The 143,793-nt window shown below is 42.3% G+C and overlaps 10 protein-coding genes across 10 annotated transcripts; 6 read left to right on the top strand and 4 right to left on the bottom strand.

Moving 5' to 3' along the window:
- Positions 1-3,018: 3,018 nt before the first annotated feature.
- On the bottom strand, positions 3,019-16,185 carry dgkzb (diacylglycerol kinase, zeta b; the record flags this gene model as incomplete). Its single annotated transcript, XM_083894163.1, has 33 exons — positions 3,019-3,132; positions 4,024-4,123; positions 4,207-4,243; positions 4,352-4,472; positions 4,557-4,600; positions 4,853-4,887; positions 4,971-5,030; positions 6,673-6,762; positions 6,869-7,041; positions 7,327-7,367; positions 7,445-7,514; positions 7,632-7,723; positions 7,817-7,917; positions 8,438-8,637; positions 8,724-8,835; positions 8,913-8,986; positions 9,466-9,528; positions 9,624-9,679; positions 9,835-9,913; positions 9,997-10,140; positions 10,263-10,376; positions 10,461-10,521; positions 11,232-11,314; positions 11,427-11,528; positions 11,984-12,058; positions 12,142-12,258; positions 12,606-12,677; positions 12,764-12,832; positions 12,951-13,007; positions 13,099-13,176; positions 13,258-13,353; positions 14,097-14,205; positions 15,182-16,185. 33 exons carry the CDS (start codon positions 16,183-16,185, stop codon positions 3,019-3,021), a joined length of 3,843 nt encoding a protein of 1,280 aa, XP_083750289.1.
- Positions 16,186-43,208: 27,023 nt separating this feature from the next.
- On the top strand, positions 43,209-58,368 carry phf21ab (PHD finger protein 21Ab; the record flags this gene model as incomplete). The annotated part of the gene is made up of 16 exons (XM_083894229.1): positions 43,209-43,277; positions 43,594-43,626; positions 43,973-44,038; positions 46,923-47,078; positions 47,185-47,421; positions 48,819-48,920; positions 50,910-51,233; positions 51,978-52,109; positions 52,204-52,255; positions 52,334-52,413; positions 53,347-53,407; positions 55,305-55,411; positions 55,870-56,025; positions 56,383-56,458; positions 56,535-56,638; positions 57,508-58,368. The coding sequence occupies exons 1-16, from the start codon at positions 43,221-43,223 to the stop codon at positions 58,366-58,368; spliced, it is 2,604 nt and encodes an 867-aa protein (XP_083750355.1). The 5' UTR covers positions 43,209-43,220.
- A 7,776-nt stretch (positions 58,369-66,144) lies between these two features.
- On the top strand, positions 66,145-72,892 carry LOC310930822 (uncharacterized protein). The gene is made up of 5 exons (XM_083893874.1): positions 66,145-66,644; positions 67,567-67,767; positions 68,287-68,423; positions 70,856-71,111; positions 72,149-72,892. The coding sequence occupies exons 1-5, from the start codon at positions 66,401-66,403 to the stop codon at positions 72,502-72,504; spliced, it is 1,194 nt and encodes a 397-aa protein (XP_083750000.1). The 5' UTR covers positions 66,145-66,400; the 3' UTR covers positions 72,505-72,892.
- A 2,251-nt stretch (positions 72,893-75,143) lies between these two features.
- Positions 75,144-77,830, top strand: LOC310931309 (uncharacterized protein). Its single transcript, XM_083894435.1, has 2 exons — positions 75,144-75,201; positions 75,874-77,830. Exons 1-2 carry the CDS (start codon positions 75,186-75,188, stop codon positions 77,403-77,405), a joined length of 1,548 nt encoding a protein of 515 aa, XP_083750561.1. The 5' UTR covers positions 75,144-75,185; the 3' UTR covers positions 77,406-77,830.
- A 10,113-nt stretch (positions 77,831-87,943) lies between these two features.
- On the bottom strand, positions 87,944-108,776 carry LOC310931118 (GTPase IMAP family member 4-like; the record flags this gene model as incomplete). The annotated part of the gene is made up of 2 exons (XM_083894228.1): positions 108,750-108,776; positions 87,944-88,752 (listed from the first exon to the last, which is right to left on the bottom strand). The coding sequence occupies exons 1-2, from the start codon at positions 108,763-108,765 to the stop codon at positions 87,944-87,946; spliced, it is 825 nt and encodes a 274-aa protein (XP_083750354.1). The 5' UTR covers positions 108,766-108,776.
- LOC310930608 (uncharacterized protein) lies at positions 99,847-102,149 on the bottom strand (the record flags this gene model as incomplete). Its single annotated transcript, XM_083893643.1, has 8 exons — positions 102,080-102,149; positions 101,927-101,971; positions 101,660-101,733; positions 101,440-101,541; positions 100,667-100,872; positions 100,425-100,521; positions 100,053-100,215; positions 99,847-99,954 (listed from the first exon to the last, which is right to left on the bottom strand). The coding sequence occupies exons 1-8, from the start codon at positions 102,089-102,091 to the stop codon at positions 99,847-99,849; spliced, it is 807 nt and encodes a 268-aa protein (XP_083749769.1). The 5' UTR covers positions 102,092-102,149.
- Positions 108,777-110,446: 1,670 nt separating the features above from the next.
- LOC310931117 (GTPase IMAP family member 8-like) lies at positions 110,447-118,271 on the top strand (the record flags this gene model as incomplete). The annotated part of the gene is made up of 4 exons (XM_083894227.1): positions 110,447-110,546; positions 115,005-115,645; positions 116,128-116,242; positions 117,596-118,271. The coding sequence occupies 4 exons, from the start codon at positions 110,447-110,449 to the stop codon at positions 118,231-118,233; spliced, it is 1,494 nt and encodes a 497-aa protein (XP_083750353.1). The 3' UTR covers positions 118,234-118,271.
- A 1,037-nt stretch (positions 118,272-119,308) lies between these two features.
- On the top strand, positions 119,309-126,903 carry prdm11 (PR domain containing 11; the record flags this gene model as incomplete). Its single annotated transcript, XM_083893636.1, has 7 exons — positions 119,309-119,433; positions 121,204-121,279; positions 122,158-122,417; positions 122,517-122,584; positions 122,932-123,119; positions 124,078-124,560; positions 124,742-126,903. The coding sequence occupies exons 2-7, from the start codon at positions 121,252-121,254 to the stop codon at positions 126,901-126,903; spliced, it is 3,189 nt and encodes a 1,062-aa protein (XP_083749762.1). The 5' UTR covers positions 119,309-119,433; positions 121,204-121,251.
- Positions 126,904-131,831: 4,928 nt separating this feature from the next.
- Positions 131,832-134,196, top strand: cd59b (CD59 molecule (CD59 blood group) b; the record flags this gene model as incomplete). The annotated part of the gene is made up of 3 exons (XM_083893120.1): positions 131,832-131,958; positions 133,127-133,228; positions 133,997-134,196. Exons 1-3 carry the CDS (start codon positions 131,904-131,906, stop codon positions 134,194-134,196), a joined length of 357 nt encoding a protein of 118 aa, XP_083749246.1. The 5' UTR covers positions 131,832-131,903.
- A 1,476-nt stretch (positions 134,197-135,672) lies between these two features.
- Positions 135,673-137,653, bottom strand: kcnj11l (potassium inwardly rectifying channel subfamily J member 11, like; the record flags this gene model as incomplete). The annotated part of the gene is made up of 5 exons (XM_083894057.1): positions 135,673-136,103; positions 136,181-136,388; positions 136,797-137,066; positions 137,143-137,382; positions 137,495-137,653. The coding sequence occupies 5 exons, from the start codon at positions 137,651-137,653 to the stop codon at positions 135,673-135,675; spliced, it is 1,308 nt and encodes a 435-aa protein (XP_083750183.1).
- Between the last annotated feature and the right edge of the window lie 6,140 nt (positions 137,654-143,793).

Below are 143,793 nucleotides of genomic sequence, written 5' to 3'. Positions count from 1 at the left end.
AAACATCTGTCAGATAAAGCAATAAATATTATTGTTAAGATACTTGTAGGAACACTGTTTTGTCTCTGTAAAAGTCACTTAAAGTTACCTTTTAGGTTCAGTTAAAAATACATCGACATGGGTTAAAGGTAAAGGTAGATTATGTGCAAGTGTAGTGGTTACAGATTAAGTCTCCAGGATATGTTTCCAAGTGTGTGTGTGTGGTATGTGATCATACAGGTCTGGTTTGTGTGTTAACAAATATTTGCTCATAAAGCGGCTGCTGCCATCTGTGTGTGTGTGTAGCTGGTTTACAGGTGACAGGTGTGTGTGTGTGTGTGTGTGTGTGTGTGTGTGTGTGTGCGTGCATGGTTACACAGTGTCAAAGTCAAATGGTTCAAAGGTCAAATCTGTCGACTAACGCTGCAGGCGCCAGTGATCTGTTTATCTGCATAATCTTAATAACCTCATATCAGAAGGTTCTCGTTGTTTCCACAACCCTCAGACTTTTAACACCTTGGCTAAGAGCAGGTGTATTTTAACTGAGTTTTAATACAGGTTACTCAGGTGTGATGTAGTTTTACTCTGTTCTACTGCATTCTACTGTTTGAACTTGGTTTTAATCAGTTTTTAAAACTCACTTCTACTGAGGTCTAATTCAGTTCTACTGAGGTTTAATTCAGTTCTACTAAGATTTAACCTGGTTTTACTGTGTTCATCTGAGTTTTAACCAAGTTCTACTACTCTACTGTGTTATCTTAGTTTCACTGAGGTTTAACTTGGTTTTAAATCATATCTACTGTAAGTTCTACTTTATCTACTTTTTTAGTTTTTTTTACTCTGTTCTTGTGAGATTAACTTAGTTTTAATCAGTTAAGACTCAGTTCTATTGAGATTTAACCTGGTTTTACTGTTATACTGCATTTTAACCAACTGAGTGTTATCCTCGGTTTACCTTGTTCTTCTAAATTTTAACTTAGTTCTACGGGGGTTTAACTTATTTTTCTGTTTGAACTCTACTTTTTAATTCTCTCTAACAGAATAGTAGTGAGATCAAAGTGACTTCTGAGTTTTACTGAGTTCTACTTGTTTCTGTTTTCTGCTCTTTCAGCTCAGTCGGTGGATCAGGAGCAGAGTCTCTGATGGCTCAGTCATGCATAGCTGCCGGGTGCAGGAGGTCACACTGCCATCGTGTCCTCCTTCATTTCCTCCGTCCTCTCAGGATCTGTGTCCCCTGCTGCTGCTGTTGCCCCTCCTCCCTGGGCTAAGTGTGAGTGTGTGTTTATATTTACTCAGTAGAACACATTCAGCTCTTCCTCTTCATCCTCAGTGATGTTCCAGCTTCACTGAGCAGGACAGAGACTACATGTGTCACTACGGCAACTCACTGTGGTTTATAAACCTGTGTCACTGAGACAAAGGTTCATAAATGTTAGGACATGACAGTGCAGAAGAATTACACCATCGCCCCCTGGTGGCTGGCTGCAGTATACACTACCGTTCAAAAGTTTGTGGTCACTTAGAAAATGTCCTTATTTTTGAAGGAAAAGCACTTTTTTTTCAATGAATATAACATTAAATCAATATACATTGTTAATGTAGTAAACGACTAGTTTTAATGGAATATGTACATAGGTGTATAGAGGCCCATTTCCAGTGTTCTAATGGTACATTGTGTTTGCTAATGGTGTTTGGATGATTAGTAAACCCTTGAAAACCCTTGTGCAATGATGTTAGCACAGCTGAAAACAGCTGGTTCTTTGACGAAAGGGCAAAATTATTATTTTGGATAAAAATAATTTTGTCAATGTTTTGACTATATTTTCTATTCATTTTGCAACTCTTTTGATGAATAAAAGTGTAACTTTTAATGGAAAACACAACAGAAATTGTATAAGTGAGCCCAAACTTTTGAACGGTAGTGTATGTTATAAATAAATCCCACTCACTTACGTTCTTACTGCACTGATGTGTTCAAGTTTTTTCTGGTCAGACTCTGACTGCAAATCATGTCACGTCCACAAGGTGGCAGCATCGTGGTCTGCTCTGCAAGAGGTAGTGGAGGCGTGGTCTTTAAAAACAGTCCATTTTAACATGAAACACAAAGAAAATCATCATACTGATTAAATATAGTACAGATTCACATTTTTTTTGTTTACCCGGCGCAGGCTCCCTCTGCTGGCCTCCTGAGTAACACAAGAACAAATCTTTAAGTCTCTCCTGACTGGAAACTAAATTTTCTGAACCGCTTCCTCCCAGAACCAAATTCCATAGAGAAAATCAGTGATTTTTGCCCGCAGGGACACAGGAGCTGCTGGTCTACTGCTGCCCCTTGTGGTCACTTTGTGTCACTGAGGTGAATCTGAACAACAGTTTACGAATGTTAAAGTCAGAAATTCACATTTTAACTCAGTGATGGAGACAGCAGTGGATCAACAACTCCTGTGTTGCTGTGATTTAAAATTGCTGATTTTCTCGATGGACTTTAGTGTGCGAGAGTGAGAGGTTTTTGATACAAACGCCCGTTTACTGTCAGTAAAGGATGTCTGATGGTGAAATAAAACGCACACTGAACTATCTCTTTAACTGTCGATTAGTTCTTGGTGATAATTTATGACTAAATATGATTAATAATAAGAATCATTGTCCTCACAGAGGCGGTCGGTTTGTTGCTGACATGCTTTATTCGCAGGTCGCTCAGAAATGTCCAAACCAAACAGTTAACAGTTATTGATCCGTTATCATACAGCGTTATATGAGTGTGACTGTCGTTATCGCTCAGTCGTTGATAGAAGACAAAAATGTCTCGTCTACACACGTCACCATGCTTTACATTCATGTAACAGACAAAATATCTACAAATAAACCATAAATATGTATAATTCGTCTTTGCTTTAAGTTAAATATCAAACACTTATTGTTGTCAGGGTAACGGACACTGCGTGATCTCCACCATTTTCGGCTGCAGACGGACGAATGAAGACATTGTTTCGCCGTGGAGGACAGACAGAGTGGAGGAGGTGGAGGACAGACAGCAGGTCAGACGGTTGTCTCCTTGTCTTTCTGGATCATCTGGTAATGATTGTGTTTCTCCAGGTATTCAGCCAGTTCCAGGTCGTCCGCCTCCACAGCGCGTTGTTTGGGCGTCTCGCCCTGAGACAGAGATGGAAACATTTTAGTCTGAGGAGAATGAAACGTCTCCACTTTCATGAATGATCTTTGATCCAGTTGGAACACAAGAGCACCGCTGATGGACAGATGGACAGACAGAGACAGAAACACAGACACTGGGCCTCTAACGAACTCATGAAGTGAGAGAAGTAGAAGGGAAAAAAAGTGGGAAAACAGTAATTATGAGCTGCTTCCTGTTAGCACCGACTTCACCATGGCGACAGAGAGCCGCGGCCTTTGTGTGGACGTGGCGGCCTGCAGCGATTCGTCTCTCACTGACACACAACATTAATCACTTCACACAAGTGGGTTAGAGAGAGAGAGAGACGAGCTCCGGCTGGTGGTCGCCGTCACCACGTCTCACAACAAAGACGCAACATGAGGCAGGAAATGACCGCCAACGTCAACAAAAACAACAACGGCAGCATCACTCAATAAATGTTTCACCCGTCACACACAAGTACAGACGTCCACTTGTGTCCAAGGGGTGACGCACAACAGCAACTGTAAACATGATATGATTGTGATTCTCTTTAAATTTATAATAATAATCAGATTAAACCTCACACATTCAGATAATCTGATTATCTGGAGGGATTAGGTGAATTGGTCACTCTAAATTGACCGTATGTGTGAGTGTGTGAGTGATTGGTTGTTTGTCTCTATATGTGTCCCTGCGATGGACTGGAGAACTGTCCAGGGTGTACCCCGCCTATCGCCCATTGTCTGCTGAGATAGGCACAGCACCCCCCGCTACCCTCTGGTGGAAGATAAAGCGGTAGATAATTAATGGATGTATGGATGATTATCTGGATTTTCTTTACGTGACAAAGTCCCGTCTGGACCTGAACGCTTCGCCATGCGGCTGTTTACCTGCAGGTCTGTCTTGGTGAGCGACGCCCCGGCCTCCACCAGCAGGTGACAGATGCTCCTCTGGCAGTAGGTAGCGGCCTTGTGCAGCGCCGTGTCACCGCTGAAACACACAAACACAGGCGGTGTGACGTTCAGGTGTGGCGGAGGAGAGACGGGAAAGAAACGATTGGGAAGTGGACTCACGTCTCCTTCTCCGTCACGTCCAGGTGAGACGTCGGGACTGAACGGAACAAGACAACAACAACGAAAAAGTTACAAAAGTCTGTAACATGATTACAAATACAAGTTTTTCTGCCTCTCCTCCTGTGATGTCATATGTGTCTCTCACCGTTGTCGACGAGGTAACTGACGATGTTTTCGCTGCCGACCTGCACGGCGTGATGGAGCAGCGTGCAGCCGCTGCTGTCCTGCAGGAGAAGGTCTGCCCCCTGCTGGTGGAGCGTCATCAGCTGCATAGAGACACACAAGAGAAGGTCAGTAGGTCAGTGAGCTCTGTCTCAGTGAGAGCAGGGGTTCAAACGGAAGACACTCACTGTGTCCAGGTCGTCACTGTGGACGCAGCCGATCAACTGCTCCTCTGAAAGACGAGCACAAATGTCAATGTTAAAACCACTCACTCTCCCACACCAAACCCCACAGAGAAAATCAGCAATTTTAACCTGACCGCAAACAGGAGTTGTTGATCCACTGCTGACTCCATCACTAAGTTCAAATGGCTCCCTGTGAGCTAAAATCACTGATTTTCTCGATGGACTTTGGTGCGGGAGAGTGAGCAGTTACTAACATCAGCTTTCTTTCCTAGTTTCTATCAGTGTGGAAAGTCCTTTACCTTTGTCGGGGTCGTGTGACGCAGCAGAGGAAGGACTGTTGGAGACGAGCAGAAGAGAAGGTCAGAGGTGAACATGCATGAACACACACGTGTACACACACACGGGGCGGAGTCCTACCTACTGATGTGTGTGAAATGAGCGATGCTGGTGTTGGAGCGTTGGATCTTTGCTCCTCTTCTTCAGATCAGACAGACGCACAGAGAAGTTGAGCATGTGATGAGACGTCAAACATGTATGATATGAAAACACACAGACACAGGAAGCTACTCTGACTCGCTTGACTATGCTTGTTTACAACTATTTCTAGTTATTTTAAACCTATTTGTAATGGTTAAAAATTGTTTATACATATTTTTAGCATTTTAAACCTATTTCCACTACTTTATGGTTATTTGCACAGTTCTTTCCTGTTATTTACAGACATTAACACAGTTATTATATCCGCGAGAAATGCGCGCGGATATTATGGAATCGGTCTCGCGCGTCCGCGCCGTCGTCCGTTAACGCGATAACTGGAAAGGCGTTTGAGATTAAATTTTCTTATTTTTTTTATGGGTCACATACCCCCTGTAGATGATCCCTATTGATTTTGAGCTGTCTACCATTATTATTCATTAGTTAATTAATTAATTAATGATATAAAAACCATATTTTTGCTTGTATCTTCCAAAGTATTGCAGGTATTGGCTTCAAATTTTGCATGGGCATCACATACCACCTGTAGATGATCCCTATCTTTGTAGCTTTATTATTAATTAGCAAATTAATTAATTTATTATGCTAAAAACACATTTTCGGCTTTATCTTCCAGACTGATGGAGATATTGCCTTCAGTACAATTATTATTACTTTGGCTATGATTGGTAATAGTTACATAATAAGTTAACTGGTGGCACAGAAAAAATAGTTAAGGCACTTTTTCTTTATTATTGAGCTCATTTGGACACATTGAGGATATCATGGGTTTATTTAGCACTTATTCATAATATTTATTACATTATAATATAAATGTATTAATTATAATATAAAAAAAAGTTAAGCCTCCATTTCTTTATTAATGCATTGAATGGAAAGTTTGAACATATTGTAGCTTTTTCATGAAATTTAATAAACATAGTGTATGCTTTTTCATGACATTTGGACACTTTGAAGATATGGCAGGTGTGGTTAGCATTTTAATATTCATAATATTTATCAAGGTATAATAGGTTGTTAACCTCTAGTTTTATTAAAAACTAGAGAGAAATTTATGAGTTCAGGTATTCTGTGTTCAATATCTAGTTTTTATGGATACTTTGAACATGTATAAAGTGTAGTCAGTATTATATCATAATATTTAAGTTATTTTGTTGAATTTATTAATAATTAATTAAAACAGTTAGTGGCAGGTGCGAGGAAAGTTGAGGATAGGACAAGTTCGCAGATATACCCCTTGCTGTCGGCCCCCGACAGCGTAGGCTAGTTTGTACCCGTTTATGCCTATGTACAGCTGTTTAGAAGTATTGACATTTGTTTACACTTGATTATGGTTGGTTACACATTTATTTTTGTCTCTTTCCACACGTTTGAACCTATTTATGGTGGTTTCTGATTGATTCCACAGCTGTTTCCAGCTGTTTTAGCAGCTTTTATTCTGCTGATGTGATGCTGAGAGGACGAGCCACTGATCAGATAAACACTTTGAAACAACACTGAACACACCGATCGATCGTTTAAGGGTTGAAAACAATTACGTGCGATTATCTTTACACCTTCTGTACTTGGTGGTTTAGGTTTCTATCATGAGCAGGTGTGTGTTGGGGTGAGTTTGTGTATCTACCTGCAGAGGGCAGTCTTACACGAGCTCTGCGACAAAGCATCGGCCACAGAACTGTCACTGGAAATTCTCCTCCTCTGAAACTCTCTGACCCTGAAACACAAACACACAAGCGATTGAAACCATGTTCACTGACCCCCTGTGACCACCAGGGGGCACACAGATCACCTGGAAGTGAGGTTATGACCCCCGCTCTCACCTGGGTGTGACTGAGGTGGTGGGTGAGGACGGGGAGTGGGAAAGGGCAAACTCCTCTGAATCCACCAAGTCTGGCATCCCAGAGGAGGAGCCCACCGTCTCATTGACGACCAGCTCAGGGTCCAGAATGTACAGCTCCTCCTGGGAGATCTCTGACACGTAGTTCAGGTGCTCCTGAGGAAAGAACATGAGCTTTTAATTTCAGGATTAAACTTGAAAACATGGACTTTTAAAACTTTATCCTGAAGCCCATGTTTTTAAGGATTAAACTTGAAAAATACAGGCCTTAAACTTAAGGTTTAAACTTGAAAACATGGGCTTTTAACTTCAGGATTAAGCTTGAAAATATGGGCGTTGAACTTCAGGATTAAACTGGAGAACATGGGTTTTTATTTCGGGATTAATTGTTTTGTTTTGGGGAGAAAACGGAAGTTCCAGGTGTAAGAAACCGTGTCGTACCTGAGCTCGGTCGATCCTGTAGAATCGGTCCGCAGTCGTACCTGGGAAACGAATAAAAACAAATCAAAAACTGAGGTTTTGTGCGTGTGACTCGGACCCTGGACTGATGTGGACTTACAGTCGAGGAAACACCACTTCATGGAAAGTTTGTGAGAGGACAAACTCTCTGTTGTCATCGAATCGCAGTCCTGAAAGAGAGAAGACGTGAAGACTGTGACACGTCTGACAGGATATATATGTATAATATAGATGTGTTTTGTCCCACACACTGTCCCTGTCCTCCTCCTGTCGTCCCTCAGCTGTACCTGGTCCACGTTGTTCTGCAGACGGTCAATGAGCAGGCGGCAGGTCTCCAGGTCACTGTCTCCAGGGACGGTGATCACGCCGAGCGGCGTTGCTGCAGAAACGCGGGTGAGTCGTCTTTCATCAAACTGCCATGACTCATTATTTAAATTATTATTTTCTTCACGTTGTCACTGAATGGACTCACCGGCCTCCTTCAGCTGATCCTTGTCGTAGTGAAGAGCCTCGTACGCCGCCATGCTGATCCTGTTTACTGTGATCTGCAGCTTCTCAGGGAGGGGATGCTGACTGTACACACACACACACACACACACACTTAACCAAAGACTCACCCAATAAAATCTACACCAGATTAAGACTACAGTATCTTTTAAGAATATATTCTCATCTTTAAATCAAACTTTCAGCCTGAAAACCTGACTTTGGGCCGCTTTGTGAACCCCGTACTACACCACACCAAACTCCATAGAAGAAATGAGCGATTTTAACATCACAGCACACAGGAGTTGTTGATCCACTCCAGCCTCCATCGGTAAGTTCAAATGTGATATTCTGCAACTTCAGTGTTTGAAAACTTTCATTCTGATCTACCTCAGTGGCACGAACTGACCACACGAGGCAGCAGTCGACCGGCAGCTCCTGTGTTACGACGTGCTAAAAACACTGATTTTGTCTATGGACTTTGGTGCAGGGAGGAGAGTGGTTTAGAAACTGCTCACAGGTCATACAGAAACCTGAACTATCACTCTAAAAACCGTCATGTGTTTGTTCGTTTGCAGGCTAAGGAGCAGCTGTGACTGGATCTCACTCGTTGAGGTGGGGCATGGAGATCCTCCTCTTGGCCTTCTGCACCATGTTGGCCTGGTTCCTCAGGCTGATTTGGATGACTGACGGAGCCAGTTTACAGGGTTCGCCGTCCACCTGCATGGGGATGGACTTGAACGTGGTTAGAGTCACTTCCTTGCACTGGAGGAGGCGCTCGCCGTGACCTCCGACCTGCAGCGTGGCCTGGACACAGAGAGGCGTGGAGGACAGCGGGTGAGTGGGTTCATCTAATCGTAGACATGGGTTTCCAGGCGAAAATAAAAGCTCACCAGCGACGTCATGGTGAAGCCGATGACCTCGATACAACCGTCATCGTGACGCTGGGGCTCAAAGACGTGATGCTCACTGGGGTGTCCCCACGGCATGGTTCCTGCACAGTACCTGACACACACACACACAGATAAGTGATGAGGGCAGAAGGGAACTGCGACAGGTTTGTCCCTCCCTGCTCTCCATACCTGGGGATGTTGAGGAAGAGCAGACACTGTAGCTTCAGCTCCTGGACTTTGGACGTTAGATCTGTGCCGTCGCACTGAGGGAGCGAGAAATAACAGCTGTGTTTTAGTGACTGACACTTTTAGAATCAAAACTGCAGCCAGGGGGCGACAAACACAACAGAGCGTTCAAAAAACTGTCCTGGTGGAGGTTTTAATCTGTGATTTGCCGAGTAAAGGAAATTGTTTTTAAAATGTGTTTTTCATTACAGAATCTTAACTTAAAAACTAAAAATAATCAGTCTTCGTCATAAAAAGTAATATTTCATTTAATTTCGGCATCCATTGGCTATTTATAATGCAACACTGCCACCTGCTGGATTATACCATGGAAATTACATATAAGCCTAACAACAAAATTAGTTAAAAAAATATAATAAAAAAATTATGTTAAATAGTTTAAAAAAAAGCAAACCTAGGCTTGAGCTTGTGTTGAAAAAAAAAAAGAAAACTTAAAAAGCTTAAAAAGGACCCTTCATTAGGTTCAATAGGTTTCAGATGTTCTGCTTCCACTCACCACCACTCTTATGTGTTTGGTGAGATCCTTCGAGCTCCTACTCAGGAAATCTGAGAAGGCCGTCTGAAACACGCACAGACACACGGACATGAGACAACACAAACACCTGTGAGTGTGTGTGTGTGTGTGCATCAAACACAGGACGAGGACACACTCACCCCGGCGTAAAACATCTTGTTCTTGAAGCGGCTGTTGAACTTTTCGGGGTTTGCCTCTGAAAGATCAGAAACACTGGGTTAAATAACTGATATGGTTATCGGTAGCCATCCCTTCTATCAGGTGTAGTGTTTTCAGGTTTGTTAGTTGTCTGTTGCTTGACTCTGCTGCAGACAGAGCGCCCTCTAGTGGAACGCGTGTGAGTGACCTCACCTCTGGATTCGTGGAAGCCCAGTGTGACGCGAGCGTCGAAGCCCAGGCTGAAGTAGTTGTTGAAGACGTCGATGGGAAGCTGCGAAAAAAGCGGGAGGGTAAATTTTATTACATGTGTTTTTTGTGGTGAAAAAATCTGAGCAGAAAACTGTTCACGCTGACTCTGTCGGTCTGATGCTCCTCCCCCCTCTCCTCCGGCCGTGCTTCCAGGTTCGCCTCCACGTTCAGGTTCCACCGGTCAAGCTGGACAATGTTTCCATCCTCGACGTGCGAGAGGATCTTTGTTATCGGTTCGTCGGTGTAACCCTGAGAGACGAGGACAAAAGAGCCATTAGCCTGTTAGCTGTATCTGAAGATGTTTACTGCGTGTTTGTACCTCATATAACCCCAAAAACCTGAACTATCCCTATAAACAGTCAAAAACTCACCCCTCCCCAGTTTAGAGTCCTAGCCAAATCGTTGCCAGTTCCCAGAGGAAGGATAGCGACAGGAGGCTGAGGACGAATATTCAGCTGATCCAGAACTGACAAGATCCACCCGACCTGAACACACACACGCTGCTGATTTCTTACGTTCAAGACACTGAAGACCGTGTTTGTTTTTGTGTTGGACTTGTCTGGACTCACTGTTCCGTCTCCTCCACAGGCCAAGATCCTCAGGTTTGGCACTTTAGCAAACATCTCCAGTCTGTGAGAAACACAACAACAACAGGTTAGTTCGTGTTTTACGGCTTGATTTTCAAAAAAACGGGAGACCACCGACTACCGCTGGAGAAACGCGACAAAAGAAATGTCGTCCAAAATTTTACAAAAGTAAAAAAATAAAAATTGTCCAAAATTTGACAAAATAGTCGCCTAAAAAAATGTCGTCCAAAATTTGACAAAACAATTTAAAAAAGAATTTTGTCCAACAATTGACAAAAAGTCCCAAAATAATTTTCATCCAAAATTTGACAAAAAAGTCCCAAAAAAAATTTGTCCAAAATTTGACAAAAAAGTCAAAAAAAAAATTGTCCAAAATTTGACAAAAAAGTCAAAAAGAAATAAAGTTAAAAAATTTGGCAAAATAGTCATAATATGTTGTCCAAAATTTAACAAAAAGGTCATCCAAAAATTTAAAAAAAAAGTCCAAAAAATGTTTTTATCCAAAATTTGACAAAACAAGTCATACTTTAGTATAACGTGACTCCAGAATGTGAATAGCTGTTGTGTGTGCAATGTTTTGTGCAGAGGAACACGACGAGAAGAAGGCGGGAATCTTTGCGTCTCTCAATCCCTTGCGCTACAGGATAATCTGTCCAAATCAGCCCATAAAATTGTAAAACGGAAAACATCCAGATTGGAAAGGAAATCTGGCCGAGTATAGGGCAGTACATCCAGGGCATCAGTGAGTCTTACCCCTCTCTGGGTCCATCCTTCGTCAGGTCAAACACTTGACGAGGGTTCAGGTACCACATGAAGGACTGGATGATCTTCGCTCCCTGAAAAAGAAAAAAGAAACACTGAGATTATTTTCTACAGAGACAATCTTCCTGAAACAGAACACGAGTCTGAGCTCACTGGATTCCCATGCTAACTTATGCGTAAGACCACCTGGTTCCCGCCGCTCTTCGGGTTTACGAACACCAGCAGAGGCTTCATGAGCGGAGAGGGCACGGGCTTCAGCAGGAAGGGCTTCCAGCGGCCATCTTGGAGCTGAGAAGGTAAAATAGATTACGAGTTTATATTAATGTCATGCAGCCTTTTCTAACAAGAAACTGAAAGTTTAACCCTCTAACTCTTCCTCCACCAAAGTCCATCGACACCTCACAGCACACAGGAGTTGTCGAGCCACTGCTGCCTCCATGAGTAAGTTCAAATGTGTTATTTTGTCATTTGGTGTTTGAAATCCTTTATTCAGATTTACCTCAGAAACTGACCACATGAGGCAGCAGTAGAGCAGCAGCTACTGTGTCCATGTCAGCTAAAAATGCTGATTTTCTCTATGGACTTTGGTGCGGGAGAATTAAACCTTCAGTTTCCTGACGTTGTTGTTGTTGTTGTCTGTCTCACTACAAGATAAAGCGGCAAACGCATTGTAGATTTTATTAGACAAGTCTTTCACCTGTCACCTGATTAAACCACCTGATGTGGGCTGAGCCTTGTCTCACCTCAGCTCCCTTCTTGCTGGATTTATTGCATTTCAGCGACGTCCTTTTCTTCTTTTTACTGGACTTTAGAGACGTCTGCAAAAGGAAAACACACACGGTGACATCAGAGTGTGTGTGTGTGTGTGTGTGTGTGTGTGTGTGTGTGTGTGTGTGTGTACCTGGGGCCGGCGGACCCTGACGATCCAGGTTGGAGGGACGATGACAGCAGCATGAGCTCCCAGGGAGCAACACTCTTCAATCTGCTGCAGCATGAAGCAGGTGACCTTGTTGTGATACTGAGACGGGGAGAAATGGACAGTAGATGTAAAGTCAAAAAATTTCAGGCACAATTTAAGTCACTAAACCACAAGTGACGCCTCAACCTAATACCTTACCTTCACCTCCTCACTGACTTCCATCTTCTTCCTGAACTTCATCACCTCCACACACATTCTTACCTCAGTCTCCTTCCTGATTTCCACCTACTCCTGAACGTCCATGTTGTTCACGACCTCCACCTCCATCCTGACCTTCACCTAACCCCTAACCCTGACCTTCTTCCCGACCTCCAGGTCCTTTCTAACCTCCACCACCTCCACAACCTTCACCTCCTTCCTGATCCTGACCTGAGACTGGAACTCACCGCCTGTTTGCACCACGAGCAGCTGATGGCGACGATCTCTTTGCTGTGAAAAGAAAACTTCTGCTGGAATCCCTGTTGGTGAGAAAAACAAGAGACAGATTTCACCTCGGGCTCCTGTGAGTGAAAACACTTCATGGTCCAAAGTTTTGGAGTCTCACCTTCCCACACTGTCGACACTTCCCCGTCTGACGCCTCCTGTGGACCCAGTGATGTCGCACAACGTTGGACTGAAACACACCCGTGTATCAACATTACCACATTGAATTTCTATCGTTTTTGTCTGTTTTTACGTCCAACACGATCACAAAAACCTCATTACACCGTACTCACTCTGCTGATACTGACCTCTCGAACAGCTCGACATCCTGGTTCTCTGAACGAAGGCTTGCACCTGAAATTAATCTGACCGTGAAGACAGGAGAGTGTGAGGTGGAGAGAGAGCGAGAATAATCTCAGATTATCTGCGATCGTTCAGAGATGGTCCAGCGTTTACCTTTTCCAGCTGCTCCATGCACATGGCGTGGACTGAAATCATACACCCGGCACATTTCTTCCTCGACACCGACTTTTGCTGCACAGAAAAATTACAGATTGATTGTAGTAGACTGTGAAGCCAGTTCGGTGTCACACTGTGGACCTTTTGTTTCCTCACCAGAGACTTGGCGATGCAGTACTGCTCACCAACGTAGCAGAAGTCTCCGGAGCCGCTGGTCTCAAACCAGATGTGCTCACCGAACTGGGCATTTTCCTGCAACAGACGAGAGCAGCAACACATCATCATTCATCAGCCAGTTCAGCATGAGGTAAGTGAAAACACTGGCTGTCTGGAACAATGTACACTCTCTTAAGAATATGGTCACCACAACCTTTTCTGACTGGAAACTGAAGCGTCACTCTCCTGCATCAAAGTCCAATCAGAAAATCGGCACAGCACACAGCAGGTGTTTATCCACTGCTGCCTCCATCACTGAGTTCAAATGTCTTATTTTGTGACTCTGGTGTTTAAAATCCTTCTTTCAGATTCACCTCGGTGACACAAACGGACCACACGAGGCTTCAGTAGACCAGGAGGTCTTATGTTTCTACAAGCTAAAAATACAGATTTTTGGTGTGGAAGGGAATCCAGTTGGAAAAATCTGCCTTACAATGAGATAAAGCAGTGAATATTAACAGATGAACAGAGCAATCAGAGCTCAGTCTTTCTAGTTTAAGTTCAGTGTTTGACTCATTTATCTTTTTATGACCTCACCTGACTTCCTGGTGTTTACATTCGCCATATGGCGCTTATTAAACACTGCGCTGTATCAGTTTGCTATGTGCTCTGATAAAACAAGCGTGGAAAAGGTTAAAGTCATTAGGTGTTTGCCGTCACGTGACTCATGTCACCTTTAGTGAGTAAATGAGGACATGTTACGACCACAGCAACAACCAAACTAAGATGTGTCTGACTGACGGTGAATACAAGAGTCAAGACTCAAAAAAGAGGCTCACGCTCCAGTCGACGGAGCTGCTGGGCTCTCGTGGCAGGTCGGTCTGAGCGGACGTTGACACGCTGGGCTGAGTCGCCACGTGCTGCAGTCCTGACTTTGCAACGGCTTTTCTGAAATCACAAGAGCACATTTTGAGGACAATGATGACTTTCCTTACATTTGTCTTTGACATAAATTAATCTGAGTTGTTTTGTGGCCCTGGTCTCAAAGACGACAACTCTCTGGAAACAAATGATTACTTTTTATTGTGCGGGCAAATTTGATAATGATGAAATAACACTTCAGTTATGTTCTTTAAGTGTTGTTTTTAGAGATATAACAGCCTCCTGTGATTTAATCAATCCATTTACAGAAGAAGCCGAATCACCTGCAACATCATCAAAGGCAACAGACATACATTGTACATGTACATTAACTAAAAACATCACTTAGATAAACCTTGGTCCTCGTCACTAGTTCTGATTTAGCAACATTGCCTTGTCACCAGCTCTGACTCACCTACCTACGCTAACTTCGCTTATAAAGCTAATAATAATAATTATGCATTATATTTGAAGGCGTCTTTCAAGACGGGGTCGTACCGATGTTCCCCGTTTTCCCAAAAAAGGTCCTATGTTCCCCACTTTGTATGTGACAGGGGAACATAGGGCCCTTTTCTTGAAAAAGGTTAGGGTTTGGGTTAGAGAAAGGGTCCTATGTTCCCCGGTCACATACAAAGCGGGGAGCATTGGACCCGGGGAACATAGATATGATCCCTTTCAAGACACTCAAGGTCGCCGTGTTGTGTTGGTGACATGCAACAAACTGGTCTTTGTCACCAGCTGAAACTTAGCTACCTGAAACAACTTAGCTTTTAAAGCAAAAAGTGCATCGCGAACAGCTAGCATAGCTTGTTTGTTAGCTTCACCTGGTTTCTCCACTGATACTCCTTGGAATACTTGACTAGAACATTAGGTCAAAAACTAGATTTAGATTTAGTGTTTTCTCATTTAATGTCAGTTTATCATAAATTATATCATGGTTTATAGATTTTATAGATTTGAGAAGTGCATTTCTCTCAGTGAACTGCAGATGTGGAGTACATACAGCAGTAGGGCACTCCAAGTCTCCAGACGGGAGTCGTAACTGTGGGCCCCTAGCGGGCTAAGGGCTCCAGGGCCCCTCTGGAAGGCCGGGTGGTTGAGGTAGTAGACTGAAGTTCTACGACTTGGCAGCGGGAGGCCCCTTCCAGGCCAGGGGCTCCCAGCTTTGGAGATTGTGGAGATCCTCCTTCTCTTCCTCTGAGCGGAGGCAGTGTTACGGCTGGGAGGAGCAGAGTCTCCTAAAAACACCTGAGAGGAGTTCCTGCGGAGGCAGCGAGGAGGCCAGATCTGGGGCCGTGATGTTGACACCAGCTGGGGCGTCTTTCTCATCACCTCCATCTCAGGCAAGGAGGGATTGGAGGATGGAGAGGGGTTCTGATTAGGGGCCCAGGAAGATTCCTCGTCCTCCTCCTCTTCCTCATCCAGCTGTTCCGCCACCGGCAGCTCACTGGATTCGGATTGGCTGTCACTGCTGTTGGAGTCATTGCTGTCGTCGTCATCGCCATCTGATTGGAGGCTACTGGAGCGTGAAAACATTCCCCTGTTGGCCCCGTCCCTCATTTCCACCTGCTGCTCCCTAGTAGGTAGCCCCTCCTCCAGCCCCTCCTCTTCCTCCTCAGTCATTTGGATCAGACTGGCCAGCAGTATGGATGGCCCCAGCAGGTGAGTGTCGATGGTCCGCAGCTTTCCCGTCTTCTTCCGACGCACAGCAAACCTTGGGTTGACTCTGGGAGTGGTGGTACTGGAGCGCCTGCGAACCTGCCCCTTGCGTCTAGACGTCTTTGTCAAAATCCCCCCACCTGCACATGGCAGCCCGGCTTGCAGCTGGACACTGGATCGCCGTCGCTGGGACAGGATGGAGGATGGAAGGCCAGCACTGGACCTGCGACGGGCCTTACTGGTCGGGACAGCCACACTGGGCCTACGCTGGTGATGGGATCTGGCCTCAACATCGGCCTGCAGAGCAGCTTCCTTCCTCTTAAAGTGACGGCGGAAAAATGTGTCCATGTTGGACGCAGAGAAGGGACACACCCCTGTAATGACTGTTGAACGCAAAAACCCAGTTAGCTTTACAAACACAAGCTACACCCAGACCTTCAGAACTACTGGACCACCACACAGTCGACACACAACTTTGTATAGAGACTGGACAAAGAGGGAACTAACTTTAACTTGAACTTTAATTAAATCAGTAAAGCAACATGACGGGATTAAGCCCCGGTACAAAAATCCATTGATTATCCTTTTAAGACATTTGACTGTCTAGAATGAAAATGAATATTTTCTCACAGGAGCAATGGATACCCCACAAAAAGGCCCTTCATCTAGAGCAGGGGTCACCAACGTGGTGCCCGCGGGCACCTGGTAGCCCGCGGGCAGCCAATACGGTGCCCGCGGGCTCACTTCACTTCACCTCACTTGCATGTATCCGTATGATCTGTCAGTAAAATATCTTTGATATTGTTTATAAAAACTGGTAATCGTTAGGAGTAAGCACTGGAAGGAACGTGTATGCAGTTGAATGCATAATATTAATCATTTAAATGGTAAACAAACAAAAAAATATTATATGGTAGCCCTCCATATTATTTTTTACCCTTAAGGTAGCTCTCTGACTCAAAAAGGTTGGTGACCCCTGATCTAGAGTAAGAAGTTAATCGGGAAGTTTTGTAATATATCAGTCGGTCTCTATGGACTTAAAGTGCATCGGGAACTCTTGACAGGTCGATTACAGCACGAGTCCCGTTCATTGTTGCCGCATCTCAGGCTGCCAACATGACCGAGTCCTGTGATGCCCCGAGCTCTATAAACAAACCCTAAATTTGAACGTTTAGAAAATACTGGCCCTTGCTCCAGGAGGATAATTAGTCCCCCGACGCTATAGTCAATGGCTTCTGGATCAGGTCCAACACTAACATGGTTTTCATTCAAGTTTTTAAAGCATATGTGTTGTTAGTCTTCATTATCCACACCCTGACGACAGCCATAGCCGAGCCACGGAGCTAAAACAGTTGCTATGGTGACGTTGATGCTGACTACGATAGGTAATTAAAGCAGTGCTGGTATGCTCAACCGTTGTTTTATGTAAATCCCAGGGAGTCCACCTCTACCAAAAGGGTGATTGTTTTTTAAAATGTGAAAAGTGACATTTACGAGATGATGCTAGTTCAGAGTTGCTCCTGTAGCGCTAGCAAAGTGTTAGGTTGTGTTTCTCTGAACCTGCTGAGAACATGAATTATAAAGCACTCGGAAGAAAATATTGGGTCGTCTCCACGGGGGGGAGCAGTATGACAACAGGAAGCTGTCTGCATTGCTGTTACACAGGCAACAACAATAATTAAGGACCAGGCTGCCTGCTGGGTCCTCGCCCTCCGAACAAGAACACTGCATCAGTAATTTTGTTTGTGACTACGACTTCTCAACAAAGCTCATGTTTGTCCTCAACAGTCTGATGAGTTGGACATCAGAGGTCCAAGGTCATGCTGTGTCAAAGCAACAGACAGATAATCGTCATCATAGAAACATTGATCTGATTATGATGTCACAGCTGCTGGAATAAATCGGAGTCATTCACGTGACATTCCACAGAAACCTTCAGAACATCTTCAGGACAGAGATTCTTGCAAATATGTTCTTTCAGTTATTGATCTAAATGTCTTAAACCCTGATAATTCACTAGAAAAACCTGCTGAAGGAGCCATGGGAGCTTTTCTAGGACCACAACATCCTTACGGAACCCCGGGAACCATCGCAATTATGCCCAACACTGCCTGAAAGGACCAGCACGACCCCTAAAGTGACCGTAGAACCATTTCAAGACGCTTTCCAAAGGAAATTATTGTCATTAATCATTATTGACTCATAGAAACTATTAACAATGCTTTAACTAGCATGACTCGGCTCTGAGTTCAAATTGTGTCATTTCTGTTGTGAATTGAGTGGCGATGGTTTGTTCGTCTTGTGTTGGACCATTAAACCGCTTCATTGACCAGAGTGAAATGTCAGCGAGCTCCGTAATAAACTCTGTAATACACATTCAGCCGAGTAAACATTTGGTGATGGTTCTTCACCTGCAATAAAGTGAGCCGTGCTTCCTCTGACCTACATTAACCGGTGAAGACAGTGGATTCAAAGTAAATTTATTGATCAGTTGTTTGGGCCTTAAAACCTTCAAGTTGAAGATGTCCTCAGACGTCTTGTTTTGTCCACAAAGCACGATTATTCAGTTTGAATGTTTTCTTTTATTTACGATTAAATTGGTAATTATTTAACCGCCGATTCAACGATTAAACTCCAGACTGACAGTATGAGCTCAGCTGCTCTGGAGCTGGAGCTGTGCTGACTAATTAACAAAGAGCAGCAGATTAGTGCCTCACACACACACACACTACAAACCTATTTATAGAGCTTCCTCCTCACTTTTCACTCCACTGCCTCACTTGTCACCTTTGTGTCAGGTCACGTGACCCTCGGATCAGAGATGGAGTGACGTCTCGCAGCTTACCGTGCCGTTCATAACCAGGCAACCTGACGCACAGACCTGAGAGGTGAACAGTAACCAGGTGTGTTTACCCATTACTTATAACTTGGTGTTGATTTCTGGTGTGGGTGTGCCCTACTGTTTGCAACTTCCTGTCTACAGTTTGACGAATCAATGCGAATTTTACATCATGGGTTGGTGATCACCAAAGTATGTTCCCATTCAATTTAGGTAAGAATCGACACACTGATTAAGCAAATGATGGGCAAAACTGTGAAAAAGAATTACACGTAACTCATCGGATTTGAACCATATTTGTTTTGTGTTTGCAGGAGCAGACGCTCTACCATCACACTACGTATGTTTAATCCAGATCTGATCCAGATTATGGATTTGGCTGCAATTTGAACATGGTTCAGTCCCATTGAACATGTTCAGATGTGTATATCTGTGAATTTTACTTGATGGGTAGGTGATCACCCGAGTATGTTACCATTCAATTTTGGTAAGAATCGACCCACTGATGACATCACAAAATTATGACAACCTCAAGAAATACCCATTTATTACAATGGGCAAAACTATGAATAAAATTAATCATATCTCTGTCAAAACAAATTGTGGTATATGTATATGTATACAGGGGCAGACACCTTATCCAGATCTAATCTGGTTTTCAGCCTAACTGCGACCTATTTGCTTTACTTAAACTTTTGTGGATCAGTGGTGCGGTTGCCTTTTCTCTGTCTTGACATACAACAAATCACTTCCTGTGTGCAGCACGGGAATATCGCTGGGTTTATAATATAAAAACACTGCTTTATCCCACCTTTTCCAACAAGAAACTGAAGCTTTTGTCACCTTTTTAAATCACTCACTCTCCCACATCAAAGCCCATAAAGAAAAAATGTGTGTTTTAAGCTTGTGGAGACACAGGAGCTGCTAGTCTATGGATGCCTCGTGTGGTCACTTTGTGCCACTGAGGTAAATCTGAACGAGGATCAACGACTCCTGTGCTGTGGTGTTAAAATCACAGATTTTCTCTATGGGGTTTGGTGCAGGGAGAGCGAGGACTTGACAAACTAAAGTTTCTGGCTGGAAAAATCTCGTTCAGTAGGGAAAAAAAGTGTCCAACATATTCTGGAAATACAGCAGACTTAAAAGCAGTCGTAGATTTGATGGAGTTAATGATTTTAAAAATGTCTTATCCTTGTGTCCCCGCCCCAGTGCCTTGTTCCCAGGCTGTGTTCTCGGAGACGGCGATGGACGTGACGTGCAACAAACAAACAAAACCCAAAAACCTGGACTCTCTGGATATTTGTGAGTAAAAAACATTGAAGCTCTAAACAAATTTACAACAGAAAGGTTTTGATGTTTTCTCTCGTAATCACGCAGCTGTGAGTGAAGTTAAACACAGCAGATCAAATAACTCAACAGGTGATCACACACACACACACACACTATACACACAATAGCTTTTATATATTAATGAGGACACCTAACATAAACCCAGGTCTTAACCCTGAAAAAAGCCCTTTAAAGTTGTGGGTTTTTTTGTTTTGTACCCCACCAATATATAAATACACACACACACACACAAATGGTCCAGTAGATAAAAAAAAAAACTCCACAAGCACAAAAACAAAACAAAAGTCTGATACAACCTGAGAGACGTTAAGGTTCCGGAGTGAAGAGCAGGGAAAACACTGAGAGAGGCAGGGCGAGAGACAGAGAGAGAGACACACACAGAGAGAGAGAGAGAAAGCGACTAAGCTGCTGCTTTAAAATAACTCGTTAACTCAGGAGCTTCACAGCAGGTATATCTGATCTGGGAGCAGCTTTCTGTCTCTCTTCTGACCAAGATCAGGACCAGGTTCAGAGTTTCATCCCCGGTTATTCCCGCTGATTTCTGAGCTCTATTGTTGTTTCTCTCACTCTCTCTCTCTCGAACACAGATGAATGGAGCCGCCGACCCACTCCACCATCCCAGAATACTCTTCATTAACACTTCAAGGCTCTGGGTCTACTGCATTATGGATCCAATTAAAAAAAATAAAAATAAATACATAAATAAAACGGGAGAGAAAACAGGATCTGAGGGTGTGTGTGTGTGTGTGTGTGTGTGTCATTAGAGGAGGATAATCACATTGTGTTGCTCGCTCTGTCCGTTACCACGGAGAGTCACTCAGGCCTCGACCACGACCTTACGACCTTTTCCTCTCTAAACCTCACAGATTATGTTAAAAAAAAATCACAAAAAATCTGTGATGTGAAGTAATAATCTTACTTCTATACAAGCTGAATACGGAATTTAATTCACTTTAAAAAAGAAAAAAGATTTATTTTGACGTTAATCTGTGTTTTCATAAATACATCAATTATTCAGATTATTTTCACACAGGAGCAAAGAAACCAGAATATATTCAGATTACAAAAACTAAAATTACAGTCAAATTTTAGTTAACAAGATAATTTTTTCCTTTAATATAATTTATTATTAGTATTATAATAAATAAAACAATAGACATATTTAGCGATTTTGATCATAATCTGATGACACTCACTTTTCTGGACTATCTGCTCTGCTGTGATGTCACTGTGCTGCCATCTAGTGGTCAAATCAGATACTGTTGTCACCGCTCAGGAGGAGGAACAAGTAGTTGATATAAGTTGATTGACAGCTGGACACAGTGTTGCCGCCATTTTGGCTCTGATCCTGACATCTAAATGACATTGTCTTTCTATAAAGTGACTCAGAAGTCTGTCGTTTAAACTTATAACTTATCAATTGTTGCATTTCTCTCCTTTGTCTCTACCTCACCTCGTGTCCTTTCTGTCCCCCAGTTTTTCATTTCACCCCAACCTGTCTCGGCAGATGCTACACATCTCTGAGTCTGGTTCTGTGTGTGAGTTGTTGTTGTTTTTCTGCTTACTTGTGTACAGCAGGTGACATGGAGTAAGGGCAGAGGACATTGAAGTCTTCTCTAACATCACTGCTGTTTTAATCCCCTCGTTCCACCAAATCCTTATCAGTCAACTTCTTCCTCTCTTCTTATTAATTTTAACATCTCTTTTACTCATTTCCTCGTCCTCCTCCTCTTCCACGTGTTCTTCCTCCTACAGTTCATCACCTCTCCTTTGTTCTGCCTTTCCTCCTCCACCTCTTCTTCCTGCCTCTCCGTCCTCCTCCTCTTCCTCCTCCTCCTCCTCCTGGACCAGACTATGAATAGTAACAGGGCCATCAAGTGATAAAGATAGCAGTGGAAGTGGGTCTGAGAAATCCCTGGGTCCTGAATGCATTACAGTGTTGCCCAGAGGTTTGTCCTTGTGCATCTGTCTGCAGCTCAGAGACACAGGGTCAGGCGTCAGGGGTCAGTGAACCTGCTCTTATTTCCTGTTTCAAACCCACAGATGAGACTTTTGTCAACCACTGTTCAGGTTCATCATAGAGCGGAACTGAGTGGACAGACAGACAGAGGACGAGTACAACGTCTGAACCTGAAGAGTTTGTATAACGGCATCATGAAGGACTGATGGACTGAAGGACTGATTAACTGATTGGCAGTGATGGACAAACATCAGGACTGGTGGACAAACAGACTGACGGACGGGTGGACAGATGACTGGTGGTCAAACAGTGATGGACTGGTGGACAGACGACTGGTGGACGAACAGTGATGGACAGATGACTGGTGGACAAACAGTGATGGACAGATGACTGGTGGACAAACAGAGATGGACAGATGACTGGTGGACAAACAGTGATGGACAGATGACTGGTGGACAAACAGCGATGGACAGCCGACTGGTGGACAAACAGTGATGGACTGGTGGACAAACAGCGATGGACAGATGACTGGTGGAGAAACAGTGATGGACTGGTGGACAGACAACTGGTGGACAAACAGCGATGGACAGATGACTGGTGGACAAACAGTGATGGACTGGTGGACAAACAGCGATGGACAGATGACTGGTGGACAAACAGTGATGGACTGGTGGACAAACAGTTATGACTGGTGGACAGACAACTGGTGGACAAACAGTGATGGACAGACAACTGGTGGACAAACAGCGATGGACAGATGACTGGTAGACAAACAGTGATGGACTGGTGGACAAACAGCGATGGACAGATGACTGGTGGACAAACAGTGATGGACTGGTGGACAGACAGTGATGACTGGTGGACAGACGACTGGTGGACAAACAGTGATGACTGGTGGACAGACGACTGGTGGACAAACAGTGATGGACAGATGACTGGTAGACAAACAGTGATGGACTGGTGGACAAACAGCGATGGACAGATGACTGGTGGACAAACAGTGATGGACTGGTGGACAGACAGTGATGACTGGTGGACAGACGACTGGTGGACAAACAGTGATGACTGGTGGACAGATGACTGGTGGACAAACAGTGATGGACAGACAACTGGTGGACAAACAGTGATGGACTGGTGGACAGATGACTGGTGGACAAACAGTGATGGACTGGTGGACAGACAACTGGTGGACAAACAGTGATGGACAGACGGTCTGGTGGACATACTGATGGACTAGTGGACAGATTGATAGACTGGTGGACAAACTGATTAACTGACGGATAGAGTGATAGACTGACAGACATGTGGAAATGGAGTGAAGTACTGGTGGACAGAGTGATGGAGTAGTGGACAGACAGACAGACAGACTGGGTGGTGACGATGACGGACAGAGGAGCAGCGTCCTGCCTGTGGACTGTAATCAGGTTAGAGGGGGAAGCAGAATGTGCTCATCATCCTGATTGTGACTCTGACAGATGAAGAATGAGAAATCTGCACAATTCATCATATCATCTTACAACAGAGGCACAACACACGCACACACACAGTCTTCAAACATCCCTAACAATATCAGATTCTTCTTTAAACTAAATCCTCGTCTCCTCTGAAGAGAAAACCCATCTTAAAGGGACAGTTCAGGTATTTTGACATGTGCTTGTGTGAGGAGACACCGAGGCTCGTCCGCCCTGAAAACTTTTCTGCTTTTTGAGAGGAAAAAATGATTTGAGCAACCTAACAAGAGCCTAATCCAATAAAATCCACACAAGGTTGATTTAAAGTAGAGTTTCAACAGTTTCCATAGAAACTGATGAGTTACAGACGTCAACAAATGTAACTTTGATAACGAAGAAGAAAAAGGGGAACAGATCTGTAACCGCTGTGGATTGAAGTAGACTGAAACTTTGTTTTTTGAAGTCCCAGACACAGCTGTTGACATGAAGAGTCTGAGCAGGTGTTGTAACCTGGAAACGCAATCGTTTCCTCCGCACGGCTCAAACGTGTCCGATAAAAGCAGAACTGGACAGAAAACGTGACGATTCAGACCTTCGCAAGTGTTCGAACAAACCGCCGCAAACGTGCGTAAATATTCTGTCGTCTCCAAGGATCGAGGTATCCGTTAGCTATGGGATGATACCGATATCAAGACAAATGATAGGGCTATCAATGATTAACGTTATGCTGATTCAACCTCTTGTACCGTTCGCTAACGTCTCACCTTTCCCAGTTGTCCCCCAATAATAATCATAATAATCATTTTGGGCTAAAATTAGCGCATAACGTATCACGTGTAAAAAGTAGTCGGAAGTAAACTGGAAACGCGACCGAGTGCAACACACTTTAGCAGTGTTTGTGACAGATTTAACAAAGCTAACGTTTAGCAAGGCTAACATTTCTGCTGCAGCTAACAAGTGTGGCAACAACTGGTGGACGGCTGAACGCAAACGTGTAGTTGCTAACTTCAGACGCCATTGGCAAGACTTCAAATTTGTGCGCTAAATGATCATAATGCTAATATTTCTGCTGTTGCTAACAAGGTGTTGCTGCCTGTGCAGCTTTTCTGGCTCCGACACTGATGGACGGCTGAACGTAAATGTGATATTGTGAGAGATTCATCGCCCTTGTTGGTTTAAAGTGAGGAGCCTGCCCTCTAGTGGTGAGTCCAGAAGTACTCTCAACTTTCCACAAGCTCTGTGTACAGATAGTATTCCGAGTATCGATAATAGATATGCAGTCCCAGTCCTTTTATACGGACATTTTCAAAATGCAGAATTTTGCATACTAGACCTTTAAAGGTCTCTTCTGTTTCTGGAGAGGAGGATGAGAAGGAGGCTCCTCTGCAGATTGACTCCTCTCCTCCTGAGTGGAACGTTCCCACCGGGCCCTAAAAGTGTCCGTCTTTAATGAATTGCTCCGTCAGTCCGTTAATAGCTGCTATAATTAGAGATCCAGGGGAGATCACAGTGAGATTAAAAACCAGCACCGGACTCAAGTGGAATCTGCACTTGTTACCTTTTTATCCACAGAGGAGGTGGAGCGCTGCACACGTCCAATCAAAGTCAATTTGTCCCTCAGCAGCACACGAGACTGTGTGGTTGGTATAAGGTAGCTGACGGTGTTGTGAGCGCCCCCTGGGCCCTGATTTAAGAATAAAATCTACACCAGATTAAGTCTACGGTGTCTTGTGAACATGTTTGCCACTTTATTCCACTATTAGACAATCATTCCACCATAGAGAAAATCAGCGATTTCTAGTGCTGTGCAATAGGTTAACGCACGGCACGTTTCCATGACGACCGACCGGAAAAAGGCGCGCGTGAAGTCATGTTTACGTGCCGCGACACTGGGGTCCAGGCACCGTTTGCACCGTTTACCAGTTAGCTCCATTAGCTGCATTCGCTCCTTTTAGCGCCGTTAGCGTGCCTACAGTGGAATTGGAGCGGTTTGTTTATTAAACAAAAAGAGCAGCGCTACAAATAACCAGCGTACCTGTGTACTGTGTATGTGTGTTTTTAAAGTTTAGTGTTACTTTACAGACTCATTTTAACAATTGGGAGTCACGTAAACATGATGCCACGAGCGTCTTTTCAGTCGTCATGGTAACGTTAACGTTAACGTTTGACAGTGCTAGCAATGTCACATCACGGAAAGCCAGGAGATTTTTAATCCACTTCTGCCTCCATTAGTAAATTCTAAAGTGTTATTTTGTGATGTGATTAGTTCAGTGACACAAACTCACCACACGAGGCAGCAGTGGGGCAGCAGTTCCTGTGTCCCCGTGAGCTGAAATCAATGATTTTCTCTATGGACTTTGGTGTTAAATTTAAAGTTTCAAACTCTGGCTGCCATGTTTTCAGTGATTCTAAGTTGGAGCTCTAGTTGGATGTCGGAATTCTTCACCGGCACGCCGCACTCGAGCCGGATTTCTCAAATGGAAACGCAGTCTTTCTCGGAGTCAACGTCGCCCACAGTTATGACTTCTGGTTTCAATTTTAAAGTCTTACGTCTGATTCTCGTCGCAACAAAAAATAAAGATGCTTCAATGTGTAAAATATGAGTGCTAAAATGCGGAGTGGAAGTAGAGGAACCACTGAACCGGAGCCACTTCAGAGTGGTGTAGTAAATGAAGCGTGATGACACACACACACACACAGTTACTCACACAGGAAACCTTTACACACCATCTATATTTACTCTGCAGCTCAAACTTACTAACCTGAGAGCTAATCTGCAAACTCTGGTCACGTCAGAACTACAAATCAATTACTCGTGTGACTTTTTAAGAATATGTTATTGTGTTGTGTTGTGAGTGTGTGTCATCACTCTGCCGCACCAAAGTCCATTGGATTGACTAATTGATAAAATAAATATATTATATGTGTACAGAATAACACACTGTATAATAGAATACAATATTAGGAATTAAAGTATAAAATAGTGGTGAGGGTTCAGGTCACTGACCTCCTCCTGCAGAAGATCCTCAGGCCAGTGAAGCTGCTGGTGCTGCTGCTGCTGCTGCTGTGACACCGAGGGGCAGAGAGGGGCGCCACCACCAACACCGAGGGCAACTGCTGCTGCTGCTGCGGGGTGTCAGAGGAGGGAGAAGTGGTGGAGGTCTGGTCCTCCTCCTCTCCTCCGTCCTGCAGAGAGGAGTCGTGAAGCTGCTGCTGCTGCTGCTGCTGCTGCTGCATGTCTGCAGCTCCTGCTCCTCCTCCTCTCACTGCTGCTCTGAGGTCAGCGCACGGTCCGAGCAGCGGCTGACCATCCTCTCAGCTCCGCCCCTGCTGCTGCTGCTGCTGCTGCTGCCTCCACTCACAACTTGAAGAGTCAAAGACAGGAAGTTGCAGCCGTGAGCCTCAGCTCCACTTCTATACCAGGAAACAACAACAGAGTGTGAGACTGTTCAGCCAAACAGAGGAAGAGGAGGAGGAAGAGGAGGCTGTTCCCTCTCTTCCTTCCTCTCCTCCCCAGTCTTAGGTAGCCTCTCTCTCTCTCTCTCTCTCTCTCTCTCTCTCTCTCTGTCTCTCTCTCTCTCTGAAGGAAGTTTGAAACTCAGTGACACCCACGCGCGCACACACACAGACTCCTCCTACCTGTTGCGTCTCCTCTACACCTCCTCTCTTTCTTTACTTTTATGTCTGCTCTCTCTCTCTCTCTCTCTCTCTCTCTCTCTCTCTCTCTCTCTCTCTCTCTCTCTCTCTCTCTCTCTCTCTCTCTCTTTCTCACTCTACCCCCACCCGCCCCCTGTGTCCCCGCCCACTGCCCCTCGAGACCCGCCGCCTGCTGGGGATAGTGGGTAACTGCTAATTGTCAGACCAGGAAGTGACGTCACGTTGCTACACCTCAAGGTACAAGGTGACAAAAAAAATGTGTCGTGTTAAAACTGATGGATGGTGTCAAACCCGTGGTCCATGCCGCCCACCACACTTAACAGTGTTGCATTGTAACAAGGTACACATACTTTGCAGTCGCGTACCTTAGTACCTTAAAGTGATACTTGAGTTAAAGTACAACTATGTTACCAGAAAATGACTTTGGTAGATGTTTTTTTTTAAAATAATATTTAGTGCTGCCAAATGATAACGCACCAACATCGTTTAAGGGCGCCAACGTTATCGCACAATGCGTATCCATGACGACTGACGTCATGTTTACGTGACTCCCGATTGTTAAAATTAGTCTGTAAAGTGACTCTAAACTTTAAAAATGGAGGCACACAGTACACAGGTACGCTAGTTATTTGTAGTGCTGCTCTTTGCCTTTAATAAACAGACCGCTCCAGTTCGACTGTAGGCGCGCTAACGGCGATAAAAGGAGCTAATGCAGCTAACGGAGCTAACCGGTAAACGGTGCCTGGACTCTGATGTCATGGTACATAAACATGACGTCATGTGCGTCTTTTTCCAGTCAGTTGTCATTGGAAACGTGTCATGCTATTGCACAGCACTAATAATATTACTTCAGTAAAAGTCTTAAAGTTTATGACATTTACTTTACTATCAAAGGTATAAAATGTCTATAAAATTGTCTCTCAACTAGAAGGTTGTGGGTTCAATTCCCGACTCTGTTAGTCTATATGTGATGTGTACTTGAGCAAAGACACTTAACCCCATGTTGAAGCGTGTGAATGTGTGAAAACTGTAGAGTAAAGCAGCTCATCAAGACTAGAAAAGCTCTATATAAATAAATACCAACTCTTCTGATTTTATTTGGTAGTAACAAAGATAAAGGAAATGTAGTGGAGTTAAAGTAAAAGTTGCTAGAAATATAAATAAAGTAAAGAACAGATACATGAATTTTGTACTAAGTTGCACCGGATTTCATGAAACTTGGTGGAAACATGTCACAGCCCAAGACGCTTCATAAACTATTAAAAATATCTGTCAATTTGTAGTGAAGTGTCAAGTATCCAAAACGTCGTGGCCTAGGCAACCACGCAAGAATTTTGGCAATTTTGGCCATTCGCTACGTAAAACAGGACGTGCCTGATAACTTCGTCATACGTTGACCGTTGATCGCATTAGAACTTCATATGTGACACAAGAGGCCGACCCCGAACCCTAAACAAGGGACTGACCCTGAACAAGAGACCGACCCTGAACCCCAAACAAGAGACTGACCCCGAACCCCAAACAAGGGACTAACCCCGAACAAGAGACCGACCCTGAACTCCGAACAAGAGACTGACCCCGAACCCCAAACAAGTGACTAACCCCGAACAAGAGACTGACCCTGAACTCCAAACAAGGGACTGACCCCGAACCCCAAACAAGGGACTAACCCTGAACAAGAGACGGACCCTGAACAAGAGACCGACCCTGAACCCCAAACAAGGGACTAACCCCAAACAAGAGACCGACCCTGAACTCCAAACAAGGGACTAACCCCAAACAAGAGACCGACCCTGAACAAGAGACCGACCCTGAACTCCAAACAAGGGACTAACCCTGAACAAGAGACCCACCCCGAAGAGACCAACCCTGAACCCCAAACAAGAGACTGACCCTGAAGAAGAGATTGATCCTGAACAAGAAACCGACCCTGAACCCCAAACAAGGGACCGATCCCGAACAAGACACCGACCCTGAACAAGAGACCCAACCCGAACCCCAAACAAGAGACTGACCCCGAACAAGAGACTGACCCTGAATAAAAGACCCACCCTGAACAAGAGACCTACGCCGAACCCCAAACAAGAGACCGACCCTGAACCCCAAACAAGAGACCGGTGCCGGCATAATCGCAAACAGCTTCCAAACAGGAGTTAAGGTTTCTTGCGGTTGATGTTATACGTCGTCTCAGAACAAGGCCACAACTGCAGCTCCGACAGAAGAAGAGGAGGATCATGAGCTTCCTCACTGTGCCTCTCACTTCTCTGCTTCCTCCTACAGAGCTTTTACATAAAGATGGAGAGTCAGCCCACACTGAGAGAGCGAGAGAGAGAAAAGCACAGTCCACGGCCGCAGTGAGACCCACACAGAGTTCTTCACCACCTTCACGTGTCGGCTTCTTCTCCCCGAGTTCCTGCTCTGAGGAGGAACTGAAGGCAAGCCAGGTTATTTCTGACAGCCAATTAAAACACGGGAGCAGATCGACCAATCAGAGAACACCTCTTCATAAGAGCTTTGTTACATTTAGAGAAGAATATTTCAAACAGCTTCTTCTGTTCAGACGCTAATGACAGAGGAAGTACGAACAATGTGTGCAGGAATTGTTTTTGCTACTGTAAAATATGAGGTTGCTTTTAGGATTATAATCTATCACTGAACAACCCAACGACCCATAGGAGTCTTTTACGCACTGCTGGCACAGAGTCTTGCCCAAGGACACGTCGACTTGACGTAGAGTTAGCAGAGCTGGGAGTTGAACCCACAACCTCCTCGCTGAAAGACGACTCACTCTTCCACTGTCGCTCTGAATGATGAATGTGACAGAAAACACGAAACAGATAATCACATGAGTCTGGTTGTTTTCAGGCGACTGGCCTCTGTAATCACTGACAACACACACACACACACGCACACACACACAGACATTGTAATCTCATTACTCTCCCCAGTGTCACAGGAGCAGCAGACCCTGCTCTCAGAGCTGAAACTGAAACACTGACTCAGACTCATGTGAGTCACTCACAGCTGATCACAGATCAATATCATGTCCGACACGTCTATGTGGACTAAGGCTTCAGTCCTGTGGAACCACCAAGCACATTCACCGTCACCCTGCTAACTGAAAAACTGACCAAAAATCCCAACATGCTCTGTGGTTGATTTGTGTCTTTTTTGGTTGTTTTTTGTCTCTGTGGTTGTTTTTGTGTCTCTGTTGTTGTTTTCGTGTCTGTGGTTGTTTTGCATCTCTTTGTGGTTGTTTTTGTGGTTGTTTTGCGTCACTTTGTGGTGGTTTTGTGTCTCTTTGTGGTTGTTTTTTGTGTCTGTGGTTGTTTTGTGACTCTTTGTGGTTGTTTTGCGTCTCTTTGTGGTTGTTTTTGTGGTTGTTTTGTGTCTCTGTGGTTGTTTTGCGTCTCTTTGTGGTGGTTTTGTGTCTCTTTGTGGTTGTTTTTTGTGTCTGTGGTTGTTTTGTGACTCTTTGTGTGTGTTTTGCGTCTCTGTTGTAGTTGTGTCTGTGGTTGTTTGGTGCCTTTTTGTGGTTTTTGTGTGTCTGTGGTTGTTTTGCGTCTCTGTGGTTGTTTTGCGTCACTTTGTGGTTGTTTTTGTGTCTCTCTGTGGTTGTTTTGTGTCTCTGTGGTTGTTGTGCGTCTCTTTGTGGTTGTTTTGTGTCTCTTTGCAGTTGTTTTGTGTCTCTTTGTGGTTGTTTTTTGTGTCTCTTTGTGGTTGTTTTGCATCTCTTTGTGGTTGTTCTTTTGTGTCTCTTTACTGTATTTTTGTGTCTCTTAACTGTATTTTTTGCGTCTCTTTGTGGTTGTTTTGCATCTCTTTCTGGTTGTTTATTGTGTATCTTTACTGTTGTATCATTGTTTTTTGTGGGCCTTTGTGTCTTTTTGTCTTTTGTTGTACCTGTGTTTTTGCATCTCTTTCTAACTGTTTTGCGTCTGTTTTGTGTCTCTGAGGTTATTTTGCATCTTGTGTGTGTGGTCTGTTTGCATCTGTCTGTGTTTTGCACACATGACCTGGACCTGGACCTGGACCTGGACCTGGAGCTGGACCTGGACCTGGACCTGGAGCTGGAGCTGGAGCTGGAGCTGGAGCTGGAGCTGGACCTGGACCTGGATCTGGAGCCTGTAAGTGAACGTTTAGGTGTAGAAGTGGAGCTGCAGTGGGGGTGTACAGGTGCAGAGGCTTTGCTGTAGCTCCTTTACATAAAGAGCGTTATGAAACACAGTTTGCATTGTGGTCATGAGTCACTTCCAGCTGGAAAAAGAAACTGCAGATCTGGATTCATGGTGGACTGCAGCAGTGAGAGGACTCGACCGCGGTGTGGGCGGAGCTTGAGGGTTCTCTGGCGTCGCTGCTTCACTTTGTACATTAAAGGAATCTTTTTTTCTGCCGCAGCACAATCCAACGTATGGATGTGTGATCGGGGTCTTTACCTTGTTGTTAGACTATAAACTCAAGTTTGTGACACTTTGTGAAACCACTCACTCTCCCACACCAAAGTCCAGATAGAAAATCACTCTAAAATAAATACTATTATCAATGAAAAAGGTGTTATTTATGTGTTGATCCATAGGATTGAGCGGGTGGGTCAGATCAGATGCTGGTGGACGTGTTTATCGCTGACTGCAGCTCTGTTTGTTTGTTTGTTTGTTTGTTTCATCCACTCATCAAACACACTACAACTACAGCTACAGCTGGAGTCCTGCTGCTGTGGACAGAGATATTAACTTCACATGTTGTTCTGTGTCTCTTTGTTTTGTCTTTTGTCTTCTTGTGGCTATTTTGTGTCTTTTTACTGTTATTTTGGGTTTTTGTGCTTGTTTTGTGTCTCTTTACTGTTGTTTTTTGTATATTTGTATTTGTTTTGTGTCTCTTTACTTTTATTTTTGTTTCTGTGGTTGTTTTGTGTCTCTTTACTGTTCTTTTGTGTTTTTGTGCTTGTTTTGTGTCTCTTTACTGTTGTTTTTATGTGTATTTGTAGTTGTTTTGTGTCTCTTTACTGTTATTTTTTGTATTTTTGTGGTTGTTTTGTGTCTGTTTGTGGTGAATTTTGTATGTTTGTGTTTGTTTTGTGTCTTTTTGTGTTATTTTGGGGAATCGTATGTGGCTGATTTTGTCTTTTCTGTGTTAAAAATGTACCTTCTCTCTGGACTTTTGTTTATTTAGTTTAACCCTTAAAAAAGAAAAAGAACATTGTAAAAACAGTCAGAGTCAGTCTTCAGCAGAGTCAGCCTTAAATATACATCTCAAATATTAATGAAAACATTTTTAATTTGAACCATTTTAGGCCAGTATGTTTACACAACTCCACTTTGTCCCTATGAACGAATTAGTTTTAAGTGTTTTTTTTTTTAATCTGTTTTTTTGTTTTATTTAGATAGAAAAACAGTGGAGTTGTGACAACAAACAGGCTTTTAAAGGTTTAAACTTTCCAAAATATTATTAATATGTGTATTTCAGGCTGAAGTCGCTTTAAAAGATTGACTCGTTTAAAGTGGGGAAAAATCTGAATATATAATGTTTTTATAGCTGTTTTTGAAAAGGTGACATTTTCTACCACGAGGAACAAATTAGTAAGTTCTAGCCTAGCGTAGCCATTTTAGGCTAATTTAACAAACTGCGATGACAGTTCTAAAGTTATAAAATGTAACATCCTCTGCAGTTGTGGTTTTAATTTTATGATTTTCCACTAAAACATCAAAGAGGCTTCTATGTTAAACCCATTTTTAATAAGATAACAGCAGATCTCATGTTGGGTCCTTGAACACAGACGTGGACAGCAGGTCCAGTTCTGGTCTGGACATGAAGGCCTCCTGATTGGTCTAATGTGTTTGAAGTCAGAGATGTGATCTCACAACAACAACAACAACAGAGTCTCCTTTTCAAAGGCGAGTAAATGCAGAGCTGAGGAGAGCTGGACGGGAGGTTAACAGGAAGTGGTTTTCCTGCACATGATGGATCTATGGACTGATCTGTGATCAGGTTAAAGCATCATCTTCAGCAGCAGCAGCAGCAGCAGCAGCAGCAGCACGTGTCAGTCACGACACGAGATGAAATCCTCAATAACAAATATTTGACTTTCACGCCCAAGAAGGACACACACACACACACAGAATGAAGCAGTAGACGATAAATGAATGAATGAATGATTGTATGATTGTGGTGTGTCGCCCCCGAGTGTTTCCTCCTCGTCACTGCACCTGAAGCCAACGTAAAGTCATCGAAGAAACTAAAAATCAAAACTTATCAAACATCAATTTAAAAAAATATTTTTTAAAATATTTTATAGTTTTTATTTGTGAAAGACTTCAAAGACATAAACAAACTTTTATTATATAATAATGATACTTGTAATAGGAGTAATAATAGTTATGATGATAATAATTCTAATTATAAATGAAAACTTCTTTGACTTAGATATAATCAAGTGAGTAAAACTATTTTTCTCTTTCATTTTTCTCTTCTCTTTCTCTTTTCCTTCATGTCCTGTAGGGATGTCGCCCTCTGCTGGTCAGAGCACGTTTACACATTCTGGAGGCTACACACAGGTCACACAGGGGGTTTGTGTCGTCTCACATACACGCACACGCACACACACACATACACTGTGAGTGTGTAAATACCTTTACTTTAGTACTTTTATCAAATTAAATACTTTCCTGTGGTACTTTATTAACATACAGTCGTGTGACAACAGGAAGTACCTTTATCGTGGTAATTTCACATCATGAATTACCTTAATTAAAGTAGTTTAACAACATTTAATACCTTATGTGGTACTTACATACCTTTACCATGGTACTTTAACTGCATGTAGTACCACACCTGGTGTGATACTTGCACTGTACTGTGGTACTTTAACAACTTTAAAAATGTATTAATAATACAATAATAAGTACCTTCATAGCGATGCTGCAACCACATGAGTAATTGACTGTGGTACTTTAATCACATGATAATACTATAACAACACAAAGTACCTTTACTGTGGTACTTAAACAACAATAATTACCTTTATTGTTGTACTTCAAACTACATTAAATCCTTGAATGTGGTACTTTAACAACATGATATTACTATAATAACATGAAGTAACTTTACTGTGATGTATCCAGTGTGATGTAACCTGGTCTAACAAATACTATAGACATGGTAAACTAAAACTAAAGTAAGAAAATATTACTACTATTACTTCCAAGTCCACAATGGTTAACAGTCTAACTAGTTCTAGTTAAACTAGTTAGATTAAGGCTTAGTTTTAGGTTAGTTGTGGCGGTTAAGGTAAGGGTAATTAGTTAAGATAATGCTGTACAAGAATGTGTGTGTGTGATTGAAATGACTGACTTTGTGAGGACCAGTAGTCCTCATGGAGACCAAAACCTGGTCCTAATGAGGCAGAACCTCATTTCTGAAGAACTGGTTGAAGTCGGGGTGAATAGTACTAGGTAAAGGGTTTAACCAGTTATGGTTAATGTTTTGATTTGAGAGTCCTAAGAAGAATAGCAGTGCAAATGTGTGTGTGTGTTGACATATCTTTATGGGGACAATTAGTCTGGTCCTTACAACTTTAAAGGGTTTTCAGGATTTATACTTGGTTTTAGTGATACGGTTAGATTAAGTTTAGATTACGGGTTAGTTTTATGTATTAAGTTGTGCTGGTTAAGGTAAGGGTAGGTAGTTAAGTGTGTCCTCACTAAGAATGCTGTACAAGAATGTGTGTGTGTGTGTGTGTGTGTGTGTGTGTGTGTGTGTGTGTGTGTGATTGAAATCACTGTCTTTATGAGGACCAGTAGAGACCAAAACCCGGTCCTAATAAGGTAGAACCTCATTTCGGAGGAAGTGGTTAAAATCAGGATTAGCAGTACCAGGTTAAGGGTTTAACTAGTTGTGGTTAATATTTTGATTTGAGAGTCCTCAGAAGAATAGCAACGCAGACGTGTGTGTGTGTGAGCGCTGACTTTCTCTCCATAGAGTTTCACTGAGTTTACATCCGGGTTTTTTCCCTAGGCAATGGGAGTCGTAGCACCGCCGTTCCTTAGGCAAAGTGAAATAAATTCGCCGCACCGACACAAAAAGTAGTCCGCTTCTCTAACACCTTTTCCCGTCACCCTGCGTCGCCGATCGGCTCCATTTGACCAACTTTCACAAACCCGGGCGCCGACATCGAGCGTTTCGTGGCGGACAAAGGAGCCTGAGCGGGACGGTGGAGTAGTTTTTGTGTCCCTTCCTCCTGCTCCGGAGCGCAGGGATCTGTGCTGTGCTGCGGCCGAGCTGAATGAGATTGAAGAAGAGTTCTTCTTGTTTTGTAGCTTCTGTTTCTCTGTTTTTACACATTTTTTACTCCAACCAAACATCAAATCCGGCGGCCGGACAGCGCGGTGCGGGCAAGAGGCGGCCGGGCTCTTCGTACGCTGCTCTTTCACCGTGGATCGGCTTCTTACACAGATATATATTTAATTAATCCAGAGGAGGACTGCTGCTGAGTAAGTGCACACTGGGGCTTTTTTCTTTTTTTTTCTAAATTTCATAACTTTGATTTTCTTTGTAGTCAAAGTTGAGCTGTGGCCCGCGGTGTCTGTGTACCGGGCTGTCAGGGTGTGTGTGTGCAGGTGTGTGTGAAGCAGGCGGCCGGTGTTTGTCTGCGTCCAGCGCCGCTCTCTCCCTCTCCCCCTCTCCCTCTCACTGCTTCTTATTCTAGGAGTTGATGTTCTGGAGGACAAGGGGCCGATGGAACTTAGAGCCAGCGACGCCCGCTCCGTGTCATAATTGTCGAAAGATGGCGTCTTTTCAGACTCTTCCCGTGTGTGTGTTTCTGTATCCCTGCCTCCCCCCTCCTCACACACCGCGGCCCGCGATTATTATTCATCTTTGGCGTTAAGTTATAAGCGTGGCTGCGTTAGCCAGCGCGGCTAACAGGAGGGTTAGCATTAGCGGCTACTGCTAACGTTCTCCACTTGTTCTCGGTGGCGTCCCCCCCCCAGTCCCCCTCATCAATGTCGGCACAGACACACGGTCTGTACACGTTTATTCTGTTTTTATTCGTGTATAAACAACTCATGACTTGATTGTGTGATGTTAAAGCTGACCGAGCAGCAGGTTAATACGGCGGTTATAAAACATTCCCATCGACCGTTGGAACACATACACACACACACATACACACAAAAACAAAACCACACACACTTTCCACTGTTTTTTTTTCTTGTTCTTCGTCTTCTGTGGAGACAGAAACACTTGGCGGCTTTCATCTTGAAAACCTCCATTTTAGCTTCATTTGTCGTCTTTTCGGGCCTCTTTGCTGCAGCATGTGAGGCTTCTTGCCGATGGAAGTTTAGCCAGAAAACTTCACGTCCCACCCGGGGAGCAATTACTGCAATTAACCGGTGCTCGGTGAGCTGTGGTCCTGCTGCTGGGAGAGGGAGTACTAGTGTTTACTGGTTAACGGTGGTAGTAGTTGTAGTATTACTGAACAAAGTGTACTTGTCAGCAGTAGTGGAGGTAACCGTGCTTGGTTAGTAGTAGTGGCGTTAACTAGTAGTAGTTGTCACGGTAACTGTAATAGTGTTAATTGTGTTATTGTGGGTGGTAGTACTGGAGTTGATTGTAGTATTAGTGGTAGTGGAGAGGTTAATTGTAGTATTAATGGTAGTGGAGAATTTAATTGTAGTATTAGTAGTAGTGGAGAAGTTAATTGTACTATTAGTGGTATTAACTAAGAGTAGTTGCCAAGCTAACTGTAGTAGCAGTAATAGTGTTAATTGTTGTTATTATTGCGGGTGGTAGTACTGGAGTTAATTGTACTATTAATGGAAGTGGAGAAGTTAATTGTAGTATTAGTGGTAGTAGAGAAGTTAATTGTAGTATTAGTGGTATTAACTAAGAGTAGTTGTCAAGATAACTATAGTAGCAGTAATAGTGTTAATTGTGTTGTTATTTTGGGTGGTAGTACTGGAGTTAATTGTAGTATTAATGGAAGTGGAGAAGTTAATTGTAGTATTAGTGGTAGTAGAGACGTTAATTGTAGTATTAGTGGTAGTAGAGAAGTTAATTTTAGTATTAGTGGTATTAACTAAGAGTACTTGTCAAGATAACTGTTGTAGCAGTAATGGTGTTAATTGTGTTGTTATTGTAGGTGGTAGTACTGAAGTTAATTGTAGTATTCGTGGTAGTGGAGAAGTTAATTGTAGTATTAGTGGTAGTAGAGAAGTTAATTGTAGTATAAGTGGTAGTAGAGAAGTTAATTGTAGTATTAGTTGTAGTATTAGTGGCAGTAGAGAAGTTAATTGTAGTATTAGTGGTATTAACTAAGAGTAGTTGTCAAGCTAACTGTAGTAGCAGTAATGGTGTTGTCTTATAATTGCGGGTTGTAGTACTGGAGTTAATTGTATTATTTGTGGTAGTACTGGAGTTAATTGTTGTATTAGTTGTAGTAGAGAAGTTAATTGTAGTATTAGTGGTATTAACTAAGAGTAGGTGTCAAGATAGCTGTAGTAGCAGTAATAGTGTTAATTGTGTTGTTATTGTGGGTGGTAGTACTGGAGTTGATTGTAGTATTAGTGGTATTGGAGAAGTTAATTGTAGTATTAGTGGTAGTAGAAAAGTTAATTGTAGTATTAGTGGTAGTAGAGAAGTTAAATGTAGTATTTGTGGTATTAAATAAGAGTAGTTGTTAAGCTAACTGTAGTAGCAGTAATAGTGTTAATTGTGTTGTTATTGTGGGTGGTAGTACTGGAGTTGATTGTAGTATTAGTGGTAGTGGAGAAGTTAATTGTAGTATTAGTGGTAGTAGAGAAGTTAATTGTAGTATTAGTGGTAGTAGAGAAGTTAAATGTAGTATTTGTGGTATTAAATAAGAGTAGTTGTTAAGCTAACTGTAGTAGCAGTAATAGTGTTAATTGTGTTGTTATTGTAGATGGTAGTACTGGAGTTACTTTTAGTAATAGTGGTAGTAGAGAAGTTAATTGTAGTATTAGTGGCAGTAGAGAAGTTGAGTATAGTATTAGTGGTAGTAGAGAAGTTAATTGTAGTATTAGTGATAACAGAGAAGTTAAGTATAGTATTAGTGGTAGTAGAGAAGTTAATTGTAGTATTAGTGGAAGTATTAACTGTGATTAGTTGTCAGTTGACTAAAACTAGCAGTAGTTGTCAAGGTAACTGTAGAAGCACTAATAGTATTAATCGTAGTATTATTGTTAGTAGAGTTAATTTTAGTAGTTGTGGAGTTGTTGCATTTTTGATAGATAATTGTTGTATTTGTGGTAGTAGTGGAGGTATTTGCAGTATTAGTAATAGTAGTGGAGTTAAGTGTTGTATTAGTGGTAGTAGAGAAGTTCATTGTAGTATTAGTGGTGGTGTTGGCATTAACTAATAGTAGTTGTCAAGGTAATTGTAGATGCAGTATTAGTGTTATTATTGTAGGTGGTAGTAGTGGAGTTAATTGTAGTATTAGTGGTAGTAGAGAAGGTAAATGTAGTAGTCGTGGTAATAGTGGCGATAACTAATACTAGTTGTTGAGGTAAGTGTAGAAACAGTAATAGTATCATTGTGGTAATATTGTTAGTGGTAGTAGTGGGGCTAGTAGTGGAGGTAATTGCAGTAATAGTGTAGTTAATTGCAGTATGTGTGGTAGCAGAGAACTTGATTGTAGTGTAAGTTGAAGTTAAGAAGTTATTAATTGTGTTTGTGGTAGTTAATTAGGTTATTTATATCAGTGCAGTTAGTACTTAGTGGAGTTACTTGTAAGTGAAGTTGGGTTACTGGTATTATGGTAGTATTGTAGTTAGTTGCAATTTTAATAGTAGTTGAGTTAACTGACTAGTATTTTTGGCAGTAATAGTGTCGTAGTAGTAGTAGTAGTAGTAGTCAGTTAAAGTAGTATGACTGGGATGCAGTATTTTGTTATTGTTAGTGGAGTTAATCGTAGTAGTAATAGTTGTAGTAGAAGGTAATTGTAGTGCAGATGTGCAGTCGGTTGTAGTAGTACTTGAGTTAGTTTTACTACTAGTACTAGAGTTAACTTTAATTGAGGTTGGGTAAATAGTTGTAGTCGTGGAGTTAAGTTAGTTGTAATTTTAATAATACAAGTTGTGAAGTTAATTGAACTATTAGTTGAGTTAACTGTAGTAATTTTTGTAGTACTTTGGTAGTAATTGTAGAATGTAGTATTTCGTCATTGTTAGTGGAGTTAGTTTTTGTAGAGGAGTAAATTGCAGTTTTTTAGTGGTAGTATCTGAGTAAGCTGTAGTAGTATTGGCAACATGACTGTTCATGTTTATTTTTAAAACTCAGGAGTTGGATAAACTGCTTTTAAAGCCGACGGTCACAAGGATGAACAAGGTGGTTTTAGAACACTCGCATCAACCGTTGAAACAACAACAAAAAAAACTCCCTCACACTTTTCCTCTTCTGTGAAAAAAGAAAACTTTGATTTTTTTTTCTTTCATCTTGAAAAAACCTCCATTTTAGCTTCTTTTTTTGTCGGGCGTTTTAACTGCAGCATGTGAAGCTGCTGCTGATGGAAGTTCAGCCAGAAAACTTCACACACACCAGTGCTGCTGCTGCTCATCGTAGTACTAGTAGTATTTGTTGTTGTTGTAGTGTTAATTGTAATATAAATGAAAGTAGAGGAGGTCATTGTAGTAGTAATAATTGAGCTAATTTTAGAAGTAGAGGCATTGATTGTACTTGTAGTAAATGCTGTATTGTAATATTAATTGTAATTAATGCAATTATTAGTGGCAGTAATTGAGTTAATTGCAGTAATAGTGGCGCAGTAGTGGAGTGTTAGTGGTAGTATTGTAGTGAATTGCAATCTTTATATAGTAGCTGAGTTAACTGGTGGTAGTAGAAGTTGTAGTAGTGGTAAAATAGTTAATTGTAATATTGGAAGTAGAGGAGTTGTTTGTTGTAGTAGTTTTAGTTGTATTGTAAAATTGGCAGTAGAAGTGGAGTCTATTTTATCAATTGTAATAAAATGAATAGTAGTGGATAAAGTTGTTGTTTTGGTGGCAGTACTTTACAGTATTTAAGCTAGTGATTTATTTAGGCTAGTAATTAATTACAGTATTGTAGTTATTTGCGTTTTAATAGTTGTTGAGTTCCCTTTGCTATTTTTTTGTAGTAGTATATTTAATTGTAGTAAAGTCAGTAGAAGTAGTAATAGTGGAAGGAAGTATTGTGTGATTGTTTGTGGAGTTATTTGTGGTATTAGTGTCTGTAGTGGAGTTGTTCTGGAGAGCAATTACTGCAAACAGACGGCTTCACACACTTGTGCTGCTGCTGGTGTTGGTAGTAGAAGTAGTAGTAATAATATTTGTTCTAGTAGAGGAGTTGATTGTTGTAGTAGTAATAGTTGCAGTGGAGATGATAGACTCTGGAAGTGCATTTTTCAGGGTTCTCGTACCTGTTGTGATACTTGTACGCTGAAGCGCATTACCATGGTAGTGCAGCCGTTTTGAGGTACTCTATATTCAAATGTTCAGATCTGATGTGATCCCCCACTCTGGTAGTGGTTACTTCAAAGCGTGCTGGTCAAAGGTCAAAGGTCAAGTGTATTTGTTCAAGATGTAGTTTGTTATCACCAAACTGCAGTCACTATAAATTACCATGTTTACAGTAACTACAGAAAAGTGTTAGTGGAGTGGAGTACAATTACTGCAGTGTAGCTGTAGATAACGGATACTTCACAGTATTATCACACACACAGTAAAATGTACAGTTTAAGTACCCAGTTGCACAGTGACAGTACTTCATGAAGTTGCAGTAGCACAGTAACAGTACTTCATGAAGTTGCAGTAACACAGTAACAGTACTTCATGAAGTTGTAGTAACACAGTAACAGTACTTCATGAAGTTGCAGTAACACAGTAACAGTACTTCATGAAGTTGCAGTAACAGTACTTCATGTAGTTGTAGTAGCACAGTCACAGTACTTCATGAAGTTGCAGTAGCACAGTAACAGTACTTCATGAAGTTGTAGTAACACAGTAACAGTACTTCATGAAGTTGCTGTAACACAGTAACAGTACTTCATGAAGTTGCTGTAACACAGTTACAGTACTTCATGAAGTTGCAGTAACAGTACTTCATGTAGTTGTAGTAGCACAGTAACAGTACTTCATGAAGTTGCAGTAGCACAGTACTTCATGAAGTTGCAGTAGCACATTAACTGTACTTCATGAATTTGCCGTAACACAGTAACAGTACTTCATGAAGTTGCTGTAGCACAGTACTTCATGAAGTTGCAGTAACAGTACTTCATGTAGTTGTAGTAGCACAGTAACAGTACTTTATGAAGTTGAAATAACACAGTAACAGTACTTCATGAAGTTGCTGTAGCACATTATTTCATGAAGTTGCAGTAACAGTACTTCATGTAGTTGCAGTAGCACAGTAACATTACCTCATGTAGTTGTAGTAGCAAAAAACAGTACTTTATGTAGTTGCATTAGCACAGTACTTCATGTAGTTGTAGTAGCAAAAACAGTTCTTTATGTAGTTGTAGTAGCAAAAAACAGTACTTCATGTATTTGCAGTAGCACAGTATTTCACGTAGTTGCAGTAGCACAGTAACAAATGAGTGTGTGTGTTTGTTATGTCTTTCAGGGCAGCACAGAGGGGTGGAGTCCAGTCCCACAGCCAGGTGGTGAGTCCTTAAAAACTATATATTCTAATTTGATGTCTGCTGTGACTGACTCTTTTAATGAAAATTTGACATTGAGTTAAAAGTAACAGTTATTAAAAAACAAACATTTATTTAAAAATTTATTTTTTCAAAAGAACAATGATGAATACATTTGAATTTAACTAACATCGTAGTTCTACATTACTGTAAACGTTTAAAGTTATTTTGACTGTAAAGCAAATGAATAATAATAAAAATATAAATGACATGATCACGTGGTTGTGATGAAGTTAATGTGGTAAAAGTTTGTATTTGTCCTTTTGTTGTGTGAGTTCTAAAGTATATAAATAACCCTGGACTAAACCAAAGTGTTTTTGTTTTCTTTCCAGCGGCACTTTAATGCTTCAGTTGGATGGTTTTCCTACTGGACACGCTGTTAAGGTAAAAAAATAAACCAAACAAACTTTATTTATAACAAAGCAAAAAAACACAAGCAGGAGAGAAAACATAAGCATATTTAAAAACGGAGGTGGGTCTGTGGGAGCGCTCGTTGTCGTTCAGCTCTACGAGCAGTCGTTACGATACTCAGGGAATATTTAATTCTTACTTTATTTAGAGGTTATCTGACACTTGTTTGTCTGTAGTCAAACTATCTGACACTGAATTTTAAGGCCTGGATTACAAGGGGATTTATGATAAAAAGCCTGCAGTCAAGATGATTTTTAAGCACATCGACATAAACCGGTTTTCAAAATAAAACACCCAGATCACCATATCTGTGTACACGTGTTTGAAAGCACACCTCAGAGACATAAGTATCTGTACAAATACTGTATGCATTGATATCTGAGAGTGTACTGTAAACCAGTTGTACTGTACAATGTCTGTTAATTCAAAAGAATAAAAAAATGAAAAGTCCAGATTCACCCAGAGCAAACTACTGCCGTAGTTTTGTATATAAGTTATGTGGGGAAACAAATTTGCCGTCCTAAACAACGTAAAGGATTTACAGAACTCGCTATAAATAAAAGTACAGAGATGCTTCAGTTAAAATCTCATGAATTAGTAGATTATAACATATATGTGCGTGTAAAAGAACAAATAAAATGGAAAAAGTTATTTTGATTTAAAAGGACGCGAGACGTTCGTGAGTTTATGGAATAATCTCCACAGAACAGCTGAAGAAACTATATCTAATGTTACATTAAACAAAGAGAGACAATAATTAAATTATTTTGTGTAGAATAATTTATTGTATGTTTGTTTTGTTGTGTGGTGTTAACGTCTTAACTGCTAGGCTAGGCTAACCACAGTGAGATTGTCACGAACAGAGGATGGCTCCTCTTGTTTGGGGGGGAAAAAAATCAACAAATAAAAATCATGAGCAAAGGTTACATACTGTAGCTTTAATGACTGTTAATGAGCATTAAGACCTTGACTGTGTGTGTGTGTGTGTGTGTGGTCCAGGCTGATCGATCGGCTGACAGACTGACTGGATCCATGATGGAATTACAGACGTTACAGGAGGCTCTGAAGGTGGAGATCCAGATCCATCAGGTGAGCTTCATCAAAGAAACACAGACCATTCAGTCTGATTTATACGAGTGAGCCATGGTTCTCTCTCTCTCAGTAAAAACGTTAAAATACAGTGGTAGGAAGCTTGCGTACCACTGGAGGTACACGTACCACAGTTTGAGAACCATGGACCGAGAAAACACTGTGAATCCTCCTGATTTCCAAATAAATCGTTGTTGTTCCTGTTCCTCCTGACTGAACAGGTGCAGTCATCTCAGTTGTAGTTCTCAGTGGTGACCAGCAGGTGTCAGTGGTGTCTGTATTCATCTTTTTTCTTTTCTTTCTTCCTCCTCCACAGAAACTGGTTGCTCAGATGAAGCAGGATCCTCAGGTAAAGCAGCGTCTGTCTCTCATGTAAAGCCTCTCCCCACACTTAGAGGATTGACTTGATTTTAAAAACACACACACAAGAAACTTTCTGCTTCCTAATCCTGAGAGAGCACAGATTAGACGATCCAGTCAAGACTCTGTACCAGATGATTGCAGAGAGGAGATTTTGGGGATTGGGTATCTTTCAGAAACTTCAGAATATAAATTACATTAATACACTAAATGAGTCCTTTTATCAGTCCCACAAGAGTTGAGCAGGCGATCGATCGTCTGATGTTTGTTTTTCGTGGAACTCTTGACTCTCGACTGCATGGAAACGTGCTGACAACAGTGACTCTGTGTTTCAGAACGCAGATCTGAAGAAGCAGCTGCACGAACTTCAAGCAAAGATCACAGCGCTGAGCGAGAAACAGGTACGACGACACGAACCACACACACAGACACACACACACAAGTAAATATTTGGACCATCGGTCCATCACGTCAGGGATTATTTTTGCCGTTTAAAATGGATCAAAATACTTGATTTGTCTCCGTGACGTTCAGGGTCAGTCGGGACAATCGGAGCAGTTGTGTGATGTCTGGTGTATATGATGATGATGATGAATGAAAATGTGAAAGTCTGAAGACTCTTTGATTCCTCTGTTATTTTTAACTGCTCTTTGTCTATTTATATCTGCTGTGTCTGTGTGTGGTTGTTCCTGTATATGTTGCCTCTTCAGGACCTTAAACACTGACCTTGTCAGGACCAGTAGTCCTCAAAGAGAACAAAAACCTGGTCCTAATGAGGCAAAACCTCATTTCTGAGTTTAGAGCTTTAAGGTTATGGTGAGAGGTAACACTTTGGTCCTAGAAACGACAGCTGTGTGGACGTGTGTGTGTTTGCTCAGATTATTTTTCATTGATCTTTCCCGTCACTGCAGCCCAAATAGAATTTAAAGGGATAGTTTGGAATTTCTGAAGTGGTGCAGTTCAGTAGATTTGCGTTAAATTCCCCCCTTGAACTACTCAGTTCCAAAATCTATTTATAATCCCAAAATATACTTATAGTTCCAAAATATACTTATAGTTCCAAAATATACTTCTAATTCCAAAAATATACTTATAATCCCAAAATCTACTTAAAATTCCAAAATATACTTATAATTTCAAAATCTATTTATAATCCCAAAATCTATTTATAATCCCAAAATATACTTATAGTTCCAAAATATACTTCTAATTCCAAAAATATACTTATAATCCCAAAATCTACTTAAAATTCCAAAATATACTTATAATTTCAAAATCTATTTATAATACCAAAATCAATTTATTATCCAAAAGATATGTATAGTTCCAAAATCTATTTATAGCTCCAAAATATACTGATAATTCCAAAATCTACTTAAAATTCCAAAACAAACTTTTCATTTCCAAATCTACTTACAGTTCCAAAATATACTTAGAATCCCAAAATATACTTAAAATTCCCAAATCTACTTATATTTCTACTACAAAGGAAATGTCTAAAACAACATTTATTTAGCGACAGCGATGCTGAAAGCCTTTGATCGTGAGCCCAACACGCCCACGTTCAGTGGTCACTGAACTGGTATTCAGTTCAGTGACTATGGCTCCGCCCATGCAGGAAGTACTGAACCATTTTGTCAACAGATCTTTTGAATGATTCACTTACATCCAAAACGACTGCTTTAAAAGACACAACAGTTTCTCGCAGCCGTGCTGTGATGACTCCGCCCACATTGATGAGGTACTATAGTAAATGAGTCGAGCTGTGTTGTTAAATGCAGTTGATGAGGATCTGAGAAGATATTTCACACTAAACCCAGATCCAGGTTTGGTCGTGTTTGTACAGATTGATTTTTTACAGACTTAGATTCACAGGTTGAAACTGGTGAAGGTCACTGTGACCTCACTAATCACTCTTCTGGCCACTTTTTAAGAAAATCAACAACTGTGCTGAGCACGTTTTTCTTGACGAGTCAAACGTTAGACGAGTCAAACAGCAGCTCTGCTCTGACTGTGGTTTGTGTGAACTGATCCTTTAAAGGTCCCTGAAGTTCTCTGACTGCAGCTCTGCTTTGACTGTGCCGCTGCAGCTCCACACTCAAGGGTTGCTAAGCAACAGATGGGATTTATCTTTTGATTCATACGTCAGTGTCGGCTGTGTGTGTGTGTGTGCGCGTGTGTGTGTGTTATTATCTCCAGTCCTGTTTTGAGTCTATTGTGATGTTGATCAGCTGATTGTGTCGATTATTGATTATTGACATTTTCAGAAGGTGCACTGATGAGTATGTGTGGTTGTAAATGTAAAGACCACTCACTCACAGACTCACTCACTCATTCACTGACTCACTCACTCAATCATTCACTCACAGACTCACTCACAGACGGACTCACTCATTCACTCATTTAGTCATTCACTCCCTCACTCATTCACTGACTCACTCTTCACTGACTCACTCATTCACTGACTCACTCACTCACTCATTCACTGACTGACTGACTCATTCACTGACTCACTCAGACTCACTCATTCACTCACGCATTCATTCACCCACTCACCTACTCACTCACTTACTCATTTAGTCATTCACTCACTCACTCATTCACTGACTCACTCTTCACTGACTCACTCATTCACTGACTCACTCACTCAATCTTTCACTCACTCACAGACTCACTCATTCACTCACTCACAGACGGACTCACTCATTCACTCATTTAGTCATTCACTCACTCACTCATTCACTGACTCACTCTTCACTGACTCACTCATTCACTGACTGACTCACTCATTCACTGACTCACTCAGACTCACTCATTCACTCACTCACTCATTCATTCATCCATTCACTCACTCAGACTGACACTCAGACTCACTCATTCATTCATTCATTCTTTCACTGACTCACTCATTCACTCACCCATTCACTCACTCATTCATTCACTCACTCATTCACTGACTCACTCACTTACTCATTCACTCACCCACTCATTCACTCACTCACTCATTCATTCACTCACTCATTCACTGACTCACTCACACACTTATGAGGCACTGACTGTGTCGTGAGCGCCCCCTGGACAAAGTAGTAACATGACATATGGAGACTTTTAAAGTTCAGTAATATCTGAAGACGGTTTGTGTCGTTACTTCACTGTTGGACTCATTGTACAACCTCACTCTCATGTAAAAAATGTATTATACTGTCCATACTTTTCTAAAGAAAAGGAAGAAAAACTAAAATCACACAGGTTGATCCTCCTTTTGTTTTCTCTCGTCGTCGCCAGAAAAAGGTGGTGGAGCAGCTGAGGAAGGAGCTGCTGGTGAAGCAGGAGCCAGAGGCCAAGCTGCAGCTGCAGCTCCAAACTCCACCAGCAGGGGGCGACATCAAGCCAGCCAACCTGCTGCAGAGCCACCAGATGATAACTGGAGGACTGCAGCAGGTCAGACGCACACATTTTCTAGTTTATATAGAATTTTTGTTTTATTTATATATATAAATATATATATAGATTTTGTTTTTTTTAATTAAAAATATCCTTGGCACAGACGCTGACGGTGACGCCGGTCCTCACCACAAAGACTCTACCTCTGGTGCTGAAAGCTGCCGCCACGCCCGCCCTGCCCGGCGCCGTCCTGCCGCAGCGCCCGCCCATGGTCACTATGGTAACCACAGCTATCACCAAACCCGACTTGCAGAACACCCCCATCAACCTGCAGGTGGCCGGCAAGCTGACCAACCAGAGCTCGGAGCCCGTGCGGCTGGTGACCAAGAATGCCATGGTGGTAAGTCCGCGCATCTCCCGCCGCCAAACGGCCGACCGACCGACACTGGTCAGGTCAGGTCACATGTCATCATCGCCTTCCTCTGGTGTAACTGTGTGATCAGTGTTGTGATGTGCAGACGAGCGCGTTGACCGCGGTGGTGTGGTGTGAGTGGTGGCACCAGCACCAGGAGCCACAGTCCTGTGGGTCTGTTCCCTCTGCTCCGGTTCATCTTCAGAAAACCAGTGACGAATCCAGGGATGAATGGATTCATTTATTTATGGGTGGAGCTGCTGCACCTGGAGGGTATTAACCGTTCAGCCAATAGAATCACATGCTAATGCGTTCACAGAGTATGGAATCAAGTGTTCAATGCAGAATATCCCAGAACTGGTCAAAATGTTTGTTTTTTCCCCAAGAGGTCAAAACATTCTGTCCCCAGAATATTCCAGGGGGGGACGCTTTATGTGTGGCACCAGCGCGACTTCCCTTCATAACAATGTCTAAGTGGCGTTCTGAGACAAATACGCCGTCTAAAAAGTTGCAGAACCCAGTTTTTCATGTTGCAAGCTGTTGTTGGTGTAGTACTTTCTACGACCACACGTCCAGTCCAGGCTCTTGTAAACTTTCTTTGTGTGCGTTTATCATGCACAGAATGTTAAAAGTCTTAGTGGGACTAAGGTACCTGGATAATGCGATTCATAGTCCGATTACTCCTGCATGTATATGCTTAGTCGGACTGGAGTCGGACTAGTGGTTCTGCTCATGCGCCAAAATGTCCTCCCCGGTCTTTGACGAGGAAGTAGGAGACAAACTCATACGGCTTCTTTCTTCAGACTCCGTAAAGGTCAACAGGAAACTAAATACTCACTAGCTTATAGAGCGAATACAGCGCCACCTATGGAGGCGCAGTCAGACATCTCCTCCTCCATGTATACTACTATACTATACTATTCTATTCGAAATCTGCAAGTTGTCCGATTGCCTGTCAAAGTCGGACTAAGGCCTTAGCTTGATTAAAGGGCGAATGTAAACGCAAAATGATACCAGGTCTGGATCCAGCTGTTCGTAAACAAACTCGTAAAAAGCACACCTGTCCAGTTTTGTGACGGTGAACTTTGACGGCTTGAATCCAGCACTGCTTCTGTTCATTTTTGTCGCATCTTTTGACTGCCAACATGGCCGCTTATTGCGTCGCGTCACAGACAAAATACCAAAAAATGCAGATTTGAGCACCTTTGCGCGTGACGAGTCTTCACATTTAGAGGAAGTTGAGCAGGGGGCACCGTCTGTGCTAAAGCTGCGTCACTTTCTCCGCTCATGTCTTGCTATTGGCTGATGAGAGTGGAAATGGGACCTGTCAGTCAAACATGAGCAGCACAGATCCACAACCTGCTGTGGTTTTGTCTCCGGTGCAGGCCACCACCACCAACACCACCGCCTCCACCGCCCAGCCAATCAAAGTTCCTCAGTTTGTCCCTCCTCCTAGACTGACGCCTCGGCCCACCTTTCAGCCACAGGTGCGTCTCCTGTAAGACCCGCCTACAAACCCCTACCCCCCCCCTCCCAGATCTGTGTGTGTGGCCCACCTGAGGTGACTCACTCACCCTCCAGCAGAGGGCAGGAGTGCACCAAAGCAAACGCTCATGCCTTGCTCCGTGGCACTAAAACATTGTTTGCTCTGTCGTTTGCTCTCTTCACATCTCTCTCCTCTTGTTGTGCTGTTGTTTTTTGGTTTTTATTTTCCAACAGGTTTTTTTATTGACGGTGTTTCCTGCCTGTGTGTGTGTGTGTGTGCGTGTGTGTGTGTGCGTGTGTGTGTGCGTGTGTGTGTGCGTGTGTGTGTGTGTGTGTGTGTGGAGCTTGTTTTCCTGCAGCTTCTTGGTATTTTGTGTTCCTGGCTGTTGGTGTGTTTTAACCCCTTCAGTGGACAAATGTTGGTGTCGTCTGCCTGATCTGAGCGATGCCACTGAAAGCTCTGGACACTCACATGTTTGTCATAGTGAGCAGCTGCTAATAATAATATGAAGCAAACCGCGTTAGCTCGGGTGAGCAGCAGGACTCTCACTTTTTATTTTGGAATTCGATACTAATGCGTACGTGGGATGTAAAGTTCACATTCAAACTGTAAAGAATATGAAGTAGTATCTCGTAGGATTCAGCAGAGGGCGCTCACACGGTGTCCTCCCTCATAGCCGTGTCCCAGTTGAGCGTCTGCATCCTGTGAAGTGTGGATTTGGAGCTTTTTTGTAAAACTTTATTAAAACAACACAAGAAAGAAGAAAAAAGAAGAAATAAATAAAATAAACTCACAAAAATAAGATATATTCATGATTTAATTAGATATTTTTCAGCTGATTCCTCATATTATTTTTTCTGTGTGGATTAAAGAGAAGCGTACATATTGTTGTTAAACTACTGTACAAATTAAAATCACAATTCCATGTTAGTGACGTTTAACGAAGGTCCTCTCAGGATGACACACATTTACTCACAAAAAAATCACATAACAAATAACCTGGTACCAAAAAGAATCACAAAATTCAACTACTATTACTTCTACAACTGTGTTCAAACATAAAATATATTTTAGATATCTTTATTTTACATCAGATATGTGTAAAATAAATTGCCAGATTAGATCTTAATTCAACAGTCAGACTTTGAGGGGCAGGAGAACTGTGACTCAGGACTTTGACCTGTAGGGGGCAGTGTTTGACCTCAGTGTACAGTAGTCTATCAATTGTGTTGTCACAGAATTTGTAAAAGAAAAAAAAAAGTCTTTCCTTTAAACATTAAATATCTGAAATGAACGGTAATTATGAGTGTATTTTAACGTCTTGTGAAACAGGTCATTTTATTTTATTGTCACTCTCACTCTTTGAGAAGCACAAACATCCAGAGAAACAAACTGTGTGCACCTTTATATCCACAAACATATCTCCCAGATCTTACACAAATATTCATTTAATATTTATCATCATATATATCGATATTGTGATAAGTTTTGGCTGTGAAACCATGAAGAGAGAAGTATTAAAGGTGCATTATGTAATAAATCTGAAGCAACTGGCCATAAAATCCTCCTAATATGTCACAGAGACTCCGGAATAATGTTCATATAACAAACTGAACTCACCAACAACAACAGTACAGACAAAATATTTGCATTATTTTGCAGACTGCAAATCATGTTTATGTTTTGAAATCATGTTTTGGCATGTGGTGCCACCTACCGCCGTCTACCAATCTTTGCAGTCAGTAGAGTCTCAGCTGCCGAGCAACCACGGGTTGCCAGTTACGTCAAAAAAAACGAAACCTAAAAGACCTCGGTATTTTGAATTTGAATATAGTAACCGTTTTTGGCCACATTCTTACATATGGCACCTTTAACATCAGTATAACTTCAGTGTTAGACCGGCTGAGGCAGAGCTTCACAGTGGCGTTCTTCAGCCGTGTCGACTCGTGTGCCGTTGCCGCTCCCTCATCGCCTTCGCTCTCGTTGCCAGGTCCGGCCCAAACTGGCCACGCCCACCAACATCCCCATCGCTCCGGCCCCTCCCCCGCCCATGATGGCGGCCCCCCAGCTGTTCCAGAGACCCGTCATGTTGGCCACCAAGCTGTCGTCCTCGCTGCCATCTGCGGCGCCCATCCACCAGGTCCGCATCGTGAACGGCCAGCCCTGCGCCAAAACGGGCGCCACCCCGCTCGCGGGCATCGTCATCACCACACCCGTCTCTGCCACGCCGGCTCGCCTCGCCAGCCCAGCCCAGTTACCCATCCCCATTGCTGTGCAGCCCATCCAGATCAGCAGCCTGACCACTGGGCCCAAGGTAAGGACTTTTATTGATACTGATACTGGTAATAATCTGAATAACGAGAAAATAAGGTGTGGTAGTTTTTTAGTCGTGTTTTTGTGGAATCAACGGTTAAAACTGACTCACAAGAGTTGTTTAGAGATTTTTGTGATTATTTTCATGAACCTCAGCTAAATGTGTCACTCGTAATACGCACTCATTATAAAATCTGAAAACTAGTGCTGTGAAATAGGTTAACGTGTGTTAACGCACAACACGTTTCCATGACGACTGACGGGAATGACGTCATGTTTACGTGCCACGACACCGGAGTCCAGGCACTGTTTACCAGTTAGCTCCGTTAGCTGCATCCTTTTAGCGCCGTTAGCGCGCCTACAGTGGAACTGGAGCGGTCTAGAGCAGCGCTACAAATAACCAGCGTACCTTTGTACTGCATATGTGTGCCTCTGTTTTTAAAGTTTGATCGTTACTTAAGAGACTCATTTTAACAATCCGGAGTCACGTAAACACGACGTCATGCGTTAAACGCCGTTTTTTCGAATGTCTGACATTCATGTGTATGTGGTTTTGAAGTTTTCGCTTCGTTTTTTTTAGATTTTTGCCAAAACTTGGGGAAGAAGAAGAAATGCGGAGGAATAACAATAGATGTGATATTAGAGTGCCTGCTCTAACCCAGGCACTCTAATAAGACATTTTATTTATATCGTTAGCTTTTAATGGTGCTCAAAGTCAATTTCCTTTGCTCCTCTTCCTCAGCAGACTGTTAAATTGGGAGGCGGAGCCGAGCAGAAGGTCGTGGTCAGCCTCCCGTCCTCCTCCACCACCACCATCGCCGCCTCCACTCCTCCGTTATCGCCTGCTCCCAGACCCAAGAAGGAGGAGAACCCAGAGGTAGGAAGTGACACGACGTGGTGTGTTCACTTCATCTGCACACGTCTGATGACTCATCACTTTTCACATTTCTTTTGTTCCCCCCCTCCTGTAGAAACTGGCCTTCATGGTGTCTCTGGGTCTCGTAACACACGACCACCTGGAGGGTGAGTGTTTAAATAACACACACACACACACACACACAAACACTATCACTTCTCTTCTTCAACATTTTATTTTTGCAGAGATTCAGAGCAAAAGACAGGAGCGAAAGAGACGAACGACAGCCAACCCGGTGTACAGCGGAGCAGTGTTCGAACCCGAGGTACAAACACCATATTACAACGAGAACGTCAAACTTGGAGTAAACATGTCTGAGTTCAGATTGAGTGTAAATCTTTATTTTGAAGCTCTTCCAAGAGCATCTTCTGTCCGAGCACTTACCTTTACCTCCTGCCCTGCCCAATCTCCTTCTGCACTTGGATCCACTGCACTCTCACCCTCTGTCAGTCCACTGTTCTTATCTAGTCCTTTCCAAAACTTGTTCTATATAGCTTATTGTTCTTTTGTAAATCGCTTTGGATAAAATGCTTAAATGTAAATGGTCAGTCACTCCAAGCCAGTGTCAGCAGGTAGCTTCCTAAGCCCCGCCCAAGGTCAGAATCACAAACTAAAAGCCAGAGTTAGCGCAGAGAACACAAAGCAAAAGAGTCGGAACAAGTGGAACTCCTTTCATTGTTCAACAAAAAGTGTATTTTCAAACAAATAAAATAAGTGCTCGGCACGTTAATGGCATTTCGATAACGACTGACCGGAAAAATATGCCTGTGACATCATGTTTACGTGACTCCGTATTGTTAAAATTAGTCTCTAAAGTAACGCTAAACTTTAAAAACAGGCACACATACGCAGTACACAGGTACGCTGGTTGTTTGTAGCACTGCTCTTTTCGTTTAATAAACAGACCGCTCCAGTTCCACTGTAGGCGCGCTAACGACGCTAAAAGGAGCTGACGCAGCTAGCAGAGCTAACTGGTAAACGGTGCCTGGAATGCTGCACGTAAACATGACGCCACACGAGCGGAATATGCCATGAGTTAACACGCGTTAGCGTTGACGCCGTTAACCGTTGTTAGCACGGTAACGTGCCTGGCATTAAATAAAATACAATAATTTCTAGTGACGAAATTCATATTGCTGAGTGTTGTTTGACAATGTCGACACAAATCTAACTCCATGTCCTTCTGCTTTTCTTCCAGAGGAAAAAGAGTGCAGTGAGTTACCTGAACAGCCCTCTGCACCAGGGAACCAGGAAGAGAGGTGCGTATGAAACAAGGCTCTGCAGCTCCAGCCACAGCAGAACCTGCCTAAGGTGTCGTAGAACAGAGAGAGAGACGCGTGTCGTAGTTCCACTGAAGCCGGTGGAGACTCACAGACTTACAGAGTAGAATGAAGAATGAAAGTGTTGCTCGGTGTTAATAACATGCTACAAGACTAATCTTCCTCAAACTTCCTTCCTCCTGCTTCTTCCTGTTTCCTGTCTCCTCCGTCGTGTTTGTCAGAACCAGCTCAGGAATATAAACATGAATGTGTTTGTTTCACTAAAGACGGAAACGTCAGTGCAGAAAACGTCACAGCTTCTGGAGTAAATACCACATCATATTCCAGATGACATTTGATGCTGTCACGTCGATCAGTGGCTATAATTTTTGTGGAGTCAACGCTTGTAACCAGTACCTCAAACAACCGCTGATTTAAGTTTCTCTGTAAGCACTAGAGTCCTTTTCTGTTTAAGTCACACATTCCTCTGGTTTCCATTTGCCGTTTTAATTGGACCGTTTCAAATTGAACAGGAACAAGATAAACACGACATGCAACATGATGAACACGAACTGGACCTCACTTAAAAAAACCCATCTAAAACTGTATGACAGGAGCTTTCACTTTCTCTTTTTCCCCCTGTTGTAATCCACTAATCCTTAAGGATTAACATGAATCATTTCTGCACAACCTCCACTTTCCTTAAACTGGCAAAAAAACAAATAACTGGAATTGTGTTTAACTCACAGTGTCGAGTGTCAGATTTTAGCAGAGTCGTAGTGATTTCGTCCACGGGCTGCAGCTACGACCGAGCACTGAGGTCATGTCCTCTGTCTGTTTCAAAAATGTATTGCTTTATGATGGATCACTACATGTAATATACAGTGTGTACAGAAAGTAGCGTAATAAACCAATGTGTAAGAAATTAGTAGAGGGGTGTGTCGGGGAGCTACAGTGGCCTTCTATAGCATACTCAACATGTCTCCATCTATGTTTGGATTTACGTGGTTGGAAACACATTTTCGTGTTTGTGTCATTAGCTTTCCACCTCAATCTGTGAAATAATCCAAAAAATACATGTCCCTTTACTTTAGACGGCGATATACAGAGTATACGCTACGTTGTCCTTCGCAGACTCAACTCCAACTAGTGCTTTGTCGGCCTTTAACGGCATCAATCAACATTCAGTTGACTTCTGCTGCCACCCACTGGGTTACTTTATGAAGCAATGCATCTGAAGTGACGTTTATGTCTCAAGACTACCGTCACAGCATTTGCCGCCACGACAACTCATGCAACTCAGGCAATCTCGGCCCAAAATCGCATCTGTGCATTGACTCTGAAACTTACTGCGAGACAAAATAGATAGATAGGTAGTTAGGTAGGTAGGTCCTAGTTTGCTAGCAGAGTTAGCATAGATAGATATACATTAGTAGCTTAGATATATGCTAGTTTGCTAGCATAGATAGATAGATAGATACTCAATAAAGTATCTATCTATCTAAAACTCTGGGAAAGTCGCGAAAGAGCGAGTTTGTCGGGTGATGGCGGGGACACGTTGACCTCCGTGTTTGTGGTTTCAGCCTGTAACGACGTGTTAACATCTGACACCGGTCCGTTTGTCGTGCGCTTCATAGAAGAAGGTTTGTACCTGTGCTCGGCTTCAGCTTGCACGGAGCCGGATCTCCTGCACTAACACTGCTGTCTGTGCTTTTGACTCCTCCTCTTCCTCCTTTTCCTCCTCCCCTCTTGCCGCTCCCCTGTCTCATGCTAGCCAACGAAGACTCCCTTTCCAAGGTATGTCATTCAGACTGTTTTGTTTTTGTTTTTTTCCCCCCCTCCATCTTTCTTTTTTTTCTTTGTTTTCCGTCTTTGTTGTCTGTCTCATTTCATCCAGGTCGCCCACCCAAATACAGCAGCGTCCCGGAGCTGGGCAGCCTCACCCCGGCCTCCCCCTCCAGCCCCGTCCATCCCCTCCCCCTGCCCAGCCCCAGCTCTGGGGATGTAAGTAACGATTGGGGGAGACGGACAAGCTCAGAGGGTTGGACTCCCCGTGTCACACACAATCCTATTGGCCCAGTAGCTCTGTCAATCATTTGCACCCAAAGACCTCCACAAACACATCCATTAGTTTGTTGTGTCCATGTGAAAACCATCAGCCATCACTTGATTTTACTTTGATCTCAGCCTTACAAAGTGAACAGTGTCCTGTAGCCCAGAGCATCTATTAATCTATTAATAACTGCTACTACTCAGTACACATCCTAATCCCCCCCCCCCTCCCTCCGCACCCCCCGTGTCCAGAGATTAACACACCATGTCCATTAGACATCAGAACAAGAGGCCAAGTGTAAACTAAACCAAACCAGATCACGGTGCCTCCCCCTGCCTTGCCTCTCCACAGATGGTGGGTGGGGCTGAGTTGAGCGGGGAAACTGATTGGTCCAATTCCTTCCTCACAGGGAGACATCCATGAGGATTTCTGCACTGTGTGCAGACGCAGTGGCCAGTTGCTCATGTGCGACACGTGTTCTCGTGTTTATCACCTGGACTGCCTGGATCCGCCCCTGAAAACCATTCCTAAAGGCATGTGGATCTGTCCAAAATGCCAAGATCAGGTAACCGCAGCGGCCGAGACTGAACCTGAGACAGGGGGAAGGGGCTTACTGCAGTCCAGAGAAGGGCCAATCAGGGCCAGTAATCTGTACTTGACTGTAAAAATCTGCTTCTGCCACACTGTCCTGACCTTCAGGACTGTTCAATCCTTTGTAAGCATGTACATGATACAGTATTGTTTCTTTGTGCTTCTGTCTCACTCATTGTCAGTAAAGATTGGCATCTCACATCCATCCACTCCATTTGCTTGTCCCTTTTCAGCCTCACCACAGGGTGGCGGCTAAATTTGTCCTCCTAAAGTCTTTTTTTCCCCCTCCAAGTCTCATTCTCTGTGACAACTCAAGAGCTTTTCTCTCCAGATCCTGAAAAAAGAAGAAGCCATTCCCTGGCCTGGTACACTGGCTATCGTCCATTCCTACATCGCTTACAAAGAAGGTGACGACAAAAGAGTCTTTTCCTCTCTCTCTCTCTGACGCTGAGATTAACACCTTTTTATTCTGCGCGGTTTCAGCTAAAGAAGAGGAGAAGCAGAAGCTGATGAAGTGGAGTTCAGAACTGAAACTGGAGCGAGAGCAGCTGGAGCAGAGAGTCAAACAGCTCAGCAACTCCATAACAGTAAGACAGGGGAGGTGGTTCTGTTGAACCCTCTTATGACCCTCATGATAATCAGGCCATCTGGAGTTCTTCTGCCCCTCTTTCAAAGATAACTTTCAATATCTGGCAGTTATTCAATTATTTAAGAATTACTGTACTGAGAAGCTGTGACGCGCTGGTGAATCTCGTCTGTGGTTGACCCAAAGGTTACTGTAATGACAAGTATATGGGCGCACACCCTGGACAGATCGCAAGTCCATAGTTTTTGAGTTTTCTGGACATCACAAAAGGTCTAGGAGTTACGGTAATGAGTATGCGTGCCAGCATTGGTAAAAGAAGGGTTAAGATCTAGTTCCAGACTCTGATCTCACTTCAAATTTGTCTCATGATTTATGAAGTGGTACGATTTGGTACAATACGGTTTGGCGTGGAATGGTAAAGCCCTGGTTCAGACTTGTGTTTCGACGAGAGATGAACGATTTTGAATTGCCATTATTTGGACAGGAATTGTGATTGTGATATGATTTGCTGTCGATGTCGCACACATTTTGGCTTTTAAAAATATTGCGGCACATTGAAAATTGCGGTAGGCTGTGTTTCTCGATTTCACAAAAATTCTGATGAATTGTTTAGCCCTAGTTTGGACTAAGAACAGTTCCTTTACTCTGCTGTTCTCAGCTGTTTTTTCCACTTTAATCAGATGCAAGTGTGGTGACAACAGTCAACAGATGAGCAACTTACTGTCAACTAATCCCAGATTTGTTGTTTACTTGACAAAAAACATATGGAAAAGCACAATATAGAATCAACAATGGACTATCAAAATAAAGTGTAAGCATATCATCTGACATCTTGTATCTAACCAAACGCTATTGTCCTCCTTAAATCAGAAATGCATGGAGACCAAAAACACCACCCTGGCTCGTCAGAAGGAGATGCAGCTTTCCCTGGACAAAGTCAAACACCTCATTCGCCTCATCCAAGCCTTCAATTTCAACCAAGCTCTGGCAGAGACAGAAGGCAAAGACATCATCAGTGCCAGGGTCCCGGACAGAGCCGAGAGTACGCTCAGCTCTGAAGCCGAGCGAGAAACCAACTCTGTGGAGAAAACTAAGACTGAGAGCTCCTCACCAAACAGCAACACTGATGGAAATGACAAACAAGAGCAGCATGGAGTCACAGACACAGACGGCATCCAGACAAAGGCAGCAGCTGCAGGAGGAGGAGGAGGAGGAGGAGGAGGAGGAGGAGGAGGAGGAGACACCAATGACCAGCCCGTCCTGGAGGTCAGCACAGTCCTAGCAGCAGATACCAGCCCCAGTGTAGGGGCAGCGGCTAAGGCTGGGTCTGGGGCAGGGGGAGGATCTAACACAGGGACCGGACCACAGTCGGAGGTCGTGACCAAGTCTGAGACCGCTTCGGTGGTTGATGTTCCCACCACTTCAGCGGTCATGACTGTCGCGACTGTCGCCACCACCAACGGAACGGCCGAGTCGTCCTGCCCCGACCACAACCCCGCAGGAGATCGTTCCATCAACACTAACACCACCACTACCATCACCATCACCACCAACAACAACAACAACTCTGAGAACAAGATGGCTGCCGTCAACCCTGCAGAGACAGTGGTGGAGAAGAAACAGGAGGAGATCACTGACAGTGACGGCAGCAACACCAACAACAGCAAAACCTCAGAACCCTCCCAGCATTCTTTGCCAGCTCTTGTCAGCAGTTTGGACAATAAAAAGTAATGCTATGTCTCATGAGTTGCGGGGAATTGAAACATATATATTAAAAAAAAAGACTTTTGCTTGCACCTTAAGGTGCCCTGAAGTTGCCAATCTGTATAAATGTTGTTTGTTTGCATTGTATTGTCAGACTGTGTCAATGGTAGATATACAGCCCAAGTCACATGACTCTGGGACAATGTAGGTCGTTGGCCCACAGAGCTGGGGAACAGGACGGCCTACGTACCAGTGTCAACATGCCAATTATTGATAGACGTCAGTGGTGGGAATGTTCAAAGGGAGATTTAATTCATCATCACACCAGTGTGTGCCTGTTACAGTGGCCCCTGTGTTCTCCTGAGGGGTGGGGAGATGGGTTCACATGGGTACGAAGATAACCAAGAACATGGAACCAAACATCTTATCAGGGGTTACTGGTTTGAAAAAGCAGTGTTGTGATGGAAAAGAGAGAAGAACCTGTTCATGCCCTCGTCCCAATGAACTTCTGCAGTCCCACACCCTTACTCTTCCTAACCTAACCCAAACTTTAACCTTCTCCTGTCCACCTACCTTCTAAAGACAACCTATGACTTTCCTTAGGAACCAACAATTGAATCCCACTTTGACCTTATTTTGTTCAACGGAATCTGTCCTCGTCCACCGATAGCAATAATCCGGCCATAGTGACTCAAATCTGAAATGACTTTCCCAAATCTGGCAACAATCCCAACACAACCTCTGTCTCAAATCTTTATACCGACTTCCCAAAAGCCAAGTACGCACCGCAAGATTTTCAGCCAAATCATTCGCCTGTCCACCAGATTAGCTGCAGCCAATCTGGAGAAGATCAACAGTCAAAGTATTAGGAGATAGAAGAAGAAAAAATAAGAAATAGAACCTCAAACAAACAAACAAACCTCAGGTTTTGTGTATTGTAAAGCACCTATAGACTGTATTTACAAAGTGAAACCCTGGAAGTAGGGCTGAAGTAGTAGTTAGCCACCAGGGGGTGACTCAGCTAGTTGCAAAAAGTAGCTGAGTTTGAATGAGAATTATGTTCCTATTTTGGTGGAAATTTAAAGATCGCAATTTGCAATTCTCCGGGCTTGTTTTTGCTGACAGAACACAGCGTCCATTTTTAGGTACGGTCTATAGACTCAACACGATCCTTAGACTCTGGAAGTCATGTCGTGTGAACTTGGCTAAAGCGTCTTCTTTCAAAATGATGAGAAGGTTTTGTTGATCGTGACCATAACCTTCCCCTGAGCGACTTAAACCAAAACTTACCGCTCACTTTTAATCCCACAAATACTTCAAACTGCGTTTGGCAGGTGTGGACAAGGTTTCGTATGCCATCGAGGGATTCAAATCCTTTTGCATTGACGCCAATTCCACTAAAAACGTAACCCATGACCCTAGTTTACCTTGCTGTCTCCCTAAAACCCAAATTTGAACTTCTGCAACTTGACCAACCCTAACCCTACTAAAACTGAAGATTCCTCCCAAGTCGCCAGTGACGAAATATTCCCAAGATATCGTGGTTACCCTCGTCCCCCATCCCTCCCCCCTCCCGTTATCCTGAGCTATGGCAGAAAACGTGGCGAGCGTTGTGGCTCAGCAGCTACGCAGGACGAGGCGGAACAGGCGCGGTAGCTTCACAGATGTTTTCCGTGGTGTCGGTCAAAGTGTAGTGATTGAGTTTTTCATTCGTGAGTCAAGTGTGTCAACTGTGAGCACTAAATGTGAAAAATTGCAATATTGCAATGTTAAACACACGCAAACTATATCTGGGCTGTGTTTCTTCTTTTTTTATAGGAAAAGATATTCAGGTCTTCCTTGTCTTCTGAAATAAGTGCTTTTTGTTCCTGAACCTGCTGGACTGGCATTATCAACACACCGAAGTGATGATCTTTGCATTGTGTACATTTCTGTTGAATCCTCAACTGCCAAAATGATGTTGTATCCAAATTCAGCAGGGACAAGTCCAATTAACTGTACTGAATGATCAAAAAAAAACAAAAAAAAAACATCGGCGTTGTAAGATATTAATGCTACCATTTTCAGAAATTGGACGCCCCCCAGATTGAGACAGGAGAGCTTATTAAACAATAACATTAAAGGAACTTCTGTTCCATGAAAATGGAGGGATTTGTTGTATGAACCTGGATCTCGAAAAGGATGATACCACAAATCCTGAGTTTAAAGCACAAGCTTGCTGCATTACAAAGAAGTGCTGAAGAGCTTTTTGTATGTTAATATGGAATTAAACAGAGTATGCATCTCTTTGTTGTGATGTGACTTATCCCCACATTGCCAATATTTTTGTAGGAGGGAAATACAAACCTCTGTGTGACATTAAGGCTGGAGTGGAGTTGGTATTTTACGGATGAGTGTCCAGGATTCTGCGGACTTAGAAACCCCTTCATCCCCTCACAGTCTATTTTCTTTTCTGGAGCATGTCTGGGCTGAAATGTGATGCTGTTATTTGTTGGCTTGGTGGCCGTCAGTCCGGGTCTGTCTGTCTGTCTGTCCGTTATCTTCATGCGTGGCTTCTTGTTGAGTTCGGAGGCATCAACAAACTCTGGTCTGTTCGGTCACGGTGCCTCTGGTTGTGCTGGAATGTTCTGAAAGGATTGAGCTTCTCTTGATTTGTCTTCAGGTCGTCCAAAAACGCATTCACCCTGAGGTGGATTGAGGATGTTCATGGTTCAACGCTTCAGAACCTTTAATGTAGAAGATCATCCCTAAGAACTGCTTTTGTCATGCTAGCAGCACTATCTCTAGAAGTACCGTCATGCTAGCAGCATTATCTCTAGAAGTACCGTCATGCTAGCAGCATTATCTCTAGAAGTACCAACGTCATGCTAGTAGCATTATCTCTAGAAGTACCAACGTCATGCTAGTAACATTATCTATAGAAGTACCAACATCATGCTAGTAGCATTATCTCTAGAATTACCAACGTCATGCTAGTAGCATTATCTCTAGAAGTACCAAAGTCATGCTAGCAGCATTATCTCTAGAAGTATCAACGTCATGCTAACAGCATTATTTCTAGAAGTACCAACGTCATGCTCGCATAATTATCTCTAGGAGTACTAACATCATGCTAATAGTATATCTCTAGGAGTACCAATGTCATGCTAATAGCATTATCTCTCGACGTACTGCTATGATTAACTGCCTTAGCTCTCGAAATACCAACATCATGTTAGCAGCTTAATCTGTAGAAGTACCAATGCATCGCTAGCAGTATTATCTCTAGAAATACCAACATTACGCTCAAAGTACTGATGTCACACTAGCAGCATTAACTCTAAAAGGTCTGTGGCACTAAAATGAAATAGCTCCTCAATCTGTGAGTTGAAATTAAAAAAAAACAAACAAAGAAAACACTATTCTCCCAAGACAACAGGAAGGTTTTTGCTAGTTTCCAAATGTGATATGTTTAGTGTTATTTTTATGCAGTCGCTTGATCATTTGTATTATTTTTTGGGCATGGCCCACCCTCTACTTTCATGACATGTGTCACACACATTTGTCGCTCAAGTTCCAGTAAACTTAGCAACTGACACGAGTGCTTCATGCTGCGCCTCCACGAATGTTTAGGTTTCCCATTTTTTGGATTTCATCTGGGTTTTGGCGCCAATCGAGGAGATAAATGCGGTTCCCATTAGCTCCAACTTGTCCTCGGGTCTGCTAGCATGACTGTAGCAGTTTGTTTTTATTGTTGCAAAGAGCTACTGTGAGGGTGAACACATGCACTTATGATGGAGTGAATGCGTTGTTGGGCGACTGCCACGCCACCGTTAAAGGTGTCTGTCTTTTCATAATCTGGGAATTAGCATATCTGGCGTTCGCTGTACAAACTGCCCTTGGTTCATGCAGAGGATTCTGGGTACGCATACTAGTGTCGTCTGGACAGAGGTGAAACGCGAAACAAAACGATAAAACCACTGGTTGTGTGTTTTTGTCGACGACTTCTTCAGCACATTAGCCTTGTGTTCCCTCGCCGATGGAGCAGAGCAGTCTTCACTCAACAAGTTTTATTTTGAAAGAGCCCAAACGTGTTCCAGACTAACTGGACCTTTTCCTCTGTACAGTAGGTACCTCGAGTGCCTTTCTTCAAACAGCAGATAATATTTGTCTCTTGACTTGCACTGTGACTTGTAGAACCTTACTAACCCTCCCAAGATAATCCGACCCACCTCACCCCCCCCATGGTCTCTCCCGTCCCACCTAAACTCCCCCCCTGAAAACTCCGGAGCACAAACCCGGTCCCTTCACCTCAGGCTGCCAGTAGTCAATGCAAGTTGAAACTACATTTCATATTTTTGCCGTTTAGATTGACCAGATAGTGTTTTGTTGTTGTTTAAATATAGGAGTTGCCTTAAATGTGTTTAATTTTTTCCTTTTTACGTGATTCAACTTTTACATTTGGGGAGGAAAAAAAAATACAAATTAAAAATCCTTGCAGACGCTGGCGAAGGTCCTAGGTCGTTGAGCGGAAAATCTGGTCGTCGTCGGTCAATGACGCGCTCCAACGGAGACCGTTGGTGACCGAGATCTCGATCGGCTTTTGGGAGCCAGTTGTTCTGTGATGCACTTTTTTTTAGTTTGACCAGTATTATCAGAGAGTTAAAAAAAAAAAAAAAAGAAAGTGGGATCGCGCAGCAGCAACAAAGTGCAGTGGAGAGTCCGGCTCTAGATTTGAGATCCCGTATCTGGACTCAGGAGCTGTCGTGGTTTTTGCGTGGACTCGTTGGTCGTTCCCTCTGTGCTGTGCTTCTTCTGTTATTTCGGAGGAGGGATGAGTTTTTGCTAAATCAGGTCACGTGAGCCGGAGCCTGTGTGCATTTGGAACGAGCTAACCTGCACCCCGATGACGGGCGGACTGAGACCCGATTAGCAACATCTGTCCACTCAGTCTAGTGGAACGCATGCCTTCTTATGCAAATTTTTATACAAGATTTGTCAAAAAAAACAACCTTTTTAATATGCATTTTCTTTTCTTTTCTTTTTTTTAAAAATGTTTTATGTGAAACTCAAGTCACCTTTTTTTTTGTCCTCATGTGAACATTTTTAGCATTGCGATGCTAAAAAAAAAAAAAATAAGTGCAGTCTCGTGTTAAACAGTGCGGTAGCCATCATTCATGTTCGAACGCAAACATTCTCTCCCGACAAGGGTGAGCTTATAAAAGAAAAATACATAAGAAGAAAAAAAGAAGCTCCTTTTAGTTTGGATTTGAATCATTTGAATTTCGGCTAATGCACCATGCTGAATGTTGAGGAAGTGGGCGGGGTGGTGTGGGGTTGGTGGGCAGGGCTAGAGTCAAGATCAAGTCTTAACGCGTCATCGTTCACTTGTTTTATCCAAAGATCACTGCAGAGAGTACATTTGTGTTTGGACGCGTCTTCACACAGTCGATGCATATCATTTGTTTGTGTGTGTGTGTGTGTGTGTGTGTAGCTGAGAGCTGCTCACGCTGGAAAGAAAATCATTTATGCATCGAAAATGTTCCGTATCTCTCTCCACCCCCCCCCCCCCCCCCCCCCCCGCGGTGGTATCATCCTGTACAGTCAGTGGTTAGCTCCGCACCCATTTCAGTTTAAAGGAAAAAAACAAACAAACAAATCGACAAAAACGATCAAGTCATGATTGTGGCCTTCTAGTATTTCTGTGGAAACACGACATCGGTGCGTTGTTGCCGCTCGACGTCTTCATCTCTCTCATCATCCCCGACTGACTTCACCTGAAGCTTCTTACCTCATCCACGGCTGATTCCATTTGGGGGGTGGGGGGGTGGGAGGGGTGTCGAGTGCAAAAAAAAAAAGGACAAAAAAAGAAAAGAATACAAATTAAAAGAAGTCTTTTTTTTTTTTTTAATCTTCCATTTGGTGAGATGCATTGTAGCGATATGAATAAAGAAAACAAGTTCACCTGGCGTGCTGAATAATGTGTAAATTGGTAATTACACAATCTGAATATTTGTATAATTGTTTGTATTTTTTCATAATGATTTTGGAAAGGAATGTGTTTATTTTTTTGACTTCTGTTCCAGATGTGTCTTCTGTTCTGGCCTGACATTGTGACTGGTCTGGTGGGATTCTTACCTCTGTATTGAGCCTCTTCTGTGATGAATTCTTTGTATGCAGTGTTTAGGAAAATACTGTAGGGAACATGGGGAGGAGTTGATATTAGGAGCATTTGATCAATTTGTATTTATTTATTTTATCATTTTGTTAATAAATTGTGAAAAGCAGCGATGGTTTCCTCTTCTGTTTGAGGTCAGGTTTCATGTCTCATACGTTCTGAAGCCCTGAGATTCGTGATTTGACCGAGAAACAGAAGCTCGTGAACGTCTGTCAGTCACGCTGGCGTCCACTCAAATGTCCTGCATTATTTTCATCTATTTTCTCTATAAACAAGGACATAATTTGCAAAGTTAACACCATGTTCTGTTGAAGAAGAGCTGAAACCATTTCTCTCAGAATTCTAAACCTATTCTGTATCTTAACGTCCGACCACATGGTGGAATTCTGGCTTAAATTCTGACTTTAATCTTCAGAATTCTGACTTAAAAATCTCAGAATTTCAGAATCCTGATTTTTAATGTCAGGATTCTCTTTTTACTCCCTGAATTCTGACTTTAATCTTCAGAATTCAGACTTTACAGGTGCACTATGTTATAAATCTAAAGCAACTGGCCATAAAATCCTCCTAATGTCACAGACTCAGGAATAATGTTCATATAACAAACTGAACGCACCAACAACAACTGTACAGACAAAATATTTGCATTAAAAAAAAACTTTTTCAGACTGCAAATCAGGTTTTGGCATGTGGCGCCACCTACCAATCATTGCAGTCAGTAGAGTCTCAGCTGCCGAGCAACCATGGGTTGCCAGTTACGTCAGAAAACAAAACCTATTATACAGAAGTATTACCTCTGTATTTTGAATTTGAATGTAGTAACCGTTTTTGGCCACATTCTTACATATGTCACCTTTAAATGTATATATAGTATACATATATATATATTGACTTTTTCTCCAAATTATGACTTTAATTCCGAAATCTCACCAATGCTGACTAAAATCCCAGTTTAGTATTTGACTTTAAACATCAGAATTAAAATTAAGGGTGAATGAATACATGCAATATTGCAACAGAGGTGAAAATCAACATGAAAGTTGATCGGGGTGAAACAGGGTAAAAAACATTTTTTTTTTTTTTTTTTAATAATAAAACGTCCTTTTGGTTGTCAGAAACCTGTCCTTATTGAAATAAAAATACATAATTAATGTGACACCGTAGTCCACCCTATGTGTTGCCCAGCAGAGTGGCGCAGCGGAAGCGTGCTGGGCCCATAACCCAGAGGTCGATGGATCGAAACCATCCTCTGCTAACATTTTTTTCCCCAAATTATTTTAATTAGCATCATAATCGCATATTACATTGTCAGATGTCAGATTTTCAAATCAAATTAAATTAAACCAGTTAATTGAACTCTGAGGACTTTTGTATAAACAATAAAATAACAAACATTACTGCAGTCAAGGATATTTAATAATAATAAGTTATGTAGGAATTTGTTGCGGGGTAAAGGACAAAATAACACAGGTAAATAAATAACTACTCAAAATTGTCAAGATAGTGACGAGTATTTGAACATGATGTTTCACTCTTGTACACAAGGTGGCGGTATTTACTTTAGAGGAATTGTTTTAACCAGAGGTGCAACTTCCGCCCGCATTCGGCGGAAACAGGAAGTGGCATTACACTCCGCAGTAACTCGTTTAAAACTCGCTCCTAAAGCGTCTCCAGTGATATTTCTTACATGTTGTTTTAATCGATTTTCAGCCACCGTCGTGGTTTTGTTGCCATGGTGATGTGAGCATGTGTCGCAAGGTGACATTGTCGTGATCGTGTGGACGTTTGTTTGGACACGTGACGTCCTCCGGGAGCTGCTCGGCAGCCATTGCTGTTCGTCGCGGTTTGTTTTGTTTTTCGTCCTCCAGCTGTTGCTGTTTTTGCGTTGGTTTAACTTTCGCCATGGGCGGGAGATTCTGCTGCATACGAAGCTGCCGCAACGGGTCACATGATCACCGCGGGAGGAAACTCCCCAACCAGCTCACCTTCCACTGTTTCCCCGCCTGGAGGATGAACGAGGGCGCGGAGGTCTCGGAGCTGACGCGGCGGAGGAGGGCGGCCTGGGTGGCCGCCGTCCGCCACAGCAACATCTCCTTCGACCACATCCCGTCCTCCATGAGAGTGTGTTCCAGACACTTCCTGTCCGGTCAGTGAACGCACCACAGGCTTCAGCAGGTACATGTGGCACAAAAGTACTTGAAGTACTTGTAGTGCACAAGTACTTCTGTAAAAAGCACCAAACACTGTGGCCCTACTTTAAAGTTCCATTGCTTTAACAGGTAACTTCTGTAAAAGTTAAAAGTCAAAGTACCAAGAGTACTTGAACCACTACATTCAAAGTAAAAAAAGTACACCGTTAATAGTAAAGCCACTCTCTGCAATACCAGAAGTAGCCTTAAGTACTACTACTACAGTGAAAGTAAAAAGCACTGTTTTGCAAGTAAAGGTCCCTCACTTAAAATACCAGAAGTACTTGAAGTACTACAATAAAGTTGTGTTTTTTATTTAAAGCTCATCACTTAAAAACTCTAGAAGTACTGAGAGTACTACTGTAAAATACTCTATTACAAGTGAAAGAGTACCTCTGGAAATTTCAGTTAAGGACTGAGTATTACAGTACAAATAAATGGTACTCTTTTGCAAGTAAAAATACGTCACTTAAAGTACCAGAAGTACTGAGACTAGGCTGTAAAATATAGTGGTGAAACAGTAAAGGTAAAAAGTACTCCTCCTCCATGTCCTTCACTTAAAGTGCCAAAAGTAAAACACCAAGAATACTCTGAGTACTTCAGTAAAAGTAAATATAACATTTTTACAAGTACTTTTTTTTTATTTTTTGTGAATAAAGCTCTTCACTTACCAGAAGTGTTAGCACTACTACTGTAAAAGATACACTTAGACTGGAAAGTACCACAAGTACTCAAAAACACTACAGTGAAAGTGAAAAGTTCTCTTTTTTTTAAAAGGTCATTTAAAACAAGTGTTGAGGCAGTAAGTACACACTCAGAGTACCACAAAGTACTTTTCTGTCTTGTGATTCTCTTCTCTTGTGTGTCGCGTGTTCTCAGGTAAACCAGCGTATGAGATGCTGGAGTCTGATCTGGACTGGGCTCCGTCGCTGCACCTGGGTCACGGCGACAGACGCAGCAGCGCAGCAGAGGTCAAGGGTTTCCCACCGTCACCGGTGGCGACAGACCAGAAGCAACGATGGCCGACGGACGCCAGACCCTCACATGAGCCGAGTCACAAGGAAGCGGACGCTGTAAAAGGTGTGATTTACATCAACATCACCAGAAAAATGTATACACCACCGTTCAAAAGTTTGGGGTCATTTAGAAATGTCCTTATTTTTGAAGGAAAGTCAAATTTTTTCATTAAATATAACATTAATTGAATCAGAAATAAACTCTATACATTTTTAATGTGGTAAACGACTATTCTAGCTGCAAACGTCTGGTTTTTAATGTAATATGAACATAGGTGTATAGAGGCCCATTTCCAGTGTTCTAATGGTACATTGTGTTTGCTAATGGCGTTAGAAGGCTATTGGATGATTAGAAAACCCTTGTGCAATGATGTTAGCACAGCTGAAAACAGTTTTGCTAATAAAAGCAAAGTTTGAAGGGCAAAATTATAATTTTTTGTGCTTTTGATGCTCACATACACACATGATAATCATTTATGGTGCATTATTGATATTAATATTGATATTTTAGCAACAGTGGCAAATGTATGTTGGTCATTCCACTTTCCCAGTTTTATGACAAATGTATTTCCCTGTGTTTCAGGTGCTGGACATCAGGCCGGTCCGGTCCTCCGTCCCTGGAGAGAAGCCAGAGCTCTGCTGTCAGCTCTGCAGCGTAAACCCACCAACGGTGACCAGGATCGACGTCCGACTGAGACGAGGACGCGCATCGACTTCATGGTAGGACAGCGGCCTCAACAGCTGAACTGTTACTGTATGGAAGCAAATTTGTGCCATTATTTAAATTAAAAAACGAAAAAACATTTCTCCGTTTGCTTTGTCTTTTAATTAAGGCACAGAATAAGCAGTTTTGAAGTTGAAAATTAAAATGCAGTTTGGAATATTGATTATTAATTTTATTTATGAGTCAAAAAATGCAGCTACATTTTGAAAATGAAAAAGCATTTCACCTAATGCATTTTAATTTTCAAATTTGACATTTCAAATTGAATTTTGTTACCTTTTTGCTGGAGGATATTTTGAAAATTAAATCTTAAATGTTATTTTCTTTATAGTTTTAATTAAGTCACAGAATGAGCACTCTTGAATTTGAAAATGAAAATGCATTTTGAAATATTGATTATTCATTTTGTTTATGGGTCAAAAAATTCAGCTCCATTTTGAAAATGAAAAAGCATTTCTGCTTTGCCATCTGCTTTGCCATTATTCATTTTAATTTGAATAATGGCACAAATTTGCTTCCATATTACTGTGACTGTGTGGGGCGACTATTATGATGGTATATTTCAAGTCATTCCGAGATTTGTTTTTGAGAAGAAAGTCGGCTCACTGTCAAAGTGCATCAGGGCAAATTAATCATTTCCTCAATTTCAAAAAATCATGAAAATTATTCCTTAAGCGGTTAGCAAGTATTTTCAACAGATTCTTGTTCAGGGCGATGCCGACTGGAATGATGTTAAATTTCAAGTCATTCCGAGATACTTTTTGTTTTTGGGAAGAAAGTCAGCTCACTGGCAAAGTGCATCAGGGCAAATGGATCATTTCCTGATTTCATGAATTTCAAAAATTCATGAAAATTATTCCTTAAAGAGCCCATATATACCCTATTACCCCAAGTTAAACTAGTTCCTGATGCCCTAATGAATGAACATGTCTGTGTCATGCTTTCGTCAAAATATCATAAGGATGAAGCACAATAGCAGTTCAATAACTCTGCCAAAACAGCCTTTTTCAGAATGCTCGGTTTTGTGCCTGGTCATTTACATGTGAATGAGACCCAGGTAAACACACACACCCACTGCTTCCAGGGGAGTGTCGATCTAACTTACTATCCACAGCCATACTGTCACCACTTATCACCTATTGTCATGCACCGTCGTCCCAACCCCCGCTCCATATACCCCATAGTAATGTCCATTTACCCGTTGTTACTGCGTTTCACCGTAATGCATAGAGTGACCATGATTTTGGCTTCTCGCGATCATAAAAACATTAGAATCGAAGAAAAACGATTAATGGGCTGCGTGGCGTGTATGTTAATTCCTGTGCTAGAAAAACACCTTGAATGCACCAGTGTTACTGCAGCTGCAAGTGACGTGTGTGGATCAATAATGAGGAGAGAACGTGGAAACACGACAGAAAGGCAGCCTTTGGTTGAGAAGAAATGTAGGACAACATCTACATCTTTCTGCAGTGCTTTCAAATGTGTGCTCTCCATATTATTGATCCACACGTTACTCGTTAACTGCAGGCATGTAACTGGTGCGTTCAAGGTGTTTTTCTAGCATAGGAATTTACATACACGATCAACAACAAAGGGCTTGTGAAGCTTGTGAACATTTTTCTTCCGGCAGCGTAACCAGTCCGCCGCTGCCGGAAGTATGACGCGCTGCTGCTGCTGCTGAGACATAAATCCTTCAAATTGCAATGTTGGTTTTATTTTAAACATTCTATCAACACAGATATGTACATCGATAGTCTGCCGTTACAATTGATTTACCTCGGGTGCACTGTGGAGTCGGTATGAGTGTTTTTAATGCCATGCTAACTTGTATCATTGACTTGCGCTAGCCATAGCATCAGCGAACTCTGCAACTAGAAGAACTGAATGAAATTTCTTGAAAACGTCTCCAGACGTCTCCATCACACCGACTGAGTTGGAAAATAGGTCTTATGTCCAAAATTCCGAACTATCACTTTAACTTCTATACTTTATATTTTGTTTATAATGTGAGTTATTTACAGTGTACATGTATAGTTTTTTTTTTTTTAAAGTTATTTACAGCATTTTATTTTTTCTATTTATTTCTATTGTCTTATAATGTGGGTTTTTTACAATGTAATATTTATTTTTTACTAAGTAAGGTTTTTACAAGTTATTTACAGTATTTTATTGTTCTTTACATTTATATTTTCTCATACTTTATTTATCTCTCCGTTCCTACAACAATATAAAGAGAAAATTAGAATTTTTTTGGCATATTTACGAATGGTAATTAATCCTGATTAACCGTGATTAATTCACAGCTACCCTTTGATTAATCTGATTAAAATTTTTAATCTTTTGACAGCCCTAATAATTATATAATATAATGAATTTTACCTGCATTTTGCACACTGGCCCTCTAACTGAGGCAAACTGGTGTCTCCAGGACTTCTTCAGGGACGCTCTGGAGGCTTCTCTGGAGGCCAGCAGCAGGTCCACAGCCCCGTCACAGAGACGGACACAGAGACGGACGTGTGACTGTCCCTCGTCCTCTTCGCCCCTGTGTGTGAACTGTGTCAAAATGCGGAAGAGGATCGAGGAGCTGGAGGAGCAGCTGTTGTATCTGACAGGACGAGAGCAGGACGCACTGACCTCACCCGTCCCCAACATGGCTGCGGCTGAGGAGGAGGAGGGAACTGAGTGTAAGTCACAAGTTATTAGAAGCAGAAGACGTGAGAGACGCGGGAGGTTTTATTGTTGACCGAGTCTCCGCCCACATTAGTACTTATCTTTGTCAGAATAAAAACAAACTGTCCAGCAACTACCACACTTCACATTCACTGTTCTACTGCAAACAGGAAGAAGTTGGTTGCTAAGCAACAAGAAAAAAACTAAGACCAGTGATTGATTAGCAATGGTTAGTGCAAGGTTTAGTGCTTTCACACTGAAATCCATGATTACACCCCATTAATCAAATTTACCAGGGTCCTTGAATGCTTCGTGTAGCTCCTCCATTAAAATCAACACACTGTGGACCATAGGAAAGTGTTTAAATTGACCAGGGTCTTTGAACCCATCATGTCTCTGCTCTTGCAGAAGTGATTCAATTTACCAGGTTTATTGATTGCATCATGTAGTTGCTCCTACAGAAGTGTTTAAATTTACCCGGGTCATTGAATGCATCATGTAGCTGCTCCTATAGAAGTAATTCAATTTACCAGGGTCTTTGAATGCATCATGTAGCTGCTCCTATAGAAGTGATGAAATTTAGCAGGGTCTTTGAATGCATCATGTAGCTGCTCCTATAGAAGTGATGAAATTTACCAGGGTCATTAAATGCATCATGTAGCTGCTCCTATAAAAGTTATTCAATTTACCGGGCTCATTGAATGCATCATGTAGCTGCTCTTATAGAAGTGATGAAATTTACCAGGGTCTTTGAATGCATCATGTAGCTGCTCCTATAAAAGTTATTCAATTTACCAGGGTTTTTGAATGCATCATGTAGCTGCTCCTATAGAAGTGATGAAATTTACCATGGTCATTAAATACATCATGTCGTTGCTCCTATAGAAGTGATGAAATTTACCAGGGTCTTTGAATGCATCATGTCACTGCTCCTACAGAAGTGATGGAATTTACCAGGGTTTACCTGTGTTTAATGGAAAACGGGGGAATTGACAACCTTGTGAACTCTCTGTGGGGATGTGTGTGTGTGTGTGTGTGTGTCCGTCCACAGGGATGAAGCCTCTGTCTCCTACTCAGGACAATCTCCATGACAACGATGAAGAAGCAGAAATGGCGAAAGACGTCTCCTCGTCTCCGCTGCCGCAGTTTCACGCGCTCCTGTCCGAGCCCAAACGTCCGCATCTTCGATACGTCAAGTCCTGGCTCGCCACTTTCCCGTTCCTCCGCTACTCGCCGACCCGAGATGTGATGTGGTGCCACGCGTGTCGCCTCTACGCCGACAAACAGTTCCACAAACTGGGTCTGATCAGAGGCTCCCGGGTGTTTAAGACGGACAGTCTGAAGAAACACAGCGAGAGCAAGTACCACAACGACTCTGTGCAGATTTACAACATGCTGCACAAGTGACGAGCTGCGTCACGTGTTCGTCTGTCACAGTCGATCCAGGTGGTGACCAAGCATCGTGTCCTCCTGCAGACTGCATAATAAAAAAGGAAAGGGATCTCGTATAACTTCTGAATAATTTCTGGATGATTTTAGTCTTTATCCTGCAATGTGAGCTATATGTAGATATAAAGCTGCACACGCTTTTATTCATGAAAAGATTTCTCCAATTTAATTTAATCTCCATTAACTTCTTGGTTTTAAAAGTGACACAAACTTCAGTTTGCTGTTGTGGAGGACAGTTTATCAGTGACATAAAGTCATTCTTCAGATATGAATTGCACATTGTGCCTCTGCCACTCATTAATCTGGCAGTGGGCAAAGAACTGTGCTGTTTTGTTTTTTTAGAAATGCTCCGTCATAAAGTTCCTGCAGTTTAGAAGAAGTGCTGCAATTTCTTGTAAATGCTGAGGGAGGGAGGGAGGGAGGGAGGGAGGGCTGAGGCAGACTTTACAAGGAGCCCTAGTTAGGTTATGTGATATATCTTAATAGGAGCCCTCATCATATTCACCCCTGGTATCTGAAAGAGGCCCCTCAGCCAAATAAAACTGGTTATTACTGTGTGTGATGTCTTGACACGGTCTCCAATCAAATTACAATGTTTTGTTTACAATTAAAATGACGCCAAATGATCACCAAACAAATCAGAACGTTTTATAAATTGTTATAAAATAAATGAAACAAGATGGTAGCCTAGACGTACCCTAGCGGTAGCAAATTTTATTTGCAGCCAGGGTTCTACAAACTCCAAACTCTGGGTTGACCAATCATATCGTGTATAGAGTCGGTGGGCGGGCTTAACATAATGACGACAGAGTTGCGACTGTTCTGTGTGTGGTCTCTGCTAGATGTAAATTTACAACTAACATTCTTTGGTGAAGCTGAACACTTGCCCATTCTGTCGCTCTGACTACGTCGCCTTCTTTATTGCTCCGATTGCCCCTTGAATTGAGCCCTGCTAACTGTGGGTGCCCACACCAAACATATTGATCTACTGTGGTTCTGGTTTGCCAGGCTAGCAAAATGGCTAAGGGCAGTGGCTGCGAGGTCAGCTTTAGTTAGCATTATTATTGTTAGCCAGGTTGTAGCACATAGCACTTAGCTCATGGGAGGAGGAGAATCTACAGACATGACGACCAAAATCTCTTCTTCGTGCCCCATGGGTGCGGGGAGTCTTGGGGACTCAGCAGAGAGTAAAGGCCCTGGTTATGACGCAAATTGCATCAAGGTGTAGTCCAGAGTTTGAAACCGTGTGCAAAAAGTGTGTTGGTGTGTTGCGTGGACAGCGCATGCACAAACTGAACTTCTGCCCCTACAGTAGGTGGAGTATTAAGTATTAAAAATAAAAAAGTTTTGACAACAGAAGAAGCCAAGGAAAGTCAACCGAGCCTTGACCTGGCAACCCTCGACCCAGCCGACACCCAGACTCCCCTGCTGTATTCCCTGTGTCCAGACTTGTACCACCACCCAAGGGTGAGGTGGGATACTACTGCTGACGTGTGCAGAAGAACACCACAGGCTTAAATGTTGAGTATGACAGAAGCTAGTCCAGTGGTTATAGATTATAATCGTACAAATATTTGACGAAAGAGGAAAAATCCTCCAGCATTCAAATGATGCAGATGTATATTTGCTGCTGAGATTTCTTCTCAAACTTTCAGTACAAGTAAGTTTGTGCTGTGTAAATAATACCTGGTTGTCACTGGGAATTTCCCCAATGGGACAATAAAGGTATATGGTATTGTATAGATTAGAGGTCAGATTAGATTAAGGAGCTTGACGTTTACTTTCAGTTTGACAGTCAGGATGTGGCTGAGAGCTTTAAAAGATGCTGAGGTTGAACACATTCTTCATTCAGTCTTCAGCTCTGTTACAGGACCAGACGTCAACATGAGCAGCAGCAAAGGTGAGTCACTTTCTGTGATTTAACAGGATAAATTAATCTCCGTTTTGTGAATAAATGAAAATAATAATCGATTTATCAATTTCTTATGATGAGAAAACTGTGTTTGTCTGGACAGAATCTGTTCTGGCAGCAGCAGAAAATCCTGCAGCAGGCCAGAGTGATGCAGAGCCAGAAGCTGAAGGAGGTCAGAGAGCTGTACAAGCAGTTTGTCAAGGTGAGGACGTTCAAATGTTCATATGACTGATTTAAATTTTCCGATCCATATCAGATTAGATATATTTTATTGTCCTTTACAGAAGACTATACCTTAACTTTCTGTGCAAGAGGAACACTTAATTTCTCTGATTTAATGAGATAAATGTATCTCAATTTTGTGAATATTAATTAATGAAAATGACTAAAATTAATAATTTAGATTACTTTTTTTCATTTGAAATTGCTTTTCTGTTTTTGAGTGAGTTGTTTAGTTCATGAGCGATGTTTCTCAAATCTGTGAATAAAAAAAATTATTTCCTTCACATATTTTAACGATTATTTTGTTATATGAAGCAAAAACAAATTTAGGATGTTATTCAACCTCCCTCTGTGAACGACCTCACTGTCTCTACTGGGACACGAGATCAAGGATTTTGACTTTTACTTTCAGTTTGACAGTCGGGGTGTGGCTGAGAGCTTTAAAAGACGCTGAGGTCGAACACATTCTTCATTCTTCAGCTCTGTTACAGGACCAGACGTCAACATGAGCCGCAGCAAAGGTGAGTCACTGTTTTCACTCTTTGTTCTCAGACAATCTGTGTTTGTATTATGTGGGTCTGTGTATGTTTTCATCGTTTGTTTTTTCATTTAAACCAATGAACGAGAAACGGAAATGCCACGCTTGTTTCGCCGTTTTCTCGTTTTTGGTTCAAAACAAATTCAAATAAACGGCCCGATTTCGGTTTTTGCAAATTACTTTTTTCGTTTCTTAATTATCAATATCACGGCGGACATACCGGAAGCGAAAGTGACGCGTAAAAACATAAATAACATAAATATTTTCATACATATTATACCGTTCTGGTTATACACCAGAATGTAGTACATTTACTTTTAGTAAGTGAAGCTATAACAGCTGGTTGTTTGGGAGAAGGAGAAGTAGACTATAATTATTTTAACTGAGTGTGTGAATGCATATTGTGGAAAAATTTTACCCTGCATAAATAAAGAGCACCAGCAGAGGTCGCAATCACCCACAGTTAAAAGATAGATAGATATACTGTATGTATATATATATATATATATATATATGTATACATCTCATTGTACTGTGTATAATGACAATAAAGGATTTCTATTCTATTGTATACATATACATATGTGTATGTACGTAATTGATTACGTCAACTCATCGTTGCAGCCCTAATGTTGTTTGTTCTTCTTCTTCACAGAGAACATAAGAAATGATGAGGTGATGAGGATTGTGTTGCTGGGGAAGACTGGTGTTGGGAAGAGTGCCACAGGAAACACCATCCTGGGAAGAGAAGGTTTTTGGTCTAAGTTCAGTGCCATGTCTGTAACCTTAAACTGTGGCAAGGAAAAAGCTTCAGTTGATGGACAGAAGGTTGCTGTCATTGACACCCCGGGTCTGTTTGACACCAGGTTTGATGACGAACGTACAAAGAATTCCTTAAATCTTTGCATCAACTTCTCCTCACCAGGTCCTCACATCTTCCTGGTGGTCATCCGACTGGGCAGGTTCACTGATGAAGAAATGCAGGTGGTGCAGAAGATTCAGGCACTTTTTGGTCAGGCTGCCAACAGATACAGCATGGTTCTCTTCACTCATGGTGACCTTCTTGAAACTCCCATCCAGGAGTACTTGTTGGAAAGTGAAGAACTGAAACAGCTGGTGGCCAGGTGTAACGGCGAGTACCACGTCTTCAACAACAAGCTGAAGGACTGTGAGGGCCGTGCTCAGGTCACTGAGCTGCTGAAGAAGATCAGAAACATCGTGGAAAAGAACGGAGGAAGCCACTACACCAATGAGATGTTCCAGGAGGCTGAGAGGGTGATGGAGGAGGAGAAACGATGCATCCTGGAGAAAGAACAGGAGGAGATACGTAAAGAGAAGGAGGAGATGGAGAGGAGAATTCAAGAAGAATATGAGAAAAAGATGAAAGAATTTTACAAAGAAATGGAGGCAAAGAGAGAGACGGAGAGAAGAGAGCAGGAGGAGGAGGCAAAAAGGATGAGGGAGGAGATGGAAGAGGAGAGAAGGAAGGAGAGAGTAAAGAGAGAGATGGCGAGAAGAAACCAGGAGGAGGAGGCAAAAAGGATGAGGGAGGCGATGGAAGAGGAGAGAGCAAAGAGAGAGATGGAGAGAAGAAAGCAGGAGGAGGAGGCAAAAAGGATGAGGGAGGAGATGGAAGAGGAGAGAAGGAAGGAGAGAGTAAAGATAGAGGAAGAGAGAACGAGGGCGATCGAGGAGGAGAAACGACGCCTCCTAGAGGAAAAACAGGAGATGCGTAAAGACAAGGAGGAGATGTTGAGGAAAATTCAAGAAGACTATGAGAAAAAGATGATAGAATTTAACAGAGAAATGGAGGCAAAGAGAGAGACGGAGAGAAGAAAGGAGGAGGAGAAGGTAAAAAGCGTGAGGGAGATGGAGAGGAAAATTCAAGAAGACAATGAGAGAAAGATGAATGAATTTAACAGAGAAATGGAGGCAAAGAGAGAGACTGAGAGAAGAGAGCAGCAGGAGGAGGCAAGAAGGATGTGGGCGATGAGGGAGGAGATGGAGAGGAAAATTCAAGAATGTGAGAGAAATATGAAAGAACGTATGGACGAGGAGAGAAGGAAGATGAAGGAAGAACAGGAACAGGAAAAGAAAAAGGAAAAAGAAAGGATACAGATGGAGCATGAGAAAAAAGCCCGTGAAGAGGCTGAGAAAAAAGCTCGTTCAGGGTGTGTCATCCTGTAAAAATCACCTGATCATCTGAAGTCACATTTCCACCGTGCTATATATATTAGGGCTGCAACAACTAATTCAATAATCGTTGGGTCTACGTTATAACACGTACAGTAGCTTCCCCCCTAATGTGGGGCAGTAAACCAACCAAAGCCTCGTAAAGCTCATGTGACGTGATTCTGGAAGAAGGCGGCGGACACAGCAGAGAACAACATTTGCAGAGAGAAAAATGTACGACCAAAGTCGTCAAAACGGACATAAATTTACCGAAAAAAGGTACATTTGACGATAATTAACTGAATAAAGGTTTATAATGTGACGTTGTGGAATCAAATTGTGTTTTTTTCCTTTTTATCCGATTAATAGAAAAAATAATCGACAGATTAATCGATTGTCAAAATAATCATTAGTTGCAGCCCTAATATACACTCAAAATGATCAACAATACTTACATGTAGTAAATGTAGTATTTGATGACAAACAAATGACATTTTGATTAAACTGTTGATCAAACTGTTGGTTCTTGTGAAGTCTCTGTGTGTCTTTACTGTCTCAGCAGTCCTGCATGTCTCACCTCTACATGACCATGTACTGCATAAGTACAGTATATATATACAGTATATAAAATTCAAGGCCCTTGAAAGTTTTTGAAAATCACCTGAAATAGACCTCCAATTGACCCTGCCTCTGTGTTCCTGTCCTCTTCAATTCTGTCCTCTCTAACAATTGTCCATTCTTACTGTTTTTCTTTCCTCTTCAATTGTCTCAAATTGTCTTCAAACTGAGTTCACTGGTCCAGACTGTAAATGCACTCAAAAATAAGGTTTGAAAAAAATTGGGGCATTTTGAGGCTTTTTGAAGGACCATTATGGTGACGTAAGGGCAAGTAACTCAAAATGGGGGAAAAAAACCCTGAAAAACCGAAATTAATTTTTGGGCCAATTTTGTAACATTTATTTTATTTTATAACTTTTTCAATATAATTTTGTTGTTATGGCTGGGACTGTGTGTACTCACATCATTAAAGTCAAGGCATTGCAATTATTGAGGGTGCCCCTCATCTGGTGCGGGCCTTTTTTTTCTGCGCACTGCCCCTGCTGACTCTGCTCTTCTCTCTCCTGCATTGTGCGCCACTGTAAGCGGACCCTTCGTATGGATGGAATATATAATTTCTCTGTGCGCAGTTTCATCCCCACATTCATATATGAGACGTACATGATGATTTCTATGACGAGGATCGAGTACAATCGCGATGAAATACAGGTAGTAAACTGTTGACAGATTCTCAAGTGCGCACTTTTCATTGTTTTTACTCCGTGGTCTCATTCTTTCTTTAGAAGACGCTTTAGCGCTGTAATTAAGGGAATAACAGATGCATCAGATGAGCTGATCTTTTTAGTTAACTTCTCAAAGAGAGAGAGAGAGAGAAGAGTCTCGGGGAGTTCAAAAAAAGTCGAAGTGTCACAAACACGTAAAGTTCACGACCACGGAGGTTGAGGAGGCTCCCTGCGCTCTCAGATGATGGTGCGCGCGTCACCGGCTTGTTCTCTCGAGTGGCTGTTCGCGTCCAAGCGTGTGTGTGCAGTGCGAATGAGGTTGAGCTTTAGTTTACGACGGGGGTGGAGGACATAACACAAGCGCTACACAAATGAAGACGGCATTTCATCCAGATCACTGTACTTCACTCTGGTGGACACCTAACGAGCACGTGCTGGCAGCAAAAACTACGGCCAGCACGTGCCTGTCTTTACCCGCGCTTCATCACAACACCGTTTCGGTGGTTACCGGAAAAAAAGGGCATCTTTAGGGCGTCCTGCCTAAAAGAAGGGCGTCTAATTTCTTATTATTTTCAGTACTGGCTGAAAACTGTGCGTAGGACCGACGTCAAAATTGGCGTACGCACGAAGCACAGAAAGTGCTTACGCACAAAAATATCCTGATTTATAAAACAGTGCGCACGCACGTCCTACGCCGATTTCCCTTTATAAATCACAATCCACTCTAAATGTGGCGCACCTGTTTGCGGGTCATACCACGCCCATATTTGCCGATAAATATTCAGAGAAACGCCCCTCATAAATATTGATTCATGACTGAAATCATGCAGAAATCGGAGAGAAATGCCAAATAACGTAATTTCACGAGGTGGAAGTACTTGTCGGGGAGGTGGAGAAGAGGAAGGCTTTATTGTTTGGTGTTCTAGTGTACAGCATGTGGCGGATAATGTCAATGCTGTTTCCTCAGAAGGTCGGAGTGTGGCCGAGGTGAAAAAAAAGTGATCAGACATTAAAGTAGACGCCAAAAAGCGCCTGGAGTCACACAGGCAGAGCGTCTGTGCCACGGGCGAGGAACAGGCCAACCGGAGCTCACCCCGCTGGATGAAAAACTGGCGGGGATCATCGGGGAATCCCTCCTGAGTGAAGTGGTGAAGGAGGTTTCGGGGGACACCAATGCAGGTGTCGCGCCAATGTAGGTATCCCCGACAGAAAGTGTTGCCGCGGAGGCGGAGAAACAGTGGTGCGCTTGCTTTCACTCAAGTAAATTAAAACAATTGCATTGTTTAATGATGTATTTTATGTATACTTCACATACTACTCTATAACCTCTGGCAAAGATATGGGGGAAACACATTATTTCAGACTGTTTACCTGTCTGCCATAATTTGTATCCCCCCATATATTTTGGGCTAGAATAGAAGAAAGCTGTTCATAATACCAGAGGTTATAGACTAGTATGTGTATACATAAAATAAATCATTAAACAATGCAATTTTTAGTTTTAATTTACTTGGGTGAAAGCAAGCACACCACTGTTTCTCCGCCTCCGCCTCCCTGTCCAGGGTAAACACTTTCTGTCGGGGATACCTACATTGGCACAACACCTCTCGCCAGAAACCCGAGTGTTGTGAGCACTTGGAGCGGGACTGGCACGGCGTGGTTTCTGTGGGTGCTCCTCTCTAAGGATGGGCCCAATGCCGCACACAGATCCAAGAGGACAGCTCGTGGGAGTCGGAAACGGCTCATCAGCCACTCATCACTGTTGGCCAGTGGATCTCGTCTCGGAAGTTCCGCTCCCTCCGTATCCTTCCGTTTGCCATATCCTCTAACAGTGCTAAAGCATTGTGCGCCATGACGCATTGTGAGTACCTTCCTTTATATGCCCATCGATTAGGTATCTGCTACACGTGTGAGAATTACCCTGATATCAGTGAATACATAATTTGCCCTTCTGTTGTCTTACTATTGTCCTAAATCATATGGTTCCCGTGTGCACTCCAGGGAGTTAGTTTGTTTGTTCGCTGTAGAAATTTAATTGTTTGTATCCATTTCTTGCAAATAAACTGTTCATATATGAGAGGTAATATAACTTATAATTTATTTTACACGATCAGTTTCACACATTTCTCCCGTTTCTTTCTTCTGCCATCAGTGGCGCAGTTTCGCTTTACCCCAGGTATGTGCGTACGCATGGGTCAGAGTTGGCGTGGAGGACCGCACATTTTCCCGTCAAGTTCTCTTTTTATAAATCCCACGGTTTGCGTAGAGAGTGGCGTACGCCTTCTTTTGTGCGTACGCAACGTTTATAAATGAGGCCCCTGGTTATCCTCCGGGGTCATTGTATTGTTTTGTTGGCTGCGGCCTGGTTTTTTACACTGAGATAATTTTCATCTAATACAATGATAATTGTATAATAATGCAGGTACACCTTTTCAAAGAGAAATAAACTTTTATTTTTAAAGAATATTTAACACTAGAACACAATAAATTAACAAACAAGCAAAAGCAATAAATAAAATTGATTAGCTGCACTCTGCTGTGGTAGGCTACGCCAGGAGTCCCGCCTCCCCACACACCATGCGACTGACAAGTGACTGACATGAGGGTTCACTCATCGTTACTCTGGCTTTACACGGCAACGCTCCAGATGTGCCTTTGGTTTAGACGGCGACTTAAAAACACCAAAAAATGAACCCACCCTCCAGAGTGGAAATCTTAAAAACGCTCCGCTGTCACGTTCCCGTCTAAAGGGTTGAAAACGCAAAAGTGTTTTCTGAGCTGCTCACGCTGGCACGATGCTGGCTATCCTCCTGTACGCTGACGTCAGATCCATGTGCAGTACAGACAAACAACAACAAACATGTGGATTAGAATCCATCAAGTCGCCTTAGCTGCTCTGATACCTATCCAGGAGTCATTTCAGCAATTACGCCGAGTCAATGGCCATTTCTCAATATCCATACTTGTGCGTACTTGTCCATACTTGCGTACTCCCGTACTTGTGAAAACGTCATCAGCCTCAGTCCAAGTTCTGTTCCAATTCTCAAGAACGCGAGCAGCGAGTACGGTTCTCATACCCGGAAGTGTTCTCGCTCCGCCCATTTTACCAAGTATGCATCGGGTGGTGACTTGAGCGTACTTGGAAAAGCCATATATCCCAGAATGCATTTCGGCGGAACATAGCAGGATAAAATACAAATATAAACCTGAAATAAACATATTTCTGTGTCCCGGAACGAAGTTTTGAAATCATTTGAGGCGAGAAATTAGTCATTTAGAATCCAAACATGTGGTTTGTGTAATAAGATATGACGTATTTATAGTATGACAGCGGTGCTGTCGGAGGTGAGCCTGTCCTGATGAAATGATCCGCTGGTTCAGACGGCTCCGTCATTACATAGTTGGTGTGATCGATAGATTTGTTGTTGACATGTTGTTTTGTTTTTAATGCAAACGTTTTGACCTGACAGTGTGAACTTTTGTTTAATATTAATGTTTCATTTATTGTAACTTTGAATTTTAGATTTATATGAAAGTCGCACTGTCATTGTATATGTATTTACATATAATGGACACATTTTATAGTGTATAAAATATTTAAAATGTGAAAATAACAACAATTTATGTATTTATTAAAAGTATTATATATGTTCATTCATCAACACTGTAGGTGGCGGTAATGAGGCTTAAGTGCTTCGCGCCACCCGCCATTCAAACAGTAGAACAAGGAAGTACACTGCTGTTCCAATTGAAGAATCATGCTCGTGTACTCCCGTGCTTGGCAAGTATGTTCTTCAGTCGTACTTCTCAAGTATGTACTTTCCAAGTAAGCAAGTACATACTGGCATACTTGGGTATTGAGAAACGGCAAATGTTTTGGTTTTCGACTGTGGGCGACTCGCCGCTACTAGAGAGAAGTAGAAGGACGTTTCAGCGCATGCGTGCGCTCCTGGTGTTGTTGTATGGCAGTGCTTCACAGCGCCACCTAGCCACCTGGCATGCAAACTACATCAAATTTCACACACTTTAGGACCCGAGAGACAGAGGGGGAGAGAGAGAGATGGGGAAAACAAAAAAGCATGCAAATGGCATTTATCGCGGCCAGAAAAATGATCAAGCTAATTTTAATTATCGTGCGATTAATTGATTTATTGAATATCGCGACAGGCCTACTTCAACTGCACTTTAACTGCACCTTAACTCTAACTTTCAGCTTAAATTTGAGGGTATTTACATCCGATCAAGTGAACGGTGTAGGAATTACAACACTTTCTATATGTGCCTCCCACTTTTTAGGGGACTAAAAGTAATGGGACAAACTAAACGATCATAAATCAAACTTCCATTGTTTAATACAGAGTGGCCATGGGTCCTTAAAAAGTCTTAAAAAGGCAGTGGTGGCTCAGTTGGTAGAGCACCTGCCCCATATGCTGAGGCTGTAGTCCTCGCTGCAGGTGACCCTGGTTAGAATCCCGCACCAAGCGGTCTTTCCTGCGTGTCATTCCCCATCCTTTTGCCTCCTGTTTCCTGTCTCTCTCCGCTATACTATCATTAAAGGCAAAAAGGCCCCCCCAAAAAAATATATATATATATAAAAAAGTATTAAATTGTCTTAAATTCAGATCGCATGGGTCTTAAATACTTGTGTCATGTCAATCTGTTCTGCTAGTTCGAATATTTTATTTTTCCGGTAGCCGTTGCGTTGTCTGTGGGCTGGTTCAGAGGCTGTAACGGTACGTAGTTCGCACCGTTGGGTGACAAGTGAAAGACGAGACCCAATCACTGCCGCTGATAGAGTCTGGGTCTCGTCTTCAACTGGTCACTAGCCTACTGCGCAGCTTTTGATGACTTATGCTAAAGCGTCTACAGGTGTCGGGCAGCATCGATTAACCACTCGACAACATGGGAAAGTGCAAGTTTAATCACAAATGGCTTGGAAATAACAAGTATTCTTGGTTGAGGTCGGTGCCTGCCAGCACGCACGAAGCTAGCTGCATCATATGTCGTAAAAAATGTACGACATATTTTTGATATGTATTTCCATTGTAAGTTTGGTCGTAAATTTCATTTAGACGTGGTATTAAAAGGTCGTAAAAAGTTTTAAATTTAACTTGTTTATACTTGTAGACGCCCTGTAATACTTGGTTGCAAGTCCATTGCAGTCAATTACAGTCTGAAGTGTGGAAGGCATAGACATCATCTCTGGTGATGCTCTGCCAGGCCTCTACTGCAACAGTCTTCAGTTCCTGCTCGTTCTTGGGGCATTTTCCCTTCAGTTTGGTCTTCAGCAAGTGAAATGCATGCTCGATCGTATTCAGGTCAGGTGATTGACTTGGCCATTGCATAACATTCCACTTATCTGCCTTATAAATCTCTTTGGTTGCTTTTGCTTTTAGTATGCTTTGGGTCATCTGCACTGTGAAGCGCCGTACAATGAGTTCTGAAGTTGGCTGAATATGAGCAGATAATATTCCCCTCTTTATCTTTTAATAGATCTTTCTTTCTCAAAACCTATTTTGGGCTTAATTATCGTTGCCACTCTAATTGTGGAAGTATATGTTGCTTTAGTATACATGGCTATTGAATTATTTCTTTAAAGCGACACTCCACCGTTGAGAAGATGAATGTCTATTAAAACTAGGTCATCTATGTAGTAGACATGTGACGTGCATTTATTGCTCTTGTACACGAATGACAACTCCCAGAATGCCCTGCGCTCACTTGCTCTCTCGCCAATGCCACCATTGTTTCTCCGAGAGTAGCAGACACGTCTATGGGCAGACAGCGTGAGTTGTCTAAAGACACAAATCCCCGAGAGGAATTAGTTGGCAGATACATCACGGACCTGCAAGTGTAAGGGTTATAAGAAATTGGGTATGATAAATACTTAACTGGAAATGTGAGCTAAATCAATATTTACACATTTAAGTAAAGGTAGCTTGAAGTCATAATATAATATATGAAGACACAATAGAAGATGAAGAGTCATAATTTACAGATTAAGATTATCAGTGATCCATTGCTTAAGCGTGATCCATTGCTTTAGCCTGCCAGGCAGAAGAGGAAGATATTTATAAAATAGATGGGGTAAAAATGTGTTCTATCGATAAACTGTTGTTAAAATGTGTTCTGTAATGTTTTGGAGAATGCACTGTGTGATTTGTATGTGTTTTCTTTTGATTCTGTAAGCTTTACTTTGGAAAATAGTATGGTTAAAATATAGATCGGTTTTCGATTATGGATGTCTGGTTCAGCCTGTGTGGGGGAGCGTGTGGCTTTTGCTCGTCCATTGTGATAGTGGATCGATCAGAGTCAAATCGTGTGCGTGTAGTTCTTTTCTATCACCCCCTTTACAGGTAAGAACAGAGGTTTAAGCGTGGTTAATCACGTATTTGCATTTTAAATGTTATACAAACCTGCAGAGTAAAATATGTGTTGTTTCAATCAGACATTGGAATTAAGTTGCTGTGGAAGTGAACTTCTATTTAGCATAGCTTGTTGCTAGCAGCACTCGTGCTGGTGCAGATAATTGTCACTCTTTTCATGCACATTGCATGTTATGTTAAAGTTTTTGGTGCAATGTTTAAAATGCTGTCTACATTGATTACTTTGTTTTATATGTCATTTAAAGTCATATTTTTTGCTTAAAGACATCCTGTTATATTTTGATGACATCATTTAATGACTGAGTCTACTTATCTCTCTGTTTAATTATAAGAGTAATTTTGAGTATTTCTTCAGGAGTAAAATGATAGTCAGTTATTGCAAATGTTGTCACTAACCAAAGTGATGCTGTTGTGAAGCATTTTGTGAAACTGACCATGTTGATAAAGAAATGCATTGTGATAGTGGATCGATCAGAGTCACATCGTGTGCGTGTCGTTCTTTTCTATCACCCCCTTTACAGGGGCGCAACACAAGTTACACAGGGTTGTTTTCTATGGTGCTAAACTATACCGGGATGTGCAGTAAAAACAAGGAAAGGACAAGCAGTAAGTTCCCATTATTTGCCGGTCAGAGATTCAGAGCGGTACATGTTTGAAGCCGGAAGGCTAAGCTAAGCTATGCTAAGCTTGTTTTCGAGTTTTGGAGAAGTCACTCAAGACAAAAGCTGGAAACTCAGAGGGTTCACGGTTCATTTCCAGCAGGAAGATGTCCCTGAGAGGTAAGACTGACGCTAACACTCCACTCTGTTTCTGCTCATAGTGTACGATGTGATATATTTGTCGGTAGTAAAGTGACAACATTGTCAAAATAATGTTGGCTAGACAATTATACACACGTTATATGCACCTAAAGTGTTAGCAAACTAAAGACACCCTTTTTTCGCTGGAGAATGTCATTTTCATCTAATGTTATTCATAGCCTATATAGACAGCATTAGAATGTTCACAGCTCATTCAGTTGACATTTTTTTCTCAAAGGTTATTTTTTTGGAAAAAAGTCTTATCTTCGTTCATATTTTATGTGTAATTGTTTTCCTTGTCCTTTACAGTTGAAGCATGGTTTAATCAAGTCTTGGAGAAACTCTTCACAGCATCCAGCTCTGCTCCTCTTCACCACTGTGTCCTCCAGCTGTCCCAGATTCTGTCATCGCTCTACATGTTTCATTATTTATTTAGTTTGCATATTGTGTTAGACATGCTTTTAGATTTGGCTCCTTGTTTGTTTTATCTTGTACCCTTGAATATGATGGTAAAACATTTTCCTTTGTGAATAATAGTTATTTTTTCACCTTATCCTTCATGCATGTGTACAATACAGTTGAACAGTAAAGACTTGTGGAACGAGGCTGAATGGTTACTGATTTTGTTATATTACTATACTAGACGAGTTAGATTTACACAATATAAATGATGCAGTTGTCATCAGCAAACAAAGTAGCTCTAATTCTGAAGTGTTTATCAACCATTTTCTCCAAATTAAATCACTTTTCATCTAATAATACTCTAATGGGGGAACACTAAAGGCTAGAAAATATACCACAATATATATGAATTTACATTTTTAATATTAATGGTCATAAAAAGAGAAATCTGACTTATAGCTCATCATGAGCATCAACAGTCTTCATAGATGCAGTACTAGATACTCAGCTTCAGGAGCTGGGGCAGAGGGGCTCTTGCCCCCCCCTTTTACACTTCCTCCAACAATGACGCAAAATGAAAAATTTTGCGTCATTGTCGGAGGAATTGTAAGACGGAAAATACGGACTTCTCCCGTCTCAGGGGAGAATGAGAGAGTGTTGAACGCCTATTCAAAAGTATGACTGGGTTTCTAACAATGCAAAGCTTAATGCAAATGGGTGGAGTATCCCTTTTAACTTTTCATGCTCCTGTCTCTAAGGAAAAAAAATATTATTCGCCCTTCTCTAAAGTTATCAGCTCCCAGTCCTAAGTACAAGCCTCAACAACTCTGTACAGTGCATGCTGCAATTATCTAATCACAGTACTTGCACCAGTCTGTTGTCTACAGAATTAGTCTCTTCATATTTTTTCGCTGAGCCTGACCTGACTGGGACAGACGACTGACAGCGCTACTGCACAGTCCATCCCAAGGTCAGCTCCATGTATCAGCAGAGAAAGCACCTTTAAATATCCTAACTCTGGGACTCACAGGCAGACTGACAGAGGATGCCCAACTGTTAACATACTTGTTTTATGTTCGGCATTATCTCAGTTCTCCTCAGATCTGAGTTGCTTCAAATAAAGCTTTTCAACTTAACTCATCTCTGACTCCAGAAAACTCCATCTTTGGTCAACTCACTAAATAATCAAATCTCTGTAACACTGTCTCCTCCAGTGTGTTTCTTACAGACATATTACATCTGCTTTATCTCGCTCCATCAAGTGAGTAAGATCTAACTTTTTACTGCATTGTTCAGTCCATTAGGAAACCCTGATAGTGTATATACACATATAGATATATCTATAGATATAGATATGTATATCCTAAATTGTATTTATTTTTTGCTTTCCAAATGGCACTGTGGAAAAGGCCCACACAAGCCCAGAGGGGCGCTAAAACGACATAAATACACTGTACTTATGCAGTACATGGTCATGTAGAGGTGAGACATGCAGGACTGCTGAGACACAAAAGACACACAGAGACTTTACAAGAACCAATAGTTTCATCAATATGTCATTTTTTTCTGCTGCATCACTTCATGCATCAGTCATCAAATACCACATTTACTGACAAGTACTGTTTATTATTTTGAGTGTTTATATATATATGTGTGTTTGTGTATGTATATATATAGCTGGATTTTTACTGGAGCACACACCACTTCTTCTCAGCCTCTTCCCGGGCTTTTTTCTCAGCCTCTTCCCGGACTTTTTTCTCAGCCTCTTCCCGGGCTTTTTTCTCAGCCTCTTCCCGGACTTTTTTCTCAGCCTCTTCCTGGACTTTTTTCTCAGCCTCCTTTTGTTTACGTTTCTCCTCCTCGATCGCCCTCTCAGCCTCCTGGAACATCTCAGTGGTGTAGTGGCTTCCTCCGTTCTTTTCCATGATGTTTCTGATCTTCTTCAGCAGCTCAGTGACCTGAGCACGGCTTTCACAGTCCTTCAGCTTGTTGTTGAAGATGTGGTACTCGCCGTTACACCTGGCCACCACCTGTTTAAGTTCTTCACTTTTCGACAAGTACTCTTCGATGGGAGTGGGAAGAAGGTCACCATAGGTGAAGAGAACCATGCTGTATCTGTTGGCAGCCTCACCAAATATTTCCTGAATCTTCTGCGCCGCCTGTATTTCCTCGTCAATGAACCTGCCCAGTGGGACGAGCACCAGGAAGATGTGAGGACCTGGTGCGGAGAAGTTGATGCAAAGATTTACGGCTTTCTGTGTTTTTTCTTTCATCTCATCACCCCTGCTGTCAGTCAGACCCGGGGTGTCAATGACAGCAACCTGCTGTCCATCGACCGTAGCTCTGTTCTTGTCACAGTAGGTGGTTACAGACTTGGGACTGAAATCGGTTATAAAACACTCTCTTCCCAGGATGGTGTTTCCTGTGGCACTCTTCCCAACACCAGTCTTCCCCACCAACACAATCCTCAGCTCCTGGTCATTTCTTATGTTCTCTGTGAAGAAGAAGAAGAACAAACAACATCATTCTTTGAACTCAGTGGTGGTTGTGTTGGGGACAAGGGCATCAATTTGATGTTTCACTACAATATGCACTGCATTACAGTGTATTGACTGGCTCTGACACTACCATTAGGGAAAAGGAAAACACATGCATATACAAAAAAACTGCCTCCTCTGCTGGTGCTGCGTCGTGACCGCCTCTAGGTCGGCTTGGAAAGGCTTGGGAGAAGGTGGCAGGCGGCTCTGGTTGTGCTTTACAGCAACCCCCCGATTGGACCCCATGTATACTCGCTGCGCCTTCTCCCATCCACCCGTCACCCCCCCTCACCGGGGGCTTCCTAGTGGGACCCAGAGGCCAGGGTCCCTCTGCCCCCCGGCACGACTGTCAATCCTGTTTCATGTGTTTTATGTATACACTGAAACTACCAAAAGAAAGAGTAGACTCTTATCAGACGTCAATGGCAGCCAATGAGTTTTAATGATAAATTGATAAAAAACATTTTTTTAAGGTGAGGACAAAATTGTTGATCATAAATAGTGCTGGGGACACGCCCCCAGTGTGACGTTCTGCAAACTACCAGATGAGGGAAAAACACAGTGATGTGGTTGAAGCCATTGTAGCACGACTACATGTTAGCTCCCACTGCTAACCTGAAGCTGCTGCCAACTGATGGTCGACTAAACATGAAATCACTGGTGTGGAAATATTTTGTGTTTGTGAGTTTTGTAGAAAACCACGCCATGTAAACTATGTTATGAGCGTGTAACAGTCACTGCTACTCATGGATGTATTATATGAACTGGATAGAGCACCGGCCCTTTGGCTCAGTTCATTCCTATGAAGCTGCTCACCCAGCGCATATGCCAAAAAAGTTTTTGACTCCCGGGTTATGGGGCCCATAGAGCATGTGCAGTAGTGTCACTACCATAATGCTTCTCGGCTATGTGAACGAGCCATTCGCGTTATCGACTTGCTCGGCGCGTCCACAGCGAAACAGCGAAAGACATGATAGGAGTATGGTAATGACGTGCGCTAGCGGACTTCCTGCATACTGACGTCACGTTAGCTTCGGGTTTAAACCCTGGATTTGTAAATTAATGCAAAAACAATGATAGTGAAGTGAATACAGCAAGCTGAAAAGTACAGTGACGTAATTAAAGATTAAAACGATCAATAAAAATAGTTTATTTTATTGACCGTGGATATTAGTTTATGTGTTGTTACAGGAATCATGTTGTTTTTGCCTGATTTCCCTTATATAATTATATAATTATTATTCGGAACAATAACAACGTGTTAAAGGTGAAGTAAGTATTTTATAGTGCCATCTAGAGGAAAGGTTGAAATTTACAACAAAGAACTGCTCCTCTGCTCACCCCCTCCCTTCCCTTAGCGCTACGGTATCCTCAGCCGGTCAAATGTCGTCCTGGCCGTCTTTCTCCGTGTCAGCAGATGAGGTTCGTGAGGCGAGGGAGAGGGCGAGCTACCGCGGCCGTAGCAGACGAAGCGGAGAGAGAGGAGGCGGGACTTCCGCTACAAGTAAAGAGACGCTTGATTTGTTCTCTCGCGTTTTGTCCTTACAGGCTCCAGTAGAAACATGGCGTCTCGCTGCTAACCGTGGCAATGCAACCGCGGCCCCGCGACAATGTTATTTTACATGACTTTTTGAAACACTACGAAAATGAAACAAAAAATATTATACAGCGACTAGACAATGCAGGGGCACATTATATGTATAAAAAAGTGGATTTTGGGTTATATAAACCCATAAATACTAAACATTGTCCCTTTAAAGTAGGTTTATAACTCCTGATTCCTTCACTCAACACGCTTATCTTCAACTATAATTCGCGTGTTCATCACATTTAACGGTAACTTCATGAACCGATAGTGACGATAAGACAAACATCCTCCCCGGGAATCAGTGGTGAAGTGACCGCAGATCTCAGTGCATCACACGGTCACAGCTCCACAGTCCACACCGTCATCAGTGTCTCGATGTCCGGGACTGAACACAGTGATAAAGTGCAGCATGTCAGTCTCCTCTCCTCAATGAATCCACAAAGCAGCTCGTTCATACATCGATAATATGTTTGAAAATAAATGTTAATGAGAGCCGAATAAACAATTAAAACCTGCTTTGTCGTAATATTAAAAAAAAAATGTTAACGAAAACCCCTCATTCTGTTCATTTATTTACATTTCTCATAAAGTTTTCATATCGTACGGTTCACTGACAGTAGCGCTGTTCCCGAGACGCCACATGACCGCGCTTGGCTGTGCTCGTACACAGCTGTGACGTCACTCTGAGAAATAAGATTTGTCTGGGCTTTTTATGGCCTTTAGGAATGGTTTTCAAATATGAAACTCAATGAATTAAAAATATAGAATATAAAGATCTATAAAATGACTCGAGGTGTCCTGTGGACACTTTTACAGGCGTCTCTTTTACTATTGCGGTCAATGGGAAAATTGCTATTTGGGCCCCATGGGATTTTTTGTTGCAGTACCCACAGTGGCCACCATGTAAAAATTGTCTTCAAGGCAGAGGGGGCGGAGCTCTATCCAGTTCATATTATACATCCATGACACACACACACACAAACAAGTGGAGGACCATCGCGGACCAGACTTCTCTGTTAAATATTGAGATGTCAGACATTTTCCAGATAATTGTTGAGATTGTAATTGTAATTGAGATTAACCCTAGTTTTTGGGATTGTTCAGTTAGTTTTAACTGATCTACAGTTGTGTAAGACTTTTCTTCCTGTGACTGCACTCTGGTCAATCAGTCGTAGGCAGTCTGGCGATGTCACGCATAGTACCGACTCAACACCATAGATATAAAAAGGGTACATGTGTTGTCCACGATGCTGGCCAATACTGTCCTTGGACACTCCGCCGTAAGACATCTATACTTTACATATCTATGCTCGACACGCTTGGAAGAACAAGGGGAGTGGCCAGTGACGTCACTATCCTGCGCCGCTCCGTATTGCGAACTAGGAGTGGGCGATACTGCAAATTTTGGTATCGATCCAATACCAGTCAGTATCGGCGATAGCGATACGATACCAATATGATACCGATACTTACGCGCTCCTTTCACGCTGCTCCGTCCTTTCATTTGGATGATTAATTTGTTAATTATTAGTTAATAGTAATTCATCCAGTACAGTTTATAAGTAAAGTACTTTAAAACAGTGCACACAATTGTCACTTGAGAACAAATTAAAACAAATTATCTCCCTTCAGTGCACTTCTTTTCTTAAAGAGATATTTCACCGCTGGGAAGTTGAATGTCTATTAAAAAAGGGTCATCTATGGAGTAGAAATGTGAAATAATATTTGAAGAAAGTGCCTTCTTGGCTGAGAAAGGCAGAAAAATGTATTTATCGCTCATGTACACAAAAGACAACAACTCCCAGAATGCTCCGCTCACTTCCGCTTCCAAATCCCGCAGCATGAGCAGCATCCTCGCTTCCTTTACCACAGAGTGTTGTGTAAAGTTTATACGGCTCACGCCTTGATGAATTAGTTGGCGAATACATTACGGATCTGCAAATTACATGTTTTTTTCCTCTATGGTGCTAAATTGTACCGGGACGTGCAGTCAAAACAACGAAAGGACAAGCAGTAAGTTCCCATTATTTGCCGGTCAGCGATTCAGAGCGGTGAAAGTTTCAAGTCGACTATGCTAAGCTTCTTCACCGAAGGCAAACCTGTAAACTCAGAGGATTCACGATCTCCATTTCAAGCAGCAAGACCGCACTGAGAGGTAAGACTGATGCTGATATTCTATTTCTGCTCATAATCGATGTGATATAGTTTTCGGCAGTGAAGCGACAACTTACGTTTACAAGTAACGTTTGATAGACAATTACACACACGTTATAAACACGTAAACTGTTAGCAAAGTAAATCATCTTGCTTTCGCTATAATAGTGTCAGTGTTATTCAAATGTTTTGTTTTTATTCATGTTTGTTCAAGACGCCTATATAGACAACATTATCATGTTCACAGCTCACCCAGTTGTTATATTTTGCTGAAAGGTTTGTTTTCCTGAAAAAAAGTAAAATCTTGGTTCATATTTTATGTGTAATTGTATTCATTGTCCTTTACAGTTGAAGCCTGGTTTATTCAAGTCTTGGAGAAACTCTTCACAGCATCCAGCTCTGCTCCTCTTCACCACTGTGACTCAAGCTGTCCCACATCAGATTCAGAATTATTTATTTTTTGTTTGCATATTGTGTTAGACATGCTTTTAGATATGGCTCCTTGATTATTTTAATTTGTACTCTTGAATATGATGGTAAAAGAAAATTCTTTGTGAATAATAAAGTTATTTTTTCACCTTATCCTTCCTGCATGCATTTGTATACTTGAGTAAAGTAAAGACTTGAGGAAGGAAGCTGAATAGTTACAGATTTTATTAATTCTGAAATGTTTATCAACCCTTTTCTCCAAATTAAATCACTTTTCATCTAATAATACTGTAATGGAGGAACACTAAGGGCTAGAAAATAAACCACAACATATATATGAATTTACATTTTTAATAGTTAATTAATAGTCATAAAAAGAAAAATCAGACTTATTATCAACAGTCTTCATAGACACAGCTTTCCCACCAAACTGGCTCGAATTAGAACAAGAGTCATGCCAGCCTAACTCTTTAGGTGCCATCCTTCTAGCGCCTTACACTATTGAGAAGTCTTTGTACAATAGCAATGTCATGATCCACAGTACTGTGCGTATTTCGAAACGAATCAAATCACACTTTAAGTTGAAACAGCATATTTTATGCATTACCTATAACTGGAAACCCTACGTTTCCTCCATCCACTCTGGATAATACTTTTAATCTCTGGAAGAACAGCGGCATCTACACAATAGGAGAGTTATACATTAAAGGCGTTTTTGCATCATTTGCACAATTACAGAGTAAATGCCCTTGCCAGATGCCCTTGCCACCTCAGCTGGCTCCTCTCGATGTGGAGGAGCAGCGGCTCTACTCCGAGCTCCTCCCGGGTGACAGAGCTCCTCACCCTATCTCCAAGGGAGCGCTCCGCCACCCTGCGGAGAAAACTCATTTCAGCCTCTTGTATCCGGGATCTTGTTCTTTCGGTCATAACCCAAAGTTCATGACCATAGGTGAGGGTAGGAACGTAGATTGACCGGTAAATCGAGAGCTTTGCCTTTCGGCTCAGCTCCTTCTTCACCACAACGGACCGATACAACGACCGCATTACTGCGGCCGCTGCACCGATCCGCCTGTCAATCTCACGCTCCATCCTTCCCTCACTCGTGAACAAGACCCCAAGATACTTAAACTCCTCCACCTGAGGCAGGATCTCTCCACTGACCCGGAGGGAGCAAGCCACCTTTTTCCGGTCGAGAACCATGGCCTCGGACTGCTGATTCTCATCCCCGCCGCTTCACACTCGGCTGCAAACCGCCCCAGCGCATTCTGGAGTTCCTGGTTTGTAGGAGCCATCAAGACCACATCATCTGCAAAGAGCAGAGATGGAATCTAGCCGCTCCCGAACTGGACCCCTTCCGGCCCCCAGCTGTGCCTAGAAATTCTGTCCATAAAAATAATGAACAGAACCGGTGACAAAGGGCAGCCCTGCCGGAGTCCGACATGCACTGGGAACAAGTCTGACTTACTGCCGGCAATGCGAACCAAGCTCCTGCTCCGGTCATACAGGGACCGCACGGCCCTTAACAAAGGGCCCCCGACCCCATACTCCCGGAGCACCCCCCACAGAATGCCACGAGGGACACGGTCGAAAGCCTTCACCAAGTCCACAAAACATATGTGGACTGGTTGAGCAAACTCCCATGAACCCTCGAGCACCCTGCGAAGGGTATAGAGCTGGTCCAGTGTTCCACGGCCAGGACGAAAGCCGCATTGTTCCTCTTGAATCCGAGGTTCGACTATCGGCCGAACTCTCCTCTCCAGTACCCTGGAATAGACTTTCCCCGGGAGGCTGAGGAGTGTAATCCCCCGATAGTTGGAACACACCCTCCGATCCACCTTTTTTAAAAAGAGGGACCACCACCCCGGTCTGCCATTCCAGAGGCACTGTCCCCAACCGCCACGCAATGCTGCAGACGTGTCAACCAGGACAGCCCTACAGCATCCAGAGACTTAAGTATGGCGTCATTATAGTGCCATATTCCGCGCGCATAAAAACATAATCAGCGAGCAGAAAGACCACTATTCGCGCGCTCGCGATCACTCTCCGCGCGCTCGCGATCACTCTCCGCGCGCTCGCGAACACTCTCCGCGCGCTCGCGAACACTCTCCGCGCGCTCGCCGTCATTCTTCGCGCGCTCGCGGTCACTCTCTACGCTCTCGCTGTTTCTCTCTGTACCTTCTGCTCGCTCGACTTTGCTGACTTTTGGCACAGGGGGGCGTGTATTGAATAGACGCCCCGTAACACCCCTCCTTTCTGATTGGTCACTTAAACGCCTGGGTCAGAGCCAATCCGAAGCAGAGTGGGGCGGGTCATCATTGCACTTGGCGTAAACCTTCCGTTATAGTGGCCTGATCACAGTGGAGGAGACCTGGCAGTTTCCTGGGGAAAATATACATTTTCATGGGGCTATCATGGCTGAGCAAGTAAGTCTTACACAGTTACACAGGCAATCTCTCTAATTTAACTTTTATATTATTTGATTTTATGTTGGGGTAGTAGGATCTTTTGATTGGGAGGTATGTTTATGAGTTTAATCTGGGTTGTTCACAGTAACGTAAATCTGCTCTTTTAAGTCATATTAAAATGTTTTTAATTAATTCTGTTGATATTCTGTCATTAATTATATATTTTTTTAAATTGAAAATTATAATTGCAATTATCACATCAACAATTAGGCCCACATGATAGTCCTGCAGTCCTGATATGAAGTAAGCATACAGAAGTGGGTTCAGGTGGGTCTACTCTTGTGTAAAGGAGCACAACAGCAGATGGGGGAAAGAGAATAAATTGTTCCACTGCATACATTTCATATTTACATTTACACATTTTAATTAATGTAATAATGAATTAATATATTTATTTATTTATTTCAAAAAAGAAAGAAAGAAAGATCTCCAAGAAAGAAACATATTTAAAATATTTAATTTGCATGATTGTCTGACATCTGTTGACTGGTTGTATGTGTATCACAAGAGAGACATTGATCTTGACACTCCATTAACTATACTATGTTTTCTCAACAGCTGAGACTTCAACTTCTGGAAAACCTTTTGGATAAAGTACAATCTGCATTCACCACAACCCCACTAAATTTGGATCACATTGAATTTGTTTGTCGCCAGGAGCTGTATCTTCTGCAGGCCCTATCCAATCACATACAAGTTCCAGCTGCTATCAGCCAGGCTTTGCATGAACTTTTCGAACTTGTTAAAGCAGAATTTGAACATCCAGCCCCATGTGTCACATTGGAGATCACAGGCACCCAAGGACGGCCCAGAATTGTGGTTGACGAACAGCGTTTAAAGGAAATGCTTGATGTCCAGCTTCCTGTGCCTTGCATAGCCACACTGATGGGTGTGTCAAGAAGGACAATCTATAGAAGAATGACGGAGAATGAGCTTTCTGTCAGGGAAATGTATAGTCCCATTACTGATGCTGAACTTGACAATTTGGTTTCTTCCATCAAGAGTGATTTACCAAATGCAGGCTACAGGATGGTGAAAGGCAGACTGGAGTCTCTGGGACACAGAGTTCAGTGGAGACGAGTTGCAGTCTGCATGCACAGAGTTGATTCCATGGGCATCATCTCAAGACTGTCAAGTCTTGGCTGTGTGGTGCGCAGAGTCTACTCTGTACCAGGGCCCTTGTCCCTGGTACATGTGGACACAAATCACAAGTTGATCAGGTTTGTATGAAAGTTTTTTTTTTGTTTTTTTTTTATAAATATAACCTGGTAAGTCAAGTGACAACCAGTTCACATTTATACAATGACTATCTGTCACGGAGGTAAAGGTGATATAGTATTTCATTTTACATATGAAATACATAGCATGTTTTATTGTTTTGATTGTTTTTTGTACACTGTAGTCCACAAATCCTAAATGACAGTAAAGTGTTGTCTAAGTCATATGTTTGCTTCCCAGATACAACATTGTCATATTTGGAGGAATCGATGGTTTTTCCAGAAAGGTAACTTGACTGTTATTAGATTTCCTCTGCACTGACACTACCAGCATAGACCTGTGTCTTGATAAACATTGTGTAGTCTGTAAGACTTATAAGCTTTGATTAACCATAACATTAACTTAATTATTTAAGTTTGTTTCAACATTTAATTTTTTGAGGTTATTATAGTGCCTTTATAGTACCTAAGTGCCACCCCCAGGTCACACGTTTAACTTGAACATAACATCTGATGGTCATGAGTCAGGAGCCATTTGCTCCATGTACCCATGCTTCCCAGGAAGGAATCTTGTAATTTTTAATTTCACAATTACTTTACATGTAGGGCCACCCTTTGGCCAATATGTTAGATATGTCTCATGATCTAAACACATTAATGCCCCACTATTTGTATTAAAGCCAAGAAGGCAGCAGTGGTGGAGGGCTGTACAGTATGAGGAGGCAGAGAGTAACTATGCTAAAGACTGAAAAAATTGTTCAAATTTAACACTTGCCTACAAGTTATAATCAACCAGGTATCTTGTTTATTTTACTAGTTTTTGTGCAGTTTGTGAGTGTTCTCTTGGTACAGACACACACGCATGCAACTGGTTTACATTTGATTTCACTTTTGTAGATACTGTACTTGAATGCAGCGACAAACAACTGTGCTTCAACAGCATTTCATTTCTTCCTGGAGGCCACTCAGCAGCATGGTTTACCGTCAAGGTAGTGTTATTCCTTTGCCAGAACTACAGCATTGAGTGTTTTCCTAAAAAGGTTAATGAAAAGTGAAAAGACATGGGAACATATTTTATGACATTTCGCCATACAGACACACTTCAGACATTCTTCAATCATAGTCCTCCTTGTGGTAAGCTGTAACTACAAAAGGGTACTAACTGTGATTTCAGAGTACGAGCTGACCAGGGAGTGGAGAATGTGGACATTGCCCGGTTTATGTTCACTGTCCGTGGCAACGATAGGGGAAGTTTCATCTCAGGAAAAAGTGTCCACAATCAAAGGTACAATTACTCTATTTTTCACACATTAACACAATATCATGTTTTCCTTCATTGTAATGCAATTTTTTGTTGTTGTTGTGATCCTCCATAGGATAGAGCGTTTATGGCGAGATGTGTGGATCTCTGTGTCATCAAAATATTACAACCTTCTACACTCTCTTGAAGAAAATGACTTCCTGGACATCTCCTGTACAGATGACATATTCTGTGTCCATTACGCATTTCTTCAACGGCTCAAAAAAGACTTGGAGATTTTCACGGAAGGCTGGAACCACCATCCACTCCGCACTGCAGGAAACCGGAGTCCGATACAGATGTGGGAAACTGGACGGATGCTAAACAACAGTAATGTCCATTCGGAGAACCTTGCAGTAAGTGTTTTCTCTACAGTACATATCTGGATAAAAAACGCCTAAAACACAAGGATTGAATGCACCTTTAATAGGCAAAGATACCTTGAATGTACATAACATGTAAATATGTTGACCATATAATCTGTAATGATCTTATGTAAACTGAAATACTTTCTTTTGATACATTTATAGGACCTTCAAGAGCCAGACATTGATTGGCAGACTGCAGTTGACTACAATGGCAATGACTCTGAAACTGGCATCGTTGTGCCTGAATACGAGTGCCCTCTGACGGAGGAGGAGATGGATGAACTCCAAACTTTAATTGATCCTACTGACCCAAATATTAGCGATGAACAGCTCTACATTGTCTGCAATGAACATATAAAACGACTGCGGACACAAACTTAAACAACTTAATAGCGGCTAAATTCATAGCCATGGACAATGGCCTGAGAGAGTACAGTTTTGAACTGTGCATATGTACTCAGGTGTGCAACTGGGAATGTCACTGAGTGGGAACATGCATTAATCACAGGATAGCAGATGGTCTGATTAGCACCGTAACGAACCTGGCAGTCATGGTCAAATTCCATGGTTATTTTGAAATCTTCCCGTTCTGCATGACTTAATGGAATATGAGACTGTCCTGTCAGCCACTGGCAGAACTTGCCAACACTAATAGGCATTTCATTTTTGTGTTTTTCTGTCTTGTCAGCATTTTCGCCCGTCTCGTCAGGCATGTCTTCACTGTTTTCATCCTCTGCTGAAAAAGTGATATAATAATGAAAGCATTGTTAGCCAAGGTCATTTTAAGGATCGTTACAAGTATTGTTAATAAGAATAAATTACAGTTCTTGTTTTGATGTAGAAAGTGTTCTCATTGCATTGATGATAAAAAAAACACACATCATAGTTCAAGTGACACCACAGCTAATATGATTATCATCTAAATATTGATGATGATTGATAAGTAAAGGACTTGAACATATGAATAATCCCCCAATTATTTGCTTTATCTCCAATAATGGACAACTTCTAATAAACTACACTTTGTAAGTTTTCAAGGTGAAGCAACAACATTTTTAATTTTAACAAATTATTCACCTTCATCCTCCATGTCCTGCACAAAGTACTGCAGAAAGTTGACCACTGTGGACTCTCTCTGATGCCTCATTGTACCCATCTCGCTGAAGACAGGTGACATTGACTTCACTAGAAAGTCAGCATCCACCTTAAGTTTTCAAAAAAGAAAGTCAGGAAAGTTTAATTTTGAAAAATATTTCTTAAATGATTCAATGCAGATTATATTTTAATGGACATTATTTATTATTTGCCTTGCAAAAAGATCCAGGAACAAAGAGCTGTCTGCAGATGTCCTTTTCTTGTTGGACCAAGCTGAGGAGGTCATACAGTTTCATTCCAGATGAGATTTGTTGCAGCATGGGAAGTAACCTCACTGTTGAGTGTAGGACTACAGAACTGTCACAAAAATAGTAAATTAAATAAAGTTTTAAAAAGTACAGTCCTAGAAGTTGAACCTACACTGAAGGAAATGTCCTACCGCACAATGTCTTCCATTCTGTGGATGGACACAGGCCCTGTGTATCCACATGATAAGATCCTGTCCGTGCACTCCTTCAGGGTTTCATTGTCAGCTGCCTCAATCTTTGAAAAGTACATAAGTAATAATGATATCACAACAATATACAAAACCTAAACATGAAATGATTCCGAATGCATTTTCCCACATTTAAATGAGCTACCTCTTTTATTAGTTCCATCAGCTCAGGGTCCGCAACGTCCTTTTCAGTTATTGATCCCTGGTCAAGTTCTCCAGTGGATATGTAGTCGTAACACCACTGCATTAAAAAGTTTGGTGGTGGTCCACCCTGTGCAAGACTGACAGCAAAAATCTCTCCAACAGTCCTGTGATCCCAAAACAAAAAAAGTACTATTATATAATAATACTACACAATGGATAATCTGAAAGATGTTAAAATGACAACAGTTAATGTAAATCTTTTTGAAATAATACACTTCTTATAACATGACTATTTGTGTGCATATGAAAAGACTGGGTGTGTAGAAAAGCATTGCTGTAGTTTCACTTTATAGGCCTCTTTTTTACAACCTACTTGAAGTTGTATTTTTCAAAGTCTGTCATTGAGTACTTTGGTACTTTGCCACTGATGCCTCCCTCAAAGAACCTCCTCTCTATCCCTGCCAACATTTCTTTTCAGAAAAGGGAGATACAAATTAGTCAGCATAGAATATGGAAGTAACAATCATCTACATGACCAATATAACAAAACATGTGTTAAGACTGATGACATGTCACAACATATTTTTTTTGAAGGTCAAAAAAAGGAAAACATACCAGTTAAAAATTCCTTTCTCAGAGCCCCACTGTCAATACCAGCCTCTCCTATAAATGAAACTCTGAGGGGATTTTTGGGGGAAGATTTCTTTTGTCGCTGCCACTGTTTCATGCCTCTATCCAGCATCTGGTCCCTAGTAATGCAGATGCTGAAAATTGCTGCTTCATCCACCTTTTTAGCAATGCTTTGGATAACGTCAGCAATGCTTATAATATTGGGGAAAAAGAAAAAAATACATTTCAGTCAGACAACTCTGGATTTAGTTCAATGTTTCTATTGATCCTAATCATTTTGTATAGCTGAAGCAGAGCATGAATAATCGTAGCATGGCTTAAGCAGGTTTGGCATCTGGCTCTGTCTAAAGTTATTAATTCCATGAAAAATTATCACAATGATTACAGGGAATGAATAGCTTTGTCATGTAGGGAATTTTAGAAACAGAGGCGAACAGAGAGTGCTGGGGAGGTGTTGAGATTAAAAACAACTCATGTGAAGCTAGAACAGCAGCACAGAACAGTAACAGCAGTGGCAAAAGAGCGGCAGTGATGGCCGCAGCAGAGTGGCAAGTGATAGCAGAGTAGTCGTAGTCATGAACAGGTAAGCAGGGGGTTTAAATATCCCACCCTAATCAGATGAGAAGAGCATGTGACTAATCAGCTGATCAGGATTGTCATAGCTTGTGTTGTCTGCCTGATCTCGTGCTGTAGGATTTGCATCATGCAACAGTTTATTAAAAATTACCTGAACTTATAGAAGGATTTTTTTGAGTTACCTTTTAATCTCTTGGTGTCTGGGTCGTTTTGGGCATATCTCTGTCCCATCGGTGTCCTCATCGTCTGAAACTAAACTGATGGCCTTGGTTTTGTCACAAGCTCTGTAGGAACACATGTGGCAACATTTAGTCATACTAAGATCTGTGATACTGATACAAAAATAACTGTCCAACATTTTAAATTTTGCTTTGGAAAATGCATGGGGAAACAGAGAAATACCTTTCACCACAGAAGCTTGCATGAAGTTCGACATATTCGGTGGGATACAACTGCTGGCAAATAGGACAGGCTGTCTAGAATGTACCACAGCATCAGTAAATATATTAATACTGTATTCACATACAGTTGCCTGGGGCAATGGTTACATACTGTGAACACCAATTAAGTTAATTAAGTAATAACTTATTTAAAACAATATTGATATTGAAGTTTAAGGTTCAATTGGAAGTGAAATTGCATGCATGCCCTGGACAGTTTTGTTCTTACTTTGACAATAGGAACATTGGAATGCGAAGGAAGATCTGAGGAGTCCTTTACATGTAAGATTAATGGCAAAAAATGTGTTAGAGTGTAAAGATGTGTAAATGTGAATAATAGCAAACATAACTGACTTTATATTTTCAACTTTCACAGGCTTACCATTAGAGACATGTCAATATCGTCTGGGGAGGTTTCCTGGATGGTATCACTACAGACAGAAAAGTCTGTAGTCTGTAGAAAAAACAAACAAACAAATTAGCCAGAGGACAAATATAACTCTAATTCACTCATTTATCATCATGAGTAAAATATTCTTGCCTGTGTGTTGGTGACATCTGAGAATTGCTCTCTTTCACAAGATGCCACATGTGCAGCTAGTAACTGAACTGGCATGTTTACTGAACAGGTATGGCATGTTGCTTTCGGCATTTTGTCAAACTCCTTTGCAGAGTAGGGAAGAGGTGTAGTATCAAGACTCCCTTGGACTGGTACAATGTACAGTACTAACTTCCCACGTGCAACTGTATTGAGGTATGGACCTGTGTAGCCTTCTGCTTCAGGTGGCACAATACACAATTTTCTTTGACCAGATCCACCTACAGGAAAATCAGTTTACTGTTCTTTCACAACCTGAAGTCAATCAAAATTGCCATTTGACAACATACATAATACAGTAAATAAAGCCAGAAAGCTTCAATATCTTACCAACAGCCTTGTACAACATCCATGCCCCTTTCAAATTGGCCATTTTGGTGAAGGTCTCCTCAAGTTTTCTGGATAACTGTGCACAATTTATGTAATGTAAATCGTTTGTAAAAGAGAAGCCTGTGTTTAATGTGTATTACTTAATTACATTACTTTTATCATCATTCTATCTCTCAGGGGTTATAAGCTTTAATTGCATCATCATTTTTATCAAGGAAGATTATTCACATTTCAGTGAGTGACCACTGCAATTAAACATGCGTTACAACTTACCCATAAATGATCAGCATCCTCTGTTACATTGATGGTCCTCCGACCCATCCCTGCCTGTAAAAGTCTTAGTTCATCTGCTGCTTTTGGAGTCTTCTCCATGTATTTGTTGACAAGGTAAAATTGTATTGCAAAAGACTTAGTGTTCCCTTTTTTAATGTTTGAGAAAAAACAACTTGGTCTCTTTTTCCCTGTGATTTTTTTGCCAAAGAGTGCTGGGAAGGATCTATAAAAGAGTAAAATAATAAGTAAAGAATGTTAAGCACTTCAAACTACAAACAATATATATATATATATATATATATTTTTTTTTATTATTATTATTTTATTTTTTTTAAAGGATTAATGATGAACGGTCAAAAAAACTGTCAAACTTTATTTCCTGCATATGACAAACCTGGCCATGTTCTGTTCTACTGAGCTACTGGCCTGCTGTGGGACTCCCCGTCCACCAGTGTGATGTTGGTTTTCCAAATCTGCAAAACGTTCATAATTTCAAACACAGCAAAAATACATTCTTACAAGGACTATCATTTGAATAATCAAGTGCTATAACCAAAATGATACTGCTTTAGCTCCCACTGGTAATATTGTGTTAATTCATCATGAAAAACATGCTAATAGACCATATTAGGGCAATAATAACAACAATCCTCACTGTTTCTAGGTGGTGGCTCAGCCAGGGCACTCTGCAGCAAGGACACCAGCCGGTGCGCAGCATCCTGCAACTCTCCCTATCATTACAGTCCACATGGAGTAACATTAAAATATGAATGGGTCTACCATAAGCAGATCGTTTTGCTGAGCACAACATTAAGTAAAAGTTAACAAGACAACAACAACAACACACATTATCTAATGGCTAACAGCAGGGAGGCTGTTTAACTCTGACTTTTTTTTTTCGGACTGATAGCGCTAGTGTGTTCTGATGGCGCCCCTGCCTGGTGTAGCGTGATAAATCAGCGAAAATTAAAATTACTCCAAAAAACGTGAAAATCAAGGATGCACACCATCGGGCCATGCTCAACCCATATCCAAAATCTTATGTCGATCTGACTAACGGTCAGCGAGATATGCCTGTCACAGTCACACTCACAGACACAACTTGCTTTATAGACAGATAGATAGATAGACTCATAAATAAAATTGACTTTTTCAAAACTACTCATTCTTTCACTTAATTAAAATGAAAAAGAAAAGGACATTTTAATAAAATAGGTTGATTGATTTATTTATTATTCTTAACATGAAATGCAAATGCATTTTAGTTTAAATGCCAATTGCGGTGGAGGCAGTGCCTCCATTCTCACTTGAAGCAAGTTCTTAATTTAAATATCTGTATTTTCCTCTACTTACCTCTTTTTTCTCTGACATCTCCATCTCCTAAATCACAATCTTCTGCCGCCAAGTGCAATGATGACCCGCCCCACTCTGCTTCGGATTGGCTCTGACCCAGGCGTTTAAGTGACCAATCAGAAAGGAGGGGTGTTACGGGGCGTCTATTCAATACACGCCCCCCTGTGCCAAAAGTCAGCAAAGTCGAGCGAGCAGAAGGTACAGAGAGAAACAGCGAGAGCGTAGAGAGTGACCGCGAGCGCGCGAAGAATGACGGCGAGCGCGCGGAGAGTGTTCGCGAGCGCGCGGAGAGTGATCGCGAGCGCGCGAATAGTGGTCTTTCTGCTCGCTGATTATGTTTTTATGCGCGCGGAATATGGCACTATAATGACGCCATACTTAAGGTACTCAGCTCGGATCTCATCCACTCCCGGTGCCTTGCCACTGGGCAGCTTCCTAACTACCTCAGTGACTTCAGCTTGGGTAAGGAATGAGTCGACCCCTGAGTCCCCAGCCTCTGCTTCCTCTAGGGAAGGCGTGTCAGTGGGATTGAGGAGATCCTCGAAGTATTCCTTCCACCGCCCAACGATGTCCCCAGTCGAGGTCAACAGCTCCCCACCCCCTCTGTAAACAGTGTTGGCAGAGTACTGCTTCCCCCTCCTGAGGCGGCGGACAGTTTGCCAGAATCTCTTCGAGGCCGACCGGTAGTCCTCCTCCATGGCCTCCCCGAACTTTTCCCAGACCCGAGTTTTTGCTTATGCGACTGCTCGGGCCGCTGTCCGCTTGGTCTGTTGGTACCTGTCAGCTGCCTCAGGAGTCCCTCGAACCAACCAGGCTCGATAGGACTCCTTCTTCAGCTTGACAGCATCCCTTACTTCCGGCGTCCACCACCGGGTTCGGGGATTGCCGCCGCGACAGGCACAGGAGACCTTAAGGCCGCAGCTTCGAACAGCCGCGTCCACAATGGAAGGGGAGAACATGGTCCACTCTGACTCAATATCTCCAGCTTCCCTCGGGATCTGGTCAAAGCTCTCCCGGAGGTGGGAGTTGAAGACCTCCCTGACAGGTGATTCCGCCAGGCGTTCCCAGTAGACCCTCACAACACGCTTGGGCCTGCCAAGTCTGTCCAGCTTCCTCCCCCGCCAGCGGATCCAACTCACCACCAGGTGGTGATCGGTTGACAGCTCAGCCCGTCTCTTCACCCGAGTGTCCAAGACATGCGGTCGGAGGCCAGATGACACGACCACAAAGTCGATCATTGACCTCCGGCCTAGGGTGTCCTGGTGCCACGTGCACTGATGGACACCCTTATGCTTGAACATGGTGTTCGTTATGGACAAACCATGACTAGCACAGAAGTCCAATAACAAAACACCACTCGGGTTCAGATCGGGGAGGCCATTCCTCCCAATCACGCCCCTCCAGGTCATTACCCACGTGAGCATTGAAGTCTCCCAACAGAACTACGGAGTCCCCGGTTGGAGCACTTTCCAGTACGCCTTCCAGGGAATCCAAAAAGGCCGGGTACTCCGCACTGCCGAAAAGCCGAAACAACAGTGAGAGACCTACCCCCCACCCGAAGGCGGAGGGACGCGACCCTTTTGCTCTGCGGGGAGAACTCCAACACATGGCGGCTGAGCTGGGGAGCTATAAGCAAGCCCACACCAGCCCGCCGCACATATTATTATTTTGGGAATTTCTGACGACATTAATAGTTAAACAACTACCAACAATGTTTCCTCTCCTATAGTCTCATCATCGTGAAGAAGCTACTTCTCTTGCATTGGAAAAAGAAAAACACACCCACCACATTGATGTGGCTTAGCAATCTTACCAACACTCTCCACTTAGAGAGAATAAAATATACTCTTATGGACAAACTCCTACACTTTGAAAAAATCTGGTTACCTCTCATTCACTATCTCACACCTGGTAGTGGAAATTAATGTTTCCCCTTAACTATAATAAAGTAGTACTAGGACGGAAGGATAAGGCTGGGTAAGGGGGGAGGGTGGGATGTATTTATGTTTTGTTTTTGTTTGTTTATTCTTCTGTACTCTGTATATCTGTTCTTTATATACCATTGTTATATGTTCTGAAAACAAAACTGCACACTTTTCTATATGGACATACATTATACTCTTGTGTATGATGTTGTTGATATATCATTGTTACAATGTGCTCTAATAAAATATATTGAAACATAACAGTCTTTATAGACACAGTACTGTTTTCATGAGCTGCGTATGTTCTTCTGAACAACACAGGCAGGTAAAACAAGACGATCGTCTTTCCCCAGTCTGTGGATCCACTTCAGTGACGGTAAGCTGTTAGGTGATATGACTGTCTGTAAAACAATGATTATAGCGTTAGCGAATCGAAGTATCTGTTCTTACATTAGCATAGATGTAAATGAACTGTAAATATGCTAACGTTAGCTCAGCTGGTGTTTCAAATGAACATGGATAAATACGGTGGTAAAAATAAATATAAAACAAAATACTCACTTTATATTGAGGCGGCCGTTTATCCCGTTTCCTTCATCCACCGGACCGGCGCCCGCTACCCCCGTTGCCCGCCCGGCCGAGTTGGAGCGAGCTGCTCCAGGTCCGGCCAGTGCAAGGCCGAAGTGTGTGCAGGTCCGCTCCGCTGCGGCAGCCAGAGCCTGCGGCGGCACATTCAAGTGCCCACAAAAAGTTCTCCAGGTACCCGGTTCCGGCCGCGGGCAACGCCAAAAAGCAGGTCCTTTCCCTCGCAGCCATATCAGTTTGAAAACTACATTCTGTCGTTGTCTTCTCAGTTTACAAGGCCAAATTAAAGAGAGCGAGAGCCAGTGGTAGCTTTTAGCAAAGATGGCGGACACTGTGTTTACATTCTGGGAATGAAGTCTCGTCCATTCTGGGAAGTCTCGTCCCCCTGTGGGTGAGTCCAAAAATTGCAGAACTAGTGTTGTAGTTCTAATCTTGACGTTGTGCGTCACCTCCTCTGACGCAATATGACGCGCAAAATTTCTAAAAAATAATAATGCTATTCTAGCAATACAAAGCCACATGCTAATCAGTGAAGTATTCCTTTAAATAAACATGTGTAAATTATCATTGCACAGCAAATGTTACAAACTAATTATTTTCTTTCAGGTAGAATAAAATGTAAAAAGTAAATAAAGCAAAATTATTGGATAAATGTATTATTTCAAGGTCTTGGCATACTTTATACTTTATAGTAACAAATTACCAGTTGCACTTAAAAGTATGTATTATCCAATGTCGAAAATGGCCAAAATATTACTTTCACCGCTATTATCTACATGGATATGCCAAACTGAAAGGTCTCTGTTAATGACCACTGCCTCTGGGTAGGTGGTGTGAGTCTGTGGGGGCCGGGGGGTTTCTCTACTCCTCTCTCCATCTCTGAAGCTCGGCATTTTCCTTGGCGTGGTTTTTCATGTGTTTGTATAAATGAGTTGTATTGCCACTGTATTTTACAGGCGTTTAAAGTGTGTAGTTTTACAAACTACACACTTTTCTGTTGTTTCATTTGTGACTTCAAAATAAAGCCACACAGCGCTCCTCTGTGTCCGCTATTCCTCCGCTCTGTCTCTCATCATCTGTGTGAGTAGTGGCCACTGGCCAGCAGCACTTCCTGCTTGTTTACCAGGGTCACGTGACAATAAAGCACAAGAGGACGGAGGAGGAGCAGAGTGTTCCTGTCTGGCTGTGCTCCGAGCTGTGACAGCAGCAGCGGCACTCACAGTAGCGACACTTACACAGAAGCAGACAGACAGGTTGCCTCCGCAGCAGCAGCGCGGACAGGAACTGAAGTATTATAGTATATAGTGGTATTGATCAATATTAATACCAGCGTTAGATCGATATATCGATATTTTTGGATCGATCCGCCCACCACTATTGCAAACTCATTTGTATTATGAGACACTTTTTGCGGCCAACATGAAAACGAAAAAGCATTTCTGTTTGCTTTGTCTTTTAATTAAGGCACAGAATTAGCATTTTTGAAGCTGAAAATGAAAATGCAGTTTTGAATATTGATTATTAATTTATTTATGAGTCAGAAAATGCAGCTCCATTTTGAAAATGAAAAAGCATTTCTGTTAATGCATTTTAATTTGGATAATGGCACACATTTGCTTCCATACTTTTCAGATTTTTCAGTTTCTTAAATGTGAATATTTGTTTTTGCTCCATATAACAAAATAATTAATTAACAATTAAAATATGTGACTTTCTAGAACATTTATTATTCATGGTTTTGGGAAACACCAATCATGGAATAAACTCAAAAACAGAATTGCAATTTTTGATGAAAAAAAGGAATCTTAATTATTACTTTATTTATTTGTAGTTCTTTTCATTACTATAGTCACACAATGGAGATGGATTTATCTCATTAAATCACAGAAATTGATCTCTTTTGTGTGTTTTCAAGTGAATGCAGAACACTTGTGGACATAATACAAACACAGATTGTCTGAGAACAAAGAGTGAAAACAGTGACTCACCTGCGCAGCTGTTCATGTTGACGTCTGGTCCTGTAACAGAGCTGAAGAGTGAATGAGGAATGTGTTCAACCTCGGCGTCTTTTAAAGCTCCCAGCCACATCCTGACTGTCAAACTGAAAGTAAAAGCTTGTCTCACCCTTTTATCGAGACTTGCCATAGTTGCAAGAAACCACGTTTATCCTACTCCTTCAAGGACAGCCAGGGCATTGAAAAAGTTCTACCACAACCCTGCAAGTCCTGGAAGATTTAGTGTTTAATGCAGCTTCACCAAAGTATGTTAGTTGTATTTACATGTAGCAGGGACCACACACGGAACGGTCGCAACTCTGTCGTCATTATGTTAAGCCCGTCCACCGACTCATCAAATTTTATATTAAATTACATTATATACAAATCAAATTTGCTACCGCTAGGGTGCATCTAGGCTACCATTTGGCACCACTTTTGCATGTTTCATTTATTTTATAAAAAATGTTGTCCCGTTCTGATTTGCTTGATGATTTTTGTCCGTTTTCACCAGCGTTTAGTACAGCAAAAATGCGACCTTTTGGTAAGGAAAAAATAATAATTTCAAGTGGTTTTAATTGTAAACAAAACATTGTAATTTGATTGTGGACCGCGCCAAGACATCACACACGGTAATAACCAGTTTTATTTGGCTGGGGGTGTTACGATCTCACCTGCACCTTCTCCTCAAATTTTATTATTAGTGTTGTCTTTGTTTTGCTGCTGCCCTTCCTTCCCTGCTCTGACTCTGCAGGGGGGCGTGGCTGACCCAGTTCATCCAAGACACCGGTGATCAACTACACCTGCGCGGCTCCACCTCACCTGCTCCAGATGAGTAATCAGCGGGGCTTAAAGGCGGAGCCTTTCCTCCTCACCGGTGTCAGATCGTTTTCAATCCTACTGGGTAAAGACATGCTGCTAGCTCTCTCGTTGTACTTACCTAGAAAGATACTTACCCGTTCGTCTCCGCTCCAGGTCGTCACGTCTCCTGCTGGTCTTCAACTCTTTGGCTGTTCCGGTCTCCCTACACTCCTGGGATCTCCTGTGCCACGTTCGTGAGTTGTTTTCCACTCTGGATCACCGCCGACCTGCCGAGTCACCCCCACAGTAGCTGCAAGGACAATTTTCCACCTATCTCTCTATCTATCCCCTATCACTTCCCACTTTTGGGAAGTCGTTTTTTGTTATACGTTTTTGTAAATAAATTTTTGTTTGTTTTGAAATAGCCACTTCCGTCTCCGTCTGCTTTCGGGTCCACGCCACTAATCATTACAGAGGGGCCTCTTTCAGATACCAGGGGTGAATAACACACAGAATATGATGAGGGGTCCTATTAAGATATCACATAACTTAAGTCATAAAAAATAAGACGTGTGAAGTCACTGATGGAGGCAGCAGTGGATCAACAACTCCTGTGTACTGTGATGTAAAAATAGCTGATTTTCTCTATGTAGTTTGGTGCAGTGGAATAAATGTTATTTAAAGTGACACAAACTTACTCATTAATCTGGCAGTGGGCACAGAACTGTGGATTTTGAAACAACTGCTGCTGTTTTTTTTGTTAGAAATGCTGCGTCATAAAGTTCCTGCAGTTTAGAAGAAGTGCTGCCATTTCTTGTAAATGCTGAGGGAGGGAGGGAGGGAGGGCTGAGGGTTTGAGCTTGACTTTTACTTTCAGTTTGACAGTCAGGATGTGGCTGGGAGCTTTAAAAGACGCTGAGGCTGAACACATTCCTCATTCACTCTTCAGCTCTGTTACAGGACCAGACGTCAACATGAGCAGCAGCGCAGGTGAGTCACTGTTTTCACTCTTTGTTCTCAGACAATCTGTGTTTGTATTATGTAGTGTTGTATTCCCAGTATGCGCAGAGAGCGCGAGGCATTGTTGGCACAGGGTGGGAGAGAGAGAGAGAGAGAGTGAGGTCTGCACTCTTGGTCATCAGTTAATTTACTTATTTTTGTGTAGGTAATATGTTGTGAAATATGTTTAAACTTAAATAAACTATGATCTACAGGTAGTTATGTTTCGTTGTATTAGTTTGTCCTGTTATTGATGTCATGCTGTCATCACCTGACAGTCTGGCTGATTGAAAGCCTCCAGATGTAGCGGATGCAACGCACACCAGATGCGCGATGCAAATACTATGCATAAATATTTGAATATCTGTGTTTTTTAAGAGGGAATATTCGAATATCATTTTTGAGCATTTTTGACAGCCCTAGTAAGCATGTCTTAGAATATCAAGTTAAGGTCATCACCCTCCACATTTGCAGGTAACACGGGGAATTTTTATAAGAGATGTTGATTTGCACAGTCAAAGTTCTGTATTTTGACTGGAATTGTCTTTATTCTTCACTTCATTAGAATCATGAGTAGCTCTACTTTGTAAACAGCATCATTTTCTGGGGCCATGTGAACCTGTACTAGTGTGTAGTAGTACAGGTTCAGTATTCATGACAGTAAAATAGACCACCCTAAGTTAATCTAATGCAGTAATTCTGTTCTCAACCAGTAGAAAATGCTGTGAACACCTGATTATGCATAAAACAAAAAATAAAGTCATATACCGTGAAACCGTTCAAATTTTGAAAAATACCGTGATATATATTTTTGGTCATACCGCCCAGCCCTAGTATTATGTCCACAAGTGTTCTGCATTCACTTGAAAACACACAAAAAAGATACATTTCTGTGATTTTAATTGCTAATGCTAAACCCTCATAACGTCGTTTACACAGCGTGGTTTTCTACAAAACTTGCAGGGAAACACAAAATATTTCCACACCAGTGATTTCATGTTCAGTCAATGTGTCGCCCAAATCATCCAAATCATCAGTTGCCACGATTACCATCAGTTGGCCGCAGCTTCAGGTTAGCGGTGGGAGCTAACATGTAGTCGTCGTGCTACAATGGCTACACCCATGTTGTGATTCAACTTGTAATAGGTCAGAAAATATTAATACAAATGATTAATTATTTTTAATAATTAATTTTGTTATTAATTTTCTTTAAAACCCTTGCACGGGGCACCATTATGTTGTGGTTCAACAATAGTGGCAATAATTTGATTGATAAAAATAAAAGTAATAAACATGAATTAATTCGTTTTAATAATTAATTAACTTTAGATCGGGGCACCACCCTGAAATCAGGGAAAAGACAATCAACCTATGCCTTTCAAAATCAGTCTAAAGGCCACATTATACTTCTCCGACTGCGTATGCGTTATCCGTCTGCGTCACCACGGAGACGCCTCGAGCATTTATACTACTGCGTCGTGGTGACGGACACTCGCTGCAATTTCCCGCCCGATCTGTAGGGGTCGCTGCGCAAGGTTGTTGTGCTTCTGGCTACAGTGAGCAATGGCGTCCGAGAAAGAAAGAGAGAGAAAGACTGTTGTTGTTGAAACAGTGGCCGTTTCTCACTTTTCTGTGTCACGGAACGCAGTTTTAAGATAATTTGAGGCGAGAAATTGGCCATTTAGGGTCTAAACATGTGCTGTGTGTGTTAAGATATGACGTATTTATAGTTCGGCAGCGGCGTTATCGGCGGAGATCAGCTCCGCCTCTGTCAGGACGCCCGGAGCGCTTTGAGAGCCGGCACAGAGTAGCTTAGCTCAGCCTGTCCTGAGGACCAATCGCAGCTCTTGCCGTCTCCGTCGTCCCTTGACGGAGTGACGGACACTTAAAAAATATTTCGTGCAGACGGAGACGACGCAGAGGCTCTTCGACAGTCTCTGCGTCGACGCAGAGTCTCTACGTAGCCTACGCAGAGCACTTTACGCAGAAGTATAAATTGGGCTTAAATAATCACTGTTATTGACTATATCAAAGATATCCCAATTGAACAGTAATGAAGGTATGAATCCGAGCACTGACCCTCGCAACCACCGTTTGTCACAACATTCATGTACAAAAGACACAGAGCGTTCTTTAAGTGAACAAAAGTAACAATTTATTAAACCAAATAACAAGAATCAATTAGACAATTTGATTCACCAACATTAAATATCCAAGGTTAATGGAATTATCTAAGTCAATGAACATTAAAGCATAAATGATAATTTGGTACTTTGAATCAATAAATCCTACTTGCTAAAGCTAAAATCACACAAACTATGTACAACATAAACACCAGTGTGTGTGTGTGTGTGAACAAGAAGAGATAAGATAAGAGAAGGGAGTGACGCGTTGATAGTCACTCCCCCTTTTGACACCAACATAGTGGAACATGCGCAGTAGCTGTGACTGTAACGCACGCCTCCACCAAAGATGGCGCCAAAACACATTAGGCATCAGGCTGCTAATCTTAGACCGAACATGCGACAGCATGGCTGTAGGAGCGCGTGTTCGACTCAAGATGGCGCCTGTGAGACCTTTCATTCATGAATGAAAGAGAGTTAGTGAATGAGCGCGAGAGATAGCGGGAGTACACGATTGATCTTGCGTGCAGACACAGAGGGTGGTTCGAGCCCAGCGTGTTCTGTGACTGAAAACAGCATCACGTGTCAATGGCAGTAAAAACACACGTACAGACTTGACGTGGGCAACGCCAGGCCAGTCTGTGATTCATAAGGTTTAAACAGCCATCATCTCACCACGTGATCTCTCTGCTCGTTCACAGCAGGGGAGGATACCTGCGGAGCGCAGCGTTGCAGTGTATGCTCCGCATTCAACAGTAAAATCACAATAACGAACACCAAACGTAAACAAAGAAACATGTGGTTATGATGAGAGCGTGTGGATGCGCAGTCCAACACGTTCAACACAAAGAAAATTAACAAACACAGAAATATAACCTAACCCTGGATTTCCACTGGACGCGGAACGGCCGCGGAACGGCAGCGGCGCGGTTCTGCTTCGTCCTCTCCCCAGCGGCAATCCCCACCGGGCGCGTTACGGCAGCGGCGCGGAGCCTTGGGATAATCTTGAAGGGACGCGAGTTCGCGAGATCCAGCGATAGACTGTGTGTATAAAGTAAACAACAACAACACAGCTTCTTTTCATTCTCCGACGTGGAAGAACTGTTGATCTGGTGTCATAAATGATTTTATGTTTCTCCACTTCAACAATCAGTCTGTCGTCGTACATTATGACTCTCCGAGACGCTCTGATTAATTGACTGTTTACCTGGGAGCAGCGGTGACGACGTAATGTTGATGTGAAGTTGTGACAGGCTGTATGATCTGCGTATTGTGTTTTATTTTGAAAGGGGGGCGGAAATGTTTTACTTTGATTCTGTGTCGGACTTCCTGTCTTGTGCGATCTGCTTCGTTGAAATTTACGAGGTTCAGCAGCGGCAACGGAAAAAATAGAACTGATTCCTATCGATAGCGCTGCGGCGCGGCGAGCCGCTTCTGGGCAGCTGCTGAGACGCTCCGCAGCGCGGCCGGTGGGAAAGCTCTCATTGATTAGAATGGAAGCGATTTGCAACGGCGACCGCGCCGCTGCCGTTTCGCGGCCGTTCCGCGTCCAGTGGAAATCCAGGGTAACTCTGCCCAGAACACATTTGCACATTTTTGTGGTCAGTCCATGGATTCGGTTCAGTTTGTTGGAACCGTGGAGTGTGGACGGGCCGTTATTTGGCTCACAGCGGACAGCTGTTGATCCTCGTTGTCTCTGAGTGGGGCGTCGGGTATGGAGCGATGCGCCGGCGGAGATGCGGGCGGCTTCTTCAAAAGGCGCATAGTTCGTGCTGCCGGAGCCGCGTGGCCCGAGGGCCAGGGTCCCCCGAGCAGGAACCAGTGCAGCAGGCAAGAGCGAAGGAACAAGAGGGGAGGAAGAAGAGAGGGAAGAAAGTTTTGTCTTCCAATTTATATGTTTTATCAGTCGGGGGATCATAAAACAGAGACGGCCAATGAGACTTAAAGGATTCTGCCCCCCCCTGGGGGGCTCTCCGGTCATAAACCCCATGTGGTGTTACAAAATGGAGCCTGCAGGCTTTGTTAACTCACAGTCAGGTTTCGAATCCTGCATACAGGCCTTAGTCAGAGAACAATAGATTTCAGCCATACTGTTAGGGCCCAACAACCCACAACACTTTGTTTTTTCTCCTCTGGCACGTTTGCAGGACGTCACACTGGAGGCGTGGCTAAATACTCGATTCCACCTTTGCTTTCAAAGGTCGAGATCGTGACGTTGTTTTGATATTTGATTTGCAATCGAGATCATGAGACCCAATCAAACATGTGCCCAACACAACCACCACTGAGTTCAAAGAATGATGATGTTTGTTCTTCTTCTTCACAGCGAACATAAGAAATGACCAGGAGCTGAGGATTGTGTTGGTGGGGAAGACTGGTGTTGGGAAGAGTGCCACAGGAAACACCATCCTGGGAAGAGAGTGTTTTATAACTGATTTCAGTCCCAAGTCTGTAACCACCTACTCTGACAAGGACAGAGCTACGGTCGATGGACAGCAGGTTGCTGTCGTTGACACCCCGGGTCTGACTGACAGCAGGTGTGATGAGAAACAAACACAGAAAGCCTTAAATCTCATCAACTTCGCCGCACCAGGTCCTCACATCTTCCTGGTGGTCGTCTCACTGCTGGGCAGGTTCACTGACGAGGAAATTAAGGCGGCGCAGATGATTCAGAAAATCTTTGGTGAGGCTGCCAACAGATACAGCATGGTTCTCTTCACCAATGGTGACCTTCTTCCCACTCCCATCGAGGAGTACTTCTCGAAAAGTGAAGAACTTAAAGAGCTGGTGGCCAGGTGTAACGGCGAGTACCACGTCTTCAACAACAAGCTGAAGGACCGTGCTCAGGTCACTGAGCTGATGAAGAAGATCAGAAACATCATGGAAAGGAACGGAGGAAGCCACTACACCACTGAGATGTTCCAGGAGGCTGAGAGGGTGATCGAGGAGGAGAAACGTAAACAGAAGGTGCATGAGAAAAGAAGTTTGTTCATGGACATCGTTTTCTGCCCTTTTTTCAACCAAGGCGGCGGCCAAAATCACCCAGGCGGCCCGCCTTTGCCTTAGACAGGCAGGGAAAACCCTGCGTACACAAAAGGAGAAAGCATTCACGACCCTGGTGTTGTAATACTAGTTCCTGTCAAAACTCGTGCTGCTGCATTTTGAATTAACTGAAGGGTTTTAACAGACTTATTAGAACACCCTGATAATAAGGAGTTACAGTAATCTAATCTAAGCATGTGTAGAGAAGTATACCACAGGCTTAAATGTTCAGTATGAAGGAAACTAGTCCAGTGGTTATAAAATATATTCAAACAAATATGTGGCTAAAGAGGAAACATCCTCCAGATGTCAATGATGCAGATATTTGCTGCTGAGATTGCTTCTCAAATTTTCACAGGTTGTCATGGTGGTCAGATTAGATTAAGGATCTTGACTTTTACTTTCAGTTTCACAGTGAGGACGTGGGTGGGAGAGCTTTAAAACACACTGAGGTTGGACACATTCCTCATTCACGCTTCAGCTCTGTTACAGGACCAGATGCCAACATGAACAGCAGCAAAGGTGAGTCACTGTTTTCACTCATTCACCTGTCCTCATCATTCATTCACCTGTCCTCATCATTCACCTGTCCTCATCATTCACTCGTCCTCATCACTCACCTGTCCTCATCATTCACCTGTCCTCATCATTCACCTGTCCTCATCATTCACCTGTCCTCATCATTCACCTGTCCTCATCATTCACTTGCGCTCATCATTCACCTGTCCTCATCATTCACTCGTCCTCATCATTCACTCGTCCTCATCACTCACCTGTCCTCATCATTCACCTGTCCTCATCATTCACCTGTCCTCTTCATTAAACTGTCCTCATCACTCACCTGTCCTCATCATTCACCTGTCCTCATCATTCACCTGTACTCATCATTCATTCACCTGTCCTGATCATTCATTCACCTGTCCTCATCATTCATTCACCTGTCCTCATCACTCACCTGTCCTGATCATTCATTCACCTGTCCTGATCATTCATTCACCTGTCCTCATCATTCATTCACCTGTCCTCATCACTCACCTGTCCTGATCATTCATTCACCTGTCCTCATCATTCATTCACCTGTCCTCATCATTCATTGAACTGTCCTCATCATTCATTCACCTGTCCTCATCACTCACCTGTCCTCATCTTTCATTCACCTGTCATCATTCACCTGTCCTGATCATTCATTCACCTGTCCTCATCATTCACCTGTCCTGATCATTCATTCACCTGTCCTCATCATTCATTCACCTGTCCTCATCATTCACCTGTCCTGATAATTCATTCACCTCTCCTGATCATTCCTTCACCTGTCCTCATCATTCATTCACCTGTCCTCATCACTCACCTGAGTTGAATGTTGAGGAGCTTTTTCTCCAAATGAGAACAGCAGAGTTGTTTTGTTGTGGTTACATCTACGTCTTTATGATGCACATGGAGACGTCCTGTGATTTGCTACGCGATCATAACGTCGTTTTCACGGCGTGTTTTTTTTTTTTTAAAAAACACAGAACACAAAATATTTCCACACCAGTGATTTCATGTTCAGTCGATGTGTCGCCCAAATCATCAGTTGCCCCGGTTACCATCAGTTGGCAGCAGCTTCAGGTTAGCGGTGGGAGCTAACATTTAGTCGTGCTACAATGGCTACGCCCACAACACTTTGTTTTTTCTCCTCTGGCACATATGCAGGACGTCACACTGGAGGCGTGGCTAAATCCTCGATTCCACCTTTGCTTTCAAAGGTCGAGTTTGTAACGTCGTTTTGATCAATATTCTATTTACAATGGAGATCATGACACCGAATCAAATATGCCCCCAACACAACCACCACTGAGTTCAAAGAATGATGTTTGTTCTTCTTCTTCTTCACAGAGAAAATAAGAAATGGTGAAGAGCTGAGGATTGTGTTGGTGGGGAAGACTGGTGTTGGGAAGAGTGCCACAAGAAACACCATCTTGGGAAGAGAGTGTTTTAAATCTGTAACCACCCACTGTGACAAGGACAGTACTACGGTCGATGGACAGCAAGTTGCTGTCGTTGACACCCCGGGTCTGTTTTACAGAAGGTGTGGTGAGAAACAAACACTGAAAGCCTTAAATCTTTGCATCAACTTGGCCTCACCAGGTCCTCACATCTTCCTGGTGGTCGTCTCACTGGGCAGGTTCATTGACGAGGAAATTAAGGCGTTGCAGAGGATTCAGGAAATATTTGGTGAAGCTGCCGACAGGTACAGCATGGTTCTCTTCACCCATGGGGACTTTCTTCGCACTGACATCAAGGAGTACTTGTCGAAAAGTGAAGAACTTCAACGGCTGGTGGCCAGGTGTAACGGCGAGTACCACGTCTTCAACAACAAGCTGAAGGACCGTACTCAGGTCACTGAGCTGCTGGGGAAGATCAGAAACATCGTGGAAAAGAACGGAGGAAGCCACTACATCACTGAGATGTTCCAGGATGCTGAGAAAAAAGTTTTATCGTCTGTTGACTGGTCGTACTGTGTGATCCTGTAAAAATCACCTTATCATCTAAAACCGCGGTTCCACGGGCTACATACACACACACATATATGTATGTGTGTATATATATTTATATATATATATCTTAATAGGACCCTGCAATCATATTCTGTGTGTTATGTTATTCACCCTGGTATCTGAAAGGGTCCCCTCAGACAAATAAAACTAATTATTATGTATATTGGCTATTGATTAAACTGTTGATCAAACTATTGGTTCTTGGAAAGTCTCTGTTTGTCTTTATTGTCTCAGCAGTCCTGCATGTCTCACCTCTACATGACCATGTACTGCATAAGTACAGTGTATTTATGTCGTTTTAGCGCCCCCTGTGGTGAGCCACGTGTGTCTGAATCCTTCATTCCAGGACCTCATTGACTCCCTGATAATTTTAGTAGAATACAGTCATTATTGCCTTTTCAATTCACCTGAGTTAGACATGGCTCCTTGAAATTCTTGAAGGTTTTCGCATTTGTAAAAAAAAAAAAATTCAAGGCCCTTGATAGTTTTTGAAAATTTCCTTGAAATCCTTGAACGTTTTTGAAAATCACCTGAAATTGACCCTGTCTTTGTTACTGTCGTCTGTAAGTGTATCTCTGTCCTCTCTAACTGTCTCTCTGACTGTGTCTGTCCATCAGTCCTCTCCAACTGTCTCTCTGAATGTCTCTGTGTCCTCTGTAATTGTCCCCCAGTCCTCTCCAACTGTCTCTGTGTCCTCTGACTGCCTGTCCCTCAGTCCTCTCTAATCACCTATTTGTCCTCTAACTGTCTGTAATTGTCCCTCAGTCCTCTCCATTTGTCCTCTCTGTCTCTCTGAATGTCTGTCCCTCAGTCCTCTGTCTCTCTGTGTCCTCTGTAATTGTCCCTCAGTCCTCTCTAACTGACTCTCTGAATGTCTCTCTGAATGTGTGTCTGACCGGACAGAATAAAATGTTCGCTGTTAACTTTAATTTTTTCCTCACTTGCTTTCTTCCGTCATTTCCTGTGATAAAAAAATAGAAAGGAAAAAAAAAGAATAAAAATGGTGGTCACAGCTCGAGGAGGCGGCGACTGAGTCCTCGGGAAAATTAACGGGAAACTTTGCAGCGTTGAGCCGGGGAACGGTGCTCGGCGCTCGCCCGCCGGGGAAGCGGGAGAGCGACGCTTCAGCCCGGGGAGACGGTCTGTGTGTCCCCGCTGCGTCTCTGCACCAGGTGTGTGTGTGTGTGTGTGTGTGTGTGTGTGTGTGTGTGTGTGTGTGTGTGTGTGTGTGTGTGTGTGTGTGTGTGTGTGTGTGTGTGTGTGTGTGTGTGTCAGTCGCCACTGTGGCCACTGAGAGAAAATGGCTTCCGAAAACTGCGGGCAGATCGCCAGCTGCGAAGCCGAACAGAGGCAGCGTGAGGCGGCCGCTGCTTCTCCTCAGAGCCGCTCCTTCACTCACGACACAACTTTAGTTTTAACGAGTTAAAACCGAGTAGGCTGGTCCGGACTGTACCTCCCCCGCCAAACCTCCCCCGCCTCCGCCAAGAGTGTATGTCTGCAGACCGGAGCCCCTCGTTTCGAGCCCTCCCGTTGCGAGCCCTCCCGATTTGAGCTAAGAATCCACGCCACCAAGGAAAATAATTTTCAAAATAAAAGCTCGCGTCGGGAACCGCTCGTCTGTTGCCATAAACATAAAATGACACTGGTAAATTGTATAAAATGTATTGTTCAACATGAGATGTATGCTCCACACTTTAACCTGCCTGGATATGCCTCAGTAAAGGCCAAAGTGTGGCTGCAGTCTGGAGCCTCTCGTCTCGTGCCAACGAGCTGCAGCTTATTTTATAATTTCAAAATAAAAGCTCGCGTCCGGTATTGTTAATAATTGTGTTTTAAACAAAGGGTAAAAGTAATCATGCTAATACTTATTAGTATATACGTATGAAAAAAATGGAATGGAAAAAATATACAGAACATAAAATGAATAGTAAATAGTGCAAAAAAAATGTATTGTTCAACATCAGATAACCACATCATTGGAAGTAACATAAGAGTCGTGGGAAGTCATTCTTACAGAGAATACAGAATACCGTTTGTGCGTAAAATATCATTTAAAAAATCACATACTATTAGAGTTGGATTAAATTGTTTTATTTATTTTGTGTTTTTATACTGCCAGCCATTTTGGCTTCCAGGAGAACTGGCTGCAGAATCCAGGGTGGGGATCTTCGGAGTAGATTGCAAATAGTAACGCAAATCTGAAAACAAGCTCACAAACTTACCTGTGACTCCGTCATCCTCCCTGTCATCACGAAAGATTAACTTCTTCTTCCTTTTCTTTTGGTTGTCACTATTGCTTAGGTTCGCGAATTGTATTTTGGACTGCGTGTGCTTGCTGTACACTCTGGGTTGTACACGCCCAGGCCTGAGACTGGATGGCTAGCAACGGGAGGGCTCGCAACTGGAGGCTCCGGGCTGCAGCCATACCCGTCTCGCCTCCGCTCTTCCAGATTATCTCGTCAGGGGCGTTTCTAGAGAGTGTGGGGCCCCCGAGCCAAACCACACCCACCATGATTTTCAAACAAATAAAATACAATAATTTTAACGATAATCATATCGATATCACCACAACCACGAGAACCGTCATTATTACCTTTACCTTAATTTTTTTTTTAAAAATTCGTTCCCATGGCTCCTTGAAATCCTCCATTGAAAGTTTTTTGCATTTAAAAAAAATCAAGGCCCTTGAAAGTTTTTGAAAATGAACTAAAATAGACATGGGTCCTTGAAATCCTTGAAAGTTTTTGCATTTAAAAAAAATCAAGGCTCTTGAAAGTTTTTGAAAATGAACTGAAATAGTCATTGGTCTTTGAAATCCATGAAAGTTCAAAAAAAATCAAGGCCCTTGAAAGTTTTTGAACATTTTTGGGTTGTTTGTATTTAGTATATCTGACGTCCGATCCAGATAATGTTTTGTTGTTTTTGTTGTTGTCGTTGTCGTCACAGACGTGAAGTGGACAATGAAAGAGCTTCCTCCACCATCAAGGTTTCATCATGAGTGAACCGTCGCTGGACGTCTGGTGTAAGATATTTCGCACTATTTTATTTTGGTAATAGTGTAACTTAATTCTTGTAATATTGTGATTTTTTTCTTTTACTATCGCAACTTATTTTCTCGTAATATTGACTTGTTTGTTCCTGTCAACATTCTCATGATATTGTGGTTTTATTTAAAATATTTGCAAACCTCTTAAGGAATCATTTTAATAAATAAAACAAAAAATGAACAAAAAGTATCTCTGAATGACTTGAAATTTACCATCATAATAGTCGGCATCGCCCTGAACAAGGATCCTTTGAAAATATTTGCAAACCTCATAAGGAATAATTTTAATGATTTTTTGAAATTCAGGAAATGATCCATTTTCCCTGATGCAGTTTGACAGTGAGCTGACTTTCTTCAAAAAACAAATGTATACATGAACTCTTTTCCTCGCAATTTTTAGGACATTCTTTTATATATTTGTATTGAAACTGTATCCTTGTAATATTACAATTTTTTCTCGTAATATTACTTTTTTTTTAATATTGTGATTTTTACTCATAATATTACGACCTCTTTCATAAAAAATGCAACTTTATTGTTGTGATATTGTGACTTTTTTCTTGAAAAATGACATAGTTTTTCTTATGAAATGTTGACCTTTTTTGTAATATTGCAACTTTATTCTGGTCATTTTTACGACTTTATTTTTGTAAAATTGCAGTTTTATGTCTTGTATTATGGCAACTTTGTGCGTGTAAAATCACAATTTTTTTCTTATAATAATTCGTTTTTTTTCCTCGCAACTTTTATTATATAGTTTTATATATAGTGCAACTTTATTCTTGTCATATTCCAAGAGTGTGAGGATGAAAGCAGAGGAATCAGCTGTAACGTGGTAACGTTTTGTGTCTCAGTCTGTGAGGAGTGTCAGGACTATTTCCAGGAGGAGTGTCCGTCTCACGGCCCCCCCTTCTTTGTACCCGACACACCTGCAGCCCCGGGGTTGGCCAACAGGGCGGTGCTCACGGTCCCGTTGGGCCTCGAGGTCTTCGCCGACGGGGGCGAGGCAGATGTTCGCTGCGTTGATGAAACCATCCCGAAGGGGGCGGTCTTTGGCCCGTACGAGGGAGAGCTGGTGTCCAAGGACAAATCCTCCAGCTCCGTCTCCTGGATTGTGAGTAAAACCCAGTTCAGACCGAGTCCAGGATCGGTTCACGTCCACATTCACAATGAATCTAACCCAGTCTGTTTGTTTTATTTGTTATTTTTCCAGGTTGTTGATTTGAACAACACATATCAGTGCATCGATGGCAGCGATGACACCAAAGCCAACTGGATGAGGTGACCTTTGTTAGAAGAGTCTAGAGTTTGTTGTCATCCACAACGAAGTCCATAGAGGAAGTCGTCGATTTTAGTTCTTGGGGAGACAGATGCTGGTCTGCTGCTGCCTCGTGTGGTCAGTTTTTGACACTAACATAAATTTGAACATAGCATTACAAATGTCGAAGTCACAAAATAACACATTTGAACTTACCGATGGAGGCAGCAGTGGGTCGACAACTTCCTGTCGGCTGTGATCTAAAAAATGTAAATTTTCTCCATGGAGTTTGGTGTGGTTTGAAATCGGTCCTGGATTGAGACGAGGATTAGAGTTCCTTTAATCTCTTCTGGATGTTTCTGACCTGTAGATATGTGCGAACCTCGTCGGAGGAGAGCGACAGGAACCTGGCGGCGTTTCAGCGCGACAAGAGCATCTACTTCAGAGTCAGTCGGAAGCTGACGGCAGGAGACAAGCTGAGGGTTTGGTACAGCGGCGACTATGTCCAGCGGCTTCACAGCGTGTCGCAGAAAAGCATCGACTGTAACCTGAACACAGGTGAGCTGACAGGTGATCTCTTAGGTGCTGAGAGGAAAGATAAACAGGCCCAAATATTCTTAAATCTATTTAAATCTTCTTGTTTTAAGTCAAATTATCTGCTCATTTTTCATGGCTAGAACAGGAAATTTCACTGTGGTGTACAGCACAACTAGACAAAAATGGCCAAAGGGAACTCCATACCTTTTTATGAAGCAATTAAATTTAATGTCACTAGAAAAAAAACAGCCAAATATTTTTACATTTATTCAAATTAAAATTTATTCAAAAACATTTTGGGGCAGAATTTTTTTTTAACCTAGCTTGTAAAATGAGAAGCTGGCCAAAATGTAAGAATTATACTGCAAAAACTGATATCCAAGAACTAGATAAATAAATCAAATTTATCACAAATTTACCCTTTTTTGCTTATTATAATTCTTAGCTTTAAGGTATACATTCGTAAAGTCGGCTTAATCGAGTAAATGAAAAGTAAAATATTCAATTCAAATATTCAACACAACGTTCTTTCAAAGAGTTTTTTTTTTTTTTTTTTTTTATGTTTTAAATTGGCTCAATTTACAAATTCTCGAAAACTTTGCTTATTCATTTAACTGGTTTTTCTTTTTTATTCAAACAGGAAAATCACAATTAATTAAAGAATGTATGGCTTATTTCTAATTTGGCTGTTAAAACTGTTTATTATTATTAGAATTATTATTATTTAGTTTAGTAGATAGAGCTGCATCTGACCTGAATTGCAGCGGCATTTTGACACCAGTTAACATGGCAGTTCTCCAGCAGGTGGTGCTGCTCCCACACCGAGCCAGAGACTGACATTCAAGTCAAAACCTGTGGAACTTTTCAGTGTGGAGATGTTTATGTTTATCAGTTAATGACCTCGACAAATGTAAAATGTGGAAAAATTATGAAAGGGTCACTGTCCTGATGATGACCGAAGAAAACGGTTTTGTTCTAGATGCTGGGAAGCCAGCAGTCCTCCCCAACCTCCCGAGAGAGTTCAAATCTCCCTGCCTTCAGTCAGCCCTGCAGGGTAAACTGTGTCTCGGTAAACAACCCAGCGACGAGTCCGATGGTCAACCCCCTGCCAAGAGAAAGAAGATAGACCTCATCTTCAAAGACGTCCTTGAAGCTTCCCTGGAGGACCCAGGCAGGTCCAGGTTCCAGACGACCCTCCACAGTGAGTGCAAAGTCCCAGGGTCTGGGTTGAGCCTCAACCTGAAGGTGGAGGAAAAAGAGGAGGAGAACCAGGAACCTTCTACCTCGTTCTGCCCCAATTGTGTCAAACTGAAGAAAAGGATTCTGGAGCTGGAGGAAGAGCTTTGCCATCTCAGAGGCGAACAGACAGACACGATTGGTCCATCGATGTCCGAGCAGACAACGCCCCAGCATGATCAGGTCCCACCCCACCCTGAGCAAGGCCCCATTGAAGATTTTCAAGGTAGGTTTTAGAAAGGTTGGACTTTATCAAAGAGCTGTAGTTCTGCGTTAAGTCTTTACGTCACACAGTGTTTTCTCTATTAGCAAACTAGATTTTCTCAAGTTTTTTAAAAAGGAACTGTTGATTTTCGATGAATACTTGCTGATTGAAAAGTAGGAGGATGATTGTATTGTCTTTGCAGGGATGGAGGCTTTGACCCCCACGCCGGTGGTCCTGGACGAGGACGAGCAGGATGTGGACTCGGCTGATGAGTCGATTGCTGCAGATCTTGTCATTTCTCCAGAAGACTCCTCAAAGCTTTCTTCAGGCGGAGGCCGGCGGATTCGTCGCTTCAAGCAGGAGTGGCTCAAAAAATTCTGGTTCCTTCGCTACTCCCCAACCCTGAATGAGATGTGGTGCCACGTTTGCCGCCAGTACACCGTTCAGTCATCTCGAACCTCTGCCTTCATCGTCGGCTCCAAGCAATTCAAGATCCACACGATAAAGCTTCATAGTCAGAGCAACCTCCACAAGAAGTGTCTGCAGCTTTATAAGCTGCGTATGCACCCGGAGAAGACAGAGGAGCTTTGCAAGAACATGATGATGCTGTTCAATGCAGCTTACCACTTGGCCCTGGAGGGACGGCCCTACTCCGACCTCCGTCCACTGGCAGAGCTGCTAAGGAAATGTGAGCTCAAAGTAGTGGATCAGTACATGAATGAAGGAGACTGCCAGATCCTTGTCCACCACATTTCCCGCACTTTAAAAGAAGACCTGGCTGAGAAGATGCGTCTGTCTCCCTTTCTGAGCGTCATCATGGACGCCCAAAATGATGACCTTTTTTCAGACATGGTGGCAGTCTATGTCCAATTCCTAACCAATGAGGGCTCACCCAACACAGAGTTCCTGTCCTTGCAGAGACTGAGCATGGTCAGTGTGGATGGATACCTTCAGGCCATTGATCGTGCCTTTGGGGTCCTTGGCCTCAGGTTTCAGGACTTGCTGGTTGTGGGTCTGGGGGTGGATGGCACCAACATCTCTTCAGCAATGCGAGTTAGTTTGTACTTAGCCGTACAAAAGACCTTTCCCTGGATTCTCTGCCTCCCCATCATGATCCATCGGCCTCATCTTGAAGTGCTGAATGCAATCAGTGGAAAGGAGCTCTCTTGCTTGGAGGACCTGGAAAATAATCTTAAGCAGCTCCTCAGTTTCTACCGCTACTCCCCTCGCATGATGGCCGAGCTCCGATCGACCGCTCCAACGCTGTCAGAGGAGACCGAGTTCCTTGGAGACATCAGAGCCATTCGGTGGATCATAGGAGAACCAAATGTCCTTAATGCACTCATCAAAGATTACCTGGAGGTAGTTGCCCATCTGAAGGAAATCAGCAGTCAGACACAGAGAGCTGACGCTGCAGCCATTGCTCTCACTCTCCTACAGTTCCTCATGGACTATCAGTCAGTGAAACTCATCTACTTCCTCCTGGACATCATAGCAGTTCTGTCAAGGTTAGCCTTTACCTTCCAAGGTGAATACCTGTTAGTGTCACAGGTGGAAGTCAAAATTGAGGAGGCCATTCAGGAGATAGGCCAGCTGGTGGACTGTCCAGGAGAATATCTGCAGGAGTTTGAGGAAAATTTCCGTGAAAGTTTCAATGGCGTTGCGCTTAAGAATTTGCGTGTTGCTGAGTCAAAGTTTCAGTCTATACGAGAAAAGATTTGCAACAAGAGCCAAAGTATCCTGTCTCAGAGGCTGGACCTGCAGAGTCACGTATTTGCCAAAGCCTGCAAGGTAATGGACCTGTCCACCTGGCCGCACAATCGACAGGACCTTCAAACATATGGGGAGGAGGAAATCCAGCTGATACTCAACCATCTGGAGTCCATCCCTCCTGCAGGTCAGGAGGTCTCCCAGGCCAGAACAGAGGCCAGAAGCTGCCTGGTGCTGGAATGGAAGGATCTGAAAGCAGACTACTACAGCATGAATGGTTTCAAAGAGGTCATTGGTCACATCTGCAGGTACAAGCAGCGATTTCCTCTACTGAACCGAATTGGGCAGGTTGTACGGGTCTTACCCACTTCCACAGCCTGCTGCGATAAAGGACGAGGATCGCTACAAAAGATATGCAAGAACAATTGTTCCCGTCTGACCCTGGAACAGATGAATGACCTGCTGATTGTGGCAGTTAACGGTCCACCCATCAGCAGCTTTGATGGGAAGCGAGCGTTGGACGGCTGGTTTGAGGAGAAGTCTGGCAGCAATTACTCTCTGTCCGCTGAGGTGTTGAATAGGATGGCGGCTGTCGATCCGAAGTCGATTTTGCACATCGTTGATGTCAACACAGAGTTCTACCCTGATGTCTAACTGCCACATCCAGTGGTGCATTAGCACTACTGCAAAGAACAAAAACACGAGGCGGAGTACAACTGGATGTGGCCCCCGGTGGATTGGGTCAAATTAAGTGTTCATTAAACCCAAGTAATGGGCGGCAATGGGGGTTGGGTATTTTGCTCCAAAGGTACTCCTGTTTTTCTTGACCTGTTGGGATTCAAACAGCGACCCTTTGGTTACAAGTTCCCTTTCCACTAGGCCATGGGCTGCATCAAGATTCATTTTTCACAAACCCTGCTTCACACATATTGCACAAATTGTATATGTTGTATTTGCTTTTGAGCCAGTTTGAAGGGAACCGTTTTTCTCTTGAATTGATGATTGTGCTTTTATGACTGAACAGAAGATTTTAAAGAAAATCTGCCGTGCCATAATATCATTTGCTGTACTTGTTTAGACGCACACTCCAGCACCTGATATATTCTACAGAGGTGCTGATGCTTTTGTGTTTGAATGTTTCAGTTTTGACCAAAGCTCTGGCTTCAAAGGTTTCCGAAATGCATGAGGATGATCAATTGTTGCTTTAAGCATATTATCGGTAATGAGTCGTATTTTTTATAACTATTACGAATATGTCTTTCTTCTAACAGAACTAAAGGTCAGACAGTGGGTTTGGTACAGTATGGTACGGTTTGGAACGGTAAATCAGTACTTTTCCTTTTTCCTTGGTGGGGTATGCGCTGTAGTGTGATGTTCCAGTGCGATGGTACGCTACACCTACCGTACCATTTTACTCTGGTACCCCAAGGGAAGTGTACCAAAGAATTGAATTGAATTGGTTAGGGGTGGTTATGTTGCTACTATTTCTAAAAATACGTACCATACTGTACCAAACTGGTCCGTTCCACTCGGCGGTGGAGGCTCATATTTACTTTTTGTACAATTTGCTTTGTTCTCTTGAAGTATAGTGTGACATTTTGGAAAATGCACTTGCATGTGTTTTGTTAGCTTGCTAACGTCAGCTGTCCATCACAATGTCATGTGCCGTACTTCATTGTTTATTTACCTCCTAATGTGAATATAATTTACAACATTGTTAATTTTCCCATTCGAACTGAGTTCCCAGCAGTGTCGCCCCCTGTTGGTTATTCAGTATATTCTTATTTCTTGGTTGGAAACCAGAAGGTTGCGTCCATTTCTTGCATTTGGCCCATGGTTTTGTGTTTGCTAAGCTAGCTCTTTAACCCTGAGGCTATCTTTATGCTAAGCTAGGTGTTTCCCCCTTAAGGGTGGAGTAAATAAGTGTATTTTCCAAAATGCTTTTTTCATGTGCATGTGTATTTTATGCATGTGGTTAATAACGTTGATTGTGTGAACTGTTTAATGACTCCAAAAACATTTTACCTACGAATGCTAACATGTAGCATGTCACGCCTTATTTTGTGTGTGTGTGTGTGGTTTTCTGTGAAACAGAAGTTCAAACCGATTGGAATCTGACTCCAGTGATGCTTTAAAGGTCCTGCATGTAAGAATTACTGACACCTAGTGGTGAGACTTGAGAAGTTAACCCTCCTTTTCCCCAAGAGCATCAGGGAACAATCGTGGCCTTCACATACCAGAAAGGATGTAATTCTTTCACGACTCTCTTTGCCATTTCCTCCCTCTTCTTCGTTGGTTTATGCGTTAGGGTAATGTCGCCGGAGCTGTTCTTCTTCATTTGCTCCCGAAATTCAAAATAAATATCCTCCTTTTAATCCTCAAATGATGACATTATTCTTTTATTTTTATTTTAATGCTCACACTGTTTTTCAGTGAATGAATTCATTATCCTCTTGTGAAGATTCCAAGCGTGAGTGTTTGCCTTCGTTTTTCAAAACCATTTATTTTACCGACATATGGAGAACGACGAATGACATAATAATAAATAATAGAATGAGTGAATGAATAAATACAGAAATAAATAAAATCATTAAAAAAAATAAAGGATAAAATAACTGAATTTAATGTATGGTTACATAAATGGATAAACGAATAAATAAATAAATATCAACCATTCAAAACATTGATAAATATATGTATTGAATGTTTTTATGTATTTATTGATTCATGTATTCATTCAATAATTTCTGTATTTATTGATCATTCAATACTGTCTGTATTATTTTATCCATTCATTCATTTCTGTATTAATTATAATTAATTAATTGATTCATTAATGTATTATTTTATTTATTTCTCTATTCATTCATCATTTTTTATTCTTATATTTATTTATTTCAGCATTCATTCATTAATTTCTGTATTCATTAATTCATTCATTAATGTATTCATTCATTTATTTATGTATTTATTCATAAATTTATATTTCTATATTTATTTATTTCAGCATTCATTCATTCATTCATTCATTCATTCTCATATTCACTATTCTTATGTCATTCATCGTCCTCCACACAGTCGCGGCTCCCCTTCGTGAATATTTAAACTTACTGTTTTACATTCAACGTCCCAAACTTTGAAGCTGTCCTCAAACCTCCATTCACGCGTGGGGGAAAATAAAGACTGCGCTGGGTTCAACAAAAACTCTGCGTCCGTTCACAGTCAAATCTGCAGGAGGACGGGAAGGAACTGACAGGACGTTGGCTGCTGCCCACAGTTTTTCTCAAGCACAGAAACAACATTTAAAGACAAAGTTCAATGGGGGGGGGGGGTCATTTGCCATGGGAATATTACACAAGTGCAATACACGACTACGTGCTTTATTTCACCGTTGAACACACTTTTCTTACTGGAAACCTTGTAGATCGCTTAGTTTTCCCACACCAAAGTCCATCGAGAAAATCAGCGATTTTAGCTCGCAGGGAACACAGGAGCAGCTGGTCTACTGCTGCCTCCTGTGGTCACTTTGTGTCACTGACGTAAACCAGAATGAACGTTATCAAACACAGAATCACAATAATACCACATCTGAACTTAGTGATGGAGGCAGCAGTGGATCAACAGCTCCTGTGTTGTGGTGTTAAAATCACTGATGTTCTCTATGTGGTTTGGTGAGGGAGAGTGAGTGCTTTTACAAAGTCACAGCTTCCCGTCAGAAAAAGTTTGTTTAACAGCGAGATAAAGCGTGCAGTCCTCGATTTTAATTCACTGGGCCTTTTGTTAAGTGGCTAATGTTTGTTTTCCCTGCTGAATGAATGAGTGAATGAATGAGTGAATGAACCGTGCCATGACACTTGATCTCTGTTTATCTGCGTTTTTGTATAAAACAAGGGGATAGAAAATAAGTTTTAGTGTCAGCGTTTGTCCTCTGTCTCGTCTCATTAATCGTCCTCTGTTCACTGCAGTGAAGACGTTAAGACCAGAGTCTTCACTGGGCAGCTGGACGTATACAGACGCTGCTGTGTGTGTGTGTGTGTGTGTGTGTGTGTGTGTGTGTGTGTGTGTGTGTGTGTGGGACCTTCCTGTCTGTCACTCCCTGGGACTGATGGATGTCACCACACACGTGTCCTCACAGAGACGTGTCCTCTTTGCTCATTATATCATTCTTTATGTGAGATGCTGAACTGTCCTTATCCATCATGTTCTACTTACTACAACTACTACTAATCTAATTATAATTCCAAATTCTCCTTATAGTTCCAACATCTACTTGTACTTCCAAGCCGATTTATAATCCCAAAATCTACTTATAATTCCAAATTCTACTAATAATTCCAAAATCTACTAATAATTCCAAAATCTACTTATAATTCCAAATTCTACTTATAATTCCAAAATCTACTTAAAATTCCAAATTCTACTAATAATTCCAAAATCTACTTATAATTCCAAAATCTACTTATAATTCCAAATTCTAATAATAATTCCAAATTCTACTAATAATTCCAAAATCTACTTATAATTCCAAAATCTACTTATAATTCCAAATTCTACTAATAATTCCAAAATCTACTTATAATTCCAAATTCTACTAATAATTCCAAAATTTACTTATAATTCCAAATTCTACTTATAATTCCAAAATCTTAAAATTCCAAAATCTACTAATAATTCCAAAATCTACTTATAATTCCAAAATCTACTTATAATTCCAAATTCTAATAATAATTCCAAATTCTACTAATAATTCCAAAATCTACTTATAATTCCAAAATCTACTTATAATTCCAAATTCTACTAATAATTCCAAAATCTACTTATAATTCCAAATTCTACTAATAATTCCAAGTTCTACTTATAATTCCAAAATCTACCTAAAATTCCAAAATCTACTAATAATTCCAAAATCTACTTATAATTCCAAAATCTACTTATAATTCCAAATTCTACTAATAATTCCAAATTCTAGTAATAATTCCAATATCTACTTATAATTCCAAGTTCTATTTATAATTCCAAATTCTACTTATAATTCCAAAATCTACTTATAATTCCAAATTGTACTAATAATTCCAAATTCTACTAATAATTCCAAAATGTATTAATAATTCGAAATTCTACTTAGAATTCCAAAATCTACTAATAATTCCAAAAAGAGTCATGGACGTGACATCCGACACAAGAATCAAAGTGAACAATGCTGAACTGTAGATTAAAGTTAAAGATACTTAAAAATCCTGAAAATATTATCGTTAATCTGTTACACACACATATATATATACACACACATATATGTGTGTAACAGATTAACGATAATATTTTGTGTGTGTATATATATGTGTGTGTGTGTATATACTGTCTAAATATTGTCCATCAGCTCTGATTGCTGAAGATGACAACAAGTTGAAGTGCATGAAGAGTGTAGTCATAACTCGGCCCACAGTGATTTTTTTGACCACACGAGGAGGAGGACATTTGTCCAGACAGTGTGTCTTTGTGGACGCCGGGACAAAGAGCTGCTCTCAGTGCAGTCTGCTGCTGTCAGACACAGAGGGTGGAGGTCGCACACACACTCACACACACTCTGTCTCTGCTGCTGCTCTGACCCGACTCCGTCCCTCCATCTGGTTTCCCTCCACACTCATCTCAGAGACATGTCGCGCTGCCTCGGACTCGTCCTGCTCCTCTGCTGTGGGACATTTCACCTGGGTGAGTGGACACGTCTGGAAGACATAAAAAATGTCATTTAAAAATGGAAATAATGCTGTTAAAAAACAAGTATCTGTTTTAACGCTTTAAAATAATATGGAAAATATTATCTACTATATTACTAGTAATACTGGTGATGCTGTAGTGTTTTGGTATGTGTTGTTGTTTACTCTCAATTAAATTTTTTAAACCAACACATCCCTTAAATTTGACAATTTTGTACAATATTGACTCATTTGGCCGTTTGAATATTTCAAGGTGCCATTTGTAAAAAATGTGGCCAAAAACGGTTACTACATTCAAATTCTAAATACCGAGGTCTTTTCGGTTTGTTTTCTGATGTAACTGGCAACCCGTGGTTGCTCGGCAGCTGAGACTCTACTGACTGCAGTGATTGGTAGATGGCGGTAGGTGGCGCCACATGCCAAAACATGATTTGAAAACATAAACATGATTTGCAGTCTGCAAAATATTTTTTTTAATGCAAATATTTTGTCTGTACTGTTGTTGTTGGTGAGTTCAGTTTGTTATATGAACATTATTCCTGAGTCTCTGTGACATATTAGGAGGATTTTATGGCCAGTTGCTTTGGATTTATTACATAATGAACCTTTAATATTTTGGTTCCCAGTGTTTAATTGCATGGAAATATATTGGCCCTTAGCCGAATTGACTTGCCTGCTGCCTTCTTGAGTAGAGTTGGTGTCACTTTGTAAACCGTGTGCACTCCCACACCAAAGTCCATAGAGAAAATCAACCATTTTACACCACAGTAAAACAGGCGGTTTTGGATCCACCGCTGCCTCCATCATTAAGTCCAAATGTGTTCTGAATTCATATTCAGATTTACCTCAGTGACACAAACTTACCACAGGAGGGTGCAGTAAACCAGCAGCTCCTGTGTCTGTGTGAGCTAAAATCATCGATTTTCTCTATGGGCTTTGGTGTGGGAGAGTAAAAACAGACTCTGATGGAAATGTCTTTAAAGCTGTGAGATTTAATACATTCTTAGGTCATCATATAGGCTTCAAAAAGGTGCACATTCTATTATTTTTCAGTGGCTAAAATCTGTTTTTACACACGTTCCTGTTCTGTCTGTTTGTGTCTTCAGACTTTTAATGAACCGGATAAACATTAAGCACTTCTGACTGTTGCTCTTTTTGTCCAGCGTCTGCACTACGCTGCTACAAGTGCTCGGATTATACCGGCCGCTGTCAGAACGTCCAGGAGTGCACGTATGAGGACTCCTGTATATCTCTGAGTGAGAGAGGTGAGTGATGACACAAATCTACTTATAATTCATAAATCTACTTATAGTTCCAAAATCTACTTATAGTTCCAATATCGGCTTAATTCCAAAATCTACTTATAGTTCCAATATCGGCTTAATTCCAATATCGACTTATAGTTACGAAATCTACGAATAGTTCCAAAATCTACTTATTGTTCCATAATCCAGTGTTTTTCAACCAGTGTGCCGTGAGAGATTGTCAGGTGTGCCGTGGGAAATTATCCAATTTCACCTACTTGGTCTAAAAACATTTTTTGAAAACAAATAATTAATTATCTGCAAATAATATGGATATAAATATTCAAGACACTTTGATAAGAATGACTAAATTGTTAATATAGGCTACAGAGTATCATTTTTTTTAAACATTCTTGTTTGATGGTGTGCCTCGTGATTTTTTCAATGGAAAAAATGTACCTTGGCTCAAAAAAGGTCGAAAAACACTGCCATAATCTACTAATAGTTCCAAAATCTACTTATAGTTCTGAAATCTACTTAATTCCAAAATCTACTTAAAGTTCCGAAATCTACTTAATTCCAAAATCTACTTATTGTTCCGAAATCTACTAATAGTTCCGAAATAAGTCATTGCGACCGAGGGCCTATTTAGTTAGAGACGTCATCAACCTGAACCCGACAACACTTAATTTTTTTATCCGAGTCCAGTAAATTCCCGACACAGTTGGAGTTAAGTGAAAGTTCACTAACGTCGGTGCTTGGCCTCACGTGTGTGCTCTCTCTCTCCAGGTGGGAAGACCATCCGTCAGTGCATCCGCTACACGGACTGCGATAACTCGCGTCTCAGCCAGATGTTTCCCGCCATCTCCGGCTTCACGTACCGCTGCTGCAGCAGCAACCTGTGCAACTCCAGCGGCGCCGTCACCATAGCGACGCCGGTCCTGGCACTGCTGGGCTCCCTGCTGAGTGTTCTGTGGTGTTGGGTGTGAAGCTTTTTGGATCATTACTGACATTTTTTTTTTACTATTATAATGATTATTCTTTCATTCATTCAGTTTTTTTTTTTTTAAGTTAACATGAGCTAAACTGTGTGTGTTTGTGTCGCCTGAGGCACTTCCTTTTTCTCCGGTCAGGTTTTGAAAGTCACAAGAGATTTAAGTTGATCTGCTTTTGCTCATTTTCATTTTCATACTTTTTGTCATATCAGTTTAACAACGAAAACAAATAAAACGTTACAGTATGTGTTTTTGACATTGTGGTGGCTGTTTTTAATGTCACTGACGCTAAGACTGGTATTGTTTATGCTAAGCTACCTGCCCCCCACCGGGGCTAAAGACTAAGAAAAAGCCTAAGACTTCTCCTACACCGTCATCTCGTGTTCTCTTCTACTGAAGTTAGCATGCTAACAGCTAGCCTATGCTCCCATCAAGATGACGCTAGCTCAGCTAACCTTTAATACAAAACATCGCAGAAAGCTGATTCATTATATCCATTTATATATAATCACAAAAACGTAACTATCTATTTCTTTGGGTGTTTTCCTCTGTCGATCGCATTATCGCTAGCTGTCATCACCCAGCTACTCTGTTCTCTCAGTGAACCACTTGTAGGGAATTTGAATGTTGCTAAGTTTGCTAGTAAAATGCTAAGCTAACATAGAGCAGATAAGAAAAGCTCAGTGATTAATTCGTCTGTGAATACTTTCTCGTGCTAAAGTGCTAATGCGTTAAGATGCTCACGTCAGACTGCAGCTAACAGTAATACTCATTTTTGTTTTGCGTACTTCCTGTAAAAATGCAGAAGTATCTAAGTGAAGTAAAACCACGCAGACAATAAAAAAGATACTATAAAATACATTTACTTAAATAACAAGTTAAATAAAATATTACACAACAAATAAAAACTATAGGAACACAACAACAGGGAAAGAGGTAGAGAGTACAGACAAATCCACAGACTCTGGGTCAGTGATAACGAAGTAAAATAAAAAGTTGTTAATTTAATCATTAACTATTATCACGCTTCATACACGCGCACATTGAGGACATTTCTGAAATGTCTCTTCTTTGTATTGTCCATGATAGCAATATGTCAATATGTTCTTAAAGGGGTGTCTCATTTCGTAATCCAGTATAACTCAGTTCCATGTGGCACGGGTCCGGATAGGGGTAAAAATAAGAACTGGTATTGGGCTAAAACCTCTGAACTATGCTTAACTTTGGCCATAGGTTACATGGCCATAGGTTACATGGAGACAATCTGATCGACTGATTATCGCAATTTGTGCTACGAAGCTGTTTCCATGGTTTCACTTGATGGTAAGAATTGGGATTGGACCAATGAGCTGGTCATTCCTAAAACCACTCTTCAAAAAACATGAACTATCCCTTTAACTGAGGCCATAAGTTACGTGGATACAATTGGATCGGTAAATTGTCTGATAATCGCAATTTGTTTCCATGTTTTCACTCGCTCGTGTCTCCCAGTCCGTCCTCTTCGATCTGTCGTCCAATCACCTCCAGCTGCACCGTCTTCTTCTGTCCTTTCTGCTCCACCTCTTTCTCCTCTTCTTCTGATTGGGCGTACCAGGGTTGAGGGGCGGAGCCATCGCAGGCCCGGCCTCCTCTGCGGAACCCTCCCCTGCCGGCTCTGACCAAACCCCACCCCTGCAGATGGGTGTCGGATCTCCTCTCCTGGACGCCTCTGGTCTGGTCCAGCTCTTTGGCGCTGAGCGACGACATCCGTACAGGAACGGTGTTCCCGAACTTTGAGTAGTCAACGCAGTAGCGAGCGTCCTCCTCTGTTATGATGGAGACGAATCTCCTCCCCCACAGGATCTCCTCTGGAACGTATGAGGTGCGAGCCTGCATGGTGATCCCCGTCGTCTCCACCACACCTGAGGAAAAGAGAAGAGAAGAGTTGTGTCCACACACGGACCTTCTCAGAAAGTCCACATGAAATCTCGCTCCTGACCTTCCAGGATGACGATGATCTCCAGGTCCTCGGACGCCAGTGTCTGGGCGGAGAGCTCGTACAGGGGGCTTCCTCTCTCCATGGTGTGGCTGATGATCAGAGGAGAAACCAGGAAGATGCCGTTGCTCCTCAGAGGGTTCTCCACCTGGATGTCCAGCTGACAAACCGGGATCACCTCACCCTCCGACGTCACCGTCCGCCGGATCACCTGGACACAAGACAACAGCAATTATTGACAACACAAACTGATGCTATTTGCTTGTTCTATCTCTTTGTGGTTCTTTTGAATCTTCATGGTTCTTCTGAATCTTTGTGGTGTGTTCAATCATCTTGGTTCTTTTGAATCTTCTTGATGCTTTTGTATTTTAGTGGTGCTTAGAATTATCTTGGTTATTTTGTATCTTTGTAGTTGTTTTGGCTTCATCGTAGTTGTTTTGTCTTTGTGGTTCTTTTGACTCTTTGGTGTCTTTTTGTATCTATGCATTTGTTATATCTCTGTGGTTTGATTGTATCTTAGTGGTTGTTTTGAATCTTGGTGGTTCTTTTGTATCTTTGTATCCTCGTGGTTGTTTCGCGGCCTTCGTTGTTGTTTTGTGTCCCTGTGGTCACGTGATACCTGCAGTTGGACGGTGGCAGAGATGATCATACTTTTCCTCAGGTCTCCGACTCGGAACATGAACGTCGGTCGCCCGTTTCGTGGAGCGATGACGGCGTTTCTGGAGAAGATGAGCGTCTCCGCTCTGCGGTTGGCCTGAGCCGTCTTCATGAAAACGCAGCCGAGCATCACCGCGTTGATGATGAGCCCCAGGATGTTCTGGATGATCAGCACCGTGATGGCCAGAGGACACTCCTCTGTCACCATCCTGCCACCAAACCCGATGGTCACCTGCAGGGGGCAGCAGCACACGGGTGAAACCACTGCTGCTCCCACACGAGGCAGTGACACGACAAGCAGCTCTCACCTGGACTTCGATGGAGAAGAGGAAGGCGGAGGTGAAGGAGTGGATGGCGGTAACGCAGGGTTCGGGGCCCGGCTCGCCGTTGGGGTCGCGGGGCTCCAGGTCTCCGTGGGAAAAAGCCAGGAGCCACCAGATCATAGCGAAGAGCATCCAGGAGCAGATGAAGGCCGAGGTGAAGATGAGGAGCGAGTGCTGCCACTTCAGGTCCACCATGGTGGTGAAGACGTCCTGCAGGAACCGGCCCTGAAACGCAGCAGGAGGACGAAGGTGAACACACCAGAGAAATACAGTTATTAGTCAACTAAACCAGTATCAGTAGTGAAGGCAGGTGTGCGAGAAGTGATGCTACGTCTACCTGCTCCCTGATGTTCTTGTGAGCCACGTTGCAGGAGCCAGTCTTAGTGATGAAGCGGGCTCTCTGGGATCTGGAGCGGCTGCGGTTCGGCTGGTTCTGGTCCTCAGCCAGACGGGTCAGCAGGAACCCGTCCGGCAGGAGGCCCTTCCTGGCCAACATGATGCTGATTATGGAGCTGCTGTACACTGATACACACACCCACACACACACCATATTTAAATTAGACACTGATATCATGTTAGTAATATCACATAGTGGATGTAGCTTGTGGATCTTAGTGTTCCATATTACACTCTTAGAAATAAAAGTACTAAGTAGAACCATATAAGGTTCTTCGGCTTGTCCTCATAGGAGAACCCTTTTTGGCTCCAGGTAGAACCTTTTTTAAAAAGGTTCTACCTGGAACCATTTTAAAACCCTTTCTTCGGGAAAGGGTTTTTCATAAGCAAATGGTTCCAGGTAGAACCTCAGCCCTTGTAGAAGGACCCTTTTGGAACCCTTATTTCTAAGAGTGTACAATCTTAACTTACAATATTATGTTTTATAAAATGTAGCTTCCCATACCATCATTTATCTTGTCTTCTTGTAGTGTAGCATGTTGTTTTGTATTGTATTGTATTGTTTATTATAATAATAATAATAATAATAATAATAATGCTGTACTTTACCTTACCATAATTTATCTTAACTTATCGTATTATTTCAGATCGTACCATAACATCCATTACCCACATACCATAATGTATTTTAAGGTACTGTAGGATAGCAGATTGTATTGTTTCATATCGTGACTTATCTTCTTAACTTATATATATAATTTTGTATCGTACTTTAACTTAACCATAATTTATCTTGTCATAACGTACAATATTGTATATCCATATATCTTACTGTATCTTATTGTATCTAACCGTACCCTTATCTTATCTTGAAAAGATTATATCAGTATAGACTATGCAGTATAGTATATACAGTATGTTTATTTATTACAGAGACGTTGTCATGACAACTCCCTGTGTCATTTATATACATACATGATACAGTCCATATTCACTGTATTATCACTGTCACATTTTGTATGATCAGAATAATAATAACAATAATGAAGTGATGACAAAAACAAATCACAGCAGTGAAATAAATAAACGCAACATTGAGTGAAGGTTACAGTAAAAACCTTTTTTTTTATTTTTAAAAACGTCCACGTCTATAAAAAACAACAACAACAACAACACGGAAACGTTACCTGTCAATGAAACGGACACAAGGGTGCTTCAGATCAAATATTACCTGAACGTGTCGCTTTTTATGATTCTTGGAAATCAGGTCGACGAGAGACAGAAGACGATGTCCATCATCGCAGCATCAGGATGTCCCCGACGACAGGACACATACACACACACACACACACACACCGGTCACCTCCTTCACAATAAAACACCTTCGTAATTCATCTCATTATTGATTTCAACACTGTTTTTGGACGTCTTTATTATTTGTACTTGAACTATATTTATTGAACGTTCACAATTAAAGGTACAGTGCTTAAAACGCAGCAGCAATTAATCGGTGAAGTTTCATGTTAGCGAACCAATGTAGCCTTCAGTTAGCATCACAGGGCGTTTATTTTGACCTTAGTCTGACCCTCGTTATTTTATGTTAATTTGGTGATTGTATTTTATCTTAAATGTCTGTTTTAATATTAGGACAACTTTTTTTTTTAAGTATGATTTTTAATTTAATTATGGTCGTTTTGTTTCTCTTGTTGCTTGTTTTTGTTTACATTAGTCAAATTACGTTTTATTCAATGTGTATTTGTGAATCGTCTGCACAAAGCTTTTGCTCTAGAAGTGTGATAGGAAAAGTTTCCTTTTGACTTTTATTCTGAAATCAGAGTGAAGCAGGTTCCGGTGCTGTGTGGGCTGAACTTGTTGACCTGCAGGAAGGTGAGCCCCTCATCGGCTGCCTGTAGGGGGCGACAGAGGAGCGCGTACCCCTATAAAACAGACATTTTTGTTTTGTGTGTTTTAGATATTATTATTGTTATAAATTATCTTCTGTGTCACGTCCTTTAAATTGAGTTATCACTAAATAATATTGGGTTAATAATTATAATAATAATGATGTATAAAAAGTAAATACAAAGATGTCTTGCACCATTGATGTTGCACTTTTATCTTTATTTGACCTTTATATTTTAACTAACTGCCATAGTTCTTGTCCCTGTGATGAAAAACAACCCAAAAATACATCAAATAAATACAGTATAATTATAAACGCGACAAATAAAACACATAATCAGAGAAACAACAGTGACAGTGATCTGTTATAAATATGTTAAAAAAATATGTAATATATGTAATATAACAAAAAATATGTTATTAAAATATATGACTAGTTTTTCTATTTATATATGTTTGTTCTTATGTTGTGCTAATTTTATGTGAAAAAAAAAGTGTAGTTAGTATATTTAAAAAAAAATTAGGTCGGTATTCTGACTTTTTTTTGTCATACAGAAGCCGTTGTATCAAACTGACCTGCAGGTGGCAGCACCGCCCTGTCAGTGATCATTCACGGCCGAAGATTAGAAGAGAAAGAAGAAGAAGAAGCGGAAGCAACAACAAGCATCAAGATGGCGAACGCCTACAGAAGTATGTGACATAAACTCAACTTTACACGTTTATTTTTAACCGTTTATTTGTCATCTGGGAACGTTGGTGTTTCACGTCGTTATAAATGTTACAGACGCTTAATTTCATGCATTAAAAACGTTCGTTATTAGGCGTTTTGTTTTTGTTTTTGTCGGCGGCGAGAGAAGCTTCCGACTCTCCATCCTTAACCTGACTTATACCATCTTAACCCGACTCTTACTATTTCGACTTAAACTCAGTGTAGCATTAGCTTGTAGCCCGACTCCTCCTTAACCTCACCAAAACCATTTAAATCTGACTCAAACAAGCCCTAACACGGGGTTCTACTGCAACTCTTTAATTTGACAAAAATGATGGCGTAGTCGGTGGACTGATGTGATGTTGCCCTTTTATTTAGCCGGCCAAGGTGCACACAGTGAGAAAAATATTTACAAGTGGAAAACAAAAATATGGAAAATGTCCAAAAATGCTGTTAACCAAAAATATATATAATAGTAACTCAGCACAGGGTTTCAAAAGAAGTCCAAGTCCAAATCAAAACAGTTATGAAAGCAATGTAAGCAAACCAGTGTTACCTCCTCTGTAACCTAACAAAAAACACCCCCGGTGGGAGTTAGACCTCACTTTATATAGGTCCTATGCCCCTCCCATCCAAACACAAATTATCCCCAAAATCCTATTAAACTAACACAAGCATGATTATTTCATCAAACAATCAAAATTAACATAAACCAAAATATTTCCTAAATTAACAATCCCATAATAATTGTTGTCCCCACCTTTAATAACCTATATTAACAGATCATTAACAAAACTACAAACAATTGTGACGTCACGCAAAGCGCCCCGCCAACGGCGTCATATAAGTGCGCCGCTGACGTAAACAATGTTTGAATGCTGTTCGACGAAAGGAGGATGAAAAAGTAAGCACTTGCCAGTACCCTTTGCACAGGTCCAAGGTGGTGATGTATTTGGCTGCTCCAATCTTCTCAAGTAGATCGTCAATCCTTGGCATAGGGTAGGCATCAAACTCAGAAATTGCATTAAGCTTCCTAAAGTCAATGCATATCCGCAGCGATCCATCTTTCTTGGACACAATGACCACTGGACTGCACCACTCTGAGTTGGATGGCTCAATCACCTGGAGTCTCAGCATCTCCTCCACCTCCTGTTGTAATTTTCCCACCAGATGCTGTGGAACCCGGTAGGGACACTTGCGTATGGGTTGTCCATCCTTAAGGCGGATGGCATGTTCAACCAATGTCGTTTTCCCAGGGTTGGCAGCGAACAAGGTAGGGGTATCCTTGAAAACCTGGAGGAGTTGGGCTGCTTGTTACTGATCCAGATGAGTCAGTACCAGAGGGGCAGATGTTGCCAGGGTTTCCAGTTCTATGTCAGGCTCTTCTTCTGACTCCACCTTCCTTACCATGAGTACCTGGCTGGAAATGGAGACTGGCCGCTCCTTCCACTCCTTCAGAAGGTTGATATGGTACTTTTGCCTTGGCTTCTTCTTCTCAGGATGATGTACCTCGTATGTGACTGGGCCCATCTTCCGTGTAAGGACATATGGGCCTTGCCATTTGGCCAAAAGTTTGTTATTAGATGATGGCAGAAGCAGCAAGACTTTCTGGCCTGGCTGGAACTCCCGGTGTCGAGCCTGTTGGTCGTACCAGGTCTTTTGATGCTTCTGCGCCGCTGACAGGTTGATCTCAGCCTCCTCCTGGTATCTGGCCAACCGCTCCCTTATTTCCAGCACGTACTGCACAACCCCTTTCTCATGCAAGTTGGAAGATGGGGCCTCCCAGTGCTTCCGGAGCAGGTCCATTGGCCCCTGGCCGTCCCAACCATACAGCAGTTCAAACGGGGAGAAGCCAGTTGATGCCTGGGGAACCTCACGGTAGGCGAAGAGGAGGAAGGGCAGTCAGCGGTCCCAATCTTTGCCTGTGTCATCTACAAACTTTTGCAGCATCCTCTTCAAAGTCTGGTTAAAACATTCCACCAGTCCGTCCGTTTGTGGGTGATATGGTGTGGTTTTGATAGGTGAGATACCAAGCTGTTTGTAAAATAGCTGTCACAACTTGGAGGTGAAGTTAGTCCCTTGATCGGTCAGGACTTCATCTGGGATCCCCACCCTTGAGAAGAGCTGCACCAGGGCTTGCAGTACAGCTGGTGCAGTGATGAAGCGTAGGGGAAAAGCTTCAGGGAAGCGGGTAGCATAGTCACACACCACCAAAATGTATTGGTGACCACCACTGCTTTTCAGCAAAGGACCCATAATGTCCATGGCGATTCTACGGAATGGAATTGATATGACCGGAAGTGGTTGCAGAAATGCCCTATCAGATTTACGGGTAGTGCATGATTTCTGACATGTAGGGCATGTGGCGCAGTATTTCTGAATATCATTGTGCATGGAGGGCCAGTAAAAACGTGAACTGATTCGCAGATATGTTTTGTGGCGGCCAAGATGCCCAGCCCATGGTACTGAATGTGCAAGGTGCATGATGAGGTCTCTACATTGGGCCGGGACTACTAGACGTTTGTGATCATTGTCAATTGTATACAACACCCCATCATCAATAATTAATTTTTCCCCCACACCATTCCATTTGTTACCTTGGCAAAAATATTTTTTAGAGTGTCATCTCCACTTTGCAACACAGAAATATTTTCAGGCACATCCCACATTGCACTAGACAACAGATTTTTGCTTTCAGGCACGTCTGATCTTAGCTGTTTTTCAAAGCGTCGTTGACGCCTGGATTTTGTTAGGCCTTTTGTGCCACCCTCAAACAAACTATTGTCAAAGTCTGAGAGAGGTTGGACATCAGTGACCTCAGCTTTTGGATCTGGAGTACCACCCTCACACAGACAATCTGTGTGAGGGTTAGAGTCTGTGAGTAGTGGGGTACCAGCCTTTGCCTGGGCTTGGGTAACTACCGGGCAAGTAACATTCCCATCAACAACACACTTTTCCCCAGAGTCCATCTTAACTGACATTTCCGTTTCCATCAATAAGTCCAAAAGAACTGGTAGGTCCCACCCCAGCAGGACATCCACTGGTAATTTCTCCACCACCCCAGCATTCAACATGTAAGGTTGTTTATCAATATTAACAGTCAAATCTGCCGTAGGGTATTTATGTTCATCCCCATGTACGCACATAATGTCCACAGTTCTGGTGTAATCACAGCTGGCTAATGGTACGAGATGTCGCCTTATACACAAGGTGAAGCTCCCACTGTCCGACAGGGATGTTACTTGTTGACCATTAATGACAACAGTTTTATACCTTTGAAGTCTTCCTTCCCCAGAAGTCTCTAGTGGAGCCTCCAACCGTGGTGCATAACAAGCGCCGGTGACCTTAGCTTTGCGTATGGGGCACACAGAAGCTTTGTGGCCTGGCTGCTGGCAGTAATAACAAACAAGGCTCTTACCAGCTGCCAGATGTGCTATGGCTTGGTTGGTGTTACCAAGTCCCAAAGGACTCTCCCTCTTGGCGTGTCTGGGTGGTAGTGGCAGAAGTGCTGGTCTGGGCGCTGCACTCTGTCGTGTAGGTGGACCTCCTCTGCGGGCGTTGAGGTATTGTAGGCCCAGTTTTGCAGCTGCGAGACCGTCTGTTGGCTCATGCTCCTTCACCCATGTTCT

The sequence above is a fragment of the Microchirus variegatus genome (assembly GCF_963457635.1).
Source record: "Microchirus variegatus genome assembly, chromosome: 8".
Lineage (NCBI taxonomy): Eukaryota > Metazoa > Chordata > Actinopteri > Pleuronectiformes > Soleidae > Microchirus > Microchirus variegatus.
The sequence above is the reverse complement of the archived record's forward strand: the minus strand, read 5'-3'. Positions and strand labels throughout refer to the sequence as shown.

What these genes read in the sequence shown, in the direction of transcription:
- LOC310930822 (XM_083893874.1), top strand. Translation starts at nt 66,401, where the DNA reads ATGGGCGGGAGATTCTGCTGCATACGAAGCTGCCGCAACGGGTCACAT. An exon ending in GGACGCGCATCGACTTCATG is followed by an intron (nt 68,424 to 70,855) that starts GTAGGACAGCGG and finishes TGGTGTCTCCAG; the next exon opens with GACTTCTTCAGGGACGCTCT. An exon ending in GGAGGAGGAGGGAACTGAGT is followed by an intron (nt 71,112 to 72,148) that starts GTAAGTCACAAG and finishes GTCCGTCCACAG; the next exon opens with GGATGAAGCCTCTGTCTCCT.